Source organism: Malus domestica, chromosome 15 (assembly GCF_042453785.1).
Source record: "Malus domestica chromosome 15, GDT2T_hap1".
Lineage (NCBI taxonomy): Eukaryota > Viridiplantae > Streptophyta > Magnoliopsida > Rosales > Rosaceae > Malus > Malus domestica.
In genome coordinates, this window is record NC_091675.1 from 48,440,143 (window position 1) to 48,578,437 (window position 138,295).

Here is a 138,295-nt window from a genome sequence, read left to right on the forward strand (position 1 = left end):
AATGGAACTTCGAACGTCATCATTTTCTGCCAGACGATCGATCTTTTCTATTTCTGGTGTCGTCTCTCTCCTTCTAGAAGGCTCTTTGGCTTCTTCAAGTCTTTCCATAACTGACTGTCGTGGAGGAAAGCTAGTCGTATTGCTTTGCTTCTTAGGTTTCGACAACCTTTTGAAAACAGAGCTTCGAGATGCTGACGTGTTAAGCCTTTTGAAAATGGAAGTTCTGTTTTGACCGCCAATGAGTTTAGGTGCCGAAACTCTAGGCCTTGAACGATTCATTCTATCGAATACTGACGTCTGAAGGGCAGGTTGAGGCTCCTCTTTATCTTGTATAATGCTCACGCTGATGTGTTGAGCGCTAGCATTTTTTGCCTTGCTGGAGATCTTCACCGGTGTATTTGGTGTGAAGCCAAGTCCAGCTTTGTTGTTGTTGACCCCGTAACCATGCTCCTCCAACTTTTCTGAGTTTTAGTAAGATCACGTTCGTTGTCTTTGACGGTGTTAAAATCCTTCTTTCCAAAATTTGCAGAGGAGGTGAAGTTATACCCAGCTTTCGACATGAGTTTGTAGGCGTTTGGATCAAAACCTTCTTCGACCCTCTTGGTTAGGAGAAAGCTTGGTTCTACCCCCTTTGGCAGGCCTTTTATGAAGCCTTGTGATGGTCTTGCAACCTTAGTGTCGCCTAACTGTGTCAGAGGCAAAACTGCATTCGTTTTGAGCAACTTTACATTATCCATGTGCCACTGTGCATCGGCTTTGCTTGCTGCAGTTTCAAACGGGGATTGACCATTCTTTCTTCTCGACGTCGGGATGTATCGGAAAACGGGTATGTTTGGTCCATTTGAGGGCGTCCTACTCCCTCTAGTTGTTGCAGGTTTAGCAAGTTCATTGTCGTTTTTGCTTGTAAATGGCATAGCTTCTTCTTCTTGCTTCTTGGGCACGGCTTGCCACTCCTGCTTTTTAGGTGTTGCTTTGCCCATGGATTTAATCTCTTTTAGAAGAGTTTCAGGCACCATGTCTTCATCCATGTAGAACTTGGCATCTGCAAAATGTGATTCGGCTTCGGTGAATGGCTTGGTGTCGCCATAGATCACCTTTACTCATTCTCGGTAAAATTTTAAGCATTGGTGAAGGGTGGACGGTACTACTCCATTCGCATAGATCCAAGGCCTTCCTCATAGCAAACCGTAGGAAGTTCTAGCATCAATCACATGAAATGTTGTGCTTGACTTGAGTTCATCAATGGTCATCTCCACTCTGATCATGCCCATCGCTCTTTGTCCTCCTTGGTTAAAACCTTGGATTAGTAGACGGCTTAGGGATAGTTCATCCACCTTGATGCCGATTGTGGTCATTGTTGACTTTGGCATGATATTTATGGCCGATCCGCCATCCACAAGCATGCGGTTGACTTTGTACTCCTTTACGTACCCAGAGATGAAGAGAGGACGGTTGTGAGGCTTGGATCCTAGCAACAAGTCTTCGTCGGTGAAGTGGATTGTGTCATCGGCGGCACAACATGTGGCACACTCGTGTGGCCGAAGCCTCAAGCCTTCGTTCTTGCTTTCTTGCACTTTGTGGTCGTTTAGACTTGCTAAAACTGCTACCAGTGCCCTTCGTATCTTCTTTGGCAATTGTAGCGCTTCCTTGATGCTAAAGTGTGTTGGCAGAACTTCTTCAGGTGTAAGAGTCTTTTCTCCCTCAGTGGCGACAACTTTTCCTTTTGAGGGTTCTTCCATTTCTACTTCGACCATGTGACATGCAGCGATAGTGCAATGTTGGAAGAAGTCATCCGGGAAGTACTTGTGTAAGGAGACGGGAATGCGTGGCTTTTGCTCCGTAGGTTCCCCAGCATATATTGGCTTAGCAGCTCTTATGTTTCTTTTAGGATTCCTATTGCTGCGGCGGCGGCGGCGGTGCTTTCTCCCTTGTTCCCCATTTGGCTTTATAGCTTGCAGTCTCGGTTTCTTCGTCCTCTTATAGGTCACCAATGTCCACCCTTTGTCATCGTCAGTAGGTGCATCTTGGTTGCTTGCCCCCAGTGACGATGGTGCAGAAGGTGCAGTGTGGTTTGAGTATTGCCGAGCATGGTCAGACATTTCTTGAAGAGGCACGTGATTAAAGGATCCGAACACGACCGTAGTGGTGTGCGTTGCAGTTGTGTCTTCTAGGTCGAGCTCAATCCGCCTTTGTTGTGCCAACTTCATGATGAGTTCTTTTAGGATGAAACACTTGCCTACATGATGACCCACGATACGATGGTACTTGCAATATTTGGGATCATTGATGCGATTCATCTCTTCAGGGCGTTTGCATTCGGGCAACTCAATCACCTTCTTCTCCAGCAGGTCGTCCAGCATTGCGTCCATGTCGGAGTCCAGAAAAGGGTATACCTTCTGCTCCAGTTCCCTCAAGGTGTTTTTGTACCTATCTTGGGTATGGGAAGGCTCACTTCTTTTTATCTCCTTTGTTTTGTTATTGAAGGAGATTTTGACGGGTGCGGACGAAGTCTTGATAGGGGTGGTATTGGTGGTAAAAGCTTCCTTGGCGGGCTTTTTCCCATGATTGTCTACTCTGGAAGTAAACACCTTATCCCTTTTGAAATCAGTGATTGGCTCTTTCTTTCCATGGTGGGCAATGCTCAGCTCCATGTCGTGGGCACGGGTGGCTAATTCTTCAAAAGTCCGTGGTTTGATACCTTGAAGGATGTATTGTAAACCCCATTGCATGCCCTGGATGCACATCTCAATTGAAGAAATCTCAGAGAGCCTGTCCTTACAGTCGAGGCTTAGATTACGCCATCGGTTGATGTAGTCCATAACTGGTTCTTCCTTCCATTGCTTCGTGCTCGTCAGCTCTAGCATGCTCACAGTGCGGCGGGTACTGTAGAAGCGGTTGAGGAATTCCCTTTCCAACTGTTCCCAGCTGTTGATGGACTCGGGCTCCAGGTCCGTGTACCACTCAAAGGCGTTTCCTTTTAACGAGCGCATAAACTGCTTGGCGAGGTAATCTCCCTCCGTCCCTGCATTGTTGCAGGTTTCGACGAAATGTGCGACATGTTGCTTCGGATTTCCCTTTCCATCAAATTGCATAAACTTCGGCGGTTGATAGCCCCTCGGCATCCTTAAGGCGTCGATCTTCCTAGAGTAAGGCTTCGAGTACAACGTAGAGGCATGAGAGCTCCCTTCGTACTGTGCCTTGATGGTGTTGGTGATCATCTCTTGCAGCTGCTGGATAGAAAGAGATCCCATGAGTGCCGCTGCTTGGTCTGGCTCTGGCTTCACATCGATTTTCTTCACCGGAGGCTCCTCTTCTCCGCCAGCTCATCCCTTTAGTGGATCATCCTCTGGGTCAGGTTTCTCATCGTCCTGCGCCTCCAGTCGGTTGACTAGTGCTGCAATTTGCAAGTCTTTTTCTTCCACAGTTCGGGTTAGCCTTGCGATTGCTTCATTCATTTGAGCCAGCTGCTCATCGATTGAAGTTGCTCCAGTGGTCATGACTTGCATGGCTGAACTGCTGCTTGAATCGGCATCGGAGAGCATGGATTCGGAGTATTTCCTTGGGCTTTCCCCCCTTGGTGCCCTTAGTGAGGCTAAGGTGATCATAGGCTCGTGCCTTGGGTGCTCTTGGTCCCTTGGCAAAGTTGATGCAGAGGTGAAAGAGGCGGCGGAAATAGCTCTTGCCTTGCTTCGAGTCGTGATGCCCAAAGTGACACCACTTGCGACGAGAACGCTCTTGTTCTTTGTGCCGGTTGTGGGAATAGCTTGAGCCTTCCTTGATGCCATTGATTTTGGAAGTGTGCTTAAATTTCTTGAACGGAGAAAGAGATGATAGGTAAAGATAGTCCCACTGGGCGTGCCAAATTTGTGAACACGAAATATTCCTGAAACGAAAGAGACAAGAACACGTGTACAAAATAATATTTGTATTTGATGATTTTGGGTTACAATCTCTTTCAAATTTGATCCTCTGATTCGATCTCCGTAAGGTGTTGATTTGTGGATGTGCGATTGATCCAAAGGGCCGCTGGGCTTGATCTAAGGATGAATGTTCTTCAAGGGTCGTGGGCTTGATCTTGAAGGTGGATTTGAGCGGATCTTCAAGGAGCCGTTAGGGCTGGATCTTGAGGATGAGCGTTTCTTCAAGGGCCGTTGAGGCTTGATCTTGAATAATGGTGATGAACGGATCTTCAAGGGGCTTTTGGGCTTGATCTTAAAGAACAGTGATGAATGGATCTTCAAGGGGCTTTTGGGCTTGATCTTGAATAACGGTGATGAACGGACCTTCAAGGGCTTTTGGGCTTTGATCTTGAGGATGAGCATTTCTTCAAGGGCCGTTGAGGCTTGATCTTGAATAATGGTGATGAACGGATCTTCAAGGGGCTTTTGGGCTTGATCTTAAAGAACAGTGATAAATGGATCTTCAAGGGGCTTTTGGGCTTGATCTTGAATAACGGTGATGAACGGACCTTCAAGGGCTTTTGGGCTTTGATCTTGAAAGACGGTTGGATGTGTGGATTTGTCAACGTTGTTGATCCAAAGGGCCGTTGGGGCTTGATCTTAGGATGAACGGATGATGAACGATGAACACTTTCTTCAAGGGCCGTCGGGGCTTGATCTTGAATTGGTGGAAGTTCTTCAAAATGATCGTCGGGGCTTGATCTTAAAGGTGGATGATTGTTGATCCAAGGGCCGTCGGGGCTTGATCTTGGAAGAACGAAGAAGGCTTTCTTGATTCTTGGAGAACCTGGATGCTTGAGAGCTTCGGAGTTTTAGAGTTTCAAAGCTTCAAGGTTTTGGTGTAATATGAATTGGTTTCCCCAAATGAATGAAATTGGCTTCTATTTATAGAATTTTCCAAGGCCTAATTTTGAATATAATATTCCAGATGAAATGAGTCGTTTCTGCCAGGTGTTGACACGTGTCCTGTTTGATGACTTTTCCGACTCATTTCAATTTTTCGTCGAGTCACATGCTACGTGTAAAATTTATGTAATACATGAGCGTTGAAACTTTGATTTATCGGTCAACATTTATTTACCAAAATTTCGATGTCTACAGATTCACTTCGCATTCTTTTACAACGGTTCGAGTTGTCTACTTTTTAAGCTTTTATCCATAGATTACAGTCGCAAAAAAAAATTCAGTTTAATTCGAAATTCTTTACTCATTTAATTGTCATGGTAAATTTCAATATTTTTCTAGAATGTTATGTTTGTCTATTTCTTTGCACACCCATATTTCTTATACTTTGCAAGGATTATGTATGAAAGAAAATTTAAAAAAAATATATATCATTTGTACCGTTGAAATTCAATGATCATCTATAAATAATAAAACTTGTGATTTTATTTCTTATTTATTTTTCTATTAAAACAAGGCAGGAATTGATAGTGCTCGTTGTCCGAAATTCAAGGCTCTTTTTATAGTAGGTAACTAAAATGAAGAATTGGAGTACAGGAAAGGGAGTGGTTGGGTGAGAGAAAAAATTGGCGTGATATTTTTTTCTTTTCCATCGTATATTAATTAAGTGTTGATTAACGTGTTTGTTTCTTATTGGTGTGGTATTTTTTTCTTTTCCATTAGGTATCAATACAACCACACAACTAACACAAAGCAAAATACTGAAAGTAGAAGTAAGGACAATCTTAAAAAAATTGGTTGAAACTAATATAAACCCACTATATCAAAGCAAAATAATCTTGAACAAAATGACATCACAATTTCTGTAGTAATTTTTATATTTTAGCTGTGCTAAATACTCACTGGGCCAATTTCATTAAAAAAAAATTCTTACACATTTTTTTGTCTATTATATAGACTATATACATTAATAGCACGTTTACTAATCCGTAATCAAATTAAAATGAATTAGATTGAGGGGGTATTGGATTGAGGGGGTATTGGATTGAGGAGGAATTGAAATGAGGTGGAATCAGAATCTGATTCCTGTTGAAGTTTTTTACTAAAACTGTCAGGAATCGGAGTAGGAATGATGTTGAGTCCATATAAGTTGTTTACTAATTCATGTCAATCGGAATGAAAACTAGGTTGATTACTATATTGCCCTTACATAAATAAATTATTTTCATACTAATTAATTAAATTAAATTCTTAATTAAATTTATATAATAAAATTCATCTACATAAGCATGTATAAATAGATTTTATTTATTTATTTATTAAAAGATGGCAAGAATGATGTTGAGTCCATATAAATTGTTTACTAATTCACTTCAATCGGAATGAAAACTAAGTTGATGACTAAATTTCCCTTACATAAATAAATTATTTTCATACTAATTAATTAAATTAAATTCTTAATTAAATTTATATAATAAAATTATCTATATAAAAATATATAAATAGGTTTTATTTATTTATTAAAAATGACATAATGAGTGTCAAATGAAGGGCAATGTTGGGATAATAAGAAACAAGTGAGGGCATAATTGGAATAAAAGATGCATTCCCGATTCCCTTGCCCTCAAGGAATTCAAATACCTCACAAGACTAGGGAATCCGGTTCCTCCAATTTCAGGAATTGGATTCCTTGTTTCGTGTGGGTCCACCACTTTTTTGATTCCTTAATATTTAGTAAACACCGGAATACTCTGTAATCGGAATTCAATTCCCTTTCTTTATTCCGATTACCCTTACGTAAACATGCCATAAAGTATATGTACATATTGCTACAAATCCTCCATGGACCATAGCTCACCGTAGCCTTTGGTGTTGGTTTGAAATTTGATTTAAAAAAATTAGTCTTCCTAGTATTACTCTTTTAGTATTCCAAAGAATATTGAGACCAGTTTGAAATTTCATCTTTTCTTAATTCAACACCACCTTTTTTATTAGAACTATGGGACTTACATGGAGACCGGGTTTCATACGTACTGTTATGATTGATTCTTTATAGGTCTTCGCTCTTATGTTTTGTGACGTGTTTGTGCTCGCGTCGACGAGGAGTTGTGGTCTCTTTGTGTTTCGCGATAATTTGATGCGGCCTCGCTTTTTTCAGCGATGATTTTGTGTGGGCATTTAGTGTCATACAAGTTCTACAAGGGAAGTAATGACTTGGAACTGTATTTTGGCAAACAATTGTTCTCTCCAGTAATCGAAAATTGGACAATTGCTGAGGCAGATCTTGAACAAAATACCACTCTTAATATTATGATTACTTGGATAATAGTTTTTCTACTTCCGAGTGTATTTTGCCCATCCCTACTTCCAAGTGTCCTTCAAGTTCCATTTGCATACATTTCCCCTAAAAAATAAAAAATTGAATTTGCATACATTCTCCCTTACAACAACAGCAACAAAGCCTTTTTCCCATTAAGTGGGGTCGGCTGTATGAATCGTAGAGCGTCATTATGCTCGGTTCTGTGCCACGTCTTCCGTTAGATTCAAGTACTCAAGTATTTTCTTATAGTATTTTCCAAGGTCTTCCTAGGTCTTCCTCTACTCCTTCAGCCCTGAACCTCTATCCCATAATCACATCTTCTAGTCGGAGCATCAGTAGGCCTTCATTTCACATGTCCAAACCACCATAACCGATTTTCTTTCATCTTTCCTTCAATTTCAACTACTCCTACTTCATCTCGGATATCCTCATTCCTAATCTTATCATTTCTCGTGTGCCCACACATTCAACGAAGCATTCTCATCTCCGCATACCCATTTCATGTACGTGTTGATGTTTCACCGCTCAACATTCCCTACGTTACTAGCCTTATTGCCGTCCTATAAAAATTGAATTTGCTAAAAAGCCATGCCAAAGCCAAAATCAACCATAACTTCGGCTTCTCCAGAAAATACTAACAGAAAAATTACGACTTGGGCTTCTTGAGAAGCTTTTATAAATGTTCGTAAAAATTTTTAGCTATACCGAGCCTAACAGTGTCTAGTTGTAACTAAACAAGGCGACATTAAAGTGATTGGTTGCATGAGAATGTTGAGTTCGGTCTTGGACATTACAGGGTACACCCTGTCCACCGCGGCCACGGTAGGTAGCAAATAACAAAAGACTAGCAGCAAACTTCGGTTTTATTTTAATTACCATAATTCACTATAAATCTCCATGCAACATCAACCAAAACAAACTACACGATTCATGCATGTGTTTTGACATCTTTGCAACTAGCTAACATGTAGTTTCCCTAAAATTAAATGGCCCCTTGTATTAAAAATAGAAATAAATAATAATAACAATACAGGCAGACCGACGTCGATCTAATTAACTAAAAGCTTTTGGGGAAACCAGGTTTCAGTTCCCAACAGTTGTTCAAATCTGCTGCTATAAACTTTGAAGGGGCGAGATCAACCTTCCGAAGCCCGACCTTGAAGGTATATATAATTCCAATGTTCTTAAAGATGGTACAAAACAAGGCAAAGGAGGGAAAGCGGTATCACCAGACGTCTCTAAGGTATCGTCCATCCATCTGAAGTCGTTTCACTGTAGCTTCTGCTTTCGTTGAGTCCACCTTTTCCTGAAATTTTTTTGCCAGCAATAACATGTAAACACGATCCAACTTGACAGGCAAATAAGACGCAATATATGGGTAAACAAGCTATCAACCAGCTGTAGCACAAGCTTAAAGATTGTTTTTACTTTCTCTTTTATTTTGGAAAATACCAACTTCAAACAAAAATGGATGACTAGCAGTAAAAAGGTCGGTGCTATCCACACACCCATTTTTACTTCCCACACAACCCTTGTTAATTTCTGTCCTTTGATCGTTTTCAATTCATTTGATCCGACAACCGGAAATTGAGAGGGGCGCGTGAGAGGTAAAAAGGGTTGTGTTGCTAGAACCACCCAGTAAAAATTAGTGAAAGCTTTGCTCCCTCCTACGTTAAATACACTTCCCACAGATCCTCTAGGACCAAAACACTGCAAGCACAAAGATATTGCCTAGACTTCTATACCCATGTGTACATTCTGTAGCTATTTCATCCGTTCACAGGATTTATGTGTGCGCATTCTGTAGCTATTTCATCTGTTCACAGGATCTATATGTGTGCGTGCCCCGCGTGTTTGTAAAATAAGGAGAGAGAGAGAGAGAGAGAGAGAGAGAGAGAGAGAGAGAGAGATTGGCACCTGCTGCTGGACAATGGTATGCAAAGTCCGATGAACATCTCTAGCCATTCCTTTGGCGTCACCACAAACATAAAAGTACCCCCCTTGAGATACTAGGTCCCACACGTATGCTGCCTGAATATGGAATAAATTGGTGCAACTGTTAGATAATTATCTAATTAAGAGTGACCACAATCTACCGCTTTAATTAAAATATTAAAATTTTAAACGAGACCACTTTGTACTTCTCACAAATACTTACTTTATCCATCAGTTTATGTTGAACATACTCCTTGGTTGGTCCCTCGCGCGAGAATGCAACGATTAACTCAGACAACACACCTTCTTCCACAAAGTTATTCAATTCATCTTCATAAATGAAATCCTAGAAAAAACAAAGATCCAGTATATATTTATTCATCCACCACAAGAACAAAGTATTCCAAAATATCAAAAAATATTTACCATTCTGCGGTTTCTACATCCAAAGAAGAGCAGTGCAGGTCCTAATTGAGCACCCTCCTTTTTCAGGGCCATCCTTTCCTGAAAAGAGAGAAATGATACTTTATTTCCTCTTTATTCCACAAATAAACAATGCAAACTCAGACTAATGCAATTTCAAACCTGTAGAAATCCTCGGAAAGGTGCGAAGCCCGTACCAGGCCCCACCATGATAATTGGGACTAAAGGATCATCAGGTAGGTTGAAATTGGATTGCCTAATAAAAATAGGAGCCCAGCTACTGTTATGGCTTTTCTCTAGAGGAACTGCATTCTGATTTCATTCAAAAAAGTTTGTCGTTAGATGCAATCCAGCCCAAGTTGTGCTGTAAGAGAGTATGGAAGGCTTTGGCATTTCAAAAACCCTAAAAATATACACAATGATAGGGACGGACAAAGGGCTGCATAGTCACAATCAATACTACCTTCATCCAGAATGAACACACTCCTTTGTGAATTCTACCGGTTGGTGTTGGACCATAAACTAAAGCACAGGTCACATGAACACGATGGGGCGCAAATCTGTTAACAAGCAACAATACTAGTCAGGTTTCTACATGTCTAATTAATTTCTAGAAATACTATGATAAATAGTACAGGGAAATCACCTTGGTGAAGATGATATGGAATAGTAACGAGGCTGTAAGCGAGGGGCTACTGCAGCAAAAAACACACCAAGTGGAGGCTTTGCTGATTGGAACTCAGCCATTACCTCAACAAGACTTCTCTGACTTCCAACAATCCATTTTGAGTACTCATCCTGGATGGTGGAAAGCATGTGATATGAGTATAGATGAAATGTAAAAAGAACATGGAAACAGAACCAAACAATCTAAAAGAGTTTTCTTGACTGCCAACAACCTTCCCCTGAGGTGATGATAAAAATTTAAGTCTTTGTGCTTCACTCGGTTCAACAGCATGTGCAGCCAAAGCAAGTAGGGCAGCCTGACAGGATAAATCATTTGAAAGAAATAATCAGTATAAAAAGTTTAAAACACAAATAAAATCAAAAAAAGAAAAAAGTAAGAGAACGGAAAAAAGTAAGAGAAAGGCGATAGCAGGAAAAAACATGATCACCTTCCGAGGTGGATTCAACAGATCAGCATAACGTGCCAATGCTGTGCGGACTGTGCAAGGACCAGGGAATGGAGGCGGTAATGAGCTTCCAAGAGACGTGCCATCATCATTGTCAGTATGTATGGAGAATAGCAAATCTAAAGGTTGGCCCAAGTACTTTGCAGCTTCTTCAACTGTTTCATCACAATTGTCTGCATAAACACCCACATGGTCTCCAGTTTCATATCTGAAAAACAAAGGAAACAGTTCTGATCATCAGGTTGATAATGCCAGCATTAAAAGAGAAAAAACCATCATTCAGATCTAATCATGTATTAAAAAAAATAAAAAAAAATAAAAAAAAGTGGAACTCAAGCAGGAACCCCTTGCTTTTGGGCTCATTCACTAATTAATTTCAGTCCCCCATTACAAATTAGTTACACATATGGCGGATTTCTTTCTATATTGTAACAAGCAGAAAAAGACAAATACAAAATCCATTATCGACAACATACTAACATTAACTATAGCTAAACAAACATTGGAAAATCATTTTATAAAGAGTTAAGCACATTAAGCATCTGCTTTTCATTTGGCAAGGTTGGTGGACAATGCTCATGAAATTAACTTGTTAATGCAATGATACACCTATATTTGACAAATATTATTATATTGCACAAACTCACAAACTCAAATTATATGAGAGATGCACAAAAATTCTATTTATATTGCAAAACAAATATTAGCCCATCACCAGAAACCATTTCTATTGTACATTTGACAGAGAGAATAGAATCAATGTACACCTATCACCAGTCTATAAAGAATCAAATAAAATAAAATAAAAAACAGCTGGTACATTTATGAACTTACGTAATACCAGTTCCAGAGATATCAAACTCCAGATGGATGCAAGAGCGGTCAGACTCAGGTTTGTGAAGTTCTCTTTGAACAGCAACATTAACTCTTTAGGAAAGAAATACAACACAAAAATTAGTGGAAGGAAATAAAATTGGACAAAGGAACAACAAGAGACTACAGCAATTTTACTAGAATGTATTATTCCCTAGAGAAGCAAGACAAGCACAACCTATGAATACCTGCAAGGATGGTGAATATCGTAAGAAGCATTCCCATTGGCCATATTCAAGTGATTGTCCTCATGAGAAGTAACAAAACTAGAGTCATGAATAACAACTCTATATTCTGGAATTACAGCTGTATATGGAGTAGCCGCAGAATTTGTATCATCTTCATCTCGGAGGAATAGATCCAACTCAGGCCACAATGATTCCCTCCTAAAGAAGAACCCAACCAATACAGTCAATGCAGCAGAGAAATGATGCCATGCTAATACTTCCCAAACATTACAGTTAATGCATCACTAAATAGCAATCGAGAAAAGAATGACAACACGACAACAGTATACCAAGCAGAAAAATCATCCTCGATGCACTGGTCATCATCACCTAAGCCAACAGGAACAAGACGCTTTGCACCTGCATTAACCACAAAGAGGCAAATTCAATGAAAAATTAACAGAGTTGTCAATTGAAATAATCTATACAGAAAACAATGGGATGCAAAAAACTAAAAAGTAAATCAGAAAACATCAATCTTAATTTTTAACTTGTTCTTTCACAAAATAAGAAGAAGTGCAGGCATGCCTACTTGGACACAGCTAGAAATATATAATTGGGGCTCCTTTGGTACTGCTACTGTAGGATGCATATGAACACGTAGACTTTTATAAAAAATACAAGTGCTTCCTAGAAAATCACTTGGAAGTGCTACCTAAAGCCTTTCTACAACCTAGATTGGTTGTCACAAAGCACTTTAGCCGTTCGAGAAGCAATCCCAAACAGGCCCTTAATCACAAGCAAAAGCCTTATGCATACACATAACTGAAGAATGCAAAATGAAGAGTGCCAGTCTTTACATAGAATGCCTAAACTGAAAATTTCCTCTGTGATCTTATGCTATGTGTGTCATTAATCATATTGAAATGCAAGCAACAAGGTACACATGTATTCACTCAATAGAAATGCAAGAGAGAAAGCAAATTAGTTATACCTTCTTCACTAAGTTTATCATCAACCACTTTTCCTACCTGCTTCAATAAGGATGTAGTCAGAAGATGCAATACTACAAAGAATTAATTGACAAAGATATAGTATTGATTTTACCTTATTGAAATGTTCATATTGTCGGTTACCCAGAGCAAAAACACCATATCTTAGATGTTGAAGCCAATCACCCCTATCTTTTCCCTGAAATAAAACCATGAGATCTCAATTTATTACATGACAATAAAAATGAAATGGTTGTGACTTCAATTTTTTTTTTTTATCAACTCAATGTGTACACAATAAAGCTACGAACCTCCGTAAACCATTTGTAAAATCTTGCTGCATTATCAGTTGGCTCCCCATCTCCATAACTACAAAGTAAGATAAAATATATTGAATGTACTATTAGCAAGACCAATAAGATTCTAGAAATAACATAGTTGAAGTATAGGTAAAAGTGTATCTTACGTGGCCAACATAAAAAATGCCAAAGTCTCTTTTTTCAGTTTTTCTTCATATTTATCATCATCCTCAGCATAGTCATCCTAATTCAAGCACAAGCAAATATAACTTCTCATACATTTCATATTATGTAATACATCTTGCAATGATGCAATAAAAAAAATTGGTTCCCATCTGCCATACCAGGTCGACAACCTTCACAGCAGCTTTCTCATATCTAGCCTTAATCTCCTCAGCCAAAGCCTGTATTCACATCAAAACATAACAGTTAGAAAGTAAAAAAAAATTCCTACAAGAACACTGTAAACTATTCTATTATCTATGTTGTAAGTTCAGAATCTGTAAATGAACAGATAACTTTTGGTTAGGTGTCCAGAAACCATGACGACATTGAAAATTACTTATGTACGCTTGAGAAAGCTATATTAACATATTACCACATTCATGATCCCTGGGTTGACTCCTAAATGGAGAGTCCGGAACCACACTCACGTGCTTAGTACAGTGAAGCTGTTATGAATTCATCATTTGTACATTTCACACTAAGTCGCTTAAATCAAGAACATCTGAACTGTAAAAAATATGTGCACGACAGTCATGAACATCTCGACCTATCATTTTCTCCTATGGGTTCAATCTCTATAGTTCAAAAAGTCAACACATTAACAAGTGCACCATTGCATTTGCATTTCTTGCTAATAATAACAAAAAGTTCATATTACCACGGTACTTTCTAATCCATTTACAGAGAGTGACGATCTTGCCTCTAGAGCAACCATCTAAAGCTGACTCTTCGTCGTAAGCTCGCAGAAACACGCAGACATATAGAATTCTAACCAGGTCCTAAATAAAAATCTTAACCCGAATCGTTACTTTAACACAAATCATTACTGTGTCCACTACTCAGCTCTCCCAATTCAACAGCATTTCCCTAAAAACCAATCTTCCCCATGAAACTCCTACGAAAAACAAACCAACCTAAAATCACAGATCACAACAAACCCCACTCGCTTTGATCACAAGCATAAACTATTCATAATTCATTCGACGCGAATATCTTGGAGTCCAAAACAAAGAACACAAATTTATCCATAATTGTTCACCTTAGCGAATCCCTCAGCTGTACCAGTCTGAGTTCCATAGAAGATCGTCACCCGAATCTTCCCCGCTGCAACCTCAAACTCGTCTTTCTCTTCCTCCACAGCAAGCGGCTTGGGCACCACCAGCTGCTTCACCTCCCGGCTCCGATCCGACGATCTCCTCCACACCAATACCAAAACCCCAATTATCAGCGCAATTGAAGTCGTCGCGATCACCACCACCGTGTCCGTCACCGAACCACCGAACGAAACCCCCAGCGCCGACTCCAACGCGCGTACCAAATCCGAATTCGAACTCATCCCGAAATCTCTCAGTCAAAGCTCGAACCCGAATCCGTTGGCTTTCACTCAATTCGTCGTGAACTGAATCGCTGGTGGTGGCGAATAAGCTATGGTGTCCTATCGGGATTCGATCATTTCAATGGCAGCGCAGCGAGGTTGGTGAACGAGATTGACAGAGAGAATTGACCAAAAATTAAAAATTACTCAGCCGGTTTTATATTTATTTAATTTAAATAATTAGAAGAAAAAAAAAGGAAAAAAAAACTTTAATTATCGCTGGAAATTTTTAGGGGCGTTGTCTTTTTGCGCCTTTTTTGGGGAGTTGACAAAATTGGAATCCTCTTGAGGACTTTCCATATTTAATTTTTGATACTTTGTATACTTTCTAGTTTCTTTTAGTTTTTTTTTGTTGGATACATTCTTCTAGTTTCTATTATATTCTTTTTTTTCCTTTACTATTTTTCTTTTTGTTTTAATTTTACCTTTTGATTTATTCAGTTCCGATCCACGGTTCTAATTCACGGCTCGATAATAAACATGCTACTTTGTAAGTTTTATGAACATAATTTGTTATGTTCTACCGATTCTCTTTTAAAATATTTTAAAGATTAGACATGTTTTTTAATACACAATAGTATTAACACTAAGACATCCTCCAACACTGGGCTATTTGTCAAATTTCCCCTCAAACACCACTCAACCGAAACTAAAACATTTGGCTAAAAGCCAAATGCTAAAGCTGTGCCAAACTCCCCCCCCCCCAAATCCCCCCTCCAAACGCTCGTTGCAAATTGGGCCAGTCTCGGCCCACCCACTCGCGGACGCACCCCACGCGACCTGCTTCCAATCAGCCCCTGACAGCGTGGGGGCCCACTGTGAGGGCCCTGTCGGTCACTTCTATGAGCCCAACAACTATTTTTCGCATCCAACGGCCATCATTTAAGGACCGTTAGTTGATCCAATGGTCCAAATTCAAATTTCATTTTTTTAAAATATGTTATTTTAAAATACATTGAATCTCACAGCTAAGATCGAATATAATCAAATATAACGGTTTAAAAAAAGATCTAACGGCCCAAATTTAAACCCAACAACTAAATTTATTAAAAAATATATTTAACTCAAAATTCACCAAAAAACTCTGTAAATACCTATGTATTTGTTCAAACATCCACATAAAACTCAATTTTCTCCTAAAATTCTTCCAATTTATCTTTCTACCACTTCTTTCCATTTCCAAATTGTTCAACATGGCAAGAGAGCATATTAAAGGTTGTAATTTGACCTGTGAGGAAGATGTTGCTTTATGTTTGGCATGAGTTTCTGTTAGCGAAGATGGTACAGTTAGCACAAATCAAAATAAAAAGGTTTTGTGGGATAAAATCATTGCAAAGTTTCAAGAAAACTGCAACGGCAGCGGGCAGGACGGTGGTGGTGTTTATGATCGGTGGAAGACTATCAACACAGCATGCACTTTATGGAAGGGAAGCTTGGAGAGAGTCATGATTGGCATGCCTAATGGAAGGAGCGCCACAGAAATTGTGAGTTTTTTTCTTGATATTTTATTTGTCATGTACATAATATTATTTTGCATCTAATTATTTTTATGTATATTTTGCATAGGATGACAAAGTAATGGAAATTTACAAGACAAGAGTAACACCAAAAAATAAAGTTTTTAAGTTGCAACATGCTTGGGACTTCCTCAAGGATTGTCCGAGGTTGGCAACCGATGTGGACCAACAATGGGGAAGATTATTTCAACGTGAAACCGCACCAAGAAATGTTGAAGATGAAGGTGTCGATGAAATGACCCCATCTCATTCTTTAGCAAGGCCTCGGGGAAGAGATAAGCAAAAGGAAGCAAAGAGAAAAGGGAAGTCCCAATATCCGATGAGTGGACACTTAGCTACCGGAATTGCAAAATTGAACAAAACCCATAACGCTAGCCAAGAAGAAACAGCTCGAATGCGTTTGCAAATGAAGGAAGAAGGGGATAGAAAGCAAGATAGGTTTGAAATTAATTTCATGATGGAGGACCTCAACAAATACACTCCAGAGAGGAAGAAGTTCTTACGTGGTAAGCAAAATGAAACTTTGCGAAGGTATGCCACAAGGAGTATATTTCAAGATGATGAATCTTTTGAACCCTATATTCCAAGTAAACCACGAAGTCCATCACCAAGTGAAGATGGTGGATATGATTATTAAGTTTATGTAGTGTATGAATTATGTGCTTTATTAATTAAGTTTATTGATTGTCGTTTGTATTAAGTTTATGTGGTTTATTATGTGGTTTATGTACCTTATTAAATTTATATCTTATTAATTATTGTTTCTATTAATTTAAATGCCTTCAATAATTATTGTACATATTCTTCCACACTTTGATGTAGAATAGATGCCTTCAACAATTCAACCTCCATTCAATAATTTATCCACCGTAGTAGACAAAATATTTTGCGCAAGAAGACACTTAAATTTATTACTATAAAATAACAACATAGTACACTTAAAATTATTACATAAATGCTTAACCAACATCATCAACGTTCACCTTCTCAGCGCCATACATGCTCAACCAAATCCTTGCGGAGTGTGTCATGACCTTGAGGAGCTTGAATTCTATTTAAACGTCTCATATACTCACTCAATGTGACCCTATCCTGTCAAGTCTCATATGTTGTTGGAGCGAGATATTCAACATCTCTTGCAATAGCTCTCGCATGTGTTGGTTAGTCATCATCCACATCTTTATCTGAATCTTCTTCAATTTCGATGTACTCATCTTCCACAATCATATTGTGCAAAATTATGCACGTCATCATGATTGAATAGAGGTCTTCAGTATGCCAAAGTCGTGTAGGCCCTCTAACAATGGCTCATCGAGCTTGTAAGATCCCGAACGCTCTCTCCACATCCTTCCTGTAAGACTCTTGCCTCTGCGAAAATAATTTCTTCTTTACACTATCGGGATGAGAAAAACTTTTGGTAAAGGTAGACCAACTAAGATAAATACCATCAATTAGGTAGTAACCTAGCTCATACTTATTACCATTTATCTTGTACCGAAATTCTACCCATCCATTCAAACATCATTGAATAGAAGAGAATACTAAAAAATGTTGATGTAGTTGTTTGATCTGGGAGGGCTGAAGAATGCATGCCAAATCCATGTGTCGTAAGACGCCACAGTTTCGAGCACGATGTTTGGCTTGTTATGACTGCCCTTAAATTGGCCAGCCCAAGCAGTGGGACAATTCTTCCACTCCCAATGCATACAATCGAGACTTCCTATCATGCTAGGGAAACCTCTTTTGTCTGCCTTGCGTAAAATCCTTTTCAAGTCTTCATGATTTGGCTTGCGGAGGTATGTGGCTCCATATATGGCTTGAATTGCCTGACAGAAGCGCTTCAAGTTCTCAATAACAGTACTTTTCGTAAGTTGGCAATACTCGTTAGTTGAGTCTACAGAGCACCTATTAGCTAGCATCCGAAATGCAGATGTGAGCTTCTGATAAGGTGATAGACTTTGTCGGCCTACGACATCTATCTTCCTTACAAAGTAGTGGTCATGATTGACAATTGTGTTCAAGATGCTTTAAAAAAGCTTTATCCTCATTGGAAACCGCCTCGGAAAATCATGAGCAGGAAATCTTAGACGCTCGATGAAATAATATTTCATCATTTGGTCATGGCATCCTTCTTTATCAAGCCTTCTTCTATCACCCATTGATGAGATATTGAGGATTTTTAGGAAACAAAAACTCTTTGAAAGTTGAAAGATTGGTGAATATAGAAGATGAATGAAGGTTGAAAGATTGTCTGATCAACTAATATTGGACATGTGTTTATATAGAGGATGATTGATGAAAGTTGAATGAATGGTGAGAGTTGAATGGATGGTGAAAGTTGAAAGTTTGGTGTTGAAAGATTGGTGAAAGTTAAAGGCTTGCTTTGTAAAAAATTTAGTGATTTTTCAATATTTATTGGAGTTAAAAAAATTATATTAAAATGTTCATAAAATTAATTTACGATAGTCTACATATTTATTTAAAAAATGATTTAAGAAAAAAATTAGCCTAAGTTTATTCTTTAATAATCCCGGACTAAAATTTTAAGCCATAAGGGTTGGAGCAGAAAAACTGTTTATGGGCTAAAAGTTAAATTTTCTAGGCTAAAAAATTTGGCTTTTAGCCCAAGGGTTGAAGATGGTCTAATGGGAGGGTGGGGCTAAAGTCTTACATGGACTAATAATAATGTGGTTCAAATTTACCTTTGACGAGAATCGAATATAAAATCTTTCTTACAATTAAAAATGAATATCAATTCTCTTTCTCCGTAATAACTAACTAATTAGCACCTAAAGCTTTTGCCCTACAAAAGAAAGATAATACTTTTAGAAAAAGAATACATTTTGCAATTTTGCATGTCCTTACAACCGATCAGCTTGGAATTTGACTTGAGAGGTGTAAAAGAGAAATTTTATTTGGACCCATGTAACCTTTCTCTATACCCAACTTAAATTTTAAATGTGAATTGTCTTTTTTATCTTATGCAAGTGCAAGATATAATTAATAATAAAACTAAAATTTATTATTAATAAACCCACAACCAATAATCAAACTCAAACATGACATCAACCCTACCATCACATAATTTTTATTGTACATTTATTATAGCTAAAACCCTAAAACGCTTTTACAGATAAAACAAGCTTATTTTGCCGATGGATGATGATTTTGAAGTTTTGAGTTCTTGTTTGTATATCCTTATTCTATATTCTATTAAACTCTTATTTTGTAGTTGCTGCACAAATCCTTATTTATGTGGGAGCTATAAATGTTTTAATCATATTTGTTGTGATGTTCATGAATGGTTCAAAATATTACAAAGATTTGAATCTTTGGATCCTCCAACTAAAGTATGATCGATTTATTCAAGTTTTTTTTTTTTTCATTTGATTTCAATTTTTTTTAGGATTTAGGAACAAAATCAGCACCTTTTCAAAGCATTATTATTAGTAAAAACATATATAAGATTAAAAAATCACTTTTTTTTAATTATCTATATGAGATTAAGAAAAAATAGCAAATAAAGGATCAATTAAACACATACTGACATTCGGAAGAAATTACATAATTTAATAAATGTTGTTAGGGAAGCGTCCACGCCCTCTGATCAGGAGAACAACAAGCATGACTAAGATCATCGTTGATCTGAGAGACGTGGAAGGCCAGGAACTGACTGATGATCTACGAAACACACAACCGCACCCCCAACCCAAAACCAACCCCCCGTGCGCCACCAACAATGTGCATGCAGTTGTAGTTGTAGCAGCAGTGGTGAGCCCACAAGGACCATCTCCTGTGATAAATAATAATAATCATAATTGCATATTGAAATGATGAAATTGGGGTACCATGAAGAGCACTGTTTCTTGGCCGTGTTATCACCCAGAAAACATATATGAGATTAAGCAAAATCAGTAAAAAAAATTAAATAAATAAAAAGGGTTGGGTGCGAGAGAACTATGTGAGAGAGACCAATTTTGAGTTTTTATTTTTTAAATGGGTGTAAAGATAAATTTATATATTAAATTAGTTTGTGAGGGTGATTTAAGTAATAAATTTGGGTTTAAAGGGATATTGATAGTTTAATTAAAAGTAATATGGGTGTATAGAGATTTGCTTTAGAGCAATTCCACCATTGCTAAGGCCCCTCCAGGCTATTCACTATTTAATCCATCAAGTGAACAGTAACTGCCTTTTGCACCGCTACACTGAATAGCCCTGGCAATAGGTAATAAAATATTAATATTTTTTTTATTTATAAAATAATACAAAATAATTTTATTTGTAATTTCAGATAAGATTTTTAATCGTTCTCGTTGCGCCACTTGTCGTTATTCGAAAAGACAATTATTGGTGATGGATTTCAATAAGATTTTTATCTAATGTCGTCGTGCCACGTGTCGTTACCTTTTTAAAATTGTTGAGGATAAATTTTCGATAAGATTTTTAACCAATCACATTGCGCCACGTGTCACAATCTGTTTACAATATTTGAGGATAGATTTCGATCATATTTTTAATAAATGACAGCATGCCACGTGGAATTATCTACAACCTAATCCTTTATGAATCCTCCATATAATCCACCATCCATCATCAGAAATCTCACACCAATTTTCTCAAGATCTTTATCATTATTTATAGTTTCTGCTTCCTTCTTCACCAAAATCAAAATATGTATCATTATTCATAGTTTCTACTTCCTCCTTACAATGTCTTCTTCTTCAAGGATGATGTGGGAAATCGATCAGCAAGAGAATGAATTGTTTAACCAATCAGAAGGAATGTTTAATATCCAAGTGGCCCAAAATGAGATGGAAGAGGATGAGGAGCGTAGAAGTAGACATGACGAAGCAAGAATGACTAGAGCCTCACATTTCTGTCGAGTCATCCAAGCTGTGGCTCATATCTGCAGGCCTACCTGTTCCGCAAACCTTGATAGAAGCAAGCAACGACGAGGTACAGAACTCTTGGACAATTATTTTGTCCGTAACAGTGCATTCCCTGATACGTACTTTAGAGCTCGTTTTAGAATGGAATGACATTTGTTAAAAAAAATCATGATTGCTGTTTGCAACCATGATTCTTACTTTGTGCAAAAGAATGATGCTTTTAGTGCTATGGGTCTCTTTCCTGAGCAAAAAATTACTGTTGCCTTGCGAATGCTTGCATATGGAGTATCTGCAGACCAAGGGGATGAGATAGCGAGGATGGGGAAATCAACCATTCTTAAGTCCCTAATGAGGTTTTGCGGGGCAATCGAATCTATCTACACTGCAGAGTACCTTCGAATACCTATTGACATGGACTTGCAAAAGCTTCTGAAGAAAGGCAAGATGCGAGGTTTTCCTGGGATGATTGGAAGCATCAACTGTATGCACTGGACTTGGAAAAACTGTCCAAGTGCATGGCAAGGCGCTTTTGGGGACAGAAAATGAGCAAAAAGTATCATTTTAGAGGCGGTGACATCTTTTGATACATGGATTTGGCACGCATTTTTCGAGGTTCCGGGAGCTCAAAATGACCTCAATTTCCTTGCCCAATCCCCAGTGTTTAACGATGTCCTGCAAGCAAGGTATAAGATATCGATGATATCGGAAATATCGGTAGTCCAAAAATACGGAAATATCGATGGAAATATCGGGATATTATCGATATTGATAAAAATAATATGGAAACCACGGAAATTGTAAGAAAAACTTGTAAATTTTTATTGAAACTTTGCAGGATGTTTATTTAGTCAATTATCTATTAGTTTATCACAAAAAATTGGAAGGAAATGCATTGCATGATGGATTTAACTGATTTAAATTGATTATATAGCGAGCTAGCAAACATTGTGAGTGTAGAAAATATGTAGTAATTAATGAATGAAGTTTAAACACACCATAATCATTTATATATAATGACTTAGTACAATATTTTACACTTAATACATTGTATGGTAAGATACATGAGTTACACAAACAACGGGAAATTAATGAGAAAGCCCTTCCCAAAACGTCAGCACCCGCGTTTTTGACCACACTAATCCAACGGCTCAATACCATTGATAGCCTTAAAAAGAAAAAGAATTGTTTGGTCTTAAAAAGAAAAATAAAAGAAAATATTATATTATAAGAATATAATATAGTATTGTTTTAAAAGATAGATAGTTTAAGGGGTAAAAATAGAAGGACAGTTTAATCTTTTGCTGGAAAAGACATCGTGATCTAGTTGAGTAATCCAAATAGGAAGAGGATACAAGCCAGATCTAGAAATGTCAGTCATAATTACTTCATTTATTTACCAGAAAACCAAAAAAAAAAGTTTTAAAACAGAACAAATACTATAATGTTATCTTAATCATTTATATAATATATTTATTGGACCAAAGCAATAACAATAGGAAGAAGGATTCACAAGATCTTGTTCCTGCATCTCTTTGTCCAACTTTGATAGTCGGTAATTATTTTTTGTTTTTTTTAATTATGTGGGTGGTAGACTTTCACACAAAACTAGGCCTTTTTTTCTACTTTCCCGATTTCCCTGCTGCCTAATTTCTACCAATCATCTCAACTTCTCTGTTTAACCCTCTATCTTATTCTCTTCTGATCCCTCATTCTAACCATCCATGTCTACTCCGCACATCTTCCTCTATCACTCCCTCTAAGCCACCATGGTAATTCTCCATTTTCAAGCACAACACATCTCACGAACACACACACTCACCCGCCGTTCGTCTCTTCCCAGCTCCGCCGCACAATTCCACCACCACCATGGGTCGCGTCCTCACAAAGACAATGAAGAAATCTTCCCGCTAGGTGATCGAGCGCTACTACTCGCGCATGACCCTAGACTTCCACACCAACAAGAAGATCATCGAGGAAGTCGCCATCATCCCCTCCAAGTGTCTCTGCAACAAGATTGCCGGATTCTCCACCCACCTCATGAAGCAGATCCAGAAAGGCCCGGTTTGTGGCATTTCCCTGAAGCTGCAGGAGGAGGACCGCAAGCGTCACATGGACTTTGTCCCCAAGGAGTCCGCCATCAAGATCGACGAGATCTCCGTCGACAAGGAAACCCTCGACATGCTCTCTGCTCTCGGTATGGTGACATGCCTGGTTCAAGCGGGTCGACTCGGAAGCTCAGACTCAAATTTGCATAATATCGTGATATTATCGATAATATCGACGATATTATGACGATAATTAAAGGGATATGTATAAAAATATCGTCATCTAAAAAAAACGATATTATCGGTGAAATATCGCCGATAATATCAATATTTTGTTCCTTGCCTGCAAGAAAAGACACCAAAAGTCACGTACTGGGTCAACAAACATAAGTACGACGCGCCATACTACCTAGCAGACGACATTTACCCAAGATGGTCATCGTTTGTCAAAACAGTGCCACGTCCGCAAAGTGCAAGGAAAAACACTATGCAAACTGTCAAGAGGGGTGCAGGAAGGATGTTAAGCATTGTTTTGGTATCCTCCAAACTCGCTAGGCGATTGTTAGGGGTGCTGCCAGAATGTTTGATGTAAAGTCGCTTCGATCCATCATGATGACGTGCATTATTCTTCACAACATGATTGTGAAAGATGAGTACGATTATGATGCCGTTGATGAATATAAGTCAGACACGATAAACAATTCCAGAACACAAATCTATTGTGCTCATGACGCCACCGAAGAACCCGTGCAGCACAAGCCATTTAATTTCATTTAGTGTGTTTGTTTTTATTTGGTGTGTTTTTTTTAGTTCATTTAATGAGTTTTTTATTATTTGGTATGTTTATGTAATTTTATTTGGTGTGTTTATGTCCAAATTAAATAAATAAATTACCAAATTAAATAAATTTACTCTTACTTTAAATAAAGTACTAAATTCAATAAATTGGAAACAACATAAAATACTCAATTCAATAAATAATATATTTTAACCCAAAGTGATTGGAAATTATGGGCTCCGATTACAAAGTGATTGGAAAATTTTGGGCTCGTGAATGGCTCATCATCACCTAACCAATTTGTGGTGCTAGGATGATCTTCTCTTGTCGTGCTAGGACCATCTCCTCTTACTCTCGCTTCTCTTGCACGCCTCCTTCACACCACATCTGCTTTCTCCGACTTCCAAAAATATTTAGAACTCGGAAACTTCCCTTCTAAAGGTGTGTTCATAATGTCACGATCTCGTTGAGCCATTCTTTCTTCTCTAACATGTTCCCTTTCTTGCCTAAGTAGCTCTCTTTCTATCTTATCTCTCTCAACAGCTACAACTTTTCCCTCTTCTCTAGCCTTATCAGCCTCAAATTTAACCATTTCCCGCGCCAAAGTCAATTCATCTTGGCGAGCAAGTTCTTCAATGTACTTTGCATAATCATTCTTGGAAGCACTCCCTTTTCTCTTTGAAGCCTTCTTACCTTGAGGCCTAATTGGATAACGGGTTGACCCCGACGCTTGTTCAAGGGGGGTTTTCAGGCACTTCTTCTTTGTCATCTTCATGAATATGCGAGGCATGATCGGGCGTAGAGTGTAGAGGGGTGATGTTCATGAAAACTTCTGGACCAACATGCATAACTTTGAATTTAGGACAATCTTTGACAATATTCCAACATTCCCACCGAGTGAATGATTTGTTTTTGCTTTTGGTTTTGGCATTATACCAAGCTTGTGCTTGAAGCACCTACATAATGAGGGAGAAGAAATCATTATAATCAAAGTAGGTAATGTAAATTTGGGTATAGTACAAACAAATAAATAATATTTTGTTACTTGATCCGCTAAATTTTCCCCACTTCGAAGATTACTACTAGCTTGTGCCAAGGCGTCTCCCCAAGTACTAAACAATTGGCTAAGTAATTTCCAACGACTGGACATTGATTCTTTGGTTCTTTTCCCACCAATTTTCTCAAGAAAATTGGTATGAATAAGGCTTCACATTTCTCGCAACTGCATCTCATTACCCATAATCGGATCATGAGTAACTTCAACCCAGCTAGTACACAACGCAACATCTTCAATAAGTGTCCAATTCGTACCTGCATCAATAGTCATTTTGTTGGAAAAAAATTGGATTGAAACTTTGAGAGAAAGATAGGAATGTGGTTGAAAGTAGTTGAGAAAATATGAAATTGTGGTGTAAGGTAGAAGATAATGAGAAGGTATTTATAGAAAAGTAAAATCAAATTTTTTTCGGATTTTTATTAATTTTTTACATTTTTTAATTTTTAAAATTTTTTTATTCACCTAATTAATCTCTGTCGTTGGATTAAAAAAAAAATTGAATTCCAACACTCCAGAACATTTCAGAATTTTAAACTGTTTTTTTTTTAATTTACAAAGCCTAATAATATGGATCGTTGACTTCAAATTCAATGGCTGAAATTAAATAAAGTTTTTAAATTTTTTTTACCGTTGGAAATCCAACAGTCCATAAAATATAGCCATTGAAATCCAACGGACGTGGGGAAGCCACATGGCCTCCCCAACGGTAACATCACAGAGAAAGCACTGTGGGCCCCAGAACTAATTTTGTGTCGAAAGACGTGCGCCCACGTGCGCTTGAAGCACACGTACCTAATGCTTGCGTCAAGTCGCCTTCGGGCTCTCGGGCTAGCAACTCCTGCCAAGCCTCTCCCTTGGGCCTGCTCAGGCTCCCTCGCTAGCACACGTTGGACCTCCCCACTCAAGCTCTCTGGCCCTGTTTGAGAGCCAATCCATTCGACAACAACCCATAATGGAACTGCTCTTAGGACATTTTACTAGTGGAGTAAAATTTAAGTATCATTATAGGTGTAACTCCTTTTTGAACCAAAAAAACAAGTTTGTTTACTTGAATTCATTTTACGTTATGGTGTATTATGATTGAGGTTTGTAACTTAGGTGTTTCTTTAGTTGTTTTGAGAAATTTGCTGAAACGAAGATTTTACAAATAATTCAAATCCCGAAATTATTCAATTCACATGACGATGATATTTTGTTACTTATGACTACGGTCTAGTGGTATTCCTCTTTACTTGTAAGTGAGAGGTCTTAGGTTAGAATCTCGTAGAAGACGAATTTAATACCAAATTAGGTTACCTATTGTGTTGCTTAGCCGAACTCTCCATCTCGTTAAGTGTAAAATATATCGCTGTACTAAAAAAAACAACAATAATATTTTGATCAAATTATGAACAACACTCCTCAAAATCTCGAAAATTTATTATTTCAGCGATTGAGCAACAGTAGATTAATTATTTCAACCAATTTCCCAATAGATTTTTGGTGGAGGGGGCGCAAATAAGGAGCTTAATCCCTTTATTTTCTCTTAATTACATCCTCAAATTGCATGGACTGTTTGGGTTCTATTTTTCGCATGGCAGGGAGATATATACCTTCACCATTTTCAAGCAATACTCCATTCCGTTTCGAGCTCATTTCTGAGCTGTGCAAGCTGATTTTCAGGCAGGATGGCGGTCACTAAGTGACCTTCATTAGCACGAGCTTTGTCTTTGCCATATTTTGGCCCTGCAGGAAGCACCAAAACACCTCCTTCATCACCAACCCCATCAATGGTGTAGTTTGCGTAAACCGGTTTTTGTCCCTTCAATTCAAGCCCGTAAATCTCCGCCTCTTCCAAATTTACGAATGTTAATTTTGCTCCGTATGCTATGAAGTCCGAGTTCCCGTTGTCCCTTCGCACCACCTCTCTAATTATACCATTCTCTTCTGCCCTCTTGTTCACAATCAGCTCTGCCAATTTCGAGACATCAGCTTTCGCGACGGAGAAATCTGCTTCAACTGTGCTGAACACCATGTCATTGCTCGGAAGTTCAAGTTCCCTTTCACGGGAGTTTTTGGCACAAATTGTTACTATTTGTATCTTCTCTGAGTTTTCCTTTTTAGTTTTGGACAAGGATTTCCATATTACAGCAGAAAGGACTTCAAAAGCTGAGAACTTGGCTGATTGGCTTGGTGGACAAGAAATGCTCGAGAGCAAATGGTCGAGCTTTTTGGCAGAAATATGAAATGTATGCGTCTTCGTCTGGCAGCTGTTGGTTGTCAGCCAGTGATCACCAACTGAATCAACCCTTTTGAGAGAACATGGTGTCCCCGGAATTGAAAGTGTCTGGAGTTGAGACCTTCGCCCAGGTTCTGGCGGGCGGGGAGATTTTGGTGGCGCGTGACCTGCCATGAACTTCCCCCACATGTTGATGAAGTCTGATGCAGAAAATGCATCTCCGAGGACATGCGCCCAGCTTAGCCCCACTGACATCCCTCCACATTTGAACCATGTGAACTGCTTTGAAACCATATGAAAGAAGACCATAGGTAAATAATTTCACCAAGTTCTGATTGTTTGTTCAATAACTTTTTCATCAACCTCATTTCTCGTCCTACACACCCCAATTTATTTTCGGACTTTGGATTGAGTAAATGAAAGGAAAATCAAGGGACGTAAGGAAACAGGGTGTGCAAAAGGAGAAAAAAGGAAGATGTCTCATTATTTGTTTATTATGTTTTTGTTTCACTTTTTTAATCGGACTTTGTGTGTGTGTGTGTATTTTATATATATATATATATATATACACACACACATATGTATTACCTGTACAAAGACCAAAGGAGAGAAGCCTAGATCAGGACCAAGGACTTGATTATAAGCAAGACCATTAAAAGCAGAAGAGTCCTCAATGGCCATGGCCAACAATTCATCAACGGTTTCCTCACAATGCGCTTCTACAATTCTCACACCGCTATCGTTACACCTGATGAAGGGCCTGCCTGTTTCAGATCTCCGAATCCTCCCGGAGGCGGTGAAGTAGAGTTGCAGCAGTTGGAATATAGGTTTCTTCAAGTCGTATATTGTAAGTCCCTCAACTGCCTCGCTCTTAAATAAGTAGACCCCTTTGATGTAGTGAAGCTTCATGGCCAAGTCCATGTCGGTGAGCTCATGGACCTTGTTTCGATCACTTGTGACCGTAGCAGGTACAACTGACGATAGCCTCGTGCCGGAATTGTTGAGGCAATTGATGTTGGTTGACCCCATTTCTTTAGCTAGAGATCAAACAAAAATGAATGGAGTTTTTGTTGGCTATGTTGGTTTTAGTTTTGTGTTTAATAGATCATCTTCCTACCGTTGGTATATATAGAGAACTGCATCCATGGAACAGGTTCATCGCGGTTATAGAGTTGTTAATGCAATGTCATGTGCAAGTTTCTCGTCACATGACAATGCCTTATTAGACTGTTACATTTTTCTAACGGTGAACTCATATGTATAATATATGTAAATGGGGTGGAGTTCACCCAATTGAAGTCCTCTAGGAATGGGCCATGTGTCCTACTATATATGGTGAACCCCTAGCATACTACCGTTGAATAGGGTAATGCTAAAGAGATAAATTTAGTAAACTAAAATGACATGAAAGTTGATGATCGAATTTTTGTCTACAAATTTAATTTCCCTAGCATTACTCTTATTACTTAAGTGTTGATTAATGTGCTTATTTCTTATTGGTGACACATCATTTAGTTTGCAAATTTAGTCTACAAATTTAGTCTACCTTGTATTACCCCCATTGAATAAGTTGGGTACGTATACTAGAAAAACTTGCACAATCCATCCATGAATTGAATTCAGTTTCAACATAAATGGGATCTGTGATACTCTAATTTTGCCACAAGCATTGACGTAAGTTTTAAACCATTAGATTAGTTCTCTTTTTTTGGTTGAGATCTAAATCTAGTATGACATTTAGTTAATATGATTTTGTTGTGCATTTTTTCTTTTGCATGCACTAATTGTAACTTTTAGATTCTCGTCAAAGGCGAAATTGAACAATATTATTATGTTGGTCTTGTATGAGGCTTAATCCACTCCCCTCACCTCTTTAGTGTAGATACTATCATTTGTTAAAAAAAGTTATAACTTTTAGATTAGTTTGGTGTTTTGTAGGTTTGTAACATTATGACTCCTAAACATGGAAAATGAAAAGAAAAAACCACATTGTAAATTTTAGTTTGCTTTTGCATGCACTAATTGTAACTGTTAGTCCTTTAGAACTTTTATTCAAAATAAGGTTTAAAAGGGAAGAGAAGGAAGTTCTATCAAATTTACTAAACAGAATAATTGATCCACATTGTGACAAGTTCATGACCAATGATCAAAGCTCCAATTTGTCTAAAGTTCAGGACCAATGTTCTAATTTTTTTAAAAAAATTTTAAATGCAAGGATATATTTACACTAAGCACTGAAGGATTTGGGATAAACCTAGCAATAGAAACACAATATTAAACTCGTTATCCACAAAAGCTAGACTTAAAATATCTCATTTAAAAATAAAGAAAAATACGGCTTCTTCTTAGTATTAAGTATCCTCCATGGTTCTTTTTCCAAAATTTATTCAATCTCAAGACAATACAAAAGAGAGCATTCTACGACGAGAAAACAGGTGTGAAAATCACCTTCGACTCTCTTGATTCTTTTTTATATTTTGGTTTTTAATTTTTTTTGTCATTTTCTCTCTGTCTTCATCAAAGGAAAAAAACAGTCCCATCATGCATTAAGTTTCTGATGACATAGGGGCACTGATTCTGATAGAAACCAACAAATTGATCGCAGCGTTAAAATTCGTTGAAAGGATCTGACCCACCCCACCTTTTGGAGCCAACAGCAGCAACCAATATGATACGTGTACACCACTATTCTAACGTTTTGTGCCAAATAATATGATGCACGTGAAGAGAAACTTACGTGTGATGCTGTATTATTAACACACGAGACACCACTATAATGGCGTATTGTTTTAAAAATAGTTTTTGTTGTCCTCAAAATTGGACCCCCCTTGCAATATTTCTGTTGAGTCCCTCAGTCTTTTGTCTAAAACATTCATTTTTAGGGGTAGAAATGAGACTTTCTGGCCCGTATGAATTTTGTAACTGATTTTTTTTTTTGAACAAATGATATTATCTGTACGGAAAGGAGGTAGGCTTAGGCTCACAATGGGCTGGCAATAATGTTGTTCAAATTCGCTTTTAGCGATAATCGAATCTAAGACCTCCTACTTACAAGTGAAGAAGAATATCATTAGACTGTAGTATTAAGTGGCAACTGAAATTTAATTTTTTTTAATCTTCATTTGAAGATCAATCCCACAAATGCATGATAGTTTCAGTCCTATAAATGTATGATAGGACAATGGTTCATCGTGACATGTTACTTACTCAAATCGTTGATCTGTTTCTTATATTTAGATGAATAAACGATCAACGATTCAAATAATTTTATATAGAGATAATTTTCGGATGAATTTTTAAGAAATTGAACATTTCTACTTTTAATTGTAAAATTGTACGATAAAGATATGTTATTCGCATAAGCCAAAAAAGTATTATCCTTAACAATGCCTAAACATTAAAATTATGGTAGATGGGAGAATGGGAGTTGTATGTATTTTCCAGCACTTTAAAAGTTTCAATTGATGTGTCATTAAACCGATTCATCCTTGTCTTGGTAGTGCTGTAGATAACTACATATCATGTATTGGGAGTTATATATTGCTCACAAGTCACAATCTTTGAAGTGTACATATGAAAGCCTTTCTAGTTCGAAATAAATTAGGTCCAGCCTCATATTTAAAAAAAAAAATGATATTATGTATACTAAAAAGAATAGGATAAACTTAGCCTTACAATGGACTAGAAATAATGTGATTCAAATTCACCTTTGGAGGGAATTGAACCTAAAACATCTCGCTTATTACAAGTAAAGAGGAATATCACTAGACCGTAGTATTAAGTGACAGTCTCAGATTTTAAATATTTTAAATAAGGAAACAATAATCACATTTTTTTTTCTCCCTTACACACCCATAGGGATGGGCAAAATACCCGCGGTTATGGATAACCGTGGTTACCCACCCATTTAAATTTCACGGTTACGGTTATGGGTAACCGTTTAGATAATTAAACGGTTATGGGTATAACCGTTTACCCATGAAATTTAAATAGATGGTTATGGGTATTAACCGTTGTTATAAACGGGTAACCATTTACCCATTTATTTTATATATGTAATGTTGAATATTTAAAATAAATAAATAAATAAATAAATATATATATATATATATATAGACACACACATACGGGGCTGTTTGACAAGGGATGAGAATATATATATCAGGGAGCTTAAGGGGAGGGATCCCCATTTTTTCAAAAAAAATGGAGACACGCTCCCCACCGTTAGATTGACTTTAATGAAATTGTGTAGTTGAGATTAAAACACAGGCCATAGAATCTCAACCACAAGATTTCATTTAATTCAAATCCAACGGTGGAGAGCGTGTCCCCATTTTTTTGAAAAAATGGGGATCCCTCCCCTTAAGCAATTCCTATATATATATATATACACACACAAACACATACGGGGCTATTTGACAGGGGATGGAAAGTTGGGTTATTAACCCAACAATCATCTCTCTTCAATTTGAATACTGCATCTTTTTTTTTCTTTTTTTTTTTTTTTTTTTTTTTTTTTTTTGAAAACTGGAACAACAGAACCTGGGCTAAGAAGCCAACCAAACAGAAAGCCAACACAAGGCAAACAACAAGCAGAAGCTAGAAAATCCTTGGAGGGATTAATATTATGACAATTTTTTTTTTAATTTTTAAGTTGTTAAAAAACATGTAGACGGGTGAAAAATGGGTTATGGTAAAAAAAAAAAAGGATAAATGGGTTAAAAAGGGTAAATGGGTAAACGGGTATTAAACGGTTACGGTTAAATGGGTATGCGGTTATGGGTATGGTTAACCGTTTATAAATGGTTATGGTTATGGATATAACCGTTTAGGCAATTACCCAACGGGTAAACGGTTATGCGGGTATGAGCATAAACAGTTATGGGTAAATTAACCGCGGTTACCCGCCCGCATAACCATTGCCCATCCCTACACACCCATGATTCATTATGTTTGTCGGTTCTGTTTGAAGCATTTAATTTTTTAGTTAGAAATGAAGAGAAGTATGTAAGATGACGAAAATGACATGGTTCTGTTTGAGGTATTTAATTTGATAGTTTGAAATGAAGGGAAGTATGTAAGATGACGAAAATGACATGTGTTTATCATTTTGTGCAATGTCATCAAATACGTAATGTGAAAAATCTTTATTTCAGATCGAGTACCGTATGCTCATGAGATTGCCTTCTATTTTTTGGATTCTTTTATATAGGTCCAATTGAATTAAAAATTGAACCTATTTCAAAAATTAAAAATCATTAAAAATTAAATATACATCAAAAGATAGGTTATAAAATTGAATATCTTTCAAATTTTCTCTTTTTTTTTTTTCAAACAAAAACCCTAGCACTGTAAGTCTTAGCCACCAGTCCCTTGTTTTGGCTTGGGGCCGGCGATAGCCTATCCTTCCTCCTCTTAGCGCCTCCCTCTCCTCCTAACCTCTCCGCTTCTCTAGCCTCTCCACTTCCCGCCTCCCATCCCTTCCTTTTCCCCCACCACTCCTCCGCGACGCTCCCTTTCTTTTCCCCTTTCTCTCTAGATTTTGGTGCCGCATAGCACCTCTTCTCTACCACCATTTGGTGGGCAGCCAATTTTCACGGCTTTGATGCAAACCCCCTCCCCCTCCCCCAAATCCGAGATTTACTACCTCACATGGTCTATTCCCTTGATTTAGGCAAGATTTGCGGCTCCCCTTGACTGATACGTGGCGGCACCGGCTTCCCTGACCAGATCTGTGGCTGTCTTGCTTTGCTTTGCTCACGGTTGTGGCAGATCTCACTAGAAGCGGTAAAGTTGCGGGTTGAGAAGTGCTAATCGTTGGAGACGAGCCAGCTGGAGGATTTCATTTCTCGGATTAGTGTAGGTCAATATAGGTTTGTTTACACCGCATCCAGTGGGTAATGTCTCGCCTAGCCAATGATATGGCCACGCGTGTGTGCGGTGGTTTTAATGTGGCCTCGCTTGTTAGCGATAATTTGGTGTTGTCTTACTTATGTGGTGTGGTGGTGATATTACGTGTGTTATGGTATAAGTCTATTCCGTCTGCTGTCTTTGTGGCAGATTTGTAACGGAATGCTTATGCTAGTGTGTTCACTTGTGTAGCCAATTTAGGGGTTTATCATTTTTACTTGTTTGTGCAAATTACCTCCAAATCAAATATTTAGTCACTGAAGACTACCCATATGACAACCTTTGTAACTGTTACTATTAGTAATGAAAACCGCTATCATTTTTTGTCAAAAAAAAATTGCAAATTAAAATCTAGCTACCCCTAACCCCCAACTAATGTGACATTTTATGCTCCAAATCAAAAAAAAATATTGAAAGTTGTGAATTGCCATGGTGGTTAGAGGTTTTTTGTTCGAATCATACCTTTCTCTTTGTATAGATTAGTGTATATGATCTCTTGTAATAGGAATCATAAGTATTGGATCAAGGACAATTTAACCTATGTTGTTGTAGACATTGAAATTTCGTTGAAATAAATGTTAGCCATCGCATTAAAATTACATTTGTAAACATTGAAATTTTAGTGAAATAAATGTTGACCATTGCATTAAAACTACAACAATCCACCCAAATTCACCTACAACCTCCACCCAAATTCACCTACAACATACACCCAAATTCACCTACAACAATCCACCCAAATTCACCTACAACCTCCACCCAAATTCACCTACAACATACACCCAAATTCACCTACAACAATCCATCCAAATTCACCTACAACCTCCACCCAAATTCACCTACAACAATCCATCCAAATTCACCTACAACCTCCACCCAAATTCACCTACAACAATCCACCAATTCACCTACAACATCCACCAAAATAAATGGATGGTGGTGGTTCATTCCCAAAGCCTATAAATAGGCTCCTCCATCAAAGAATCAAAAGAGGATTTTTACATACACTTTCTCTACTCCCAAATTGGAAGAGAAGTCACACCACACCAAAGCCTTGAAGCCTCGAAACTTAGAAGCTCTCAAGCAAATCCCGAAGGATCAAGAAAGCCCTCTTCGTTCTTCGTGAAATCCTCCTTCAAGATCAAGCCCCAACGCCCCTTGGAGAACTTCCACTCATTCAAGATCAAGCCCCGACGGCCCTTGAAGAAGGTGTTCATCACTCATCAACTGTTCGTCCAAGATCAAGCCTCGACGGCCCCTGGATCAGCAACACTACCTCTACGCGTTTCAAAGATAGAATCAGAGGCCAAATTCGTAGAAGAGATTGTAACCCCTAAATCATTAATACAAATATTATTTTGTACACGTGTTCTTGTCTCATTCGTTTCAGGAATTTTCCGTGTTTACAAATTTGGCACGCCCGGTGGGACCGTCTCTACCTCTCATCTCTATCTTTGAATCCACAACAAGCACAAATAGCGTCAAGGAAGGCCCAAGTTGTTCTCGCTGCCAATGCAAGAAACAAGAGCGCCATCACGACAGGGGGCGTCACTTCAGGCATCATAACTCGGAGCAAGGCAAAAGCTCTTTCTGCCGCCTCTTCCGCCCCTGCATCAACTCCGCCAAAGGCACAAGAGCACCCGAGGCACAAACCGGTGATCACCCTGGCCTCGCTCAGGGCGCCAAGAGAGGAAAGCCAGAGGAAGTACTCTGAATCCTTACTTTCTGATGCCGACTCAAGCAGCGGCATAGCTATGCAAGTCATGGTGGCTGGAGCGACTTCAATTGAGGAGCAGCTGGCTCAGATGAGTGAAACAATCGCAAAACTCACAAGGACTGTGGAGGACAAAGACCTGCAAATCGCAGCGCTCGTTAACCAACTAGATGCAAAGCCCGATGAGAAAGTCAGGCAAGGGGATAATCTAGTAAAGAGGGAAAACGACGAGGATGAGGAACCTCCAGTGGAGAACGTCGAAGAGACACTGAAGCCGGACCAAGCGGCGACACTCATGGGGTCTCTCTCTATCCAGCAGTTGCAGGAAATGATCGCCAACACCATCAAGGCGCAGTATGAAGGAAGCTCACATGACTCCGTACTATACTCAAAGCCCTACTCCAAGAAGATTGACGCTTTGAAGATGCCAAAGGGTTATCAACCACCAAAGTTTATGCAGTTCGATGGAAAGGGGAACCCGAAGCAACATGTCGCCCACTTCATTGAAACCTGCAACAATGCTGGAACAGAAGGAGACTACCTCGTTAAGCAGTTCGTGCGCTCGCTGAAAAGCAACGCCTTTGACTGGTACACCGACCTCGAGCCCGAGTCTATCAACAGTTGGGATCAGCTAGAAAAGGAATTCCTCAACCGCTTCTACAGCACGCGCCGCACCGTAAGCATGCTGGAGCTGACCAGTACGAAACAGTGGAAGGAGGAACCCGTCGTCGACTACATCAATAGATGGCGTTCATTAAGTCTGGATTGCAAAGATCGGCTTTCTGAAACCTCTGCCATTGAGATGTGTGTTCAAGGCATGCACTGGGGGTTACATTACATTCTCCAAGGCATAAAACCAAGAACGTTTGAGGAGCTGGCAATGCGTTCCCACGACATGGAGCTGAGTATCGCCAATCACGGAAAGAATGAGCCGATCACCCACTTCAAGAAGGATAAGGTGTTCGCCCCGAGTGTGGACAAGACTGGAAAAAAGCCTGCCAAGGAAACTTTTACTGTCAACACTACCCCCATCAAAACTCCATCTGCGCCTATCAAGACCACCTCTGCGCCTATCAAGATTTCCTCCAAGACCAAGGCAAATGAGACAAAGAGAAGTGAGCCTCCTCGCACCCAAGACAAGTATAAAAACACCTTGAGAGAGTTGGAGCAAAAGACGTACCCTTTTCCTGACTCAGACGTGGATGCGATGTTAGATGACTTGCTGGAAAAGAAGGTAATTGAGTTACCAGAGTGCAAGCGCCCTGAAGAAATGAATCGAACGAACGATCCTAGGTACTGCAAGTACCATCGTATCGTAAGCCATCATGTGGGCAAGTGCTTCGTCCTCAAAGAACTCATTATGAAGCTAGCGCAACAAGGGAGAATCGAGCTAGACCTTGAGGACACAGCCGCAACACATACTACTACGGTGGCGTTCGGATCCTTCGATCCCGTGCCTCTCCAAACGACACCCGACCATTCCTATCAATGTGCAAGCTACACGGCGCCATCTACTCAACCATCGCCGGGGGCAAACGAACAAGATGCGTATACTGATGATGATGAAGGATGGACATTGGTGACCTACAAAAAAACAAGGAAACCAAAACCACAAGCCACAAGACCAAAGGTGGAACAAGTGAGAAAAAACCGTCGCCGCAACAGTAGGAAGCCTAAAAGAAACGTAAAAGTCAATAAGCCAACGTATGCTGGGGAACCCATGGAGCAAGAGCCACGCATTCCTGTCTCCTTGCGCGAGTACTTCCCGAATGACTTCTTCCAACAGTGCACTATCGCTGCATGCCATATGGTCGAAGTAGAAACGGAAGAACCTCCAAAAGGCAAAGATATCACCACTGAGGGAGAAAAAACTCTCACGCTCGAAGAAGGTCTGCCAACACATTTTAGCATTGAGGAAGCGCTACGATTACCAAAGAAGATGCGAATAGCATTAGCAGCGGTCTTGGAAAGTCCCAATGAACATGAAGTGCAAGAAAGCAAGAACGAAGGCTTGAAGCTTCAGCCACATGAATGTGCCACATGTTGTGCTATCGAGGATGCAATCCATTTCACCGACGAAGACTTGCTGCTAGGATCCAAGCCTCACAACCGTCCTCTCTTCGTCTCTGGGTATGTAAAGGGGCACAAAGTCAACCGCATGCTCGTGGATGGTGGATCAGCCATAAACATCATGCCAAAGTCAACAATGACTACAATCGGCATCAAGGCAGATGAGCTGTCCCTAAGTCGTCTACTAATCCAAGGTTTTAATCAAGGAGGACAAAGAGCGATGGGCATGATCCGAGTGGAGATGACTATTGGTGAACTCAAGTCGAGCACGATATTCCACGTGATTGATGCAAGAACTTCCTACGGCTTACTCTTAGGAAGGCCTTGGATCCATGCGAATGGAGTAGTACCGTCCACCCTTCACCAATGCTTAAAATTCTACCGAGAAGGAGTGAAGGTGATATATGGCGACACCAAACCATTCACTGAAGCCGAATCACATTTCGCAGACGCCAAGTTCTACATGGATGAAGACATGGTACCCGAAGCTCTTCCAAAAGAAATCAAATCCACGGGCAAAGCAACACCTAAAAAGCAGGAGCGACAAGCCATGCCCAAGAAGCAAGAAGAAGAAGTTACGCCGTCTTCAAGCAAGAACGATAATGAGCTGGCTAAACGAGCAACAACAAAGGGGAGTAGGATGCCCTCAAATGGACCAAACATACCCGTCTTCCGATACATCCCGATGTCGAGAAGAAAGAATGGTCAATCTCCGTTCGAAACTGGAGCAAACAAAGCCGATGCACAGAGGCATATGGATAATGTAAAGTTGCTCAAGACGAATGCAGTTTTACCTCTGACACAGCTAGGCGGCACTAAGGTCGCAAGACTACCACAAGGCTTCATAAAAGCTCTACCAAAGGGGGTGGAACCGAGCTTTCTCCCAACCCAGAGGACCGAAGAAGGTTTTGATCCAAACGCCTATAAACTCATGTCGAAAGCTGGCTACGACTTCGCTTCTTCTTCGAATCATGAAAAGAAGGTTTCAAACACCATTAACAATAAAGAACGTGACCTCACCGAGACTCAAAAGAAGTTGAAGAAGCACGGTTACGGAGTTGATAACAACAAAGCTGGACTAGGCTTCACACCAAATGCACCCGTGAAGATTTCAAGCAAAGCGGAAAATGCTAGCACCCAACACATCAGCGTGAGTATTGAACAAGATCATAATGAGCCTAAATCCACCCCTTGGACGTCAGTCTTCGATAGGATGAATCGTTCAAGATCCAGAATGTCAGCACTTAACCGCATTGGTGGTCAAAACCGAACCTCCGTCTTCAAGAGACTTAACATGCCAGCATCCCAAAGCTCTGTTTTTGAAAGGTTGTCAAAACCTAAGAGGCAAAGCAACACGACTAGCTCTCTTCCTCGTCAGTCAGCTTTGGAAAGACTTGAAGACAGCAAGAAGTTTTCCAGAAATAGGAAGACAATGTCAAAGGAAGGAAAACTCGACATGATAGCAGAAAAATGTGATATTCGAAGCTCAATTCCTTCAAGGATGAAGCGCCAAGCAATCTTGGAGGTGGACACAAATGGACCACTGAAAGTAAAAAGGCGCACCATCATCCACACTGGACAATCTTCATGCCGACCAGCCCAAGAGGACGACACCGAAGAGGAATTCCAAGATGTCTTCCACATCACGATCCAAGAAAGCGGAGAAGATGAGATCCCCGAAGAAGATGTCGCTGCTGCGCCACCGCAACTTGAGGATGGGGGGCAATCCACGGTTGATGATCTCAAGGAGCTCAACTTAGGCACAAAAGATGAGCAGAAACCTATCTTCGTGAGTGCGCTGCTAAGTGCAGACGAGGTAGATGAGTATTACCAACTGTTATCAGAGTACAAAGACGTCTTTGCTTGGACTTACAAGGAAATGCCCGGCCTTGACCCTGTCATCGCTGTACATCATCTTGCAGTTAAGCCTGGAACGCGACCGATAAAGCAAACTCAAAGGCGCTATCGATCCGAGCTAATTCCACAAATCGAGGTAGAGATTGATAAGCTAATCGAAGCAGGCTTCATTCGAGAGGTGCAATACCCCAAGTGGATCTCCAACATCGTCATCGTCCTTAAGAAATCTGGACAAATACGTGTTTGTGTAGACTTCCGGGACCTCAATGACGCTTGCCCGAAAGATGACTTTCCCTTGCCGATCATCGAAATCATGGTGGACGCAACCACTGGCCACGAGGCACTGTCATTTATGGACGGCTCTTCTGGATACAATCAAATTCGTATGGCTCTCGAAGATGAGGAACTAACAGCATTCCGCACTCCAAAAGGTATCTACTGCTACAAGGTCATGCCGTTTGGTCTAAAGAACGCTGGAGCCACATATCAGCGAGCAATGCAGAAAATCTTCAATGACATGCTACACAAAAACGTAGAATGTTATGTAGACGACGTGGTGGTCAAAACAAAGAAAAGATCAGATCACTTGAAGGATTTGCGAGTAGTGTTCAAAAGGCTGCGAAAGTACAACCTCAAGATGAACCCGTTGAAGTGTGCGTTTGGCGTCACCTCTGGAAAGTTCCTCGGCTTCATTGTCAAGCACCGTGGCATTGAAGTGGACCAATAAAAAATCAAGGCCATCCAAAACATGCCCGAGCCAAGAAACCTGCACGAGCTGAAAAGTCTACAAGGACGACTAGCCTTCATCAGACGCTTCATCTCCAACCTTGCAGGGCGTTGTCAACCGTTTAGTCGACTCATGAAAAAGGATGTTCCATTCATATGGGACGAAGCGTGCCACAATGCTTTTGAAAGCATAAAAAAATATTTATCAAGTCCACCTGTCCTGGGGGCGCCTGTGCCCGGGAAACCACTCATATTATACATCGCCGCTCAGGAAAGTTCAGTGGGAGCACTCTTGGCCCAGGAAAACGAATTCCAGAAAGAAGGAGCGCTTTACTACCTGAGTCGAACGCTCACCGGCGCCGAGTTGAACTACTCCCCAATAGAGAAAATGTGCCTTGCCTTAGTGTTTGCCATCCAGAAGCTCAGACATTACATGCATGTTTACACCATCCACTTGGTTGCTAAAGCTGACCCGGTTAAATATGTCATGTCCAAGCCAGTCTTGACAGGGCGACTAGCTAAATGGGCGTTGATTCTCAATCAATACGAGATCATTTGCGTCCCAGCTAAAGCCGTCAAGGGACAAGCATTAGCAGACTTCCTTGCCGATCATCCAATCCCAGCCGATTGGAAAATCTCAGACGACTTGCCTGACGAGGAGGTATTCTACATTGACATATTTCCGAGATGGACGATGTTTTTCGACGGATCCGCACGAGCAGACGGAGCGGGGGCAGGAGTAGTATTCATGTCACCGCAAAGGCAAATACTACCTTACTCATTCCAACTAAGCGAATTGTGCTCCAACAACGTCGCTGAGTACCAGGCACTAATCATCGGGCTTCAAATGGCGATCAACATGGAAATCACAACCCTTGAGGTATATGGCGACTCTAAGCTCATAATTAGTCAACTCTTGACTGAATATGAGGTGAGGAAAGATGATCTCGTTCCGTACTTCCGATTGGCAACTCAGCTGCTACAAAAGTTCGAGGCCGTAACACTAGAACACGTGCCGAGAAAAGAAAATCAAATGGCAGACGCTCTCGCCAACCTAGCCTCGAGTATGACACTAGGGGAAGACGAAGCTGCAGATGTGCCAATTTGCCAAAGATGGGTTATCCCCCTCGCCACCGAAATGATACTAGATGATACAAATGTCATCTCGGTACTTCCAGTCGATGTTGAAGAATGGAGACAACCATTGATTGACTACTTGGAGTATGGAAAACTTCCAAATGATCTGAGACACCGCTCTGAAATACGTCGACGAGCACCTCGCTTCCTCTACTACAAAGAAACACTCTACCGGCGCTCTTTCGAAGGAGTACTTCTGAGATGCCTAGGTGAGGAAGAAGCCAATCAAGCCATGGAAGAAGCACACTCAGGCGTGTGCGGGGCGCATCAATCTGGACCAAAGCTACATTTCCAGCTCAAGAGAATGGGTTACTACTGGCCAAGTATGGTGAAGGATTGCCTGGAACATGCCAAAAGGTGCCAAGCCTGCCAATTCCACGCCAACTTCATACATCAACCACCTGAACCATTACACCCTACAGCCGCTTCATGGCCATTCGATGCATGGGGATTGGACGTCGTGGGACCAATTACTCCAAAGTCGTCTGCAGGAGAAGCTTACATCCTAGCTGCAACAGATTATTTCTCCAAGTGGGCTGAAGCCATACCCCTAAGGGAAGTAAAAAAGGAAACTGTTGTCCGCTTCATCAAAGAGCATATCATCCACAGGTATGGTGTGCCTCGGTACATTATCACTGACAATGGAAAACAGTTCTCCAACCGACTTGTAGACGAACTCTGTGAGAAATACAAGTTCAAGCAGCACAAGTCTTCCATGTATCATGCTCCGGCCAACGGTCTCGCAGAAGCATTCAACAAAACATTGTGCAACCTCTTAAAGAAGGTGATCGGCCGAACAAAGAGAGACTGGCACGAAAGAATAAGCGAAGCACTTTGGGCATATAGGACAACGCATAGGACTCCTACCCAAGCTACCCCTTATTCTCTCGTATATGGCGTAGAAGCTGTTTTACCGCTAGAAAGTCAAATCCCCTCACTTAGGATGGCTATACAAGAAGGCTTGACTGATGAAGAGAATGCAAAGTTGCGCCTTCAAGAGTTGGAATCACTCGACGAAAGAAGGCTCGAAGCTCAACAACACTTGGAATGCTACCAAGCACGGCTATCCAAGGCATTCAACAAGAAGGTCCGCCCAAGGTCTTTCCAAACTGGAGATCTCGTCCTTGCATTACGAAGGCCTATCATCACAACTCACAAGACAAAAAGCAAGTTCACATCAAAGTGGGATGGACCGTACGTAATACAAGAGGTCTACACGAACGGCGCCTACTTAATCATAGCAGAAGACGGCTTGAAGATCGGTCCCATCAATGGCAGATTCTTGAAGCGTTACTACCCCTAAAGGCTACGGCACAAAGCTCCTGGCCCGCAAGAGCATAAACTGTGTACGGCGAAATCATCATCAAAATCACTATAAAAAAATTTAAAAAAAAAAAAAAAATCATCGCTCATTTGAACTACGTTATGACTTGATCCCTCATCAACCGAGGGTACGTAGGCAACTTGAAACTTCAAAACATCAAGTACAGTCACATCACCAACAAAAACACAAACACTTTGAAGAATAAATAGCAAATTCAAGATATGAATATTTTATTTCTTTAAAGAAATGATTTGGTTACAAAGCCATATTACAAAGGTGAGCACTACGCCAACGTCACCACCAAGGGAAAACTGTGACCAAAAGGCATTGCACAGCAAAACCCCACCTGCAACACATGGTGCGCACACCCGAAACAAGTGGACCTCCAAGTCAGCCACGCGACCTCGTCTGCAAACACCTTCTTTTCCGTTGACTCTTCTTCTTCCTCTCATAAAAGTTGCACAATCACCCACAAAAGAAAAGGAAGACCCGCAGATGCACAAAATCTGAATCCAGATGTGGTGTTTCTCTCTCTCTCCTATGCAGCGACGTCTCTCTCTCCTATGCAGCGACGTCTCTCTCTCCAAGCCACAGCAAAGACGAACCTGTAGCAACAAGAATGAAGTTGCAGCGGTTGAAGACGAGGAAAGCAACTCGGCCTTGTCATTCGAACCTACACTCGCATTCACTTTCTCTGACCGAGTCAAGCAGAGCAGACTTTTGATCCCTTCCTAGGTTCTTCGCCGGTTTAGCAACCTCAGCCTGACAGAGCACTATATAAAAATAAAAAATATATATATATTTATATATGCGGCAAACCGTCCTCAGCAATAAAACATACCTCACAAAGTGAAGGCAGCGCCCTCATTCATCTTCTCCATTGGTGGAAACATTTGCAGCGCCATCGAGGACGATAAACGGAAGCCCAAGCGGTTGTAGCAACCATGCTGCAGTCCTTCATCCTTCCGTCCTCATGCTCTTTGCAACTCTCCCTGAAGCTTGCAGGATAATGAAGTTTGTTGTTGCTGCCCTAATTTTGATAATGGTGAGCTTTTCCTTTGCCGCAGTGAAGACTTCGGATGAACACGATGAACATCGACGTGACCGACTGCAGGGCGATGGGGTTGAAGAAGCTGCACCACTTTTTATCCAACACCGAGCTCACCACACGGCAGACGAGAAGAGCACGTCGCAGCAAAGAAACAGGACGGTGCAGTTAAGATTCAGGGCAGTAAGCTAGTGCAGTGTCTATGTAAAGACTACGCAATGCCCTATGTATGTATGCATGTGTGTATGAATGCGTGTGTATATATATATTGGTCTCAACAGGCTGCAAATAAAACCGGTCTGCATGTAGTGCAGTGACTGTGCAAACAGTGATCCGCATGCGATGCAATGACTGTGTAAAAAGCAATCCGCATGCAATGAAGATTGTGATAAGGTGATTGTGCAAGTGAAAAGATGGTCCGCATGCGAGAAGAACGCAATGCAGTGAGGAATGCCACCAAAAAAACCAACTGTGCTATCGTCAAGCCACTCACGAGTGTGTATTACTATTCGCAAGTCAATAATGGAAAAGGAAATGGGTGGTGATGACAAAATGATGCTTCCAGTCACCATCTAAAAAGAAATGGGTGCACTAGTCACCATCTAAAAGGAGGTGGGTGCATAGGGAAGTAATGCATCTTAGTCAGATATGCGTTTTATTTGCGTTTCAACACAACATACTGAATAAAATAAGACATGTCCATTAATATCTCCGAGAAATTACACAAAAAAAAAAAAAAAAAAAAGCCTTCACGAATGTCACTTGTGTGAAGCCTCAGTACTTGGAGCCTTGGTACTCGGTGGAACCCTAAAGGAAGGAGGCACCGAAGATAGCTTATTCGGAGCCTCAATACTTGGTCGAACTCCAGATGACGAAGGCAAAAAGTGCCTCTGGAATACATCCACAAACTTCCGATGGTCACTTTGAATTCGATCTTCGGAGTCCGTCAGCTGATCAAGCTTCCTCTTCATGCTCGTCGAATAATTATTTGCAAGCACATGCAACTCTCTATTCTCACGCTTGAGCTGCCTAATCTCTTGACTAAGAGCTGCCACCTCAGTTGTCAATGATTCAACCTGGCGAGTTCGAGCAAGTAAGCGTTGGCCCATGTTGGAAACAGAGTTCGCACACTGGACACTGAGAGCCTGGGACTCTTGAACAGCTAACTCGTCGGACCGTCGTGAAAGTATCCTATTATCTTTAGGAGTGAGGAGGTTTCTAGCTACAACCGTAGCCGTTGTTGCATCCCTCATCACAGAGTCTTCAACTGTAAGAGGGCCATTAGAAGAAAAAAAAGACGGGCGCCATACATTACCCTGACGCGGTGCACCTGTGTCGCTGCTAAGACTCAAATCTAAGCAAATGTTAAAAGGGGAAGTCATTTTCAAAAATACTAAAAGAAAAAGGTTGGATGCAGTAAAGAGTAGCAGAGGTAATTTTTCACGGACAGACAATCTTCAAATTGTGCGTGTTGAATACAATTGACACCTCTTTAAAAGGAGAGGCAGCACAACCATTCGTTCGTAAATCGAAGAAACACCACTCCCCGAATTTCAAAACCCGGATTTTTCTGCGTAAAGTCCGTCGACACTTCTCAGACACAATCTCAGCTTTCGGCTATCACGTGCAACTTTGTCAGATATCACTGATAAAGTTGAAAACGTGTAAGGTCCATTACGCCAACTACCGCACTTCTGCCGACAAGCGTGGGTGACAAGGCCACGCTCACCCTACCACTTGATGTTGAGAGCTCACCATATAATTCGACCTCCATCTTATAGCAAGACACACATCTAGCTTGACTCATCTTCCTTGCCGAAGGCATCTGCAACCAAAACTCAGTTTTCTTCCTCCCTGAAAACACATCCAACCTGACCTTTCTTCCTTGCCGAAGACATTTGCAACCCAAAACTCAGTTTTCTTCCTCCCTGAAAACGCATCCAGCCTGACCTTTCTTCCTCGCCAAGGGCATCTGCAACCAAAATTCAGTTTTCTTCCTCCCTGGAAGCGCCTCTTCAACCAAGCCACACCAGAGTAAAGGTATCTCATATCACTGGGGTTGAGAGCAAGAGTATCTCATAGCATGCTTTCTCCCTATCCTTTTCTTTGTCCTCCCTCTTCACTACGAAGACAAGGATAAAGAAAGCAATATGTCGGTACCTCCACTCAAGCTCCTGGTAAGGAACCGACTGCTTGGAACCTTTCCTGATTGCTCACCTAGCCGTGCTCTCGAATACGCATCGTCAACATTTTCTGCTTCCTCTTCGTCTACCACGTCTGCCTGGAAAACAGATGATGCAGGTGAAGATGATGCAGATGAAGATGATGCATCGAAGCATATGGAGACAGGCGCGACGAATGCATGTGCTGATCGTCCGCTACTTCTTCAAAAGCAAAAGTATCTCATATCACTGGGGTCGAAAGCAAAGGTATCTCATATCATGCTCTTCCCCCATCTTCTCATCTGCCCTTGCTCTTGCCTGCAGAACAAGGGGAAAGGAAGCAATCAGTCGGAACCTGAAATTAAATGTCCGACCAGGAACTGATTGCCCGGAACCTTTGCCTGGTTACTTACCTAGCGTTGCTCTCGAGTGCTCATCTTCAACTGCTAATATGTCTCGAATTCCGTCAGCAAATGCTTCAAGAGTGTGGATCTGTTGACATCGGCTCTTTGCACTGAAGCTGCCAAGCATGAGTGAGTCGCTGAGAGGTGGTGCTCCGAGGAACCATTTAAAGGCAAAAGGTTGCACATCGCTTCAGCCATGCAAAAGAAATAAGCAGAGAAGAATGCAACACAACAAGCTGGAACAAATCATGAAGCACGAAGCCCTTCCCTGCATGACCACATAATCCAGACGGAGGAGTTCAAGTAAAGATCCAAGCTAGACACCGTTGCTCTAACCAAAATGCTCGAGAAGCTTTAACAAACCTTCGCCGGTACCGTCACCGAAGAGCAAAGCCTCGATAATCCTTAAAGATTAAGTCACCAACTGGAAGAAGAGCCCATCAATCTTGAAGATCATACTGTTGACCAAACTGCTCAGGGTTCATATGAAAATGCTGCGAGCTTCCTTGATCTTTCAAAGCATGCATGTCCTGAAACTGCTCGTGGTCATGTTTAAGTTCGAAATCAAGCCTCAACGACCCTGACTCAAGATCAAGTGTCCACCACCCTTGAGTCAAATCCAGTTCAAGATTAAGTCTGTGGAAAGTCCTTTGGAGGAAACCAGAAAACTCCTCCAGCCTAGTTCAAGATCAAAGCTGTGGAAAGTCAACAAGCACAACAAAATACGTGCTGATTCATCCATTATCAAAGCCAAGGATCGTCTACTACGTGAAGCTCCTTGTGGTCCAATTTCATCCAAGATCAAGCCTCAACGGCCCTTGAAGAAATTTCAAACAAAATTCAAGAACAAGCCTTAACGGCACTTGAAGAAACTCCCAGACCTCTTCAAGATCAAGCCTCAACGGCCCTTGGATCGACATCTACATTAAGGGACTTCAAAACGCATCTTCTACACGTGACAAGCACATGTATACTATGCGCCTTGAAGTGTGGGCATTTGTAGACATTGAAATTTCGTTGAAATAAATGTTAGCCATCGCATTAAAATTACATTTGTAAACATTGAAATTTTAGTGAAATAAATGTTGACCATTGCATTAAAACTACAACAATCCACCCAAATTCACCTACAACCTCCACCCAAATTCACCTACAACATACACCCAAATTCACCTACAACAATCCACCCAAATTCACCTACAACCTCCACCCAAATTCACCTACAACATACACCCAAATTCACCTACAACAATCCATCCAAATTCACCTACAACCTCCACCCAAATTCACCTACAACAATCCATCCAAATTCACCTACAACCTCCACCCAAATTCACCTACAACAATCCACCAATTCACCTACAACATCCACCAAAATAAATGGATGGTGGTGGTTCATTCCCAAAGCCTATAAATAGGCTCCTCCATCAAAGAATCAAAAGAGGATTTTTACATACACTTTCTCTACTCCCAAATTGGAAGAGAAGTCACACCACACCAAAGCCTTGAAGCCTCGAAACTTAGAAGCTCTCAAGCAAATCCCGAAGGATCAAGAAAGCCCTCTTCGTTCTTCGTGAAATCCTCCTTCAAGATCAAGCCCCAACGCCCCTTGGAGAACTTCCACTCATTCAAGATCAAGCCCCGACGGCCCTTGAAGAAGGTGTTCATCACTCATCAACTGTTCGTCCAAGATCAAGCCTCGACGGCCCCTGGATCAGCAACACTACCTCTACGCGTTTCAAAGATAGAATCAGAGGCCAAATTCGTAGAAGAGATTGTAACCCCTAAATCATTAATACAAATATTATTTTGTACACGTGTTCTTGTCTCATTCGTTTCAGGAATTTTCCGTGTTTACAGTTGTGAAACATAAATAGTGATTGTCCTTATTCCACGTATAGTAGTAAATCATCATAAACAATCACATTAACGTAGAGAAGCGTTTTGGGTTAACATTAATGTATTTGATGCCTTATATAAAGATGGCCTAATGATAATGGAAGACACTTGAGTTCTGCTTCACTTTCTCTCTTGTCTCTCTTTCTATTCTCTCGTATTTCATACTTTATTTCCAACACGTTACAAGCGCGAATGTTATCTCAAATTTTGTTTTAGATTTCAAAGCGAGAGTGGAGATAAGAGAATGGCAGTACAAGATCAACTAGTGCAGAAAAGCAACTATGCTTTGGCGATTCATTATCTATTTTCCTTTCTTAAAACTTTTGTTGTGATAGTATTTTTTTTTTTTTTTAGGTCGAGTGATAGCGTTAGTAAGTTAGATGTTAGATAGCATTTGTAATGATAATTTTAGTTATATGTTTTTATCCTCGGTCATGTTTCTACTAATAATATATAACTCTGCTGCATATTTACTATTGAAGTGATTAGCCCCTCTATTATTGCCTAACAGATCTTGAATTTTATCCATTTATTTTTATATAGACCTTTTCACATGGCAAATACTTAACTAATTATACTCTGAATATGTATTCTTTTAAAAAAAAACTAATGAAAAATAACTTGAAAACTTTGAGTTTTAATAAAAAATAAAAAAAAAACTATGTAATAATTAACTTTATTTAATGGTTAATAGAAAACCCAAACAAGTTCAATTAAAATGACTCAACCAGAATAACATACTAATTTCTCCATTTTGCCCCCGACGTTTTCAGGTTATATTAGTTTTGTTTTCCGTTAGTTTAGTCATGCGGAAGAACACAGTTAAATCGCTTGTGCTTTTGTTTGCAAAATTTGATATCGTTAATAAAAATGGCAGAGTTGTACGCCCATGGATTTGCTTATCGTTAATTCCCATGGATTTGATATCGCAAAACTTAGGCCTTTATAACGTTTTTAGGGGTGGCGCTCGTTTGGTGCAGGTGGTGGTGTATACCAGAGTTTTTCTTGTCCGCGAGATCCCACCGGAGTGCCTTCGGTTTGGGAGATGATGGCAAATCCAAGACGACGAGAAGACGACAAAGATGAAGCATCAGAAGATGGTGGGATCCAAGTTTTGGGTGCTGGTTTGATTTGGTTGGTCACGGTGATTTTAATGGTGATGCAATGCGTCAGTGATGAGGTTGGGGTGAAGAGCAGCGGCGGCTGCTCTGTTATGGCACTGGCAGACCAGACGGAGAAGAAGAAGACTACCCGTTTAAGCAAAACGGTGTGATTTGATATGGGTTTAAAAAACACCCTCCTAGCTACGTGGGAGGCTGAAAGCCTCACTATTTCTTATTCAGAAAAAAAAACAAAAACAAAAAAAACCGCGTGGTGTACTTTATGCGGTCCACTTTATCAGTTTTAATCAATGTATAAAATATTGATGATATCGAAAATATCGGTAGTCTAAAAATACAGAAATTTCAATGGAAATATCGGGATATTATCGATAACGATAAAAATTGAATAAAAACCACGGAAATTGTAAGAAAAACTTGGAAATTTTTATTGAAACTTTGTAGGATGTTTATTTAGTCAATTATCTATTAGTTTATCACAAAAAATTGGAAGGAAATGCATTGCGTGATAGATATAACTGATTTAAATTGATTATATAGCGAGCTGGCAAACATTGTGAGTGTAGAAAATATGTAGTAATTAATGAAAGAGTTTAAACACACCATAATCATTTATATATAATGAATTAGTACAATAGTTTACACTTTATACATTGCATGGTAAGATACATGAGTGACTTAGCAAGGTCAAAAATATCGATGATATCAGAAATATCGGTAGTCCAAAAATACGGAAATTTCGATGAAAATATCGGGATATTATGGATATTTTAGACCATGGTTCTAATTATAACTCCCACTCCCTAATTAACTATTTGCTTTATCACATTCTAATTTTGTATCTTTTCTCCTCCACCTCTTAATCCCCTCATTTCCAAAATTCAAGTGTTGTATTTTAGTTTAAATTAATAATATAAAATGTTAAATTCATAATATATTTTTGTTTTTGATAATTTATTATGATTTTTTAATATTATTTGCATTGGTTAGTTCTTGTGAATACTTTTAGCCTTATTAATTAATATGGTTTTTTTTTTTTTTTGGATTAACTGATATGTGTAGAAAACATTTCAACCATGAGTACCATTAAGAGTTGACTTCACAATAAAATGACAATCAATGGTCAAATGATAACTTAATTATTTACATTGAGAAATATGTTATTTCTTGTATGGACAATGAAACCACATAACAAGTTTTTATAGTATGAAACCTCTTTGTGCACAAATTTAGCCTTTGTAACTTGTAACGTTGTTTGTAGAAAGATTATGAATGAAAAATTGTAGTTCATCGTTTAATTATTCAATGTTGCTTTCATTAATTTTTCTAGAGCTTTTATATTGGGACCACCTCATGTTAAAATCCTGGATTCGTCACTAGTCGTCGTCATGCTGTGAAAAGCACTACTACAGGAATTTGAAGTCACCATTTCAAGTAGGGTTCTCGTGTCTTTGCTCCAATATAAATTTTTGAAGATATTAAAAACTAAATAAAACTAAAATTGAATATTTATAAAGTATTTGATAAACATAAGTCCAAAATTTGATTACATATTCTTGTTTGTCATTTGGGGGAGTAATCTTGTATTATTTATGGAACTTCTAAAAGTTAAACAAAAATAATTCACATTATTTCTGGAAATGAACAAAATAAACATTATTTCAGAAATTAAATCAAAATAACCACACTGTTCATGAAACCGAACCAAAATAACTCATACTATTTCTAAAACTACAGCAAACTAACCAACACTATTTTTGAAAGTGAATCAAAATAACTCACACTATTTTTGGAAGAAAACAAAATAAACACTATTTCTGAAACTATAGCAAAATAATCCACACTACTTCTCGAACAACAACAAAATAACCCACACTATTTCTGGAACAACAGAAAAATAAACCACACTGTTTCTCGAACTACATCAAAATAACTCATACTTTTTCTAAAACTACAGCAAAATGAACCACATTATTTCTAAAATGAAACCAAAATAACTCATACTATTTTTGGAACTACAACAAAATAACCTACACTATTTCTAAAACTAAAACAAAATAATCACACTGACACACCCCGACCCGGAATGTCCACTAGAACTCCGAATCGAGTTGTGATAGCCTTTGTAGCTTGTAATGTTGTTTGTAGAAAGATTATGAATGAAAAATTGTAGTTCATCATTTAATTATTCAATGTTGCTTTCGTTAATTTTTCTGGAGCTTTTATATTGGGACCACCCCATGTTAAAATCTTGAATTCATCACTGGTCGTCGTTGTCATGTTGTCAAAGGCATTACTACAGGAATTTGAAGTCACCATTTCAAGTGGGGTTCTCATGTCTTTGCTCCAATATAAATTTTTAAAGATATTAAAAACTAAATAAAACTAAAATTGAATATTTATAAAGTATTTGTTAAACATGAGTCCAAAATTTGATTATATTCTTGTTTGTCATTTGGTGGAGAAATCTTGTATTATTTATGGAACTTTTAAAAGTTAAACAAAAATAATTCATACTATTTCAAGAAATGAACAAAATAAACATTATTTCAGAAATTAAATCAAAATAACCACACTGTTTATGAAACCAAGCCAAAATAACTTACACTATTTCTGAAACTACTGCAAACTAATCGACACTATTTCTGAAAGTGAATAAAAATAACTCACACTATTTCTTGAAGAGAACAAAATAAACATTATTTGTGAAACAACAACAAAATAACCCATACTATTTCTCAAACTACAGCAAAATAAACCACACTATTTTTGAAATGAAACCAAAATAACGCACATTATTTCTGGAACTACAACAAAATAACCTACACTATTTATAAAACTGAAACAAAATAATCACACTATTTCTAAAACTACAGCAAAATAACTCACACTATTTCTGAAACTGAATCAAAATAACTCACAATATTTCTGAAACTATAGCAAAATAAGCCATAATATATTTGGAACTACAGCAAAACAACTCAAACTATTTCTGAAATGAAACCAAAATAACCCACACTATTTTTGGAACTACAACAACATAACCTACACTATTTATGAAACTAAACCAAAATAACCATACTATTTCTGGAAATACAGCAAAATAGCCCACACTATTTCTGAAACTACAACACTATTTCTAAAACAGAACCAAAATAACCCACAATATTTTTGTAACTACAACAAAATAACTCGCATTATTTTTGAAATTGAACCAAAATACTATGGATTACCACTAATTTAACTACAATACTATGGATGATATAATCAGTCTCAATATGTTGCAAATTTGTGGTACCCTTAATAAACGAACCAACATACTATAACACGAGTAGATTGAGAATACTGCAAGAATAAATATTTATGAGTACTGGAAACACTAAACACATGGTGTGTTACTTCACGTGTTATAATCATAATGGATAAAATTATATAGTATTAAATATCCAAAATACTAGACACTATTTTTGTAACTGTTGACCCTAAAAACTACCAGGCCTACGTGACGCGCAGGCCAAGTAATTAATAAGCTAACTACGTCATTCGGTTGTGTGTGGGGCGTGCCAACTCGTCGGCCGAGTTCGGTCGGGGGAGTAAAATATGTTAATGTAGCATTGGGCTTTCTACTAACTTCTTGATCTTGTGACTGCGGCCGAGGAAGGAACACATCTTGTCTTGTGAGTTTTAGAGCTTGAAGACAAGGTTGCTAGTTCTACGAAGTTCAATTTTAAATTCGACTTTCAATGTGCCGAATGTAGTAACCTGGTAACACCTTACTTCGCTGAGAAGGCTGATGAGATGACCTCAACCAACAAGGACTCGGAAATCCTTGTTGACCGAGACTTGGATAAATAACCAGTTGGTCTCGAAGCAGTGCTATTTATCCAAACTGAAGGTGCTCCTGGATCGGCTGATTTTACGGCTCCAGTGCTGTTTATCCAAACTGAAGATGTGTTGGCGGGAAGAAAGGGGAGAACGATAAAATTCTAAGGGTTGTTGAGAAACTTTGCGTAAGGCAATTTGTGTGTTGATTTGGAGAGATCCTTCTCAATTACCTACCGCTTTGTATTTATAGAGCTACTATACTGGCTTTGGCGGCTGACACTTGTTGCAGAATCCAATTGCATTTCAAACTCATAAAGCGATTAACGTTACGCTGGGCAAAGCCCATGTCTTAGTCATTTAACTTATCTTTATCTCATTCTGACTCATTTAATTAATTCAGCATCAACCCCAAATAATCATCTCATGCAAACTAGAGCCACTTGTTCATTTGTAGCAACCTGATGTACTGTCACTTTATCTCCAAGTCTTGCATGTGATGCCATCTGACTAAAATTCTTGGCATCCTGCCAAGGATATTCGGTCCCACCATTTCCTTATTTCATCTATAGTAAGGGTTGGTTCAAAAAACTGAAAACTGAAAACAACAAACCGAAAGAAAAAATCGAACCGAAAAAAAAAAACCGAACCGAACTGAAATGTTGTAAAAAGCGACGTTGTTTTATATTTAGTAATAGAAATGACATGTCGTTCTGAAAGTTTGTATTCGTATTGGTCGACAACGTCGTTCAGTGAATTCAGTTTGAAACCCAAAAACTAAACATTGATCCCTCATTCACTCCAAGCCTCCTCCTCTATCTCTCTCTCTCGGTTTTCAATCACTTTCTCGGGTGCGTTTGTTGCACCGGACTATCTCGGACTGGACTAGCTTCAGGGACTAAATTGGACTGGCTTAAACTAGACTAAGTTAGACTAACTTAGTGAAGCGTTTGGTGCAGTGTCGGACTAAGAACCAGGATAATAACAAAATTTTATACAAATACAAAAAAATTGAACTCCAACGTCAACTTTCTGCAAAATCCAAATCCTAACATCCAAATTCCAGAAAAATCATAACCAGATGATCACCAACTCGGAAAAATCAAATCTTTCACTTGTATGTGCATGACCAAAAAATCAATTTGAAAACCTCAAATTACATTTTACAACCCAGAATTGAATCTTTCCAATGAATCAGGAGAACCCAAATACCCCACAGAACAAAAAATTCAACCCAGCAGAAGCAGAATGTAGTCAGCAGCAAGCAAACCACAATCAAATATTTCCAAATCGAGAAGTTATCCATTGCTGCATTACGTTACATAAACTTTGAGCATATGGTCGTCTCACAGATATGGAATGGAAGGAAACCCATCTGAGTCTGCAACCTCGACGGCAACCACGGAGCAACGATTTGATATATAGTAATATATAATTCATTCAAACCCATATATAGAATATGACAAATTAAAATTGCTATCCCAATTCTCAAACATATATATATATATATATATATATGTATACATATATATTGTGTGTGTGTATATATATATATATATATATATTAATCTCAAGCAACACCATAAATCCCAAATCAATTTTCACAACTTAGAATCAAGTGAAATGAACTAATAGAATTTCAGGTGATTCTTCCGAGTTTTTCTCACCTTTTTTTTTCATCAAAGAATTGAAGATTCTTCTGCAAATTTGCATGTTTGAATTGAATTTGGGGATTTGAGTACTGGGTAAATTTGAATATGTCAAGCTATCATTCTTTGTCTAATGGCGAGGGCCCAGGCAAGCTCAAAGGAATCGGACGATGGCGAGAGCGGGACCTTCCTCGGAGGTTTGCAGCAAAGAAGTCCTTGTTGGAGCTCTATGCAACTGCAATTTGGTCAGGTTGCCGATAATATCGACGTAGTTCTCTAAGATTCGAAACGAGGGAATGGTCTTGGTGTGGTGCTGTGATCTCGTTGGAAAGAAGACGCAACGCAGACGAAGCAAGGTCTTCGCAGAAGGAAGACGCCAAGCGGCGCAAAGGAGACGAAGCAGGTCTTAGCAGTCTCGTGGTTTTCGGAGGGCTTCGCAAAGACGACCTAGCGAGGGAGATAGTCCACACGAGTCCGGGCTAGTCTCACTTAAGTTAGTCCCCAAGCATACCAAACATGGGACAATAATCATAGCTAGTCCAGTCCCACCTAAGAAGGTGAAACAAACGCCCTAAAGTCTCTGTCTATCACTCTCTCAAACTCTCTGGGGGCCATCCCCTTCGGATCCGCCTGGTGGTTCATTTATGCCGACCTCTCCCCTTTCTTCGTCATCTTCGCCGGTATAATGTCCGGCCTAACCCTAGGCCTCATGTCCCTTGGCCTCATCGAGCTCGATATTCTGCAGCGCAGCGGCTCCCCCACCGAAAAGAAACAAGCAGGTTCGTTCGCCTCCATCTCGGTTCTCGCCGATTCCTGAATTTCTGTTTCGTCTCGCTCGTAGTTCGTCGCATTTTTCTGAAATTTGTGTTTTTTTTTTCTTTCAGGCTTTCAGCTGTTATATTGTTGGTGGTTCAAGAGCAGCATCAGCTGCTCGTCACTTTGCTACTGTGTAATGCGGCTGCTATGGAGGTGAGTGGCACTCCAATTTTAAGAATTGCAGTGGTTTTCGTTGTCAATCGTTTTCTTTCAGATCGGATTTGGTTTTGCGAAAATTAAATTGAATCTGGTATAAGAATATCGATGTTATTCAATGCCAAATGTGTATCCAATTGAAAGTTCTCATTTAGCATTTAAAGTTTGAACATTCAATGTCAGCTATTAACTTCGATATTTGCAATCTGCAGGCTCTTCCGATATATTTGCATAAACTTTTCAATCAGTGTGTTGCTATAATTTTCTCTGTGACTTTTGTCCTGTTTTTCGGAGAGGTGTGTTGTATCCTAATTTTCCAATGATTTAGCTCTTTGGTTTTGACATTTACCCTTGGCAGTAAGTTTGTTTCTCTGGAAGATGTATAAATGGCTGTAAGCTTTGTTTTCTTAGGATTTCTTTTGCTATCGAAGAAAAAAAAAAAAAAAAAAAACAAATCAGGTCAAAACCGAACCGGAAAAAATTGAACCGAAAAAAAATTGAACCAAACCAAAATTTCGGTTCGATTTTGATTTTGGCAAAAAACCGAACTGTTTTGAACCGAACCCAACCCTAATCTATAGGCTGAAGCCTATCATCCAAATGGTTGACTTTTCAAACAAGATAAAAGCTCATCTTGACTTATCCCATAATGACCAAAAGCCTAGCCTGTCTAGGCTTCTTACCTCATCATACTTCCATCACCATTATTTTAGCATTACCCCATGCTTTTTGCAAAGCAAAACACCTCTGAAACTTTATTATCACACGACACTTAAGCCACGTGCACAGAACCAACCCAAAAACATCTGCACTTTTAGAAATAATTTTCAATAATTCCTCAGATAATTTTATTATAATTAAAATCATAGGAATATCCAAATAAATTATTAATCAATCATCTCAATCTTCTTTCAATCCAATGGCTCAGAATTTTACTCATTCTACGATCTCGATTGCTCGAGCCGATAGTGTAAAATCCGGTCCAAACAGTAACTACAACAAAATAACTCACAATATTTCTAAAATTGAACTAAGATACTATGGATTGCAGTAATTTAACTACAACACTATGGATGATATAATCAATCCCAATATGTTGCAAACTTGTCGTAGCCTTAATAAACGAACCAGCGTACTACAACACGAGTAGACTGAGAATACCGCAAGAAGAAATGTTTATTAGTATTGAAAACACTAAATACATGGTGTGTTACTTCACGTGTTATAACCATAATGGATAAAATTGTATGGCATTAAATATCCCAAAAATGACTCTACCAAACAATCACATTAAACATACAGATGCTTTACATACATGTCAATCTATAGAAGTGGGTTCAACTTTACAACTTTTACATGCACAACTATATATTATAGGCCATGACAAATAAAAAATTGGGAACATGAAGATAAATCAAAGTACATACTACAATGTTCTCATCTTACAATATACACAACATTCCAATAACAGTAGCTAATAAGAACCGCCGTGTCTTTATATCCGATTCTTAACTCTTTGGTATTTGATGCACCGCACCCTTTCAATTTAATATGATTTATAATTGCCCTTTCTTCTAATCTTGTGACTTTTGCCACTTAACATATGATTTATCATTACCTTTTCTTCTGCTTTTTGTTTTGCTACTTAACAAGCCGGGCGACCGTCCGGGGCCCAAAAAAATTAGGGGCACCAAAATTATTAGGGCGGTATATTTATATATGTTTTTATAAGAGTATAAATTTATAAAATTTGGTTCAAATACATAGAAATTTAACTAGAAGTGGTGGTTTGTCATTTGAAAATAATGAAAAGGTCTTGGATTCAAAACACCATGTGTGCTTATTTACTCTCCATTTTTTACAAATTTCTTTTTATAAGAGTATAAATTTATAAAATTTGGTTAAATGATCAAGAAATTTAATTAGAAACAATGATTTTTATTGTTTAAAATTAACAAGAGGTCCTAAGTTTGAAATGCTATGTGCATGTTTATTATTTTCAATTTTTTAAAATTTTTGTTTGGTTGTTAATTTATTTTTAGTTACTATCTATTAGCTATGTGGGTTGTTATTTTTAAATATTCGTTTTAATTCAAGTCTAATCTTCAACAAAGAGTAATACGTAGACCAAATTTGTAAATTATAAGACGTGTCATCAAAATGTTTAATTTAGTGCCCATTCATTAATAATACATATCAATTAAAGACTTGAGAACATCATTATTTTTTAGTACCATATTGACAAGGTTAGTAAATAAGAAAAAAAAAACACATCACGATTTATTAAAAAACACATTCAAAGTTCAGATGGAAAACAAAACTCATCATCTATCTACTTGTAAGCTCGAAGTTTTTTTGTTTCCCTCTCTCAATACAAAATAAATTAGTCTTTCTGTCTTTCTAAATTATTGAATTTCAAGTGTTTTTTAAAGTATAATTTTATCGATGTCTTATGTGTGAAAATAAATAATTTTCTTACATAAAGTTAGGGCACTTTTTTTGACGTCGCCCCGGGCCTCAAAAATCTATGGACCGGCCCTGTTAACAAGTAGCTCACACCACACTTGCTAAGTTATCTGATCACATTTGATAGAAAAAATGAAACATTGTTTGTGTTTTTTGACAGCGGGTTCAAACCTCGGGTGTTAGTTACGTAATTAGCTCATATGATTAAGATGAAGATCATACGATATGTCACTCAAACATTGGACATATTTTGATCTGGTATTCTAGTTGACATTTTTGAAAGGAATTGGTTGTAGGAGAAACCATAACTAATGTTCTAAAAGACGCTAGGGGCTAGTCGGACGACGAGTATGCCTAAATGGACTAGGCGAATTTAAGTAAATTTAATATAAATTAATCAAATTTACTTATATTATATCATTAATATTTCTTTTCTTTTAAAATAAGTTATATGTAATGTTGGGGTTTAAATACATAATAATATAAATATGTCACAGCCTGTCCCGAGATTTTATTTATCGATCGTGAAATGACGAAATTGTCCTTGACGGGTGTTAAGGTATGTGTGTGACATATTATGGAATAATGCATATTTTTCCTAAGTTTGGAAATTTTGAAATGGATTAAAAACTTATTAGCAATTTGTGTGGTTAGGGAAAGAAGTTGGATTTGTTTTGGTGATGGACCACACACACAGGACACTCATCTCTCCCTCATCCCCGTACCCTTTCTCTCTTCCGTCGCAGCTCACTCTCTCTCTCTCCCTTCGAATTGTACGGACCAAAGCACAAAAACCTCGAATCACCACGGATCGACGCCAATAAGGTGAGATTCTTCATCCTTTTAACCTCCTGATTTGAATGGGGTTACTTTTAGAACTGGAAACCTTAGAAATCTCGTCGAACCCATGACCTATTTTGAAATCACTGTTCATGCACGCGTGAATTGTTGAATTTCAGGGAATTCTAAGCTTATAGTGAGCTTAGTGAGGTCCTAAAGAAGCTCGGAGTGCTTAGTTTGAAGATTTTGGACGTCGGGATCACTGAGCTTGAAGTTGGCCGGTTTTCTTGGAATTTCTCCGGTGAGATTTCGTAGTTTTTAGAGCCTTAAAGTAGTGTAACGTGATTCTACATGCTTAGGGCTTCATTTTGATATAAAATGCGCGAAAAATGGTTGAGAAATGACGGAGAACAAGGAGATTGAAAAATCTCCAGTTTTCCAGTGACCGGAAAAACCAGTCCGGCGACTGGAAGAAGAAGATGACGAGCGTGGAGCGCGTAGGTCCGTGCCCCTTCCGGCGCGTGGGGGCGCGTGCAGCCTCGGAAAATTTTTCTAAAAATACCTCGACGTCCGTGACGTCGAGTAGGTCACTGTGGTATATTCATATACCCAAATTGAGCATCGTATGAGAAGTTATTACGCATTGTCGGTTATGTGCTTTAAATAACGTTGTTTTAGTTGTTTCGCATATAGGTGATACCTATCCCGAGGACGAGCGCATCCAGAGACGTCACGGGGGTTACGACCCTTCGACTTACCAGTGAGTGGGCAGTATTTTCTGTATTTACCTATATACTATCGATTTTTCCCAGAAATTGAATTTAAATGAAAGTATGTTTTAAAATGCCATGCATGCATATTATGAAATATACGAATTGATAATTGATGCATATATATATATATATATATATATATATGTGAATTGGTGCTGTGGACGCACATGTGAGTATTAGGTGAGTTTTATGTTATTTATGTGAATTGTGTTGAGAGCTCATAACTTGCACCCTGGTGATAGTGCTTATATTATTCACCCTGCACCGCACGCTCACCTTGGATCTAAGAAGGTGCATGTCGTACAGACCATGAGAAGGTTCGGACATGCTAGTCGTACAGATCACTAGATGTGGTTCCGACTGGTAGGTGACCTTAGATTATGTGCACAGATGATTGATGAGAGAAGCACTAGAGCTTATTATTACACCATCCTTGTTGTACAGACTACTTCAGGTAGTTCCGACTTATGTGCAGAGTAGTACCGTACAGGTCACCGTGGTGACTCCGGTTGGTTTGGATATTGAGCTATGGAATTAACCGTATATGACCAATTGCAGGGTCTCCGGTTGATTCATTATATCACCTGTTATATTGATGCATTCTTAATCTGTTATTGACATTTATGGCATGACATATTTTCTGGGTTTGATAAAGAATTGTGATTTGAGATATTCGAAGATTATATGCATATTATGTTATTTTCTGGGAAAATATACAGGTTTTACAGCGAGAGGTTAGAAATGTTTTAAATGAAATGTTTTTGAAAAACTTTGGTTTTACTGACCCACTCAATTTTGTTTTGCGCCCCTCCAGATTCTAGTTAGCAGCATTGGTGGCCCACGAGGATTCCCTTGGCGTATTGACAGACTACGTAAATGTAGGACTCACCTGCGGGTGTTGTAATTTAGTTATGGTCCTACTTGACTGCACCTAGTACTTATGCTCTGAATTTGTGTGTTTCACACTTAAACTTATTGTAGCATGCTAGTTGGATATTATTGCTAGTAGTTGGTTTTTTTATTCCTTCGTATTTCTCTTATCTTTTGCTTCCGCATCGCACTTTTGGTTACGTCACGCTCACGTGATGGCCATCACGCCTTGATTCTAGGATCGGGGTGTGTCAAAATAGGCGTAAAGTGAAATAGAATAATAAAACAATACAAAAAATAAGGGATAATAAGTTATGATTGATTTATGTGGGAAAAGAAATAAGAGAATAAAAAAAAAACTAATAAAAAGAGTTATTGGGACTAGGAAATCGTGCAACCAATTAGAGATGATGGGTACAACCAAAAGCCTTTTTAAAGATGGTGGGACCATAAAGAAATCACATCCTCGTTACTCAATTGAAAAAGAAGATGGTGGACCCACCGGTCCATCTTCTTCACTAATGGTTGTGTTTTCTTGCCGTAAGGGTAATTTTGTAATTGTACATGTTGGGCTCTGTAATTTAGTTCGCATAGAATTTGGGTTCCTGTTTAGTTTTGAGGTGATTTTGGTTAAAGAAAACTTTAAGGTGGTTTTTGGTTTAAATAGTCTTCGTCCCCACCATTTTCATTAAAGCTCCCTTCATTTTAATTGGTTTTATGTATTTCATTTTCTCATGTGCTAATCTTATTTACTTTTATGTTAACACCAAGATTGCAATATATTATGATGAGTTTATAACAATTAAGAGATTAGGACCTGAAGTCCCTCTAGTTCTCATCTTATAACAAGACCCGGAAATTAGTATATTGATCAATTTTCGTCTCATGATGATAAGAGGGCATGCAGCCCCACATAATATGAATTTAAAGTTCATATTCAACTAATTGGGAGCCTACCGCTCATTGCGCCTATAACTAAATGGGTATATGACTATGTCGGACTCGGTAGATACATTCCACCTTGAGTTATTTTTTTCTCTGACATTGGTGAGACATTATTTTGTTTCACGACTAGGAATGAAATTGCACATCTTAGATGACAAATAATTAGATTAGAACCTAAAGTTTCTTGATCAAATTAGAATTTGGTGATTTTTATTATTCTAAGTAATTGTGAGCTTGAAATTCCTTGATTGCAATTGCATAGACAACCTAAATTATTTTTTGTGGATGTTGTTACCCTTCAGAAAATGTAATGAGAGAAAGAAGAGATTCGAGAGATTCTTAGAGAGTGAAGTAGAAAAACAGAAACTTTCAGTATAGTGATTTCCTTAGTTGTTAAGCAAGTACATACAACAATATTTATACACTTCTCAATATCTAACTAACTAACTCTCTAATCTTCATACAAGTGGCAGTATCTTAGCCACACACAGTATATCTCTATCATCCTCCCTCAATCTCATGTTTGGATGATCCTAACATGAGATTGTTACAATGAATATGAAACAATAGGGCACTCAGGCCTTTGGTTAAAATGTCAGCAAACTGCTCCTTGGAGGACACAAATTGCACCAAAAGCTTGTTCTTGGCAACTCGCTCATGAACAAAATGCACATCAATTTCAATGTGTTTTGTCCATTGATGTTATATAGGGTTGAAAGACAGTGCTATAGTAGAAAGGTTGTCACAAAATAGCACAAGAGTTGCAGGTATTAGAAAGTGCAGAAACGCAAGAATTTGTTGAATCCAATCAAGTTCTGCTGCAGTAGAAGATAAAGCACGATACTCAGCCTCAGTGGAGGATCTTGATACTGTTTGCTGTTTCTTAGAGGACCACGAGATAGGGTTATTCCCTAAGAACACAACTAACCCTGATGTAGATTGTCGATCATTGAGATCTCCAACCCAATCAGCATCACTGAAAGCATGTAATGCCAAGGGCCCTTTAGAGTAGGTAAGGCCAAGATTCATAGTGCCTCTCAAATACCTCAAAATCCTTTTTACTGCAGTGAAATGAGAGACCATGGGATTCTATATAAACTGACATACTTGATGCATAGAGAAAGCTATGTCAGGTTTGGTAAATGTGAGATATTGTAGGGCACCCACCACACTCTTATATAAAGTAGGATTGGAATATGGTTCACCATCCTCCTTGAGTAATCAGTTATAGGGTAAACATGGTGTTTCACAAGCTTTGTAGTCAACCATTTCTGTTTTGACAAGGAAATCCTACACAAGTTTCTATTGTGACAGAAACAAACCATTGGCAATCTTGGAAATCTGAATTCCCATAAAGTAGTGAAGAGGACCTAAGTCCTTGATATCAAATTTAGAAGTTAAATCACTTATTAATTGCTGTATCTCAGTGGTTGCACTGCTCGTTATAATAATGTCATTGACATGTAACAACAATATCACAACATTTGCACCAACAGTTTTAACAAATAATGAAGAATCAGAATAAGTGTTATGGAATCCCAACTGAGGCAAAAATGAAGTAAACATGTCATTCCATGCCCTCGGGGTTGTTTTGATCCGTAAAGTGATTTATGTAGTTGACATACCAAAGTGGGATTTTGAGGATCCTCAAAGCCAGGTGGCTGAGCCATATACACCTCCTATTGAAAAATTCCATGGAGAAATGCGTTCTCGACATCAAGTTGCCTGAGTGACCAATTAAACTGAGCAACTAGTGCTAAAACAATCCTCACTATGGTGGGTTTAACAACTTGACTAAAGGTTTCATTGTAATCTAGATCAGGTTCTTAACTAAATCCCTTGGCAACCAATAACTGCCCTAGTTTCATCAATTTTTACATCTGTGAATGTTAAGTTGGATGATTCGAACTATCTTAATTGGCATTTTCAAATGAAATTACTGCTTGAAAGTAATGGAATCCTAGGGTTTGTCAATGACACTCATCCATGTCCTGCTCGACTTTCCTCCCAATCCGGAGACTCTGATGTTAATTCTGCAAATTCATCGTTTTCCTCTGATAGTGATGAGTATTTGATTTGGATGATGCATGATAAAGCTCTGATGCAATTGCTTACTGCTTCTTTAAGTCCAATGGCTATGTCATGTGCCATTGGTAGTACAAGTTCTAGGGATTTCTGGATTCAATTGCAAGAACAATTCTCCACTATCGCTAAGACTAACATCTTCCAGATGAAGTCCAATCTACAAAGAATTAAAAAGGGATCAAATTCTGTTGCTCAATACTTGACACGATAGATTAGGACATCCATCTAATTCTGTTGTGTCTCTCATGTTACATAAGTCCAAAGTTGCATTTACAAGAGTCTAATCCTGTTATGTGTAGAGGGTAAATTCTGCAAACTTCCTTTTGCATTAAGTGTCAATAAATTTGTAATTCCCTTTGAAGTACTGCATAGTGATCTTTGGGGTCTTGCACCTTGTATATCTGTGGATGTATATAGGTATTATGTTACTTTCATTGATGAATGTACTAGGTATTCCTGGATTTTCCCTTTGGTTAATAAATCCGATCTTTGTGCAACTTTTATTGCATTTCATGCTTATGTTCTCACTCAATTCTCTACAAGCATAAAAATATTGCAAAGTGATGGTGAGTGGTGAGTACATTAGCAAACCTCTTCAATCCTTTCTTCTCAAAAAAGGGCATTTCCCATCACAAGTCATGTCCTTATACCCCAGAACAAAATGGCATGGATGTACTAAAATACCTTCACAGTTCTAGTCATTTGCATGTCAAACAACCACCTACCTCATCAATAGAATGCCTACTCCCATTTTGCATAACAAGTCTCCTTTTGAAGCTTTATATGGTGCTGTTCCAGTGCTTCATCACTTGAGAACGTTTGGTTGTGCTTGTTACCCTTTCTTAAGACCATATACTACTACCAAACTCCAAGCTAAGACTAAGACTACAATGTGTGTGTTTTTGGGGTATGCGTCCAAATACAAGGGGTTCTCTGGGCATTGAGCATGCTCTGCCGTACAACAAAACATTCGATGTAGTTTTAGCAAGTCTTAATTAAATAACAACTGAGACAAATGTCAATTCTTTCCATGATTAATAGTAGTAGTTCATAAATTTGGGACCTTCTTGGCAAGAAAGGGCCGGCGATGAAGGATCACCGTTCTTTTTCTCTTCATTTATTCTCCCTGTTGTTTCTTTCACACAGAAATCTAGTTAAAAAGGAGTAAAACAGAGGGTAGTATTACCATTGGTACTCAACGGTCAAATGATTTCAAATTTGAGTGATTTTTGATAAAGTTGATGTTTCAGTGAAGAGCTAAAGATGAACGGTTAAATCGTTGAAATACGATATAGAGGAAGTCCTACAAACATCTCTCAAATAAAAGCTTAGTTGAGGGGTCCCTCCTCAACGGAAGGGGTTGAAACAGAGACGAAAGTGAATGCAGAGACGGAGAGCTTGAAATGGAGACAAAAGTGAATGCGATTGATTTTCTCACACATAAATTGTCATATTAATGTGAGATGAGCCTAGGCATCTGTTACCTGCTATCAAATAATAGTATAGCCCATAACTAATACATGAAAACTACGATAACGACCGACCCCGAGTACTCTGACCTCAATTCATTCCAACAAATTCATACCCTAGTAATCCATGCATTACAACAAGCAATCCTAAACACAACATAGATTTCTTGTGGCCGCCTCGGGTGGAAAATGTGTTGAATCAAACTGTGTCTTGAAAATTACTTCTAATCCGAAAAATCAACTCAAGTATCAAGGGAAAATCGAGATTACTATTTGTAAATCAGTGCATCGCGTCCAGGCCCTACACCAATGTAATGGACGGGTACACCAAGAAGTTCTTCTATCGTTTCCACATATTGACGTGCGGCCTTCGGAAGGTCGGAGTAATTTCTGACAGAAGAAATATCCGATTCCCATCCGGGCAATTCTTCATAGTCCACCTGAACATAGAAAAGCAATAGCAACAAGTGTTAAAAATGAACCTTTATCTTCTAATAAAATTCAATTAAGATAAAAACATCATATCATATCCGAATAGAAGGGAGAGGCAAGGACATGCCTCTAATTGCTCAAGATCACGAAGGTCTGAAGGGAACGATTTAATCGGTGTACCATCCTTCTGTTTATAGGCAACACCCAACAGAATTTTGGGAAGATCAGACAAAACATCAAGTTTGGTGAGATTGAGAGAAGAAAATCCATTGATCTGACAGCAATACTTCAGTGCTGCCATATCAAGCCAACCACAACGACGAGGGCGACCAGTAGTTGTGCCAAACTCCTGACCAGCAGACCTAAGGAGGTCGCCCCCTTGGCCCAAGATTTCTGTGGGAAAGGGACCAGAACCAACTCTCGTAGTGTATGCCTTTACCTACAGAAACAACATCAAGTTAGCAACATTACCTCACCATCTCAATTGGCCTTTTGTACTAACTGCAAGATTAGCCATGACCAGTACTACCATACAGTGCTCTATCTCCCTTTAAAGATTTCAACTAGAAAAATAACATGAATCACAGTAGTAAAGACAAAAATAATAAAAGAAACCTATTTGCAGAAATAGATTTAGTTCGAAATATGTTTATTCATGTTGCCCAACCCAATTGATTGAAAATACTCTCTACAACTACCAGAAGTAACCATCTACTTACCACTCCAACCAGATCACCTAAAACTCTGGGAGCAATGCCAAGACCAGTGCAAATCCCACCCGCTGAAGGGCTAGAGGATGTTACAAAGGGATAAGTTCCAAAGTCAATATCCAACATTGTTGCCTGACCCCCTTCAACCAAAATCTTTTTCTTCTCGGAGATGGCTTCATTCACGACATGCACAGTATCAGCAATGAAGGGTTCCAATCTCTCAGCAAATCTCTTGTACTTTTCAACTTCTTCTTTTAGCACATGGGGTCCATACTCAAAACCTTGGAATCTTGATGCAGCATCTGATAATAGATCATCTAGCTTCTGAGGAAAAGTATCCATGTGCCTCAAGTCACTCACTCGAATACCATTTCGGATAACCTTGTTAGAGTAACAAGGCCCAATTCCTCTTTTGGTAGTGCCAATGAAAGATTCAGAAAGCTCAGATTCTCGAAGCCCATCCACTATTTGATGGAAATCAAATAAGAGGTGTGCACGATCAGAGACCAATATCCTTCCCTTGCAGGATACCCCATTAGATTCAAGGCCATCAATCTCTTTAAAGAGCCCTGGAAGATGCACCACAACTCCATTTCCAATAACACAAAGAGTTTCTTCATTAAGAATACCTGAGGGAACAAGGTGAAGCGCAAACTTCTTTCCCTCTGCGTTGTAAATGGTGTGTCCAGCATTAGCTCCACCCTGAAAAGATGCAAAAAGTCATCAGAAAACTACACGATCAGGCTATGAAAGTGAGAGCTTTTTGTTACCTGACAACGAGCAACGATGTCAAAGTGTTGGGCTAAGATGTCGACGAGTTTTCCTTTACCTTCATCGCCCCACTGGCAGCCCAACACGCCTGAGACCTGGGTTAGCGACTCAATTCGATTAAGCCCCTGATTGGGGGAACCGGACAAACTTAGAGAAGAGGGGGTGGCGACCAAGGGCTTCACTGAGCATACGACAGTATTTCTCGAGCGCTGGAGGAGAACGGGCCTGTGGTGTTGGGCCCCAAAGGAACAAGGGGTGGAAAGTGGATTGGAGTCCAGGGCTGTGAAAGATGAGAGGTTGTTCATGGCGAATACCTGAGTAAGGCTAAGTTTAGGCCAACGTATTTCCCAAATTTTACATACTTGACAGTACGAGTGAATGTTATAGAAATATATAAGTGAAAACTACAAAAACAACATCATTATCTTTTTAAAACTAAGCAAAATTTTAAATACCCAAAATTAAAAAAACAAGGTCAAATCAAGCAGATAATTCCCCATTCGTAAACCCTAAAAAAAACCACGTACCTCCTCGAATATATTGAACAACAGCTTCGAAAAACTTCAATTTCGTTTGCGTAGTAATCAATCAGAGAGCGACGCGAGAAAAACAAAAGAGAAATTCCGGGAAAATGTTTGGGGTTTGCTTCTCGTCCTCTGTGGGTCGGACTTCGGAGGACTTGAAGAACTTCCCGAAAACCGAAAGAGAAATTTTCCGGGAAAAGGCGCTAATTATATGAGTTGGGAGGTGAGGGCGTGAAATTTTATTGTAGGGTTACGGGGATAAATATCAGCTGCACCTACAGTCCAGAATCAGCAGTGAACCCTGAATCAGACGGCTGTGATTAATTAGCTATGCTCGTTGTTTTTGGTCGGGGATTTTTACCAGATTGGGTTTTTGGTTTGTTTAGGCTTGTTACTGTTAATTTTTATTTAGTTTAAATATACATAAGGGCATAATTGGAACATCACGAAAACTAGTTAACATACTTCATCCTCTGAAGTAATAGAAAAGCAATATAAATAAATAAAGAGGTGTGATATCCACATATATTTTTTTAATTTTCAAACATCGGATTGGATGAATTGAAGAAAATCAATTAACAGAAATTAGCAAAGAATGTGTGAAAAGTAAAAAATGATGTGTGTGTAGCATCCTCTAAATAAATATAGATTGACGTTACCTTAGTTGTCATCGATCATAAAAATGTAGTCGTTAACGTTTAAATTTAATAATAACGCGTTGTTACAAATGTGTGCACTTCCCATGTCTCCACATTTGATGTGCATTATCCTCTTGAGCTCGAATGCCTTGTGACAGTCATTACACATTGGGCATCCGAACATCATTGCATTCCAAGATGCCAGATTGAAGTTCAGTTTATAGCATCAAATATCATCCATTAACTTTTCAGATGATAAAAGTAAATTTTCATGAAGGGAATAATAACAAAAACTATGTAATATTAGCCAGAGTAACCTATGAAAAAGAATAGCATAAATTTATTGCACATAGCCTTCTGTCATTAATAGGCAGTCCAAAAATGTAGAGAACTTTTAAAAGATGAATCCTGAAACTTGACGATAAACAAAAAACTTGCAAGTTCAAACCTCACATCGTCATCGTCATCATCATCATCTTCAATTTCATCATCATCCTCGGTCTCTTCTTCTCCACCTGCTTCCTCTTCTTCCCGCAGTTCTTTCCATCGTATAGATGCTTCCATCAGAGAGGTAAAGCATTCCCGTAACAAGGCACCAGATGACTTTCCAACTACCACCACCCGTTCAACCACTTTTGCCAGTGCCAGCACTGAGATTCATTAACTGTTAGTCATGTCCCAAGTTATCCAATTCATATAGGGTTTCAGGAATTTATGCAAAGCAAAAGTAACTAAAATATCATGTCAGTCTGTTAGAGGCTGAAACACAATTTCATTTCCCCCGTTTTAGAGACCAAGTACTTACCAATCAACTTTATCTCTGACTCTGTAGGTAGCCCCGGTTTGAAAGAGCTAGAGGAAACAGATCCAAGTGCAGACATCCAGGTTTGAAATCCTCCATCTCCATCCTTCTCCAATATACCCTCTACAACTTCGGGACAGCATAAATAGCATGATGATATAGCGAGCAGCAAAGGCTTCCAGAGAGGACCAGGCTTGCTTTTAATTTCTCTGAAACGGGTATATGTTGCCTGACAAAATGCAACTGCCAACGACTGCTTCACGCCTTCTGTCTCGGATGAGTAAATTGGGGCATGTAGTAGTATATGGATACAAGAGCAAATCTTCCACATTGCAGATGGATAATGTAAGGCAGCCTCGCTTATAAAAGAACCAATGCCTTGTATTATGGAAGGCTGAGGAACAGGTGGAGCTGGAGGAGATGGCATTTGTCCTCCAATAAAATTCTTCAACCCATGTTTTTTGTGTAGACTGACTGCTTCCTTAATGCACTCAAAGATTGACATATCCTCTGATTCTTCCCAAGCATGCCAGTTGGCAATCAGATCAGCCCAAACTAATAATAACTTTGATACTTTAAGCTCTAGAATTGCATTACTTTCGGTAACAGACAGCATGATGGATCGGAGCAATGTTGATGCATAATCTAAGCAAGAAGAAGGGGGCAAAACCTCGTCTTCCCGTCCCTGATTAAAAACAGAGAAAATAGCACAATGTAACAACCTGAATTCCATATGTATATAGTGAAAACGATTAAAAATGAGCGCAGAGGTATTTGTTGTCTAAAGTACAGACGCACAAGAAGTTGGGAGTTTTAAGAACCTAGTATTTAATGGCTCCAATTAAAGACACTAACTTCGGATAGCATATTAAATATGAAATAGTTTACTAGAAAATAAAAACTAACCAAGTGATGTGCTAGTGCAAGCCAAGCCTGTTGCAAGAGAGAAGAGAAAGCTCTACCGATGGTAGCTTGACTTGATACCCACTTTTCACTCGATGCATTCTCCTCAGATTGTTCAGCCGTAAAACTTTCCCAAGATTGATCTATTGCTGCTAATGCTTCAAAGCCCTTTTCAACCATCTAATATAAACAATGCCAGTTCATCAGTCTTAACACCCTTCCCTTCGGTCATATTCCACTAATAGTTGAAACTGGAAGAAATTTACATCCAAAAAGAAATCGGTGATTATTTAGAGATTACTTAGAGATCAGTGGAAGAAATTTTCATGCACTGTGGATCAGGTAAACACAAAATATACAGTGAGCGTACAGAACGCAAAAAAAAAATCGCGGGGGAAAAAATCTCCATGAATAAACAGTACTAATTTTGGGGCAATCTGATTTCATGGGTCCAAATTGGTCAAGCACACAATGATTCAATTTAGTAAAGCTTATTGGATGAGAAGCCATATACTATATTATATACATAGCAGTTTCCCTCTCTTCTCAGCAGCGGGTGCATCAATCCCTAACTGCTAAACATGATATCCAAAAGGATAGACAAACTACCAGCCTAGCAATAGAAATCTACGTATACCTGAGGCCATGGCTCCAGATCAGTGGGAATGCATTTTGAGATTCCAACAACCAATGTTGAAACAATGTAAGGGATATGAACTACAACATTTTCATGTCCCGCCTCCACCACAGAACTGAGAAGATGAAATAAAATTGAGCTTTCTTCCTCGTTATTGCCAATCCTACCAATCACAACTTGAAGGAGAGGAAGCCATTCAGGTGGTGGGTAGTCATTCTGGAGACAGAACATCAGATCAGAAAGATTAATAATGCCACTGAAGAAGTCACAAGGGATCAACTAAAAGATTGAGTTTGTGACCCACATCAAGAAGTCCCACAATTGCCGCAGCAGCAGAAACCCGCACGGGATAACAAGAAATATCCCTGTTATCAGGCATAACCAATGCCTTGAGCAATGAGGTATACACATCTGCACTCATCTCCTGAAAACGCGACAAATTTTTTGAATAGTGGGCCTAAAGAAGAGCATGCGGTTTTCAAGCAAGTATAAAATAAAATCAAGCTAACAAAACATCAGATAGCAAGTGATGTGTGGATAAAACTTTTCTCATTTTAATTAAATTACAAGAGTAGGAGCTGGTATGGTAAGAAACAGCCTCACTTCAGGTAGGCAGGAAGCAAGCTCTCCAAGAACCCAGTTTGCAGTGGCAACTAAGTACGGTACGGAGACTGATAATTTATACAATGGTAGCAACCGAGTTTGAACCAGAGTTGTCGCATATGCAGGTTGCTGCTCTCTTAGAAACTGTATTGCATTAAAAGAATTATAAATATTCACTTGCAGGCTCTTATTATACCACAGTAAATCAAATTATGACGTAACTGGAGAAAAAGTCCTTACATCTAACAAGCCACCATATGCCATCAAAACACCAAAATAACTGTGATTGTCACAGTAAGAGAGTCAGGGAATAAATTAAAGTATACAAATCAATATGAAAGAAGCATCTACACAAAAATTGAAAATGTTGGTGAGTAGGAGGAACAGGACAACAGTTAACAAGCTGCATAAGGGGAACTATATAAACAAAGAGATAAAAGAAAGAATTACCGGCACAAGAAAATAATCAAATGTTGGACACTACATATATATATATAGGTACACAGGGCATACCAATTCAATATCAGATCATTTATACGAAGATGTGTTTATGTGCTCACTCGTTCTGAATTCTAGTTTGGGATGTATTAGCATCAGAAGGAATTGGAAACTTAATAAACCTTATATAATTTGCTTCTAATCTTCGAAAAATTATTGTTGTGTAAATCCTGAAAGCACGATTGGTGCGGCTCGAATGGATCTGTACCAGAGCCTCTTGCGCAGCAGTATGGTGGCTCTGCAGCTCACAACACTGTATGTTCTTATTTTATTCTTGGGTTAGAGCATGCATATATTATCAGTTGCTAGATGACATGATCAATCCCTATATTATATTTGAAGTAAAAAAAGAAGGAACACTCTATAACTCTAATCCGATGTCCACTGAAAAGAAAACAAATCACATTACAGACCAATATGTGTTAAAATTGTGGTGAAATAAAAAGATGAATACAATGTTTCTAATAGAGATTACCCATGATAACAAAATGGTTAGGCGGAGTCATTTAATGGTTGTCAAGGTTGGGTGTTTATCTTAGTGTGGTAGATAGTCTTAACTCTTCGTCTATGTGCCAATTTTTTTATTTTACTGCTCAAGCAGAAATTACAGAGGAGCTTATTTGTTGGAGATTTGAAGAGTAAAACTTAGCAGCGCAGTACCGCTGGAAGTGGTAATTGCTAATCAGGTTTCCACTCTTTTTTCTACATACTTTGGTTCAAAAGCAATATCATTTGAATGATGAAACATTAAGTTAGCATCTCAAGCGAACGGTATTTGCCACTTCCCTTTTAAATGAATTTTAAGATCAGCTATAGTCTATGTTTGTTTAACAATGTTGTATCATTCATTATATAGTTTCACAAAGATCGTGCATAATTCTTGCTGAACTTGGTTTGGTTTTCTTTTGTTTAGGGATAAAGTGAGCGAATCACAAGTCGACCAAGTCTTGAATGATGAATTGAGCCAGATCATTGAGGTCTCTTTGTCAAGTTAAATTTTCATTCTACTTTTTATTTGTAATGCTCGGTTCTTCACTCAAACATTGTTTATGAAGTGAATGAATTTGCATATGTTTGAATAAATTTCCAATCCCGCAGCAACGCGCGGGCACCATTGCTAGTAATTAACTAAGAATTAGTTAAGTACCCATTATTTATTCAATTCTTGTGAAGAACAATCTTATTTGAGTCATTTATACTACAATTACTTTGTTTTCTTGCAAGTATTTTTATCCCTACTTTTATAGGTAGTAAAAATCCTACCATTAACTATGGGGAATTTATATTTAAACTCATCTAACCTATTTCTACACCCAACATACTCTTTGCACCCATTTGATTTTTAACTAAACTATTAATATCTCTTTAAACTCAAATTTAATATTTAATATACCGCCATAAACCCAATTCAATATGTGGATTTATTTTTACACCCATTTGATTTTTAGAAGCTAAATTTGATGTGTTTAGACCTAAGTTCTTTGCATGGTTTTCCACAACACAAAAGCTGATAATTCATTTGTTACCGGCACGAACTTAAAGATGGTTATTAAGAAGTGGATCGAGGAACTTAAAGATCAACCATGGTCCAGAGAGAAAAAAGCAAATGATCAACCTGCTTTTAACTGGGCATTAGACAACAAACTCGTTAACAAAGTGGATCTCTACCTATTGCCACATGCAGCATTCCCAACTGGAGGATTATACTTTAAGAACAAGACGTGGGTGCGAGAAACTAAAGGGATGCATGTTATAATTCACAATAATTATATCCTGGGTTTTGAGAAGAAGATAAAACGCTTCCATGATTATGATCTATGGCTGGTCGATGATCACGCGGATGAGTCTCCTTTTGGGAGAATATGAGATTGAATGACATGATCAATATTTGTTTCCATAGAAGCTCTGTATCGATGCTCGCAGGAAATGCTTCCTTACGAATTTGTGTGACCTTCGAGCTCGGTGGGTTTTCGTAACAGACTTGAAAAGGGAAGGGAATGTGGTTTTCGCTTCAGAACCGCAAGAAATGAGCATAGAGTTTGACTTCTCTTAGTTGTTTGCCAATTCAACCAGTTACTGGGTCCTTCCACACCGGACATTTTTCATGGTTGGATTCTTTCGTTGTTGTTTTAGCGGAAGGTAGGATGCTTTCGTTGTATTTGTTGAAAAAAATTACAGTAAATAACTTCTACTCTCTAAAAAATTGAAATCAAACGAACAAAAAATTCATAAATTGAGTCATACTTTGGTTGGAGGATTCAAAACTTCAAAATCACCATCCATCAATAAAAAAAACTTATTTTTCTGTATGAGAGCTATTAGGGTTTTAGCCATAATAAATGTAGGATAAACAAAGAGTGATCATATGGTTTAATTATAGTGTTTGGATTTATTGATAAATTTGAATTTTATTATTAATTTTATTTTGTACTTAATAGTAATTATGCAATAAGGTAAAATAGATAATTAACATTTAAAATTTAAGTTAGGTGCAAAAAAAAGGTTAAATAGATTTAAATAAAATTTCCTTTAACTATGTGGTTTTCCAAATAAGGAAGGTAAGAAAAGAAAATTGGGGAACTGGTCCTGGCAAGATGATACGTATTGTCTTGTCTTTGTCTGCCAAAGAGCTTTTGAGTGAACTTGTGATGCCCGATGATCAAGACGATGAAAGTGACAGGCCAAACGGTCAGACATCAAAATTTAAATTGACAGAACTCATAACAGACAATCAAAGTAAGAGCAAAACGAATTGCAGTCAAGGGTTTTGGAGTTATTCCAAGGTAATCTAGTGATGATCGACAAACAGTGGATGGATGTGGTTAAATCTTTGGACTTGGCACATGTACACAAGCATGTTTTTGGGACTTAGTGTCATGGGGTGACGAAGAACTGGAAGAGAAAATCAGGTTTGCGAATTCTTGCGCGAATAGTAACTTTTCGGCATGAACAGTGGTTTTTCTTTAGCAATTTTTTTCCTTTCAAAACAACAGTCAGCTTCTTCTATTCTTTTCAATGGTACAGCTGTTTTTCCATGACATATTTGTGATTGAGGCGTTTTAATTTTGTTTAGTAAGTTAAAAGTAGCTTTTAAGCAAGTAGCGTTTTACCACAATGATGAAAAAGTGTCGAGCGCGTTTGGGTTCTCTCCGGTAAAGATGAGAGGTATTTTCTCTCTCTGAGAACTTTTCGCACCGTTTGTGTGTGGTCTTTCCTTGATCCAACTCTCCTTCGGCTTCGGCCCTAGGTGTGGCCAGGATCAGCGGCAGTCTCTTCTTTGTTTCCTTCATTTTTTGTTTCTGTATACCTTGCTATTATTACAGATCCTTCATCTCGTTTACTTTCGTTTCACCTTGCGGTCCTAAACTCCGATCTTCACCTTGTTCCTGTTCCAATCTTCCATTTACCTGTCCTTAATTCCCTTCTTCCATGTTTCTGTCAACTGATTTCCTTCCACTTCTCCTAATTCTTTCCGCTTCGTTTCTACTTCAGTGTCTATTTCTTAGCTTTTCACATCCAACCAAATCGCTCTATCCCCCTTGTTTCCACACCAATCTTAATTTGATACATCTCTTCACTGCGCTTTGACGCGGATTTCCCGAATGGTGTGTAGAGCTCCGGCTCGGATGTTTACACCACCACCTTCCGTTTGTGTGCCTTTATCGGCACAGATACCTATGGTTTTCCATCGACTTCCCTATCAGCTTCTTTCGTATGGTGGCAGCGGATTGTTTGGTGATGTTTCAAGGAAGGTGGAGCTCTGTGCCTTCTTCTTCCTGAGCCTTTGTTTGGTCAGAATTTAGGTTGCCGTGTGGTGGAGGACCTCTGCTGGCATGGTGATGGTAGGGATGTAAATTACTTGAGTTTTTTGGTTTATTTAAGTTTGAGGGTCTACTTTTTAGCTGCGCAAGTTGGTTTTCAGGCAGGTGCAGGAAGCACCAAAACCAACCCTTCATCACCAATCCCACTAACACCATAATTTGCATAAACATGGATCTATGTTTGTGTTGTAAAAGCTCATACACATGATGGTAGGGCTTTGACGAAACAAGAATGTGCTTGTAACCACATGATCTCTGTGACAGCTGGTGGTGTTTCTCCACAAAACAACAATACGTGCTTGCAATCACCTCCTCTTCAAATCATGTGTATGCATTGGATGTCGGGAGAAAATTGGGGAACTGGTCCTGGCAAGGTGATACGTATTGTCTGCCGAAGAGCTTCTGAGAATTTCCAGGCGAAGTTATCGGGCTCTCTTACCCACCCTCCTCAACTTCAGTTGCTGTTGTTGTTTACAGTGCCAGTGCAAATGTGCCGGATTGATCACCTTGTGATGCCCGATGATCAAGACGGTGAAAGTGACAGGCCAAACGGTCAAACATCAAACATAAGTTGACAGAATTCTTAACAGACAATCAAAGTAAGAGAAAACGAACTGCAACCAAGGGTTTTGGAGTAATTCCATTCCCAAGTCCAGCATTATTTTTGGGACATCTTTCGAAAAGTAATCTAGTGCTGATCGACAAACCGTGGATGTATGTGGTTAAATCTTTGGACTCGGCACATGTACACAAGCATGTTTTCGGGACCTAATGTTATGGAGTGACGAAGAACTGGAAGAGCAGATCAGGTTTGCGAATTCTCGCGTGAATAGTGACTTTTCATGCATGAACAATAGTTTTTCACAGCTGTTTTACCATGACATAATTGTGATTAAGGCGTTTCAATTCTGTTTTAGTAGGTTGAAAACATCTTTTAAAATTCTAGTATTAAGTTTAATACTAACTTATTAACTAAAAATGATATTGTTTCTCTTTAACTTCTCTGCATAACATATGTAGCAGTTACAAGTTATCAATTGAAAGCAAAGCAATTTTCTTTCTTTTGCTGATTTAAGTAACTTTTGAGCTCACTCTTCAAGCAATACTCCAATTCCTTTGGAGCTCACTTTTGAGCTGTGCAAGCTGATTTTCAGGCAGGACCACACTCACTAATCGACCGACGTTATTAGTACTTGCAGGAAGCACCAAAACCAGCCCTTCATCACCAACCCCACTAACACCATAATTTGCATAAACTGGTTTTTGTCCCTTCAATTCAAGCCTATAAATCTCTGCCTCTTCCAAGTTCATGAATGTGAGTTTTGCTCCGTAAGCTATGAAGTCCGAATTTATCCCGCCCTCCTCCCTCCCTGTCATCTCCTCAATTGCACCATTCTCTTCTGCCCTTTTGTTCATCATCAGCTCTACCAAATCTGACACTTCAGCTTCTGCAACCAAGAAATTTGCTTCAACTGTGCTCCACACCATGTCATTAGTCCGAATTTCGAATTCCCCCTTGTGCGCATTTTTGGTACAAATTGTCACCCTTCTTATCTGCTCTGAGCTTTCCTTAATCTTTGACAAGGTTTTCCATATGATAGCAGAAAGAACTTCAAAAGCAGAGGAGACTTTTGCCGATTGGTTGCTTGGAGGACAAGAAATGTTTGAGACCAAATGATCAAGTTTCTCAGCAGAAACATGAAAAATGTGTTTCCTCATCTTGTAATTGTTGGGTGTCACCCAGTAATCACCTACTGGATCAACCCTTTTCAGAGAAAATGGTGTTTTGGGAACTGAAGAAAGTGATGGGAATTCATGTTTTCCGGGAGGTGGCACGTGGAGGAGCTTCCGCGGCACGTGACCGGCCATGATCTTCCCCCACATGTTCATGAAGTCTGAGGCAGAAAACGCATCTCCAAGGACGTTGGCCCAGCTGAGTCCCACTGCCATTCCTCCACATTTGAACCAAGTGAACTGCTTGCAAATTACCACATGAAAAAACGACCATGTAAATATGTGCAAAGAGGATTCATTTGTTCCTAATTAGTCTAAAGTCCAGACCCTTTCCCGGCAGATCATCTAATCAATATGGTTGAAAATAACAAAACTTGTCCAATCAGGTCTCTGTCAAAAGTTCCACGTAGCGATTGTGATTTACGCCTATTTCTGGCATGTGCTTATCACACATACACAATTAGATAATTATGAAAAAAAGACGCGTATAACTCATATCATTGTAGCTACTAATTATACGTTACTTATACGATTATATATGATTGTACTCCCAGCCTAAATGACAGATTCTCTCTTAAAACCACGACACCACATCGTCATGACTTCAATCAATCACAACGAAGTGTTACGATTTATTTTTCCTTTGCTTCTCTCTCCTATTAGTTTCTACTAATTGCAACCGGAGTAGATGCCACTATAATTGTGCTTGAATGATTGAGAGATTTTCTCCTCTGCACGCCTACTCCAGTTATGATTGAGTAGGCACCAAGATCTACAAATTTAGAAATACAGCTATTTTTGTTGTATTGGATTTATACAATTTTTTTTGAATTAACGAATAGCATGTACATATACTGAAATACCAAGAACAAAAGATGAGCTAAAACAAGTACATAGTATAGTTATTACCTGTAAAAAGACCAAAGGAGAGTAACCAAGATCAGGACCAAGGGATTGATTATAAGCAAGCCCATCAAAGAGAGAAGAGTCCTCCACAGCCCTGGCGAACCATTCATCAACTGTTTCTTCAGAATGCGCTTCTACAATTCTCACACCGCCGTCGTTACACTTGATGAACGGCCTCCCCGTTTCGGTTATCCGGATCCTCCCCGAGGCAGTGATGTGGAGCTGCAGGAGCTCGAACATAGGTTTCTTCAAGTCATAAATTGTGAGCCCCTCAACTGCCTCGCTCTTGAAGAAGTAGACCCCTTTGATGTAGTGAAGCTTCATGGCCAAGTCCATGTTGGTCAGCTCATGAACCTTGTTTTCATCACCTGTCATTGTAGCTGGAACAACCGATGAGAGCCTCAAGCTGGTTGATGAAACCATTTTGGAATTACAAGGTGGACTAGTTTAATGAAACCTCCTGAGAAGGAACTAGCTTGATAGGGATAATATATATCGATATATTGGTACTAGCTATTAATGTCAACTAAATTTGCAGCTGGATATGCTTTAATTAACTTTTGGACCATCTTCCTTTCGAGAGCAATGGTCAGAGTGACCGTGACATGGCCATATAATTTTATTAATGGATATTACTTGCAATTTTTACGAAGATTGCACATATTCTATCCATTGCAAATAACCTATTTCACTGTATCTTTCATAATCTGAACCGGTTAATTTTTTTAGTCTTAGCTTTAAGGTCATCCCTATAAAAAAAATTATTCGAATTGATAATTGTTTGGTCATTCATGTGTATCAAATAAATGTGTGGTTCATCATGAATATGTTACTTGATTTCTCAATCAATTTTTTTTTGTACTTTTGGATGCACAAAATATCTCCAAGTCAGTGGTTTTTTGTAGAGTTGGTCTTCACGTGAAGATTAAAAAACTGAACAATTTCGATTATAAAACTTATACAATGAAAGTACATTATTCACAAGGGGCTGGGATATGTTCATTACTTCCATAAATATCCAAGTATTATCCTATATTAATTTACTTTCTGAAATGATTTTTACACAAGATTTTTTTTCTCGTACTCTTGTTTATTTTTGTCTCTTGATCAACATTTTATTATTCAATCTAAATGCTAGAAATACACAAAGTTGTGGAGAGAGAGAAAAATAGTACAAAAAATAATTCCTTTCTTCTAGATGCCATGGTCCAAGGAAATTGTGGATACTCGTTTAATTTAAGGGAATTTTAACGAAATACTCATAGTACTATTCATTTTAACGAAAAACCACATTTTTACTCTGAAAAGTCAATCATGGTACTATTCACTTATAACACATTTTTGTTATTTTCGTTAAAACTCAAAGTTTTTAAGTCATTTTTATTAGTTTTCCTTTAATTTAATGATAAGTGGTCATTTAACTTCTATTGTACTTTTCCTTTGCAGTTAAATTAAAATCGAACGGTGAATGACTCTAATCATTTTCTCAGGCCATGACATCTAGGTCAAACGGGACTCGTGTGAAAATCAAGTGGCTTGATTTTATTTGTTTATAATTTACATGTCTCCAGCGCTATGTCAAAATTTTCCATTTTCCTAATCTTAACTTGTAACCGTGTAACTTTGCTTCCATCTCGTCCCTTATATCATCCCAATATATCAAGTTGGGTCAAAAAAATCGTTAGCTTAGCTGATGCATGCGCTTGTGTAGACTTCAATTGACCATGACCATTTTAAAATTGTATTCGCTAATTATTGTTTTAAGTGTTTGATTCTCGTGTTTCTTCGACATAAGATTTTAACGAGACCACATAAGTTGAAAACAAACAAAAAAGGAAAAGAAAAACAAAAGCACCAAAAAAACAAAGAACTTGCCGCCTAATTAATGTAGCTGGAAGTTGGGAGTTGCCTCCTAAAAATATAGCTGGAAGTTGGAACCTGGTGCCATCTCAACTTGGGTTGTTTTTTGGGTTAATTTTTATGGTATGTTTCTTAATTTCTACCTAATACCTAATATTATCTCACCTTGGATGAAACATGCCTCATACAGGATATGTCCCCTACATCAATAATATGCCCCTTAATATGCATTGTCTGTCCAGTTTTACTTTTTTGTTGTCTGTTTCTTCCTCTTTCTATCTATCTACCACGCATGCTCTCCTAAGTAAGAACTATTGCCTCCTGAACGGTGCAGCCGGGTCAGCGGTGGATAGAACCTTCCTCTTCGACTTACTGCTACTCACATGTGTAAATTCTATCTTCTCTCCTTCATGTAACTTTGAGTAGTAATATCATTTGTATTTAAAAAACTATTCACCTGGAAACCTGTGAGTTAATTTGCTGTTTCTTCCTCCTATCGCCATGCTAACCTATACAGTATACATGCATGTGCGGTGTCGATGAGCTTTTTAGGGTGAAAAAACGCACCTCATTGCACAAAATGGTGGTTCTGAGAGCCGACAGAACTATGAATGCTCAACTACGTACGTGAAATTGTTGGAATTTAATTTGTTAGTGGTTTTAAATTGAAGTGTACTTTTATTTCATATTTAATTATTATTTTAATTACTTTGTTGTTATACCCAAACTTTTTTTTAAGACAATGGTATTAAATTATTGATGATAAAAATCCAGTACCAAGAAACTGTAATTTTCAAAAGCAAAACTAACGAAAAGGGCTTCAAAATTTTGAGTTTTAACAAAAAAACCATCTACTAACTTTTTTTTAATGATAAGGACAAGAGAAAAAAAAAATACATAACAAAAGTTTGGTGCAGCCCCTACTTACTACGCCAAGTACACCCGCGAGAACTTCGTCAATTACAAAGAGGTCAAGGCCAACTACAACCAAGCCCTCCACGAGCTCTTCCTCAGGGCCTACAATCAATCCCTTTGGGTCCCCAACAAGGTAAATAATGGTGTATGATCCTAATGAATATGGAAGGAAAGGTTACAAAGAATAAACGAAGTTTGATTTTTCTTTTTGGTCTTTTGTCGCGGTGAATGCTTTCTATTGGAATAAGCTAGAAAGATCTCACTCCCAAGTCCCCAACCCACATTTTTTTTTTGGATCAAAGTGGACAATAGTTATCATTGTGGACGTAGTGACCTTGTTGTCATGTTCTACTTTCAAGTTTCTTTCTGAAACATCACTTTTTTTTTGTGTTTTTGACACTTTTGTGTGAGTTTCTGGTGAACCCAATTGGGGTTTCTTGCGATTGCAGTACTCAGTGGACGAATCTGCGGCCGATAAGTTGAAGAAAATCTGCTCCACTTAGCGTGTCTGCCAAGTGTTTGATGTAATGCCCGAAAGATCATGAAGATATCCAGGCTGCAAAATGTGACTAAAGTTATAATAATGGAAAAACTTGAATTAACTGAGTCATCATCTGTGCCAATATATGTGGAATACTTTTGTAAAGTTTTCAGAAAACCTAATGCCAACATTGATAAAGGGAAGAAATAGAGAATTGTTCAGAGTTCAAATTGATTTTGCATATAAAATGTAAGAGAGAAAGGAACGCGTGTGCATAGCCGTAGTGGTTGAAAGGATGTGCAACACAACAAAACATCCACCATAAAAACAGGTGTGGCCCTTGAGGGCTTCGATGGTGCCCTCTTCTCCATTGGGCATGAATTCACCACAGCCATCCGTAACAGTCCCTCCTATGGTTGCTACATGGTTCTTAAGGCACTCCTTGTAGTAAGTTTTCATAAACAATGTCATAAGTTTCATAAACAGTGTCGTAAGTTTTCATAAACAGTGTAGTAAGTTTCATAAACAATGTCCTAAGTTTCATAGACAGTGTAGTAAGTTTCATAAACAGTGTACCGTGAGTTTGTGCATCAAATTTTTGTCATTTTTTATTAAAATTATGCCTTTTTCATTCAAATTTAAGTTCTTTTGTCCTTTTTATTAAAATTTAAGGGGTTTTCATTAAAATTTAAGTCTTTTTAATTAAATAAAGTTAGAGCATGGTCTTTTTATTAAAATAAACTTAGTCCAAGCCATTTTCATGAAGGTTCCCATTTTCAAACTGGTCATAGTTGAACTGTTAGAGATTTCAATAATAAATATATAAATGATTATATATATATAGACTTGGCACTGCATTGTGCAACATGTGTGTGTATAATAGATAAAGGGTGCTAAGGTGTGCAGCAAGTGTACGGGCAACAACCTTTACAAAAGATTGGGCTTCATTCAACCTTTTACATTTGTATATTTTGTTGAATGGTTGCAACTTTTGATTATAAGACATGATGATATTTATATTCTGAAAAATCTAAATAGAAGACATGTCTTTTGGGTCAACACTATTAAGAAAGATTGTATATCTTCAACTAAAATAAAAAGACTCGATGAACGGGTGCTTTGATGCCTATAAATACCTATTGTGACATAATGTTTCACACACAATTTCAGAAGTTTGTTTCTACTTTCCTTGCTCTATTCTCTCTCCATCACATTCATACAATTTCTTTCTAGTTATTTCTAAGGGAATATAATTCGGTTTTGCTAATCGAATATTCCATACTTTATTATATCCTGGAAGTGATTTGCCAAGATACCTTTAGCAAACTCATTCGAGTGGGGACAAATAACACTTTAAGAAAACGATTCAAGTCAAACCTCAAAGTCATCATTCAGATTATTCTCCATATTTCTACATTTAATCTAACATGAACAATTAAGCAAGATGAACTATACATAAAGGCTTGATCATTGGTCTACCAAAGTAGCTTTATTCTCCTTCCACTCACACAGATTGTAAGAATCAAGAGTCCGAAGTTTAGTCATCGAATTGAGTAACCTACTTTGGAGTCTCCCCTTGGGTGTCCGACTCATTTGCGCTCTTACCAACAGGGACCTTCAGAATAGCTAGTTGACAGAACTGCAAAGAATGGCCTGCATCATTAAGGACTGCCTACTATGCTCTAGAGCCTCATCTACCAGTTGCCTGTGAAGGTTTTTCCCTATATAGCCAGGTCAAACAAGAGAAACATTAATTGTCACTTACTACTCAAAACTCTTTCAAGTTCTCTTTTTCTATCTTATAACAACCTAACTCTTTTAAGGCCCTAGAGCGATTTGCCAAACTGTTTGGGTTGAAAATGACATATTTTAGCACTTCAAACTAGACACCATCTGTAAAGTTAAGCTCTGTCACCTTGCTTAAAGCAAACCCTCACTTAAACTAAGTTGCCACCTCTTAACAAGCAAACCCACAACTGAAGTAGCCTTCCAGGCTTCCACCATCTGCTTAAAGAAAGCTGTCTCATTTTTATCAGCAAATTTTTCTTCTTTTAGCCTATTTCCACTTATTTCATAACCAAAACAAGAGGTTCGAGTTTGATAGAAAGATCTAAGCCAAGAATTACCTGGAGTAAGTGTTAGTTGTTGGATTTTATAGTTTGAAACATGGTGAATCATGTAAGTACATGTGTGTTGTTATCTTTGCTTTCCATGTATGTTTCTAAATCTCTGAGGTACTTCGTTATTAAGGTTTGATTCAGTTCAGTTGCCTCATTTAACATTTGAACCTCTTTTGATTACTGATTTAGATACCATTGATTTTGTTTCTTCGTTTAAAGTGTTTGTAATCGAACATCGAATAGTATATGAAATTGTGGTTGATTCTAAAGATGAGGATGCCAAGTCATGACATATGTTTCTTAGATAGCAAATCATAATATGCCATGTGTACAAAGTTTCTTTAGACTGTTAGAAAGAATATTGTAATTAGCTTTGGCTATATATATTACATGTGATGTAATTATTTTTCATTCAATGAAAGAGGAATATTCACAAAACATTGTGTTCTTAGTTTTCTATATGGTTTCATTGCCAACCGCCTCACAACCTCTCTCGATCCTTTTCTATTCCGCTATGCTTCTCTGATTTCTCTACATTTTGCCTGATTTCTTCATCGATCTTCGATCTTGTCTCGTATCTCTTGATCTCTAATGGCGTCTCCTTCTGCGTTTTCTGAGTCAGTGCCCAATCCGAATCCCAATTCCTCTTCAAACCCTAATTCTTCTCAATCTTACATATATCTCACGATCCAAAACATTGGCAGCATGGTGCCTATCAAGCTTAAGAGATCCAATTATCTGCCTTGGGGAGCTCTCTTTGCCCCAATTCTTCGGCGTTATCAGCTTCTTGGTATTGTCGATGGCATAGAATCGTGGCCGACGCCATTTTTGCCTGATCGATCTCTCAATCCTAGCGTTCAAATCTTGGTATGAGAAAGATCAAAATCTCCTAATTTAGTTCAATTCCACACTCTCTGAGGAGGTAATTCCATTTATTGTTGGAGTTTCGTCTTCTCGAGATCTCTGGCTCAAACTTGAACAATGATTTGGGGAGTTTCTGATACGCACATTCATCAGCTTCGATTGCGACTTCAAAGCATTCAAAAAGGTTCAGAATCAATGTCTGATTATCTACAAGAACTTAAAGAGATCTATGATTCTCTCACTGCCGCTGGAGCTTCAATTTCTAATTGTGATCTAATTGCTACCACTTTTGCTAGTCTTCCTGATGATTTTGAGTCTTTCACCGACTTGATCATGCTTCGATTATCTTCTACTTCTTTGGATGAGTTGCATGGGTTACTACTCACCAAGGAGCTTTCTATGAATCGTCAAAAGAAAGTTATCTCCTCCAACAATGTTGAACCTTTTCATGTTTTATCTGTACAAGGTCAACCACCTCTTCTTCCCATATCGCCCCAGGCATATGCAGTATAGAATCCACCACTTCAGAACTCTTTTCGCTGCAATTCAAATCAAGGACGGAACAATCGCTATAATAGTACTCGTGGCACTAAAGGCAACTCTCGAGGAAATCAGTATACCAATGGCTTCACTCGCACCAACAACAATTTCAACTCTCGTGGTTCATCTTCTGTCCTAGGGCACTGTGTCAAATTTGTGGCAATCTTAGTCATGAAGCTATTGACTGTTTTGATCATATTAATCCAAAGATCTCAGGTCGAATTCCCCCTGCCAAACTTCAAGCAATGTGTGCACGCTATTCTACAAAGCATTCTTCTTCTTGGCTGATAGACTCTGGTGCTACCTCGCACATCACCAATGACATCTCAACCATCAATTCTCATACTCCTTACACTGGTGAAGAAAAAGTATACATCGGCGATGGTAAAGGTTTGTCAATTACTCATGTTGGTTCTTTTATGTTACATACACCCACAGCTTCATTTAAATTGAACAATGTTCTTCATGTTCCTCACATGAAACACAATTTGTTGTTTGTTTTTCAATTTCTCCGTGATAATTATTGTTCTTTGACACTTGACTCTGATAGATCCGTTATCAAGGATCGTTCTACAGGGAAGATGCTTTTGCCGGGCTCAATTAAAGATGGGTTCTATCCTCTGCACACTGTCTCTTCTACTGGTAAAGCTCAATCTTCCATTACTACCTCGGCTTTTGTTAGTATTAAAGCTCCAGTCAAGATATGGCATAGTCACTTGGGTCATCCATCCTCATCTATATTTCACAAGGTTATAGCTAATAAACTTGCTGTGCAAGGTACATCTTCTGTAGATTTTTTCTGCTCTAATTGTGCTATAGCCAAAAATCACAAGCTTCCTTTTAAAGTTGCAAGTTCGTCTGCTTCTCAAAGTCTGGCATTACTACACTGTGATGTTTGGGGACCTGCCCCTGTGCTTTCTGTTAGTGGCTTTTGGTATTACTTGTTGTTAGTAGATGATCATACTAAGTATAGCTGGTTTTTTCCCTTAAAAGCTAAATCAAAGGTGTATTCTACATTTGTAAGCTTCAAAACATATGTAGAAAACTCTGTTAGAAATAAAATAAAGGCTATACTTTCAGATTCAGGGGGTGAATTTATTGGTACTTCTTTTCAAACATTTCTCAAATTGCATGGTATTTCTCATCAACTTAGTTGTCCACATACTCTTGAGAAAAATGGATGTGTGGAAAGAAAACACAGGCATCTTATTGAGGTAGCTCGCACTCTATTGGTTGCATCTCATGTTCCACAATAGTATTGGGTTGAAGCTATCTCCACTACTCTTTATTTGATCAATCGCTTACCTGTTTCTAGTATTGTTCATTCTCCTTGGGAATTGTTGTTCCATTCATCTCCAGATTATACTAGGCTTAAGGTATTTGGCTGCAGCTGCTTTCCGTGGTTAAAACTGTATGTTTCTTCGAAGTTAGATGGTAAATGTAAGGAATGTGCTTTTCTTGGATATAGTATGCAACATAAGGGCTATAGGTGCTTAGATCCTCTCACTGGTTGAGTATACATCTCCAAGCATGTTTTATTCAATGTGACAGCCTTTCCATTTCACCAAGTTCACCCTCATTCCCAGTTTTCTTCTACATCTGCCATTATCCCTCCCATTATAGATCTTCATTTCCCCATTTCTCGACCCTCCTCTCCACCTATTAATCAATCATCTATACCTCAACCTCAACCTCAACCTCAATCATAAACCACCATCACTTCTGTTGAATCATAAACCACCACTACTTATGTTGAACCCTCATCTCATGTACCACTCCCCAACATTCATCCAATGGTTACTCGGTCTAAAAATGGTATTTTTGGACCCAAAGCCTATACTGCTACTAAACATTCTCTGCCATCTACTGTGGATTATGTTCCTACTACCTACAATCAAGCTGCCAAGTATAGTGAATGGCGTCTAGCTTTGCAAATTGAGTTTAATGCCCTTCAATCCACTGGAACTTGGTCTCTAGTTCCCTCTTCACCATCTTAGAATGTGGTCGGCTGCAAATGGGTGTTTAGAATTAAGAAAAAGCCTGATGGTTCTATTGATAGGTATAAGGCCCAATTGGTTGCCAAGGGTTTTCACCAACAAGAGGGGCTTGATTATCAGGAAACATTTAGTCATGTAGCTAAGCCTGTTACCATTCGCATTTTGCTCACTTTTGTTGTTCAATTCAATTGGTTTTTGCATCAGCTTGATATTAGCAATGCGTTTCTTCATGGAAACTTAAAAGAAAATGTACTTATGCAACCTCCTGGCTTCAGTGATCCAACCTTGCCTAATCATGTGTGTAAACTCAGAAAGTCCTTATATGGACTCAAGCAAGCTCCCATGGCATGGTTTAATAAGCTTTTTCAAGCTCTTAAGTCCCTTGGTTTTACTCAATCTTGTTATGGTGCATCTCTATTTGTTATAAAGGATCTTATTCTAGTTATTGTATTGGTTTATGTCGACGACATATTGGTTAGTGGCCCTGATCCATCGGTCTTTAACTTGTTCATAAAAAAGCTTGGTTCTTATTTCCAGTCAAGGATTTAGGTCCTCTTCATTACTTTCTGGGATTAAAAGTTCAAAGATCGCAACAAGGTCTCTTTCTTCATCAAGGAAAGTATCTTTTGGATCTATTGCAGAAAACAAAGATGGAGGCTGCAAAACCATGTTGCACACCCCTTGGAACTACAAAGTTGGATCACAGTGGCATTCCATTATCTAATCCCACTGAGTATAGGTCTATTGTGGGTGCATTACAATATTTGACCTGGACTCATCCTGATATCTCTTTTGCTGTAAACCAAGTCTGCCAGTTTATGCATCAACCTACTGATCTTCATCTGCAAGCAGCTAAAAGAATTCTCTGCTTTCTCAAAGGCACAACTTCACATGGTCTTTGGTTCAAACAAGGTAATCTCAATCTTTCAGACTTATTTGATGCAGACTGGGCGGGTTGTACATTTGATCGTAGATTGACTAGTGGCTTTTGTGTGTTTCTTGGATCAAATTTAATAAGCTGCAGTGCTAAGAAGCAGCCTACAATGGCTCGATCTTCCACTGAGGTTGAATATTGGTTCTGGCTCACACTGCATCTAAGTTTACCTCGATCTGCAAGGTTTTTCGTGATTTTGGCTTTCCTTTATCTCTCAAACCTACAATCTGGTGTGATATCATCTCTGCTATATCTCTTGCTTCTAATTTGGTTTTTCATTCTCGAACCAAGCATGTAGAAATCGATTATCAGTACATTAGAGAATTAGTTCTTTCTAATCTTGTTCGAGTTCAGTATGTCTACAGTGAGGATCAAATAGCTGACATTCATACCAAATCATTGTCTAAAAACATGTTTCTTTTCCTCCAGTCCAAGCTATCACTTGGAACTTCAACTTCTTCCAAGCTCAGCTTGAGGGAGTGTAAAGATGAGGATGCCAAATCATGACATATGTTTCTTAGATAGCAAATCATAATATGCCATGTGTACAAAGTTTGTTTAGACTGTTAGAAAGAATATTGTAAATAGCTTTGGCTATATATATATATATTACATGTGATGTAATTATTTTTCATTCAATGAAAGAGGAATATTCAGAAAACAATTGTGTTCTTAGTTTTCTATAGATTCAGTTTGTTGGAATCATAGTGTTTATGTCAATTAATTCTTATTGTTTTGAGTACATGTCGAGTGCAAGCGTGACTTCAAATTCTCATCAAAATTATAGAAATTATCAAGGGAAACATATTCATTGTACAAGAATATGTATTTATTCATTGTACAAGAATATGTATTTATTCAAGCGTCAGAGCATCTCCAATAAGCTTCCAAATGAACACTGTCATAATCTCTTACCACACCACCACCCACCATGAGATGCTTTCCCAACCCTCGCCTTCCCGTAGACAGTAGCTCATAATCCGTCTCCTTTGTCTTGTGCTTTTATTTATATTCATCATAATGGGCTTTATTTACCCTCCAAGTAATACAAATCCTAAAAAAACCTTTGGCCTTGCGCTTTTTAACTCCTAATTTACGCAATCATATTCCTATTACAATACTAACTGCAATAAATACTGAATTATTTCCATTTTTATACCAAATCATTATCAATTCATTTTCATTTCCAACCATCTCGTCGCCATTAATTCTTAAAACTAAGTACAAATTAAATAGTCCCACCAGGCAAATGGTAGTTGGGACTTTCAATTGATGCGTACATGGAGAGAGTGTAGCCCTTTCATATTTTTATGAATTTGAGAGAGAATGTGTTGTCAAGTCTTAAGTAGAAAAAATAGCAGAAAAGGCTAAACGATGTGCCATTTCAGGAAGCATGAGCCAAGAGCCAAGAGCCAAGAGCCAAGAGCCAAGACGTATCCGCATCTCCTTGCCCTCTTACTTTTTATTGAAGGGACCGACAATCACAAAGGCATCACTACTAAAAATGGACTACCTCCATGATAATATCTCCATACAATATTCAGACCACTAATTTGTTTCACGTACTATAAAACAATCAAAATTCTATTTTAAATTGCCAAACTCAAAAAGTTCATTTTCAAGAGATGCAGTAAAAGAGTCTCTATTATAACAAAATGTACCGTCACTTTTTAAATTTAGATGAAAAGTTTGTTAAAATAAAAAGTGTTATTGAAGATGAAAAGTTAAACTGAGTAACTAAAATAGTTTGTGACACGCTCAAGTTACTAGTTTTACAAAAAATTAGAATTTCTTAAAGATGTTCTAAGAGCCAGAAGAGCTATGGAACCAAAAAAAGTGACTTGGTGCTAATGGGCTTCAAAGCCACACGACTTGGACTTGGGCTCAGAATGCTTAACGGGTCTAACACCAAAATCTTGCTAATTAATATTGAGCCGAAACATTAGAGTACAATAATACGCGACATACATAGTTGACTTACGAGATGAAGAATTCAAGAAAATTAAGCGAGTAATTTAAGCCAGTTAAAAGACAATGTATACTATAAGCTTAATTATGTTGAGTTCCATGGTTGTAACTTGGTCTTAGCTTGGCATTGCCATTAGAAATTGGCTTTTCGAGAAGGTAATTGTTGAGATGGATCTGTGAGACATTGTTGAGAGGATAACCATTTTGCACATTGCCTTTGCAAAATATGGGCTTATGGCCTCCATCTTATAGAGATATCCATTTTGATCGAGGTTCTTTTTCAAAAATTAATTAACAAGACAGAGTAATCTAAGTTCTTATAAATCATTTCAAGGTTTCTTAGTTTTCCAATGTTAGATACTACTCCACTTTCTCACATTTTGTCGCATTTCTAATCTTGATCATATTTTCCTATTTGACGTTAATTTATTTTAATATGGTAATTTACGTGTGTGCAATGTTAACATTGAAATTATATGGGATATCCAAATGATTTTTTTAATACGACACAAATGATACTAGGAGACTGTGAAACCAAGCCTAGGATTTCATCAATTGAGCTACAAGTTTTTACAAAATAATCAAAGTGATCAGGGCATGTTTACTTGCTTGAAATGGAGAAAATGATGAATAGAAAAAAAAAGGGTAAATTACATAGTAGCCCCTCAGGTTTGAGCTTTATTGCAATCTCATACAACATCTTTAAAACATTTCACTTTCATACCTCAAGTACTATTTTATTTCAATTTCATACAACCGTTAGATTTTCCATCCATGGATCTGTTAAATGCTGACGTGGCTGCTACATATATGACACGTGACTGCCAAATGTCTGCCACGTGACAAATAAAATAATTTTTTAATTTTTTTTAAAAAAAAAACATATCTGCCACTTTTTTTTTTCTCTTTCTTCTTCTTCTTCTCTCTCTTTCTTCGTGACTGCCAAATGTCTGCCACGTGACAAATAAAATAATTTTTTAATTTAAAAAAAAAAAAAAACATATCTGCCACTTTTTTTTTTTCTCTTTCTTCTTCTTCTCGGTTCGGACCTTTTTTTTTTTTCCTTCTTCTTCTTCTTCTTCTTCTTCGCCCTCCTCCTCCTCTTTCTTCTTCTCTTCTTCTTCTTCCTCCTTCTTCTTCTGGGTTCGGTCCTGTTTTTTTTTCTCTTTCTTCTTCTTCTCTTTCTCTTTCTTCTTCTTCTTCTCTTTCTTCTTCTTCTTCTCTTTCTTCTTCTTCTTCTTCTGGGTTCGGACCTTTTTTTTTTTCTTCTTCTTCTTCTTCTTCTTCTTCTTCTCCCTCCTCCTCTTTCTTCTTCTCTTCTTCTTCTTCCTCCTTTTTCTGGGTTCGGTCCCTTTTTTTTTTTTTTTTTTTCTTCTTCTTCTTCTTCCTCCTCCTCCTCCTCTTTCTTCTTCTTCCTCCTTCTTCTGGGTTCGGACCCCTTTCTTTTTTTTTTCTTCTTCTTCTTCTTCTTTCTCCTCCCTCCTCTTTCTTCTTCTTCTTCTCTTTCTCTTTCTTCTTCTTCTGGGTTCGGACCTTTTTTTTTCTTCCAATTTCAGGTTTTTTAAAAAAAAATTAAAAAATTATTTTATTTGCCACGTGGCAGACATTTGGCAGCCACGTGTCATATATGTGGCAGCCACGTCAGCATTTAACAAATCCATGGATGGAAAATCTAACGGTTGTATGAAATTGAAATAAAATAGTACTTGAGGTATGAAAGTGAAATGTTTTAAAGATGTTGTATGAGATTGCAATAAAGCTCAAACCTGAGGGGCTACTATGTAATTTACCCAAAAAAAAAAGTGATGAATACGAAAGAGAATGAATTTGAATGAGATCATTACTCACCTAAACATGGTTCTAAAAATTCCCACTTAAGCACTAGGCAGCTGGTCACCACTCCGCTTTATCTCGAGGCATTTGAAAACTAAGAAAGGGCGCCTCGACCTACCTAGGCGCCCATCTAGCCCGTCAGACCCACTTAGTCACCTGCCTAGTTTGTGACTCACTTAGACAGAAAATAGATAACTTTCATTTTGTATGTTATTTTTTTTAGTAAATTGTTTAAGAGACTTGTTCAATACTTAGATGAACACATATTATATATTTGTTCCCCATGTTTTCATTATGTTTCAATATTTTATAATGTATATATCATTATGTTTCAATATTTTATAATGTATAAATCTGCCTAGTGCACCTAGGCTCGCCTAGACGCTAGGCTCCAGTACGCTGCCCGACTAGCGCTTAGCGTATTTTAGAACATTGCTCCTAAATCAATATAAATTCATAGTTTTAAGGTATTGACTAAAGGATTGTAACAAGAAGGCCACGTATTTCATATGTATTAGTACATGTAGAAGAAGTCAAGAATCGAAATAATTCACACTAGAAAATTTAATTGTGTGGAAGATGAGGCTTAGCAATATGGAACAAGTTTACCGCCCACTTAGCATTTCAATTCAATAATAAATTATCATGTGAAAAAAAAAATGAACAAATTTATTATTGAATAAGAGACACATATTATAGCGTTTCCATTCCACATAAGTCATTCCCGACACAAAAGATTGGAAATGGATCCTCTCTATATCCCCTTCCACCAAGTCCACCAAGGTCACAAATTCGGGTTTTTGAAATTTGATCCAACGGTTACAAACAGAAGTCCATTTTAAAAATTATAATAATTTTAATCATTAAATCAAATTTCAAATACTCAAATTTATGACCTTGGTGATGTTGATGGAAGGTACCAAGAGGATCCCTTTCCCAAAAGATCCATCCAGAGATTATAAAGTACAAAAAAAAAAAATCGGAAACCGAAAACTTTTAAAGTAACATGAAAGAGAGAAATGCATGACGCATGCAGGCGCGTGGGTTATCAGCCCAAATGGCGAGTTGCCCTCTCTCACCTCATTTATACCAAATCCCTTATTTTTGGCAATTCTTTTATTATTTCTTTTCTTTTTCAGTTTTCTTTACTCGGATGCCACTTTTCCTCTGACTCCCTCTCTCTCCTCTCTCTCTCTCTCTCTCTCTCTCTCTCTCTCCGTTTCATAAGTTTTTTCTTGTGAATCCTCGTCTCTCTCCTTCACTCACTCTCCCCCCCCCTCTCTCTCTCTCTAGAAACAAGTTCCCTGGATAAAAATAGTGTCTCTGGTTTTGCCTCCTCTGTGAAATACAATGAGCAACCCGGAAGAAGAGAGGCCTTCAAACATGCAGTCTGTTTTCTCAGGTCACTATTCCCACTTTATATTTTCCCATTATTTTTCTTCTTTTCCTCATATATCTGTGGTGGGTTTTACTCTTTTGCAATTGATTTCTTAGTTTTATTTACTTTACGATTGTTTCCCCAATGTATGTTGCCAAGTGCCTAATTTTTTGGATAATTATGCATTTTTCATAATGCAGGTATTCTGTATATGCTGATGATTCAGGTTATAATTTTTCTGGGGTTTTGGGGTTTTTTTCTTCTTCTTTTTCTATATATATATATATATAATTTTTTTTTTTTTTTGAATAATCAGACATGGCTGTTTGTTCTTGCTAGAAAGTATATATGGAGACACTGGGTAGATTGACTAATGACAGCAACCAGCATTGGCTATTGAACAACTTTGTTTGCCCTTGGAGAATTATGACTCATTGATGTTGTTGTGCATCTGTTTTGTCTTGAGTTGTTTTTCGATAAGTTTTGTAGACTCGGAATCTTAATGGGGTTTTGGGAATGAGGTTTTGTTGCTATGGGAACGGCGGCTAAAATAGTAGTCTGTTTGTCAGTTTCAAATCACTGTTTTCCGTCGATATATCTGAGATATGAGGCACTATATCTCGTAGAAAAAAGTTGTGATCTGGGACTGGGAGCTACTTGTTTGCTATGAATGAACAGCATGTGTCATGGGGGGTTTGTAGCTCGTGTTGTACAAAATATGCTACCCATGCGAAGGTCAGAGTTCGAGCCTCTCCCTTTGCTTTCCTTTGTGCCAAAAGGAATCAGAATCCTTATGGGAACAACATGTTGGCAAAGTCTGCCATATCCGAGGGCCTATATCAGGTTCAAGCCTGTTGGTGTCCCGTAATTATTAAAAATAACTTGGCAAAAGAAGAAACAACGAATGATTGAACAAATTTAGAGAAAACCAAATAGATAGAGTTATTTGGCAGGCAGTAGGCTCAGTTGTGGCCTTATTATTTCCTATGTACTTTTTCAGAGCATGAATGTTATTACCGGGTGATTGTTGTTGATTTACATCAACACCCAGGATAAACTATGAACCTGAATTGTAGATTGTCCTTTGTGCATACTAGTTTCCCGCGGTTTTGTTTAACATTTATCCAGTTACAGATAATCTTTATTATTTACTTGTGTTATAAAACATCAGACATCTGAATTTGAGTTTTGACATTAGTTTTCTTATTTCCACAGGTTTCGTACTTGACCCTGAAAAATGTAGCAACCTAAGCTTGGGAGAAAAGAGAGAGCTAGTTCGTCAGATTGCCCAATGGTCAAAAGATGCCCCAGAGATTCTAAGTTCCTTTACTCGTAGGGAGCTTCTTGAAATTATCTGTGCCGAGATGGGTAAAGAGAGGAAGTACAGAGGATATTCAAAACATCTTATGATACAGCAGCTTCTGAAGGTAATTGAATTGAATTCTAAGAGCAATACTAACAGTAATACTGAAGTTGCTCCTGCCAAAAATCAAACTGGAAAGAAAAGGAAAGGGGAAGCTTCCTTTCAACCTCTTTCTGACCCAGGTCATGTTTCTCCGGTGACGACTAAAGAAGGAAATCTTAAAACCCAAGTCTGTCAGAATGTAGCATGCAGAGCTACTTTCGGGTCAGAGCAGTCTTTTTGCAAAAGATGTTCTTGCTGCATCTGTCATCTTTTCGATGAGAACAAGGATCCTAGTCTATGGTTGACCTGTGGCCCTGGTACTGTTGATGAGAATGGTCCATGTGGAATGTCATGCCATCTGGAATGTGCTCTAAAGCATGAAAAATCTGGCATTATCAAGAGTGGTTGCTATCCAGAATTGGATGGAAGCTTCTATTGCGTTGCTTGTGGAAAGGTTAATGATTTAATGAGGTAAGAAATATTGTTTAAGCACCTGTAAAAATTTAAATCTCAGTTACTTACTCTTTAACGGCATAGGTAACGTGTGGTGTTAGGATGCTAGTTGTGTATATCTTGGTCAGTACAGAGTCCCAACCTAGTATACCAATTGCCTATTTATCATCTTTAAAGACATGTACAGGTGTTGTGTTTTTGTGCCTGTGCACGCACAAAGGTATGTGGACAGTGAATGCTACATGTTTTGCTGCTACAGTTATAAGCAGCGGCCATTGAACACCTACAGAATCTACCAAGATGAGTATGCTATCTACTGACATGTGTTGACCCCGACATAAGAATAAGATAAGCGAACCATGTTTACAGTTTACTAGATGTCAAGCTCAGCCATCAGAATATATACGGAAATGTCTAAATGCATACCTACTATAGTTTCTGAGAGTAAATCTCCCTTAGGTTGTTTTTGGTTCGCAGAATGTCTGGGATAAGAAAGGAAGTCTCAGGGAAATTGTATATGTGGCGTTTTTGCAACCATAATTTAATATAGGAAATGGCACACTTTCTACAGCAGGAAATGAAAGATATGGGAAATGATAACTCCTTCGAAATATATAGAAACAACCTTTTTTTATTACGTCACCTGTTTACATTTTCACTGGTAATATTTCTTGTTACAAGCTATTCCGAGAAAATTTAAATCAATCCACAACAAACTGAAAACTAGAAGTATAACAGCTAAACTAACAATTTATTCTGAGGAAGTATTTTCGTTGATACAAACGTAGCCAATGGTTGGTTGGGATGAGGTTGAGAATTCATGTTATTTGACCTAAATCTGGAATGAAAAATATTTCACTTTTCTTCAATTGCCAAATAAAAATGTTGGCTAATTGGATGGTTGATTTTGTTTACAGAACCTGGAGAAAACAATTGATGATTGCAAAGGAGGCTAGAAGAGTGGATGTACTGTGTCTACGAATTTCTCTATCTTACAAAATTCTTTTAGGAACGGAGAAATACCGAAACCTGCAGAACACTGTAGAAGCTGCCATGAAAAAACTGAACAAAGAAGTAGGGCCACTGGAACAGGTCTGTGCAAAGATGGCGCGTGGAATTGTTAACAGGCTCTCTTGTGGTGCTGAAGTTCAGAAGTTGTGCAATTCTGCAGTGGAGTCGTTTGACTCAATGTTTTCTGATCCTTGGCCTGTCCCTGCAGAAAAGGAAGAGCACGCAAGTAAGTTATTGTTTCTTTGTTTTCAATAATTTGAAGTCCGCATTCACATATGTAGCATCTCAAATAAAAACAGCGCCTGAAATTTCATTTTATATGGGTTATGTACGACCCTCTGACTACAGTAGGAAATGAAAACTATTGGCTGGTACCATCACCCTAGTTAGCTAAGTTATAACCAATTAATATATATATATTTATTTGTTCACTGATGTTGCTTAATAACTATTGTATCAGCTTGCCGCATCCAGTTTGAAGACCCGTCCCCGACTTCTGTTGTCATTGTGCTGGAATATGAGGACCAACTTTTTAACAACTTTTTGGGGTGCAGGCTGTGGTATCGTAAGTTTGATGCCAATGATTACCCTGACCAACCCTCTTTCATTGTTTTGAGGCCTGAGAAGAAATTTACCATCACCAATCTCCATCCCTCATCTGAATATTTCTGCAAGGTTTCTCTGTTTAGCAACTCTGGAATATTGGGTGTTTGGGAAGCTAAGTGGGTCACGCCTGCATCCTATGATAGCTCCGTTGTGTCAGAGAAAAAGCGAAGGGAAGAGAATGTAGTAGTTGTTCAAAACCATTCCCAAGCTGAATCAACCAATTCTAGTGACATCAAATTAGCTTCTGGAGACCATCCCGCAAATCTTCAATTATCAGATGGCGTTGACAAGAACAAGAGCAAAAGTCTCTACTCACTGCCTCCTTTAACAAAAACCGTTTCTTTGATCAAAGATGCAGTTTCTCCATTGACACCTTGTAAATCTAATGGAATGCGCAAAGTACCAGTTTTCAGATGTGCAAAGCAAGCAGAGGAAAGTGATTACGACTACTCTGTGAGAGCAATCAAATGGTTAGAGCACGAGGGCCACGTAGATGAAGATTTTAGAGTAAAATTCCTGACTTGGTTCAGTCTGAAAGCAAATGTGCAAGAACGAAGGGTTGTCAGAGTATTCGTGGATACCTTCATTGACGATCCATCAAGCTTGGCCGGCCAGCTCATTCACAGCTTCGTGGATAAGATTTGCTGCCAGCAAAAGGAAGACCAATTTCTCAGCATGGACCTTCCACAAGGTTGTGCCATTAAATTTTGAACAAGGGGATCGGCTTTACGCGAAAAGTTTAGTAGTAGGTAGGACATGGTTTAGAATGTAGGTCTTATTTTTTTTCCTTCTATTTTTATTTTGGTTGCGGAAATGTAGGATTTGCAGGGAGACAGGAAACATAGTCATCTGCTTGATCGAAGAAAAGGGTTAAGCTTTTTGGTTTTAAATGTACTACCCTTAGGTGGTTTGGGAGTGAGGTGTTTAAAAAAAAAGCACCCATGAAAAAAAGCTGTGAGGGTTTTAGGTGTTTGGTAAACTAAAAAAAAAGGGCTTATTTTGGAAGCTGCTGTGAGAATAAGCTGAAATCAAAGGAAAAAGCTGAAGCTGCTATTTGCAGCTTTGGAAAACTGACTTTTTCTCAAAGCACACGGAACTACAATGCTCATTTAATGAAAAGACCCACTATTAGACTGTTTTTTTTTTCCAAAAGCACTTTTATAAAAAAATTTACCAAACACTCTGCTGATTTATTTCACAGCCGCTTATTCTCACAGCACAGCTGCTTATTCTCACAGCAGTTTTTTTTCAAAACACAGCAATACCAAACCAGCCCTTAGCCTTTGGCTGAAGGTGGATACTTTGCATCCTAAAACGTCTTACTCCGATGATCTAATATCGCATGATCCTCAATTTTTTTTTTCTTCTTAAAAGAAAGGTAGAACTTTTCAACCATTTTTTTTCTTTCGATGAGGTGCGAATCAAGACACCTTTTAACCAGGGGGTTCTTTACAACCATTTCAAGCTGATCAGTGATCAACATAAATAAAAATTATACAAAAGCATGAAGGTCCTTGAGTTGAATATCAGAGTGCGCAACGAACAAGATTAACAAAATAATAAGAATATTATTACACAAACTGAGAATGCTGAAACGGTTACAAAATCCTAAGAGACTACATTGTGACTAATTTATTGATTGAAACTAACTAATACAAGCACTACTATATATAGTGAAAACTAAAGCAAAATCCTAATTCTTAAAAGGATATAGAAAACTCTAATAAACCCTAAATCCTAATCCTTAAAGGATATAGAAAATTCTAATATTCTTGTCCCACAAGAAAACCCTAAAAAAAATTAAACTAATAACTAATTTTCCAACACCCCCCGTCAAACTCATGGCGGAACACATACATGAGTTTGCCAAAGTAGATGTGGATGCAAGACTCCAAATTCCAGTGCTAATGCCAATGCCGATGCCGATGCCGTTGCAAGATTGCCAATGCAAATTCCAACTTCCGAACAAATAAACAAAAATTCAATTCACCACGTTCACAACGTCACTTGAGTGGTCTCCAATCCAAACACTCAAACGATCGTCGCGATGGTCAACAACAGGCTTCCCGATACAAGCCAAACAAACCATATTTCTTTCTTGCCCGTGTGGGCCTTCAAACAAAAAAAACTAACGTTTTTTTTTCCTTTTTTCTTTTCTACCCTTTTTTTTTCTCTTATTCTTCTTCTTCCTTCTCTCTGCCTTTCTTCCGGCAAAACCAATTGCAGCAAACAAGGCTTGCAAAACCAATTGCAGCAAACAAAAAAAAAATTCTAGTGCAAAGTTAACCTGCAGAAGGGGAGTGACAGATCCGACTGGTAGGAGTCGGTGCGGGTACCGTGAACGTGTGGATGTAGCAGTGGAGACGGTGGTGCGGGTTATCTGGGCAGATTGCAGTGCGATGGTGGCGACAAGAATGACTTTGACTACATATGAGCGGAAGACGACGGAAGAAACTAATACCCAGTAAACTGACAAACAAAACTGATACAAACAAATTGACACTAATCAAGAACAAATTAAATCCCGAATGATCAAACCTGCTCTGATATCAAGTTGAATATCAGAGTGCGCAACGAACAAGATTAACAAAATAATAAGAATATTATTAAACAAACTGAGAATGCCGAAACGACTACAAAACCCTAAGCGACTACATTGTGACTAACTTATTGATTGAAACAAACTAATACAAGCACTACTATATATAGTGAAAGCTAAAGCAAAATCCTAATCCTTAAAGCATATAGAAAACTCTAATAAACCCTAAATCCCAATCCTTAAAGTATATAGAAAATTCTAATATCCTTGTCCCACGAGAAAACCATAAACAAAAATAAACTAAGAACTAATTTTCCAACACCTTGTCCACGAAGAAATTTGTTCGGTTTGGGTCGACTTGAACTAGTGTTAAATTTTCAGCTTCAGAAGGATCATCTGCAGTGCAATGTCGCCATATATTTCACACAAAATGGAGCGTTCTCTGCAGCATCATTCTGGAAACGAAACGGAGCTTTCGAATAAGCCCAATTCTCCTCCTTATGAACTTGGTTGTGAAGAATAACGCCCCCTTTGCCAACACTAATGAAGCCTGCAGATTCATCAACAACATAAATCCAAAACAAGATTACGAGTCTATTGTTGCAGCACAAGGATGTTGCGCGATGAAGATCAAAGGGGTTGGAGTGCATCAGAGTGCAGCTCGGATTCAAGTGCACAAGTTTGAAGTTTGAAGTTTGAAGTTTTAAAGATTATATGCGATTTGTAATAGACGGCTAGGATTATAACATCTAAACGATGGAGGGAGGGTGTCATTTTTCCTAGTATTTGTTAGGGCACGTTTGTTTGGACTCTTTAAGTCTCACTGGACTGGACTGCCTTAGATAGGAGTCCTAGCCCGTGTTTGGCGCAAACAAGAACTATCTTTAATGACGTTAAGTCGGACTCGCTCCGACTAAAACCTTCCCTAGCTGTTCTTAGCGAGGCCGGTCCAAAACTGGAGGATTGCTAATCCCGTCTCTAGCGCCTACGTCGTCTGTGGCGTCGCCCTCATCATCCAGCGAACCCAATCACCAAATCTGGCCTTCTCCTTTGTACATGAGCTGCAACCCCCTTCTCCAGCCACCAAATCAGATTAAATCCCAAATACAGAAAACACCATAATCTGCGATAAACCCAGAAAATTATTACCTTGGGTTGTAATGCTCTTCTCCATAAATCCGTAGGCATAAAGTAAATCGAATTTGGAGATGGAAATCATAAATTCTATTAGAACTTGATTTGGGATTTTTGAGTAAAAGAGATGTGAGAAACAAAAAGAAATACATGTTGATCTTTGGATCCAAATGAAATCAGGTGCAGAATTGGCTTCCTCCTTTGAAGAAGAAAACATGGAGAAATAGGGGAAAAAAAGAGAGACAGGAGAGGGACGGTTGGCCGGAGAAAAAGGGATAGAAAATAAGGGAGAGGGAATGGAAAATGATAGACCTTTCGAGAGAAAGGCAGAAATATCCTAAAAGAAAAAAATAAATTAATGATAAAATATTAATTGATATGAATAAAATAAAATAATATTATAATTTATTAATTATTCTGCTTCTTAGTCCGACACTGCACCAAACGCTTCACTAAGTTAGTCCAGCTTAGTCTAGTCTAAGCCAGTCCAGCTTAGTCCCTGCAGCTAGTCCAGTCCGAGACAGTCCGGCGCAACAAACGCCCCCTTAGTGTTTAAGTTGTCCCGTGCAGACTGTAGAGCATGCACGTGAGCTCCTTCACCCAAGTTGAGCATGTCAGCTCTATCGGTTACTTTCTTGTCCTATTCGGATCCAGGGGGCGGCTCTGAGAGTAGCCGAAGTAGGCGCCTGCCTAGGACCTCTAATTTTTTTTAAAACATATATAGATATAAAAAATTTTACAATTTAAATTCAATAAAAAAATATAGTATTAGGCAATAATATAATTTTTCAAATAAAAATTTTACGGTTTTCTTTTTTCCCTCACCCACATGTAAGTTGTAACTATAGTTTATTCTTTCAAATCTAATTAAAATTTAAAAATCAAAATGTCAGTCTTTTTTCTCGATACAGCCCAACCGCTTTCTCTCTTTGTTTTCGCAAAACTGTCGCTCTTCTCTTTCGGTCTTCACATGGTGAGTATTCTGATATTGATGGGAAAGACTTATTTATAGAGTTAAGAATCTTGAGAGAAACTTTACCGAAGGAAATAAATCGGGCAATATAAGTGTTGAAATATTTGAGACAAATGGATGGTTGCTTCCCAAATGCATGGGGTGCTTATAGAATTTTGTTAACTATACCAGTTACAGTTGCCTCTACAGAAAGATGTTTTTCAAAATTAAAGTTGATCAAATCTTATTTTCGATCAATTATATCACACGAAAGATTGAATGGATAAACGTTTTCATCAATTGAAAAAGAATCGGTTGAAAATTAGATTATGTAAACTTAATTAGTACATTTGCGTCTAAAAACGTAAGACGTATAATAATTTAGTAATGTTTGTATATCTTTCTTCTTTTGATATTAATTTTTAATGATGTTTGATGTAGAAATAGATTGTTTCATGTATTTAGCAAATTCTTTTTTATACATATCAATGTGCAAAAGGTTGAGGGTCAAAGAACTCTAGGGCCTCACTTCGAAGGCTCGCCCAAATTCTCATGGCTAGCCCTGTCCGGATCACCACAATATGTGTGTGTGTGTGTGTAGTGGTAAAGGTAAGGAAGCAACATGGCTTCCTACCAGTGCGAGCTGCATGCAACAATTGAGCATGGTCAAATTAAGTGATGAACTTAGTAATTAAATATATGAGATCTATAGAAAATACTTTTTCTCATTGCATAATTACAACAGTACAAGATGGTATATATATAGCCACAGGCTTGTTACACTAATGCCCTTAACTTCTAAAACTAATTACACAGTTACTACAGCTAATTGTTTACAGTTATAACTAACTGATGACTTGTTTGGATGATTTGGCATCTGTCTCAATACACCCCCTCAAGCTGATCTAAGGATCAACCATTGAACCAAGAGAAAGCTTGGATTTAAGATAGCTGAATCGACTTTTGGATAGAGACTTTGTGTGAATATCTGCCAATTGGTCTTAACTACAAACAAACTTAACTGTGATGAGATTAGCCAAGACCAATTCTCGAATGTAATGGTAGTCGATTTCAATGTGTTTGCTTCTAGCATGAAACACTGGATTGGAAGTAAGAGAGATGGCTGAAATATTGTCACACCACATATCTGGAACCTGAGAGAGTGGGAAGCCGATGTCACAAAATTTTTTGCAAATCCAAGTAAGTTTAGCAGCAGTATGTGCCAAAGAACGGTATTCTGCTTCAGTGGAAGAGCGGACTACAATGGATTGTTTCTTGGCACTCCAGCTGATAAGATTAGATCCCAAAAAGACACAATAACCACTCGTGGAGCGTCTATCAAACATACATCCTGCCCAGTTAGCATCAGAAAAGGCAATGAGATTGGTATAACCCTTTTTGAACCAAAGACCTTCAGAGACAGTGCCCTTAAGATATCGAAGAACCCTCTTTGCAGCCTGCATGTGTTGATCTCAAGGAGCATGCATGAATTGGCAAATTTGATTGACTGCAAAGGAGATATTAGGATGGGTCCACGTTAAATATTGTAAACCATCAACAATGGATCGATATTTAGTAGGATTTGGGAGAAGAGAACCTGTGTGATCAAGTTTCTGAGAAGCAAGTGGAGTACAACAGGGCTTAGCACCATCCATATTGGTTTTCCTAAGAAGATCCAGTAGATACTTTGTTTAATGAAGAAAAATACCTACAGTGGATCGATGAACCTCTAGTTCCAAAAAATAGTGTAATGGTCCTAAATCTTTGACTGGAAAGAGAGCACTAAGCTTTTGGATGATCAAATTGCACTCTGAAGAATTAGGACCAGTTACCAAAATGTCATCAACATAAACTAGGACAATGACTAGTGAGGGACATTTGAGAACAAATAAAGAGGCATCAGAAAAAGACTGCACAAAACCAAATTGAAGTAGAGCTTGAAAAAGTTTGTCAAACCAAGCTCGAGGTGCCTGTTTAAGGCCATACAAAGATTTCTCAATTTGCAGACATGATTTGGCATACTGGGATCAATAAAACCTGGGGGTTGCTGCATATACACATCTTCCTTTAAATCACCATGAAGAAAAGCATTACTTATGTCTAATTGATTTAAAAACCAATTAAACTGGACTACAAGTCACAACAGTACTCGAATGGTGACTGGTTTAGCCACAGGACTGAATGTTTCTTGGAAATCAATGCCTTCTTGTTGATGATATCCCTTTGCTACTAACTGACCTTTAAACCGTTCAACAGTTCCATTTGGCTTTTTCTTGATTCTGAATACCCACTTACAACCAACAACATTTTGAGAAGAAAATGGTGGGACTAAGATCCAAGTACCAATGGATTCTAGTGCATTGAATTCATCTTGCATGGCTAATCTCCAATGAGCATGCTTGGATGCTTGTAGGTATGTAGTGGGTACAAGATCAATATCCACAGGAAGTGGATGTTTGGTAGCTGTATGGACTTTAGGTTTGTGTATTCCAGCTTTGGAATGAGTAACCATTGGATGGATGTTTGCAAGAGGCCTTGGGGAAGGTGTGTCACTTGAAGAATTAGGTTCATGGATGGTATCTGAAGAGTGAACAGAGCTGGTAGGATTCTGAGCTGCTCCAATGTTAGAGCTAGAAGAAATAGGTTGCTGAGTTTCTGTACGAACTGGACCAGAATTTGATGGCAACAGTGGAATAGAAAACTAAAGATCCACAGAAGGAGAAACAGATTCATGAACCGCAGCTGCATCTTTAGAAAATGATTGAAAGGGATATATAGCTTCATCAAACTGCACATGTCTAGAGATGTAAATCCTGCTAGTGTGAGGGTCAAGACATCGATAACCCTTGTGTTGTAAACTATACCCCAAAAAAACACAGCTTTTACTCTTGGCATCTAGCTTGGAATGAACATAGGGCTTGAGCCATGGATAACACCTGCAACAAAAAACTTTCAATCTGGAGTAGTCTGGTGGCTTGTGAAAAATTAATTCCCACGGTGACTTAGAAATTCCAAAAATGGGCAACTTGTTAATGAGGTATATAGCAGTGGAGAAAGCTTCCACCCAGTAAAGATGAGGAACATTAGAAGCAACAAGTAAGGTCCTTGCAGTTTCCACAATATGTATGTGCTTTCATTCAGCACAACTGTTTTGTTCAGGGGTATGTGGACAACATAATTGGTGTAAAATACCATGAGTGCGAAGAAAAGACTGAAACACTGTACTAAGAAATTCACCCCTTGAATCAGAGCGTACAATCTTGATTTTATTTCCAAGTAGATTTTCTACATAATGTTTGAATACAACAAAAGTAGAATAGGCATCAGACTTTGCCTTTAATGGAAATAGCCAACTATATCTACTGTAATCATCAACTATTAACAAGTAGTATTTAAAACCACTAGGGGAAGTGATGGAAGCAAGGCCCTAAAAATCACAGTGAACTAGTTGTAAGCTATGAGTAGTAGTAGAACTAGTCGAGGCAAAAGGTAATTTATGATTTTTAGCAAGAGCACAGTCTGGACAAAAGAAATCAATAGTGGGCTTGCCTTGCACTGCAAGCTTATTTATGGAGAGAACCTTTCGAAAAAGTAAAGAGGACGGATGACCCAAGAGGCGATGCCAAACCTTCACAGGAGCTTTGACATTAATTAAAGATGATGGTGATGAAGTGGTGAGGTGACAAGAACCTTGCAGTGGATAAAATCCATCTCTAACTTGGCCCCGCAAAAGTGTCTTCCCCAAAGCACGATCCTTTACAGTGGATCCATCAGGGTCAAGAGTTAAAGAACAATTATTGTCTTTAAGAAATTGATAAGCATACAATAAATTGTGCTTCATATGTGGAACATGCAGTACATTACTCAACTTAAAGGAAGTATAAGGAGTATTTAGAGAAGAGGAACCAATATTTTGGATAGATAGACCTTTACCATCGCCTATGTAGACCTTGTCTTCACCAGTGTAGGGAGAAGAGACAGAGATATTAGCAATATCATTTGTAATATGAGATGTAGCTCCAGAGTCCAGTAGCCAAGATGGAGAGGGTTTGGAGGAGTAGTGAGCACATAAAGCAACAAGCTTAGCTGGTGGTACCCTTCTAAAGATCTCAGGATTCATCCTGTCAAAAAAATCAATAGCTTCGTGGCTAGTCGAACCACAAATTTAACATGGAGTTTTGTTACCAGATTAGGATGAAGAATCATGATAGTTTGACCTGAAGCCTGAATTAGTAGAACGATTTTGATTGCCACGATAGTTACCATTGAAAGAGCCACAATTGGTATTGTTATTGCGATTCTGTCTCCCACGATTAGAATTATAGTGAAAGGAAGATTGAAGTGGCTGATTGTATGCAGCAAGAGCCTGTGGAGAAGGCGTTGGCAACAATGGTGCATGAGATTGAATAGAAAAGGCCTGAAATGGCTAAGTGGCAGAAGAGGACACACTTTGCTTGTGACGAGTCATGGAGAGTTCTTTAGTAAGCAGCATGCCATGTAATTCATCAAGGGGGGTGGAAGACAAGCGAAGCATGATAGAGTCAATGAATGACTCAAATTCACCAGGGAGGCCATCAAATGTTGTTGCAATTAGATCTCGATCATAAATAGGTGCACCAGCGACGGTGAGAGAGTCCGAAATCTCCTTAATCTGTTGAAGATATTTCGAGATCGATTGAGAGCCTTTTTGAATGGACTGAAGATGAGATCATAATTGATGAACATGAGCATAAAAAACTCCACCAAAGCGTTGTTCAAGTTTTTGCCATAACTCGCGAGATGTGGATACTCCAAATGTGAAAAGAATTAGGTCTTTAGAGAGCGTCGAATTTAACCAAATCAACATATTTTGATCTTTCTTAAACCACTGCTCAAATGTTGGATTCATAGAGCGATTAGGAAGAAGTGAAGCCGGACATGGCTCAGTTCCATCAATGAGACCAATGAGCTTGTATCGACGAAGGATCGAAGTAAATAACGCCCGCCATGGGAGATAGTTGGTGCACTTGAGCTTGATTGGCACCATACTACCAATGTTCTGAATCGTAAGGGATATATATGAATTTAGAGAGGGAGAATTACCAGAGGAATTAGGGTTTGATGAAGGTGGTGGATCCATCGGAGATGAGGATGCAGAGGGAGAAGCCATGACAATCAGAGGCAAGATTTAGTAGAAAAGAAGAAGAATCGCGAATCAGAGGCAAAAATTGATCAAGAAAATAAAGAAATAGATCAAGAAATCGAGTCGGTGAGCAGAAGAGGATCAGTGCCATGGGGCAATTTGGCGAGATACTATATAGAAACTACTTTTTCTCATTGAATAATTACAACAATACAAGATGGTATATATATATATATATATATATATATATATATATATATATATATATAGCCACAAGCTTGTTACACCAATGCCCTTAACTTCTAAAACTAATTACACAGTTATAACTAACTGATGACTTGTTTGGATGATTTGGCATCTGTCTCAATAAGAGCAAACTAAAATCACGACTCCTGCTTTTGTGGTGAAATATGAAGTAAACATACAAGGGAGTATCCTCTTAACAATCCAATCACAAAATAACTAAATTAATTATGAAATGTGTAATTCTTGGCGCTAATGAATCATACGATAGTGGCTAGAGAGAGACTAAAATGCATTTATGAGTCTTTCTAGGAGTGGACTGCAGTGACAAAGCCACTAGCTAGTCCCCTTTAAAAAAAATTATGGAATGTGTATTGAAATAATAAAAGTATTAGTTACCCTGGATTGTTTTAAATGGTATACGTAGTTAATTAGGGGTATTTTTAGGAAGAAAACAAATAATATACATCGTACAATAACACATTTTTGCATGCTAGCAAATAATTGTTCAATCATAGATATCATGCATGCACTTTCCCTTAAACTTTTGGTCGTTTTAAACTTCCAAAAAATAAAAAGACAGAAGCTATTTTCTTATAGTTTTATAAGTTTTTGTCACTTAATTTAAAATTGGCTTCTTACATTTCTTGTTAAAATGAATGCAAAGTCTACACAATAGGGTTGACGAGTACTAAGTTAACTGTTTTTGTCTTAAAGTAAAGTTACAAACAAGGCAAGGACGGATGTAGAAATCCTTCACAAATGCACTAAAAGATAAGGACGGAACTACGTGAAACAAACACTTGATTAATTAAGTAGCCATTATAATTAATTTACCTTTTTTTTTTAATTCTATGAAAGAATGTATTAGTTCACCTTCAGTCCTAAGGGAAAGTCACTTCCTGATATATAAGGTGACTTCGTCCGCAGAACAGGGTGTAATTTTCATTTGATCTAAGACTATGAGGTATTTTGGATTGACACTCCTTTAGTTAGAAGCAAGGAAGAAAATATCGGTAATATCGGAAATATCGGTAGTCCGAAAACACGGAAATATCGATGGAAATATCGGGATAATATCGATATCGATAAAAATTACATGGAAACCACGGAAATTGTAAGAAAAACTTGGAAATTTTTAATGAAACTTTGCAGGATGTTTATTTAGTCAATTATCTATTAGTTTATCACAAAAAATTGGAAGGAAATGCATTGCATGATGGATTTAACTGATTTAAGTTGATTATATAGCGAGCTGACAAACATTGTGAGTGTAGAAAATATGTAGTAATTAATGAAAGAAGTTTAAACACACCATAATCATTTATATATAATTAATTAGTACAATATTGGGAGGTTTTATTTAGGATATTAAAAAAAAAAAAAGGGGAGTGAATAAAATGATGAAGAATAATGTGCCGAATTTGACACTTTAAATTTCTTACACATAAGCATGCGTCTAGGCGTTGAAGTTCCAAATTATAGTATATCAATTAACGATTGAAAATCAATACGTTGAATAAGACTAAATTTTAATTTGGATGTCGATTATGTTTTTTCAAGTTTATATAAAGTAAAAGAATTGAATTTTGGAAGCCAGGAGTGTGTCAATTGTTTTATAATTCGTCCGAATACATATATCAGGTTGCTACTCAACGTAATTTGAAAGTATATCTAGTGCAAGGACTTGTCTTTTTTTGTTGATAAGCAAAGGGTTTGTAGCTTTTTTTGCTAAGCAGTAGAACATATTATGTTTGTTTAATCTTTAGCATTTGATGGTTGTCCACAAATATAGGATAGAAGGCCCCAAATTAGATCTGGCTTTTACCTAGTTGGAGTCACAAGTTCACATGTACCAGCCCTTGAGGCAAAACGTTTTGGTTTTCCGGCCAAACCACGGCGAGTTGGCCGGCGTGCAAGATATCAATCTCTTCGTCTCGTCGAGTAGTACAACTTTCCTTTTTGTTTCACTCAATTTCGTTGAGTATTGAAAAAGTTATACTCATTTGAATCTTACCCAGTTTTCGGCGACCTCAGTGACTTTCGAGGCATTTTCCGGCCAAACCACGACGATTCAGACGTCGTGTGAGTACCATTCTCTTCGTCTCTTCGAGGGATACAACTTTCGTTTTTGTCTTGCTTGATTTTGTTGAGTTTTGACAAAGTTATGGCCGTTTAAAGTGGGTGTGGATTTCCAGCCGAAATTCCTATTTTCTTCCTTGGTCGAGTCCCACATCGCCCATGCGAGGGCAGTGAGCAAGCAAGAAGGCCTATAAAAGCCACATTCCCAAGCTGAGAAAAGCATGTCTTGGTTGGCCTTTGGGCTATGATCAAGTGTAGTATGTGTTGAGATTTCTCAACATTTAAGTATTTTTGAATATTATATCGTGATATTATCGATAATTTTGAAAATATCGTGATATTATCAATAATATCGTAATATTATGACGAAAATCATTTGGATAGTTAAAAAAATATCGGACCTCAAAAAAAATGATAATATCGGCGAAATATCGCCGATATTATCGATTTTTTCTTCCTTGGTTAGAAGTCATATCTAATTTGTGTTACTTCTTTCTTAGAAAATGATGAGAGATACCATTATGGCACACAAGAGGAAGAAGTGATCATGAAATCTATGTTACTTATTGTGCCAATAATCTTTTGACCTTGTTGTATGGGTTTAAAATTAGAAAAGGAATTTAGAAACGTCACTTGCCTGCAGCAGGTCGAATTGTCGATCCTCCTCACAATCTTACCCCTCCCCATCGATGACCTACCAAATCTGGGTTAATTAATTAAGGGGTGTGATATCCACACACTCCATTTTACTTCTCACACACCTTTTTAATTTTCGGCCATCGGATCAGATTAATTAAAGAAGATCAACGGACAAAAATTATCAAGGGATGTGTGAGACGTAAAATGGGGTGTATGGATAGCACACCCCTTAATTAATTCGCTACAAAATTAAAATCATCTAGCTCCAATAAATGTATATGCGCAAAGATGAAGAAGAACAATACGCTAGCCATATTAGACTAGGCAGTGCTACATTTTTTACTACATTAGGTAGTACTAAAGGCTCGTTTTGAAACGTTTTTAAAATGATTGAAAGCATATTTTGAGAAATTATTTTTTGCGTTTCGAAAGCACTTCAAGTGTTTCCTGCAAGAATGACCACTTAAGCATTTCAAGTGCTTTTCTATGATTCATTGCATTTAGCTAAAAATTGGTTCAAAAAAATATTTTCATCAAAAACGCTTTCAACATTTTAAAAAGTACTTCAAACGAGCCCTAAGACTGCTTAAGCTACAGAAGACGAACTCTTTGTTGTTGAAAACCAGTTTCCAAATAAATTATTTCCAAGTCATAAGGGATTGATGCCAAATTAGAAAGGAATAGACTACAAAATATTAGATCAAGGGAATTAAGAATACCCTTCATGAGCATTACACAACGCAAGAAGAATTTTGTACATGAATCATTCCAAGTAAAACGAGGGCGACTAAGAATTTTGATAGGAACCTTGTAATTGGTGCATTCTCTGGTCTGGTGAATAATTTCTTTGAAACTGATGAGCAGGAGAAACAGTCGTTTGAGGGTTCCTGGGTCCTCCTAAATCATGATTAAAAGAACCAAAATCAAGAAGAAGGAACAAGATTTAAAAAAAAAAATAAAAAAAATAAAAAAATAATAGGCAGATAACAAAGACGAACTTCAAGTGTTCAATACTTTGGCATAAGCATCCTAGCATGCATAATCTAGTAATAGATTACATTTTATTCATAAGTATACGACACTGCAATAAAAAGAAAATAAACCAAAAACGACCAGTTCTTTTCCATCACTCGTCAATGAGAAAGTGCTGGTCTAGTGACACAAGGAAGCATAGTGTTACTGAGTTTCCAACTCCATACCATAAGCTTGCAAAAGGTATCCAAAAACAAATTTTGTGCCATAGAAACAATTTATTAAACAATTACACTACCTGAAAGAGGCGACGGAAGCCTTGCCCTGGGAAAACCACCAGTATTTGAATGTTCGAAATTATGTGGTGCAAGCTGATTGCCGACTTTAATCCTTTTAGTGTCCGAAGAGAAGGCTGCCATGGGTTCTGAGTAAAAGTCAAACCTAGAAAGAGCACAGGACTGCTCCCAGACTGGTATAGCTAGTAGTAAGTCGTTCCTTTCCCTTCTTGGATTCGTTCATTAACCTGAATACATCAGAGTGAGCAAAACCCATTTGAATAAAGTAACATTCATCAATGAAAACACTAATTTTTTCATATTAACATAAATTCAACGTTCAATTAAACCTGAAGTCGGAAAAACTTCAAAGCAAAAGCCTTTTCGACCTCAGTTCTTGCAGTTCCCAGTGCACAAGGCTCCCGCTTTAAACAAAAATAAAAAGAAGCTCTAAATTCACATAAATTTGAGAACCCAAAAATCCTAATAAGTTTTTTAATAATTTAATTAATATGCAATTGCAAATGAGTCAAATTCTTCAAAGTTCAAACACTGAGCGAAAGTAAGGATTTTTATGAACTGGGTTTCGAATGGAGAGCGAACCGCTCACAAAAACTAAATAAAAAAAAGGAAACAAAACTAATTATTTTGGAAATAAAACCAGGAAGAGTCTGAAATTAATAAAAAAAAAAAAACTAAGAGAATTTTTTTATAATATTAGTCTGAAATTAAACCCTAGCAGAGTAGAGAGCGCGAGAGAGAGGGAGAAAGAGTACCTGAATCGGAGGCTGTCTGTTTTGTCTCCTGCTGGGAATACCTGATTTTGTCTGCCTTGGGCTACGCCCTCGGAGTTGGAGGGGTTTGGAGGGAGAGACAGGAGGTGATGCAAAAACAGCGAGACCAAATTACCAAATTCAAAGGGTTTTTATTTGTTTTCTGCCAATCAGGTACGCTTAAAATAAAGGAAGATATTTGAAACCTTTATGAAGCATGAAAACATTTCCTATGATGCATGAACCCCTCTATGTTTATATATATATGTTTCATGCATTACGCAATTATATTGCTACGTGGAATTTGTGAGTCAAAGCATATAAGTAAATTAGAAGTAATTTGGGTTTTTCAAACCCTAGAAAATTCGAAAAAGAAAAAAAAACAAAACAGGGATTTTTTTTGCGGCACCGTCGCACTACCGTGACACCATCCCGGACCACCGCGCTGGCCTGAAGCCAAGCCGAGTGGGGAAACAGTGTCGTATTGACACCTGGACAAGGCACACAGCCCTTTGGGCTCGTTGCCCTATTGGAAACCAACCAAGCTTCGACCTGGGTTGTATAACCTACGGGCTTGAAGCCCCGAGTCCATAACCCACAAGCATTTGGCTTGTTGGGCTTGCTATCGCCCCGGCCCGCATGTACCGCAGCCAGCCCTGCAGGCTAGGCTTGTCCCACGGCCCAAAGACCCGGCCTTAGCTTCAGCTGGGCTTGCTCTCACGCACCCTTTGGCCCAAAAATGCCAGCAGCTTGCTACTGGGTTACCTAGTCCCTCGGCCTGTGGCTTATAGCCACATGTGGGCTGCTTAGCAGCCAAACCTGAGGCCCAAAAGCCTATAGGGTTTTGCCCTATTCACAGCACTGAAGCCTAAATGCTATTAGGCTATGGTTTTTCGAATCCAATAATAATTTTTGGCATTTTAAATAATTTTAACCTGAATGTTATTATTATTTTTGCTTCCACGATCGACCTTGTTTGGTCCCGATCTATTGAATTAATTAAAAGTGACCTACAATCCATTAATCTTATAATTAATCCAAAATTATTGACCTGAATATCACTTTTGGACATTATCGATTCAATAATTTATTTGTATACTTTGAACTGTTGACATCCTTTCGTAGTCCCGAAGCTCTCACACTTGAGTTCCCGAAGAAACTCAAATCCACTACACTTAAATCAGCATATTGCATTATGTATTTCTTGCAGGAACCTCTCCTTTATGAACTAATCATTATAAAACTAAATTGAACATGTAGTTTCATATTTAGTGCCTTTGAAATCCGAAGTTTTCATTCAAAACTTACCACATGAAACCTGTAGCTTTCATGCATAAATTAAACCAATACATGTCTATAGAACCTGAATGTTCTATGATGTATGTCTATGGCTTACCATATGACTAACCACGTTTTAGGGACATGTCAAACTTACAAGCTCAATTTCACCACTTTGGAAGTATCTGGAAGAAACTACCTGAAGTGGGTTTAAGACGTGAAGCTTCATCTTACTGCAAAGGGTATCATAGTTGTCATTGAGGCACCTATCGACGACAAACCCGTCAACGAAGCTCAAAAGCTACTGCAATGATCTTCATTCGAAAACATATCCATGATGCTCTGCAAACTGGGTACCTTACCGAGGAGGACCCACGCACCCTTTGGCTTGCTCTGGCTAACCATTTCGATCACTAGAAAGACATCTACTTGCCTGAAGTAAGACACGACTGGCAGCATCTTCGCTTCTAAGACTTTAAGTTCGTGAATAAATATAACTCTGAAGTTTGTAGAATTTGATCACTATTGAAGTTCTGTAAAGTGGAACTAATCTAATCAGATCTCCTAAAGAAGACTTATTCTACCTTTCATGCCACCGATATTATCCTGCAGCAACAATGTAAGGCACATAAATTCATCAAATTTTTAAATTTGATATCTGTTTTTCTTATCGCTGAAAAGCAGAACCAGCTTTTGATAAATAATCATGAAGCTCGACCTACTGGCTCAAACGCATCCGACCAATTATAGCAGCCACAAACGACGCAAGAATTGTCATAGTCATGGCAATGGGTGGCAAGCCCTACCATGAGCCCAAGGTCAACAGAATCAAGGCCCACCCAAGGGAGGAAATGTGACCCAGAAGGGTCAACCCTTTACCCATAAGGCCCTAAACTTCAAGAACAAAGGAAAAGCTCCCGTTCAATCGGCTTCCACTGAAATGGACATGTGCCACAACTGTGGATCAAAAGATCATTGGTCACGCGTATGTCGAGCTACCCTCGAGGCTATTGCCAAATATCATTCTCGTCGTGAGTCTAACTTTGCACATGTGGAACATCAGCTTCTATGGACGAATAAATTTTAGACATGTTTTATGGTGTTTTACTAGGAGTGGTTGAACCCACTTGGAGTGGTCGGAGCCACTATATTTTCTAGGCTTATGGTTTAATTTTGGACAATTTTTCTAAGTATTTGGAATAATTTGTTTGGTTTTGGTTTGTTTTGAATTATGGATATTATTTCTCGAAGTGATTAATTGAATGAATGGATTTATATTTATGCATGTGACCAATTTAATTAATTTATTTCTAGGTATATGTCTAGTGTGGAAGTTAGTTGTCTGGCTGATAGTGCTACCACACACACCATATTATGTGAGCAACACTATTTTACTAACTTTATACCCAAGAAAGCACCTCTAACAACTATCTCAAGCCCATCTAACCTAATTGAAGGATACGGAAAGGCCTGTATCATGTTGTCTAATGGTGCTGTCTTAACCATTAAAGAGGCCCTTTATTCTCTACGTTCCGAAAAAAATTGTTAAGTTTTAGAGATATTCGAAATAATCAATATCATATTGAAACCACTGAAGATAATGGTTCTGAATTTCTTTGTATCACTTCTTACAACTATGCACAGAAGCGTATTCACAAGAAGTTGGAACGTCTCCCTAGTGGGTTGTACATCATAACCATTCATGGCATAAAAGCCCACCATGTGGCCGGCCTTGTGCCTGAGTTCCAGAGCACTTTGCTGCTTTGGCATGACCGTATGGGACATCCCGGACGTGACATGATGTCCCGTATTCTTAAGTCATCACATAGGCATCATTTACCTCCCTATGTTAGATTCCTGCCATGCAAAACGTGTTATTTGGGGAAGTTGAATACTCAACCCTCGATCACAAAAATCATTTACAACCCTCCTAAGTTTCTTTAGAGGATTCAAGGGGATATTTGTGAATCTATCTAACCAACATACGAACCATTTAGATACTTTATGGTGTTGGCTAATGCACATACATGATGGTCACATGTTTGCTTGTTGTCCATATGCAACGCTGCATTTGCGAAACTCCTAGCACAAATTATTAAGCTAAGGGTTCACCACCCTGATTATCCGATCAAGTCGATTCGACTGGATAACACTGGAGAGTTTACGTCACAGACTTTTGACGATTATTGCATGTCAGTAGAGATTGAAATGGAACATCCTATACCCCATGTTCACACCTAAAACGGCCTGGCAGAAGCTTTCATAAAGCACATTCAATTGATAGCTTGAACTTTGGTTATATGAACCAAACTGTTGGTATTTTCCTGGGGTCATGCAATATTGCACGCATCTATGCTGGTCCACCTGAAGCCCATCTCTACCCAACCTCATTCACCATTACAGTTGGTTACTGATACAAGCTTGACGTCTCGTATTTACGTGTGTTTGGGTACGCAATTTATGTGCCAATAGCGTTGCCACTACGTACCAAAATGGGTCCATTAATTGTTCGCTATTTAGAACCCTTGATAGGAGATCTCTTTACCGTATGTTTAGCGGATTGTCACTTTGATGAGACAGTCTTCCTATCATTAGGTGGAGATAAGCATGCTAACATTCCTAGAGAACGCCGCAAATTATCGTGGTATGCTCCCACTATATCTTATTTAGATCCTCGCACTGCCCAGTTTAAAACTGAGGCGCGATGAATTATAGATCTTCAAAGCATTGCTCAGAGCATGCCAGATGCTTTTAATGATCTAGCTAAGGTGACAAGATCACATATACCTACTGCAAACGCACCTGTAACGATAAATGTACCCCACGTATGTCACAATCCTACCTGGGAAGGCCGGACCATCCCCGAAGGTAAAGAGGCAGCACCTTCCACGCGGCTTAGTACATTGGCAGCTAACCCCTCATCTACTCCGACCATGAAGCATGGTAGACCCCTTGGTTCAAAGGATTTACAACCCCAAAAAAGGAAATGGGCACTAACTAGTGACCCTAGTTTGAATCCGACCATCACTCACTCATTTGTTCCAACACATGAAGTTATTTTAGATTACGGTGATGTCTTAAACAAGACAAACCGAGCTCCCAAGAATCGCTAAATTTCGGTCCACTAAGCAGTATTGGATGAGGTTTGGAATCGGAATGAGATGATCGTTAATGATGCATTTGTGTACACAGTAACTATTAACATCATACTTAACGATGACATTGAACCACATTCCGTTGATGAATGCCGATGTAGAATGGATTTTAAGATAAAAGATCTTAGGAAAACACGATATTACCTCAGCCTAGATATCGAGCATTGTTCGAATGGAATCCTAGTACATCAATTGAACTACACCTAAAAAGTGTTATGACGTTTTAATGAGGATAAAACGAAGCCTTCAAGTGCACTTATGATCGTTCGAACTCTATATGCTAAACGATATTTGTTCTGTCCAAAGGAGGATGAGGAAGAGATTTTGGAACCCGAAGTTCCATACCTAAGTGCAATTGGAGCTTTATTGTACTTGGCTCAATGCACTAGACCCGACATCTTCTTTGCTGTTAATATTTTGGCTAGATACAAATACGCCTTCACACATGCACTGGAATGGTGTTAAAGACATTTTCCGCTACCTTAAGGGTATGACGAATTTGGGCTTGTTCTATACCCGCAAATCTTCAAGAGTTGCCACCCCTTCAGTCCTCGTATTGATTCCTACCTTGTTGGTTATGCAGATGCTGGATATCTGTCTAACCCATATAGGGCAAGTTCTCAAACAGGCTATGTCTTTACCGTTAGAGACACCGCTATATCTTGGAGGTCTACCATGCAAACGCTAGTTGCGACTTCTTCGAACCATGCTGAGATTCTCGCCCTGCATGAAGCATCGCGTGAGTGCTTTTGGTTAAGAGTAGTTATGGAACATATTCAAAGCACTAGTGGTCTTACTTCTGTCGTTGACCTTCCAACAATGATTTTCGAAGACAATGCAACATATATCGAGTAGTTAAAGAAAGGATACATCAAGGGGAACAACACCAAGCACATAGCACCAACATTCTTTTATTCTGACCAATAACAACAACATCAGAACATTGAAGTCAAGCAAATTTGTTCACATGACAACCTGGCCGATCTCTTTACCAAGTCATTGCCCAAGTCTACTTTTTAGAAGCTCGACCAAGGAATCGATATGCGTAAATTATTTGAATTGAATTGCTTGTAGTTCTCTTATTTGGAAGTTATGTTTAACTCAGGAGGGTATCCTGAAGCATACTCACTTAATCTTAATGTACTCTTTTCCCTATGATTAGGAGCATTTTTCCCACTAGGTTTTTGCTATCTAACGAGGTTTTAACGAGGCAACCATCCTGGGATGATCATACTCCGTTAAGTTCACTGCTTTCGTCATGTGTAACGTGTGTTTTAGACATTATGCATACTTCTCACTTTTCTTCTTAGGCTATGGGTTTTCCCCATGCCTTAAGTTTTACCATAGCGAGGTTTTGTGAGTTTTACTACCAATGCGTACTTTCTTAAATTTAAGACTCACATTCGCCTGTTGTGTCGCCGACTTCATCAACTGTTCTACCTTATTTGCTGAAGATCTAATGCAATGTTTGTTTGAGTATTTACACACTCAAGGGGGAGTGTTGCAGTCATATTTGGAATATGAATGTAATTGTGTAAATCTAGTGTATCTAGGGATATCTTTTGTATTCCCTCACAATTAAATCTCTTTTCTCGCTTTCACTACCGCCGGCCTCCCCCTCACTATTCCCCTAGAATAGCTCAATTAAATAGGCTTACAACAGACTTCATATATTTCACAAGTTTTTGGATATTTTCAAAAAAAAATTCATGCATGTAATTTATTGTTTTTACTTAATATTTGGTGTATAATTATGTATTATTTTAATTACTTTTATGGTGTGTGTGCGTGTGTGTGTGTGTGTGTGTATGTTTATCTTTTTAATATGTAAATTTGTCAAAGAAAAATATGTAAGAGTATGATTAATGTAAACACAATAAATAAAATGTATACAAAACTAATATTAAAATTTAAAAGTTGATTACAAAATACGTAATTCTACAATAATCGAAATATTTGACAATTTTTTCTATTAAAATAAGTTCGGAAAACTTACAAGAATTTTGGATAGAAAAGTGCGAATTCTTGAATAGTCAAAATGCATTCCAATTTTCATTCCGTCTTTTTCAAACATATCTAAATTCAAAAAATTTCGAGTTCAAATCTGTAATTTTAATGCTTAAACTAAAATTCCATTCCAACTTGCACCCTAAGTAAAACCCAACTATATTAGAAACTTTATTGCAAGGTGAACCTATTAATAAGATTATTACTTTTAGGATTTTAGAAGGTTAGTAGGCCTTAGTTTGACTTTGAACGTTTGAGGTTTTGGAAGACTGTCTAACACACCTCGACCAAGGTCAAGGTATGTTGGCCGTCACGTGAGAGTGACGTAGCCATGTGCATAGTGCGGAAGCGATAAAGATAGCAAATATACGAATAATTAAAAATCAAATTACTAGAGTGCACTACTAAATGAAAGTGATAGGAGTTAGTTACAACGGTGAACACTCCTAATCAGAGCATAATAAGTCTAGGTGCAGTCTAGTAGGACAAGTACTAGTTACACAGTATCAGGAATGTCTTACTATTATTCAAATAGGTCAAAACTGCCTACGATCTCGAGCCACCAACATCAACCTACTTAGAACCTGGAGGGGCGCAAAACAGAAAACGTGAGTGGGCAAAAACAAATGTTTTACAAAAATATTTCATTTATCAACATACTAACCCCTCGCTGTAAAACATGTAAGATTTGTCAGAATTAAGATAAAAGCACACACACACACACACACACACACACACACACATATATATATATAGAATCATATCAATTCAATTCATGCTTCACACAATCATATTCATATGTATGCTATGCCAAAATATAACAAAGTAAACAATCCAGGTAAGAATAATTTCATAGAAATGTGATATGCTAGCCAGAACTCCTGAGGTAGTCTGTACGGTTGAATTCATAGCTCAAACTCAATCTAGCCGGAGTCACTACTATGACCTATACGGCAATATACTGCACATAAGTCGGAACCACTGAAAAGGGTCTGTACGACAAGATTGGGTGAAATATAATTATGCTCAACTCTATTCTCTCATAGTAGCTGGGCGATAGTTCGCTAGTCACCTACGAGTTGAAACCATAAAGAAGGTTTGTACGACAAGACTGTGCACTTAAGTTGGATCCAATATGAGCATATAGTGCGGGAGGTGACGTAAATAAACAGGCATGTACTTCATATCTCTGGCTAATTCACAATCACCCTAGGTGCAGCTTTATGAGCTCAACATTACTTAATCACATATCACATATCACATATTACATCATCGATGATTCACACAACCAAACATAATTTACCTGAACTCACATGTGCCTCCAAAGCACCACATTTATAAATGTATGCAATCATGCAATGCATATTCAAAATATAGAAGCATTTGGCATATTATTTCAAAGCATACTTTCTTTAAAATGCATTTCTAGGAAATATATCAAGTATATAAATATATAGTGAAAACAAAAGCCCACTCACTGATAAGTTGAAAGGTCGTAGCCCCCGAGTCACCCGTGGATACGCTCGTCCTCGGGATAAGCCTCACCTATATGCAAATTAACTATAAAAATGTTATTTTAAAGCACATATACGTAACTAGCTAATAACTTCTCATACATTGCTCAATTTGGTATTTAAATATACCAATGTGACCTACACAACCTCACGAACATCGTGATATTTTTAGATAAATTTTTAGGTGGGTCACGCGCCCCCACGCACCGGGGAGGGCACGGCTTCACGCTCCCAACACGCGCATCATCTTCAACCTCTAGACGCCAGAACTGTTCACCGACGTCGGATTCTGGGCAGACCTTCAAACTCACTATTCTCCTTCGTTTCTCAACCATTTTTCATGCAATTGGTACCAAAATGAAGCTAGGGACATCTACAATCACGTTATACTACTTTTAATCCTTGAATTCCACTAGAATCTACCTGAGGAAGCTCGATAATCCGGTCGACTTGAAAAGCCTCGATCTCGGGCTTCCACGTCCAAACTCTTCCAACGAACTACCCCAAGGCTCGTGAGGACCTCCTTAAGCCTTCTATGAGCATAGAATTCCCTGAAATCGAAGAATAAAAGTTGCATGAACAGTGCATGGAATCGGACTTCGTGGTTCTACGTGAAATCGAAGGTAACCTTACCTATTTTTGGTACCTTTGAACTCACAAGGACTTTAGGAACACAATGGAACCATTTTCAACCTCGATCTGCAAGGTTTAGGGTGTTCTTGCCCTTGTCCATACATACGAAGGAAAAGAGAGAGTGAGAGTCCGAGAGATGTGAGAGGACACGGGGGAGAGGAGAGAATGAGAAAGTGTGTGTGGCCTAGGGTTGGTTAACCACCAAAAGAAAACATAATTTAATCCAAATTGGTTCCAAACAATTAGGATTTATGTATATTAACCCAAAGCTACCCTTAAACCACATTACACAACTAACGTTCAAGGGTATTTTCGTCAATTCACGCCGTCGATAAATATATATTTGGGACGGGCTGTGACAATCTCCCCACCTTATAAAATTTTGTCTTCGAAATTATACCATAACAAATTCATCCACTAATAATCATAAAACAATCATGGATACATCTCTCTCATCTGATCCTCTGTCTCCCAAGTAGCTTCTTCCACTGAATGATTTCTCCATAACACTTTTACCAAACGAACTATCTTGTTCCTCAGTTCTTTATCCTTCCAATCCAACAAAGTCACTGGTTCCTCATCATAAGTCAAGTCCGAATTGATTTCCAAAGGTTGAGGAGGAATCACATGTGAAGGGTCTGAAACATAATGTCAAAACATCGAAACATGAAACCCATCGTGTACCTTGAATAACTCTATAGGCAACTCAAGCCTGTAAGCAACCTCACCGACTCGCTCGGTGATCATATATAGTCCAATGTACCTAGGACTCAACTTTCCTTTCTTTCCAAATCTTACAACACCTTTCCAAGGTGATAGCTTCAGAAATACCCAATCACCTACATTATACTTCCGATCAGTGACATGCTTGTTAGCTAAGCTCTTTTGTCGATCTTGGGCCGCTTTCAGGTTAGACTTAATTACATGAACATTTTGAGTAGTCACATCCACAATCTCAGGGCTCACTAAAACTCTTTCGCCAACCTCTGACCAACATATAGGCATACGACAAGATTTCCCATAAAGTGCCTCAAATGGTGCCATACCAATGCTCGAATGATAACTGTTGTTGTAGGCGAACTCCATCAGAACCAAACAATTATGCCAACTATCTCTAAACTGCAACACCGAAGATCTCAACATATCCTCTAATGTCTGAATGGTCCTATTAGATTGTCCATTTGTCTGAGGATGATATGCCGTACTATAAAGCAATCTCGTACCAAGAGCTTCCTGGAATACTATCCAGAACTTGGAAGTAAATCTGGGATTCTGATCCGAGATAATATTAATTGGCACACCATGGTACTTCACAATCTGCGATATAAATAACTTAGCTAATCGGCTTATCAAATACTTCTCCCTTACTGGAATAAAATGCGCTGACTTCGTAAGCTGATCAACTACCACCCAAATGCCGTCATAACCATTCTGTGTGCGAGGAAACTTGTACACAAAATCCATCGTAATATTTTCCCATTTCCACTGTGGAACGGGAAGTGGTTGCATCAATCCAAACGGCTTCTTTCTTTCAGCTTTAACCTGTTGGCAAATGGCACACCTACTCACATATTCGGCAATTTCTCTTTTCATACCTGGCCAATAATAAAATGGTCTAATGGTATGATACATCTTAGTACCTTCTGGATGCATCGCATATGCCGAAATATGTGCTTCATCCAAAATTTCTTTCTTTAATTCTGCATTATTCGGCACATACATCCTGCTTTCTTGCATAAGCATCCCATCAGTTTCTCGAATCTCAAAATCTTTCTTTTTGCCTTGATTCCTTGCTTGAATTATTTCTTGGGTCTCCTCATCAATCATCTGAGTCTCAAGCACACGTTCAATTAGAACTGGTCTAACCTGGAAATTAGCAAGCAAGGCTTTTCCTCGATCTTCCACTCTTAGCTCCACTCCAGTGGACCTCAAATCTGCTAGAAGAGGAATATGACAATCATAAATGGCATTAAGTTTGGCTGGAGTCTTCCTACTAAGTGCATCCACCACTACATTTGCACGACCAGGATGATACTCAATCGTGCAATCATATTCACTAAGTAACTCAATCCACCTCCTCTGATGAAGATTAAGATCTCTCTGAGTAAACAAATACTGGAGACTCTTATGATCTGTGAAAATCTTACACTTCTCACCATAAAGATAATGTCTCCAAATCTTCAAAGCAAAGATGATAGTTGCTAACTCCAAATCATGTGTAGGGTAATTCTTCTCATGAGGTTTTAACTGTCTCGAAGCATACGCAATTACCCCACCATGTTGCATTAATACACAACCCAAACCATTTAGAGAAGCATCACTATAGACTTCATAATTACCGCTATCATCTGGAAGTGCTAGAACAGGAGCATGAGTGAGATAGTACTTCAATTGCTGAAAACTTTGCTCACATTTATTATCCCACTCAAACTTAACATCCTTTCGAGTCAACCTCGTCAGTGGCAGAGTAATCACTAAAAAATCCTTAATAAACCATCTATAATAGCCTGCTAAGCCAAGAAAACTCTGTACCTTAGTGACGGTTTGAGGTTGCTCCCAATTCTCCACAGCTGCCACTTTTTGAGAATCCACTTGAACACCTTGAGCAGAAATGACATGTCCCAAAAATGCCAGTTGATTCAACCAAAATTCACATTTGCTAAACTTAGCATATAATTGGTGTTCCCTCAAATTGCTCAACACCAACTTCAGATGTCTAGCATGCTTAGCCTTAGACTTAGAGTATACCAAGATATCGTCAATGAAGACAATAACAAACCTGTCCAAATATGACTGGAATACTCGATTCATCAAATCCATAAAAGCGGCAGGTGCATTAGTTAACCCGAATGGCATCACAAGAAACTCATAATGACCATATCGAGTCCTGAATGTGGTTTTAGGGACATCTTCATTTTTAATCTTCAACTGATAGTATCCCCACCTCAAGTTAATCTTAGAAAATACCAGGCATCTCTGAGTTGATCAAATAAATAATCTATACGAGGCAATGGATAACGGTTTTTAATGGTTACCCGATTCAATTGCCTGTAATCGATGCATAGCCTCAAAGTTCCATCTTTCTTCCTCACAAATAAAACTGGAGCTCCCCAAGGTGAAGTACTAGGCTGAATAAAACCTTTATCCATTAACTCTTGCAACTGCACTTTCAATTCTCTTAATTCAGCAGGAGCCATTCTGTAAGGAGTCAATGATATAGGATTCGTACCTGGAAGCAGATCAATAACAAACTCTGTCTCTTTGTCAGGTGGCAATCCAGGCAAATCCTCAGGGAATACATCCGAAAAAGATCTGACCACACAAAAATCCTCCACACTATTAGGAGTATCATCGTTCAACACTACATGAGCCAAATATCCCTGACAACCTTTCGACAATAATCTCTTTGCTTTCATGGATGAAATAATACCATGCCTCACCCCACTAGGCTCTCCTACAAATGTAACTTCAGGTAATCCAGGACAATGAAATGTGACTGTCTTCCCATAACAATCTATCTTGTCACGATTATAGTGCAACCAATCAATGCCCAAAATCACATCAAAATCCATAATATCCAACGGCATAAGATTAGCCGGCATAATAATACCCTCTACTATCACTGGACATCCTGGATATACCCGATCCACAAAATAGCTATCCCCTCTAGGCATAGAAAATTCTAAATTATATCCTAGAGGTGTAGGATGAGGCTGTGTCACTTGAGCAAATGAATGAGAAATAACAGAATGCGTAGCACCATAATTAATCAACACTCTAGCAAAATGACCAAGAATATTTAACGTACCCATGATTAAATCTGAATTATTCTGGGCATCTTGCAGTGACATGTTGTGGATACGTGCCTGGTTCTGCTGTCGTCCACTGCGACCTCTGTTGGCATGAACACCACGTCCCTTTCTTTGCTGACTTGACTACCTCGAAGATCCTGCACTACTAGCAGCAATCTCTCCCTGCTGGGGCTGTCCCCCTTAGTACCACTGAGATCCACCAGCTGAATGTGGCTAATAAAACATAAATTCTCCCTGGTACTGAAGGTACCCACTATGATACTGAGAAGCCTGAGAATACTGCTGCTGCTATCCCGAGGTGTAGGGAGTGGCATCGCCCTGGTAGTGGTAGGCACCTCCTTGTCTTGTCTGAGTATAACCACCAGATCCTAAAACGTGCTAGGTAGTTGCAGGTGGTGGGAAAGAAGGCTGCTGGGGTCTCTGCTGATTCTTAGGGCATTGAGCAACCCTATGACCCATCTATCCACAAGTAAAACATCCATTACTGCCTCTCCTACACTCCATAAAATGTCGATTATTACACCTACGACATAAAGGAGCACCGGATCCACCTGAACCACCAAAATCTCTCTGTCTTTGGAACCTTGAACCTCCAGTGAATCTACCATCTCTCCTCTGCATATTAGTACTCAATCCCCCGTTAGAAGAGCTGGAACTAACACCACTCCTCTTAAAGTTATGAGTCTTGTGGGGTCCCTGAAATGCTTGCCCTTTTCCTTTGTCATCATGTCTCTGACCCACATTTTTTCCTTCCTCATCCTCACTTTCACTAGGCATGTTCTCTGAGGCCTCAATCCTCAGTAGAATCTCATAGACTCCTGGTAAGAGGCACAGTGAGTCAATGTCGCTATGGAATGCCATTTCTTCTTAGTACCCAAACTGAAACGGCGAAGCATCTCTACTAGATTAGCAGTAACCTTCGGATCATATCTCGACAGATCAGTAAACATCCTGTAATACTCAAATACTCATTAGCAGACATCTTTCCTTGCCTCAAATGAGTACTCCTGTTTCTTAAGACCGATATAAGCAAAAGGAATGAACATTTTCCGAAATCGCTCCTTAAACACTCATCAGTCCATAATCTCTTCTGGGGTCATCTCGTAAGACTCCTGTCTCCACCAGGATGCAAGTTGTTCTCCCAAAAACCAGGTAGTCGTCTCGACCCACCTATCAAGAGGAAGGTTCCCCTGACTCTGCATCACCTTAAAGGTCTTCTCTACATGATTCAACCATTTTTCTGCCCCCTCATGACCTTCATTACCCATGAAGTGAGTCAACTTCAGATTATGGATAGTCTCAAGAGGTGTCCTCTAGGGAGTACGGAATGTTGTCTTAATGGTAGAAACTATAGCTTCCTCTAATTGAGCAATATCAGGGAAACTATGTTCAGCTGGTTGACATGGCTCTCTACGAGGCGGCATAGTTCTGACATAAGACATCATAAGGATTAGAACATTCAAGAATTATACAGGACTGCTAAACCTAGGCTCTGATACCAAACTTACATACCCCGACCAAGGTCAATGCATGTTGGCCGTCACGTGAGAGTGATGTAGCCATGTGCACAGTGCGGAAGCGATAAAGATAGCAAACATACGAATAATCAAAAACCAAATTACTAGAGTGCACTACTAAACGAAAGTGATAGAAGTTAGTTACAATGGTGAACACTCCTAATCAGAGCATAATAAGTCTAGGTGCAGTCCAGTAGGACAAGTATTAGTTACACAGTACCAGGAATGTCGTACTATTATTCAAATAGGTCAGAACTGCCGACGATCCCGAGCCACCAACAACAACTTACTTAGAACCTGGAGAGGCGCAAAACAAAAAATGTGAATGGGCAAAAACAAATGTTTTACAAAAATATTTCATTTATCAACATACTAACCCCTCGTTGTAAAACATGTAAGACTTGCCAGAATTAAGATATAAGCATATACATATATATATATATATATATATATAATCATATCAATTCAATTCATGCTTCACACAATCATATTCATATGTATGCTATGCCAAAATATAACAAAGTAAACAATCTAGGTAAGAATAATTTCATAGAAATGTGATATGCTAGCCGGAACTCTTGAGGTAGTCTGTACGGCTGAATTCATAGCTCAAACTCAATCTAGCTGGAGTCACTACTATGACTTATATGGTAATATACTGCACATAAGTCGGAACCACTGAAAAGGGTGACAAGATTGGGTGAAATATAATTCTGCTCAGCTCTATTCTCTCATAATAGCCAGGCGATAGTTCGCTAGTCACCTACGAGTCGGAACCATGAATAAGGTCTGTACGACAAGACTGTGCACTTAAGTTGGATCCAATATGAGCACATAGTGTGGGAGGTGACGTAAATAAACAGGCATGTACTTCATATCTCTGGCTAATTCACAATCACCCTAAGTGCAGCTTTATGAGCTCAACATTACTTAATCACATATCACATATCACATCATCCATGATTCACACAACCAAACATAACTTACCTGAACTCACATGTGTCTCCACAGCACCACATTTATAAATGTATGCAATCATGCAATGCATATTCAAAATATAGAAGCATTTGGCATATTATTTCAAGGCATACTTTCTTTAAAATGCATTTCTGGGAAATATATCAAGTATATAAATATATATTGAAAACAAAAGCCCACTCACTGATAAGTTGAAGGGTCGTAGCCCCCGTGTTGCCCATGGATACGCTCGTCATCGGGATAAGCCTCATCTATATGCGAATTAACTACAAAAACATTATTTTAAAGCACATATACATAACTAGCTAATAACTTCTCATACATTGCTCAATTTTGGTATTTAAATATACCAATGTAACCTACACAACCTCACGAACATCGTGATATTTTTAGATAAATTTTTAGGTGGCTCACGCGCCCCCACGCGCGGGGGAGGGCACGGCCTCACGCGTCCAACACGCGCATCATCTTCAACCTCTAGACGCCGGAACTGTTCACCGGCGCCGGATTCTGGGCAGACCTTCAAACTCACTATTTTCCTTCATTTCTCAACCATTTTTCATGCAATTGGTACCAAAATGAAGCTAGGGACATCTACAATCACGTTATACTACTTTTAAGCCTTGAATTCCATTAGAATCTACCTGAGGAAGCTCAATAATCCAATCGACTTAAAAAGCCTTGATCTCAGCCCTCCGACGTCCAAACTCTTCCAACGAACTACCCCAATGCTCGTGAGGACCTCTTTAAGCCTTCTATGAGCTTAGAATTCCCTGAAATCGAAGAATAAAAGTTGCATGAACAGTGCATGGAATCAGACTTTGTGGTTCTACGTGAAATCGAAGGTAACCTTACCTATTTTTGGTACCTTTGAACTCACGAGGACTTTAGGAACACAATGGTACCATTTTTAGCCTCGATCTGCAAGGTTTGGGGTGTTCTTGCCCTTATCCGTACGTAAGAAGGAAGAGAGAGAGTGAGAGTCCGAGAGAGATGAGAAGACACGGGGAGAGGAGAGAGGGAGAGAGTGTGTGTGGCCTAGCGTTGGTCAACCACCAAAAGAAAACATAATTTAATCCAAATTGGTTCCAAACAATTAGGATTTAAGTATATTAACCCAAAGCTACCCTTAAACCACATTACACAACTAACGTTCAAGGGTATTTTCGTCAATTCATGCCGTCGATAAATATATATTTGAGACGGGCTCTGACACTGTCGAAGTTTTAGATTGATCATTTTTGGGATGTTAGAATAGGCTTTTTAGCTAAAATAGTTTCAGAGATAGGCAAAATTCTTCATTTTGGTCCCTGAGATTGAAAGTCGATAGAATTGGTCTATGAGTTTGTCCACCGTAAATCATTTAGTCATTACGTGAAAAGTTTGTCAACAACATTGTTAAATTGTCACATGAGCGACTACATGATTACCTTTTTAAGAATATTTTGTCAAACCAACTCTTCGTTTTTTTTTTCTTTTGCAAAATGGTCATTGAGATTGGCATAACTTTTTACTTTGGCACCTAACACTGAAATTCAATAATAGTGATCCTTGAGTTTGTCCATTGAAAATCATTTTGGTCATTCCGTGAAAATTTATTTACAACATTGTTAAATTGTCACGTGAGTGACCATGTGATCACCGTTTAAGAGTATTTTTGTCCCCTTATTTTTAGGTAGAATGGTTCTTCCTGAGACTGACATAACTCTTCACTTTGATTCTTAGGTTGAAAATCGATAGAAGTGGTCCCTGAATTTGTCCACATCAACCATTTTTGTCCTTTCATGAAAATATGTCAATATCATCGTTAAATTGTAATGTGAGTGACCACATGACCATCGTTATAAGGATATTTTGTTCAAACTAACCCTTCTTTTTTAGCCAAAATGGTCATGAAACTGGCATAACTCTTGACTTTGGTGCCTGACAATGAAAATTGATAGAAGTGATCCTAGTTTGTCCATCGTAAATCATTTTGTTCCTTCGTGAAAAATATGTCAATGTCACACCCCGATCCCGACATTCGTCGAGGATCGAGACGTGACATCACCAAATACCCGTATCTCTAACTTACCCCACCTCCGGAATACGGCAAAGCATAAGTCGAGAATCAAATCGAATAGTAATTTTTTGTATACTTTATGGCTACATTTAACCTCCTCGTTAGACTGCCTATGTACCCTAAAAAGGGATCAAGCCATTCGTAGTTCACCATTCACTACCCTCCAACGTTTATCACAGAACATTCAAGCAGAAAAGCATAGCATTCCTCAATCATTTATTAGAACTTGACAAGCATGAAATTACTAGATCTAGAGCTATAGAACAAACCCACATGACATTCAAAGATTTCCATTCCATCCATCATATAAATCATTATGTTTCTCACATGATACTTCAATCTACAACGTGTAACATATCAAATAACCAAAGAAGCACAATATTATTCTCAAGCCACATTGATCTACTAATTTATTCATAATAATATCAATCATATCCAACGACAATCACAATCACGCCAATTAACGTCTAACTACGTTAATCAATCAATGAAATAACATATCATTTCATGAATTTACTTAAAGAACTCTACATAAATCCCTACTTGGATTCTAAGTAATAACATGGTAAATTTCATTTATATTCACAAGATCTACTGTGGTTAATCCCCATTCACTCGAATCTAGGGTTCCAGACTAACTTATGAAAATGAGCAAAAGTAAGGATTCTGGACCACTCAATAGAATCCAACTAAAATACGGCACCTACCGAAATGTTTCAAGTACCACCAATCCTCATCACCCTTATAATGTGTATGGTCTCCCATCACGGATATACCAAGCAGAACCATAGGTAGAATATTATCGTACAAGTAGTGATCACCCATCGCAGATATACCAAGCATGATCATCCCTGAATACGTATGGTCCCCCATCGCCAATATACCAAGCAGGACTACATCCTAACTCTAGGTAGTGATCACCCATGATGGATATACCAAGCATGATCACTCCTAGAATGCGTATAGTCTAATAAAGTAGGCAGTGATCACCCATCGTAGATATACCAAGCATGATCATCCATAACAGTCCCCCATCGCGGATATACTAAGTAGGACTGCATCCTATAACTCTAGGTGGTGATCACCCATGGCGGATATACCAAGCATGATCACTCCTAAAATGCGTATGGTCCCCCATCACGGATATACCAAGTAGAACCATATGCAATCTAATCGTGCAGGCGGTGATCATCCATCGCAGATATACCAAGCATGATCACCCATGAAATACGTATGGTCCCTCATTGTAGATATACCAAGCAGGACCATCCATGTACCACTGCTACATGGTGCAATAAATTCAACACACAACCTACCCATACCTCAACCTTTATAAGTTACAACGTAGTCACCTACACTATCAACTTTTTATGGCCACCAACTATTATGTGACACAAGCCTATAAGTTCCACAGAACACTTCTAATAGGATTTTAGGCTCACAATATCATAACAGTTAACATACATATCATTCATATTATCAAGAAGATATATAACGCAACAGGCCTTTTAAGGGAAGAGATCCTCATTTAAAAAAAAAAAAAAAATTGGGGACACCCTCTTGACCATTAGATTTGGCTTTAATGAAATTCTATGGTTGAGATTAAATTACAGGCCACAGAATCTCAACCACATAATTTCATTAAAGTCAAATCTAATGGTCAAGAGGGTGTCCCCATTTTTTTTTTTTGAAAAATAGGGATCCCTCCCCTTAAAGGCTTCATATAATGCAATATGACGTCCCATACACGTAAACCAATGTATATACTATCTGGGATAACTCACTAACCAATGTAGGCCCACTAAGCCCTACATAGTCTCTAGTAATACTAATTTTAATATTTAAGATTTGTTTGGTGCCGATCCAACGGTCGGATTGTCAATTCATATACTAAACAAGTGACGACCAAATAGGCAATCAACTATGAAATTATATTAAAACCTCAAAATTTCACTAAACGGATGTCAAATATGGAATAGAGGCATCAACATTAGCCTAGAATGGTCAGGTGGGGTCTCGGCCCACGCGTCGGTCGGCTGCCTCGACTCGCGAAAAATTCAACTATTTTCAAAAATTACCAAATCTTACAGGCATATAGATCTCAATGAGAGGAGAAATTTTTGTACCTGGGCCGAGATCCAATTCGGTCGAGAAGTGCCTGAAATCACCCTCGATCCGCCGAAAACCCTAGAATTGGGTGTTCTTCAATCCATCAAATTTGCAACTCCATCACCCCCAAACTTGTTTGGGCTTTGTTCTTGGACTCAAAAGAAGTCTTTTGGTGGTGGTCATCGATGGTGAAGGTTGCCAGAGTGACGGATCGCCGTCGATGATGTGAAAATTACTTGACACACAAATTAAACCCTATTGATGACAATTGTAGCAAAGATGTAAGTAGGGATCGTTCTAAACCGGGGATTAACTAGGGCTGCTAATCTACTCAAATTAAACTCTACAACACTAAACTAGACTTAAAAACACAAGAATAGACTCTATAGACTCTAAACTGACCTAAGACACTCAAATCTGCAAAACTAAGTGAAATAGACTCAATTCTAAACCTAACAAGTGATTTGGATGAAATTAAAACTTACTTTGACTCAAAAGATTAAAAGAAAACAGATTGTAACTTAACTAACTCAGAAAACACTTGAAAGACTCAAAACAGCACAATACTAACAATTAGACTCAAAACAGATTCTAGAGATGAAATTGGACGAATTTAAGACTAAACTAAGACCCAAACAATGGTTATGGACTAAACCTAACCTATATTGACTCAAAACACTTTAAAGAACCTAATTAGGACAGATTCTGACCTAATAACATAAAACAGAAAAGGGTGTTTGATTTCTGACGAAATTGAATTAAAACTAAACAAATTGCAAATCAAAGTAAACTAAAACGAAATTGAGATGAATTCAAGGGTGAAAAGCTAGTTAGAGGATCCTTCTCCACACATGAACATATGCAACATAAATCAATTTCCAGTATTGTTTCTTTAAACCATGAACGACAATGCCCCAAATTAATCGTGAAAGCACAAATTAACTATCAGATTTCCCTAAATTCATTGAATTGGATGAATGCATGCAACAACCCAAATTATTCTTCTCAAGTTCCCTATATGAACAGCATGATAGAGATACATTCAAAGATCATTAAATTCCATGGAAATCATAAGCATTGACAAGGCAATTATAACTATGAACTGCATGATACTTTTGCCAAGAATCTACTTAACACGATTGTAACTAACAATCTCCACTACTTGTAATTATAAGTTCCTAACGATTAGGTGAAAGTCCCTTATAATTTTAGCATCAGATTCAAGCATGCAAACTAAGTAGGCATCCTTAATCAACACACAAGAATAAGTTATCAATCAAATAGATAAGTAAATCGCATTCATGTTTTACGAAACAATAACTGAAATTAATCAATTCATATTAACATATGTCCATGGCTTCAAATTCACCACTAACTAATAAGAGTTTAGTTCCACATGTTCATATCAATTGAAAAGCAAATTGAAATAAACATCGAAATTGAAACGAGGGAAGAAAGATCTATGAAAACTCCCAAGGATGCAGATGGCTTGCGCACAAGGCCCTCCTTCATCAATGGAATGCACGGCAAGGCTCTCCTTCTTCTCCAAAAGGTGCAGCAGAGATGTATATGGATGTAGGATGGTGTTTTGTGATGTAGAATGGTGATTAGGGTTGCGGCAAGGTGTTTCTGAATGGTGTGAAGGGTGGTGACGAATTTAGGCTTTAAAACATCTATTTATAGGCTAGGGTTTCCACAAAATCTAATGGGAAAGGGTTAGGGTTTTGGAGATAAAAGGCTTGGCCCATCCAAGGGAGAAAAGAATTAGGGTTTTATGCAGATTTTTAGGCTTCTAGAACACTAGGTGCGGCACAACCCTAGGGTAGATGGATTAGGGTTTAAACTTAGCAGAAAATAAAGGATTAGGGCCCTAGGGTGCGGCATGGGCTTAGAACAAAGCTGAAAAAGGATTAGGAAACTTCCAATTCAAGAATAGAAACTTTCAAGAATGGAAACCTCCAAGAATAGCAACTTCCAACTTTAGAAACTTTGGTTTCCAATTCTGAACTCTTTGTTCTTCATTTTCATTTCTTCATTTCTTGCCTCATTTGATCTTCAATTTCGTCCATCCATTTGACTCCAAGCATGTGATATCCATTTTATGCTCAAAACTGCTCCAAAAGACTCCAAATTGCACCTTCTTGCATACTTTGTCATTTGGACCTACAAACACACGAAAATAGCTTAAAACACTATAATAACCACAAACTAACCATAAAAGTGCAAGAAAACAAGTTAACTAAGTCGTATAAATATGCTCCTATCAAATTCCCCCACACTTACCTTTTGCTAGTCCTCAAGCAAAACAAAGCAAACAAAACATAACCTAAACCTTCCAACATTTGCCTCAGGGATTTCCAATGAAACATGACACATTAAAAATCACTACTCACATAGATTTTAGTTATCCCTACCCTCAAGCGCATACTTAATCACAGTCACCACTTACTAGTTCGCATTTAATCAAATAAAACAACATTTTGAATGTAGTAACATGCCTTAGAGAATTCCCTCAATTCCTCACCGGATATACACTCTATTTTCACACAGAATTTCTGACTACACTCCCTATACTAGGTATATGTGAGAAGATTGATGTAAATATGTAGACTAACACTCACATAAGTTATAAACGAAGGAAGCACTTTCTAGAATTATTAATGCATGTATATATATATGATCTCACGAACAGAATGCTACTACTTAGACACGAGAACCAGGGATACCATATGCTCATACCAATCTCAAACTCCACATATTGAAATACACAACAACCAAGATTAAAGTCTAAGGGTTGTAATGGGGCTAAGGGTATTGGCTAACAAAGAAAGGTAAGGAAAACAAACGTTCTTAAAGCAAGAGTAAGTAAAGTACTGAAATTAACTTAGAATTCCCTTTAGAATTCAGAAATCAACTTTTAAACACAAGGGAAGATGCATGCAACACTTAGGGCCAAATTCAACTCTTTGGACCATTTCTTCAACAACCAACACTTGGAGCTCTTTTTCACATATTTTTCAGCTCTTCTTTATTCTTTTCACAACTTTTCTTTTTTTTCTTTCTATTTTCCACGAATTTTTTTGTTTTCTTTTTCTTTTCTACCCGTGCCTCATTTCTTCCCCCACACTTGTTTTCTGCAACAATGTTAATCAAAAGGAATTCCCTCCAAGTCTTGCTCCACTATACTTTAAGAACAAGGGTGTGGATAGTCCTATTCTAGGCTAGGTAGGGATAATGTGGCTAACAAAGAAAATAGGCTAATTAAGGCTCAAATGGGTTAAACCTACAAAAACAAATGCATGGAATGAAGGCTTTTTGGCTCTGGTGGTAACTACTAACAACTTCATCTTGTTATATGTTATGCATTCAATTTTAAGTTTTGAATGAAACTGGTATGAGTTCTAGTATTTGGAACTAAAGTGATAAAACGCATTCTAAGTAGCAACCAAGCAAAGAATAATGAGATCATGCAACGACTTTAGAAAACAACACATCACAGATTAATAACTCTCCAAATAAAGTTTAGGCTCAAGTCTCTCAGGGTTGTAGCGTTAGTTTGAGTTCCTTCCTTCAAGCATGTTACAAAAACTTATTTTTTTTCTTTTGTGATTACATGTGAATTCGTAAACGTTAACTACAACCAAGCATAAAACAAAGAGTATATCAAACTTCCATCCATGTTTGTAACTTTCTTTAACAGTCATGCAATTAAAAATTAAATCATCATCCTTGTGTTGGAAGGTAACCTAAGACACAAACAAACACACAAAAACAACTCTTTTTGGGTTTTTTTAAAACAATTTTTCAAATTTTTATGAGATTTCTGGATTTTTATGTCAAAACACACTAAAATGCACCAAACAGCTTAAAAACAACAAGGAACTACTTTGGAAGTTATGGGTGATAAAATCCCACGAATTTGCAATAAAAATACTTGTTTACCCCCCATACTTAAACCAAACATTGTCCTCAATGTTTCAAACATAGACTCACACATATGCAAGCAAACAACACGAGTAACAAACACGACAAACATGGCAAAGTAAAAACAAGAAAGGGTAGAGTTTAAGAACGCAAATCTGGTGATAGAGCTCGAATTCCTTCAATCCCTCATTTGAACACATGGGTTGCCTCCCAAGAAGCGCTTGCTTTAACGTCTTCCAGCCGGACGATCCCTCCATTTAAGTTTGAATAGGGCCCACGGCATGGAGGGGTATGTTTCCCACGACATGCTCCTCAAAATACTCATACATTGGCTCTATGAATGGAAGGGGATAGTAATCCTTCCTGATTGGGGTGTTGAGCATCCTAAAGTCAATGTAATCATTCCTATCAGCTTGGATTCGATTGGGGACCTACACCATACAAGGTAACAACCTATTAGTTGAAATGGGAATCGAATTTGGAATAGGTAGCTTACCAATGTGCTGCAAGGAAATGGCAGCACAATCCATAAATGCATGTGGGGTGTTCTCGGCCAGATTTGGGGTTTTGAGGATTGTGGCCGTGCACTCCTTGTCATCCACTCCAATTCCCTCTTCGTTGGTGGTTTGAAATGCATCCTTCTTGATAGGTGTTGAAGGTTCTTGCCCTATATTTTTAACTACATCAACGGTAAAACAAGAACGAACATGATTAGGCTTCTCCACATAGTCAGAAACATTAAAATTAATCATATCACCACCAAACGCCATAGTTACTGCTCCCTTAGCCACATCAATCTTGGTTTGAGCTGTTTTCATGAAAGGACGTCCAAGTAAGAGTGGTGATGATGGAGAGTGCCGAGTCTTCCATGAATAATTTGGGTTGTTGCATGCATTCATCCAATTCAATGAATTTAGGGAAACCTGATAGTTAATTTGTGCATTCACGATTAATTTGGGGCATTGTAGTTCATGGTTTAAAGAAACAATACTGGAAATTGATTTATGTTGCATATGTTCATGTGTGGAGAATGATCCTCTAACTAGCTTTTCACCCTTGAATTCATCTAAATTTCGTTTTAGTTTACTATGATTTGCAATTTCGTCCATCCATTTGACTCCAAGCATGTGATATCCATTTTATGCTCAAAACTGCTCCAAAAGGCTCCAAATTGCACCTTCTTGCATACTTTGTCATTTGGACCTACAAACACACGAAAATAGCTTAAAACACTATAATAACCACAAACTAACTATAAAAGTGCAAGAAAACAAGCTAACTAAGTCGTATAAATATGCTCCTATCAGTCGATGACATTGTTCCTTTCAATTTAGAGCCAAAATGGCTTGGTTTTTGTATGAGAAGGGTAGAAGGAAGGATCCTAGGACAATTTCAAGTGATGTGGGGTCTTAATTTGCCAGAGAACCACAAAAAAATGCGTCGGAATCAATGGCATTGTCGGGTCAAGTCACAAGAGAAGCAGGTAGGTTCCTGATCCCGTGCTTCTCACTTCTCTCCCTTTCCTTCCTTTCTCTCCCCCCATTGGTCCCTGGATCCCTCATTTTCTCTCTCGCAACTCTCATCTTACCCTCTCTCTTGCTGCCATCTGGCAGCTTCTCGTTTCGTTTTTTTTTTCTTCTCTTCTCTTATTGGTCCCTTCCCAAATTAATAGAAACACCTAAAAATATTAAATCCCTATTTTATTTAAGAAACTTTTAACGTCTGTAACTTCTCTTTTCTTGTCCGGATTCACGAATGGCCCTCGCTTATGTGCTTGTGGGTTGAGCTCAATTCAAAATCATTAAGAGTGACCCCCGGAGGTCTATAAATTTAAATATTTATTTTCAAAAATTTAAACTTTGTAATTAAGTAATTAAAATCTAAAATTAATATAAATTCCCAAAAATATTATAGAATCTCGTTAATACAAATATGTAATTTGCAATAGTGAAATCTAGGAATGGGATTTCACAGTCAATATCCTTGTTGAGTATATACTACGTGTAACAACTTATTCCTAATTTTACTAGTTTATTAATTTTAAAAGAGTGAATTGACAAAAATACCCTTGGCGGTGAGATTGTTGACTTTTGTTGACCATCTTTTCATGACTTGTACAAGCTATTATTTTACTGTATTCTTTAAGTATACGACAGTACGAACGCGTAGGCACAAGCGGAATCGAATCCGAAGTTACGACAAAGATTTTACGGAACTACAAATCCGATAAATACTTTTGTAAAAATTACTATTTTATATTTTTTTCATAATTATTATATTATTATTTTAAATATTTCAATAATTTATTTTGAGTGCTGTTAAGCCCACTCCAGTGTCTTATTTTCACACCGACTATAAAATGATACTCTTATTGATAAATTTATCCTAGTATAAAATAACTTTTAAAGACCTACAGACCAACTAATCATATAAAAAAAAATCCTAAAATATCATAAATAAGAAAAAGAAAAAAAATATAATGAACCCCATAAACTTTCTTGGGGAAGGAAGTTCATAAATTAAACTTATCAAGAAGAGGGTGAATTCGGACTTATCAAAGCAAAGCCTGGAGGCTTGCAATAAAGCGCATGTTGTGGAAGGTGTGATCAAGCTTCACCAGAGAGTAGAGCAAGTTAGTCTTCAAGACTATTATAATGTTGAGATAGATGAGGAGAGAAGCTCATAGTCCAGATTACATTAGAAGGCTCACAGATCCAACACTCGTTGAACTCCAATTGTGTTTGGTGTTTTGGAACAATTTGGATACCTACCATATACTGAATTTGGAGGAATTTGATGTTAGGGAAAGCTAGTGCAGCACCAAACTATGAGTGAAGCTCTTCCAATTTAATCACACTCTTTCTTGTGTGGTCTGAATTAAAATTAGAAACAATAGAAATTAGGTACTGGAGCGGTTTTTGAGACGTGGTGGTGCTGCGATGGTTGGCGATAGAGGAAGGGCGCTTGGTGTTGGGGATTTGGGTAGTCAGTAATGACGATTCTGCAAATTTTCTGGGGAGAAGGCTGATGTTGGTGATATTTGGAGTTCTTGGGTATTTTCATTTAGTGATATTTTTTTTTTTAAATTTGTAATAATTTTTTTTGAAAGCAAGAAAAAATTGAAAAAGAAATATGTAGGGTTATTTTGGAAATAATGGTGGGTGGGAAAAGAGTTGATGTATTTTTTCACTTTTTATGGTGGGTGTAAATATAAGGTGGGTGGGGAAATAAGACATTGGGGTGGGCATATCACCACTTTTTATTTTTGGCTCGTGGGGCCCACACATCACAAACTCTCCATTTTTTCTTTGCCGTGTGTCCCTTTTCCCTCACTCTCCTGGTCTTCTCTCTCTCTCTCATCTCTCCTGTATTTCTTCTGCAACCACTAAGACCTTCACCGATGAGTTGACCCCGACGAGCACACCACCCACTAAACTTCCCTATAACGAACTCAGACCAGGTTGAGGCCTTTCCTTTTCCTTCTCTCCCTAGCAGTGACACCATCATTATTCATATACTTTTCTCTGATGAGATCTGAAGTTTCCAGCTATGGTAAGTTCCAAAAACCATCCAAAACTTCTTGGATCATGTTTTGGTTTATGTTTCTAGCTTTTCTAACGTCTTTGTGGGGGGTTTGGTATAGAAACGGTGTGGGGGAAAGTTTCCCAGTTTTTCGACGTGTATCAGGCAGCTTCGAGCCATTTTCCAGCCAACTCCAACCACGATTTAGTCCCATTTAGGTATATTTCGAATCCTTGCCTTTCTAGCTTCAGTTTGGCTTTTAAATCTTTGATTTTGGTTGAGTTTTGAAATCGTTATGGCAATTTGAACTTTCCGGCCAATATTTTCCAGATCTAGCCTTCTTCTTCATTTGGGTCCGGCAGGTGCGACTTACGAGCCCAATCGGATATGACCTGGCCCAATGAAAAAAAAAGCCCAAACCTTTGGGCCGTTGACCTAATCCGGCCTATTTCGGAAAATGAATTTGGAATATTCTCTAAAATATTCTTTGAATATTATTGGATATTCCTTGTGTTGACTTTTACGAAATTTTCTTGGAAACCCTCCTAGGCTAATTTTGACATCCCGAGTCTGTTTTTAGTGAAATTCTGAAGTTTCAACATAGTGAACCATCGGGGCGGCTCGATTGACTTTTTGGGGTTGACTATTGACTTTTTACGAAAATTGTCTGGGACCCTTCTTACTGTATTTCGACGCCCTGATTGTGAATATGCACTCTGTTTTCTCAAATTTTAGTTGAGTCCTACTAATGGGTCCCAATATTATGATTAGGTGCGATTACTATCAAAGACTCCGGCTTTCCTAGCTCGAACGATTATGATCTCGCAAGTATCTGTGAGTGGGTCTTTTCTTTTATATAGTATATATATTTGTTAGTTTCCACATATATATTTATTAATGAATTTTCTATGTGATTACCATAATTAAATTAACGTTTATAAGGAATGTTGTATTGTTGGGAAATTATGAAATAATCTTACTGGATGCATAGGTAAGCTTACTAAGGGGATGCCTCAATTAGATTTACGGCTATGAATATTATTATGTTAATTAGAATTATTGAATTATCGATTTACCGTTACATGATTATAATTACGTTATCTGCTCATCGTGTGCTACACTATACTCGCCCATGCTTCACGTGTATGTTCACATCACATCGTATGCTCACTTTGGATCCATTGTAGGTGTCAATCCTATCCTAGATTGCTATAGGCAATTATGACTCGTATGTGATGCACATAACGCTAGTCTTCACATGATTGTAGTATTAGAGAGTAAATCATAATTACACCCAGTCCTGTCATGTCAAAATACATCTGCAAGAACTCATGTGTCAGCATATGTCGATGAGCACTTGATATAATATGTTTGTTTATGCAGGATTATGTGATT

General features: G+C 38.3%; 8 protein-coding genes and 4 long non-coding RNA genes across 13 annotated transcripts; 6 read left to right on the forward strand and 6 right to left on the reverse strand.

Annotated features, from left to right (window-relative positions):
- Positions 1 to 8,027: 8,027 nt before the first annotated feature.
- On the reverse strand, positions 8,028 to 14,788 carry LOC103401995 (NADPH--cytochrome P450 reductase). The gene is made up of 18 exons (XM_008340736.4): positions 14,269 to 14,788; positions 13,349 to 13,408; positions 13,172 to 13,248; positions 13,017 to 13,074; positions 12,821 to 12,904; positions 12,708 to 12,744; positions 12,064 to 12,133; positions 11,735 to 11,932; positions 11,508 to 11,600; positions 10,656 to 10,881; positions 10,440 to 10,523; positions 10,187 to 10,338; positions 10,004 to 10,100; positions 9,703 to 9,852; positions 9,544 to 9,621; positions 9,341 to 9,463; positions 9,100 to 9,213; positions 8,028 to 8,488 (listed from the first exon to the last, which is right to left on the reverse strand). Exons 1-18 carry the CDS (start codon positions 14,563 to 14,565, stop codon positions 8,408 to 8,410), a joined length of 2,079 nt encoding a protein of 692 aa, XP_008338958.1. The 5' UTR covers positions 14,566 to 14,788; the 3' UTR covers positions 8,028 to 8,407.
- On the forward strand, positions 14,657 to 21,559 carry LOC139191977 (uncharacterized). The gene is made up of 6 exons (XM_070813018.1): positions 14,657 to 14,702; positions 15,046 to 15,094; positions 15,878 to 16,088; positions 16,171 to 16,627; positions 19,708 to 19,892; positions 21,224 to 21,559. Exons 1-6 carry the CDS (start codon positions 14,657 to 14,659, stop codon positions 21,557 to 21,559), a joined length of 1,284 nt encoding a protein of 427 aa, XP_070669119.1.
- A 4,732-nt stretch (positions 21,560 to 26,291) lies between these two features.
- Positions 26,292 to 28,528, reverse strand: LOC103425270 (protein ECERIFERUM 2-like). 2 transcript variants are annotated; one of them, XM_008354495.4, is made up of 2 exons: positions 27,700 to 28,528; positions 26,292 to 27,390 (listed from the first exon to the last, which is right to left on the reverse strand). In XM_008354495.4, exons 1-2 carry the CDS (start codon positions 28,138 to 28,140, stop codon positions 26,497 to 26,499), a joined length of 1,335 nt encoding a protein of 444 aa, XP_008352717.1. In that variant the 5' UTR covers positions 28,141 to 28,528; the 3' UTR covers positions 26,292 to 26,496. The 2 variants fall into 2 exon arrangements, with proteins under 2 accessions (XP_008352717.1, XP_008361577.1); XM_008363355.4 differs by having other exon boundaries at positions 26,292 to 27,393.
- A 7,102-nt stretch (positions 28,529 to 35,630) lies between these two features.
- On the forward strand, positions 35,631 to 42,039 carry LOC139192571 (uncharacterized). Its single transcript, XM_070814817.1, has one exon. The coding sequence runs from the start codon at positions 35,631 to 35,633 to the stop codon at positions 39,387 to 39,389; it is 3,759 nt and encodes a 1,252-aa protein (XP_070670918.1). The 3' UTR covers positions 39,390 to 42,039.
- An 11,517-nt stretch (positions 42,040 to 53,556) lies between these two features.
- On the reverse strand, positions 53,557 to 54,110 carry LOC139192505 (uncharacterized). Its single transcript, XR_011576706.1, has 2 exons — positions 53,973 to 54,110; positions 53,557 to 53,686 (listed from the first exon to the last, which is right to left on the reverse strand). It is a non-coding gene; the product is annotated as an uncharacterized lncRNA (long non-coding RNA).
- Positions 54,111 to 58,848: 4,738 nt separating this feature from the next.
- On the forward strand, positions 58,849 to 59,966 carry LOC139192506 (uncharacterized). The gene is made up of 2 exons (XR_011576707.1): positions 58,849 to 58,932; positions 59,760 to 59,966. It is a non-coding gene; the product is annotated as an uncharacterized lncRNA (long non-coding RNA).
- A 4,283-nt stretch (positions 59,967 to 64,249) lies between these two features.
- On the reverse strand, positions 64,250 to 67,140 carry LOC103452756 (adenylosuccinate synthetase 2, chloroplastic-like). Its single transcript, XM_008392289.4, has 5 exons — positions 66,755 to 67,140; positions 66,227 to 66,541; positions 65,466 to 66,158; positions 64,874 to 65,185; positions 64,250 to 64,754 (listed from the first exon to the last, which is right to left on the reverse strand). The coding sequence occupies exons 2-5, from the start codon at positions 66,530 to 66,532 to the stop codon at positions 64,584 to 64,586; spliced, it is 1,482 nt and encodes a 493-aa protein (XP_008390511.2). The 5' UTR covers positions 66,533 to 66,541; positions 66,755 to 67,140; the 3' UTR covers positions 64,250 to 64,583.
- Positions 67,141 to 67,702: 562 nt separating this feature from the next.
- LOC103402054 (uncharacterized) lies at positions 67,703 to 70,941 on the reverse strand. The gene is made up of 8 exons (XM_029093523.2): positions 70,895 to 70,941; positions 70,575 to 70,614; positions 70,335 to 70,478; positions 70,036 to 70,155; positions 69,732 to 69,947; positions 69,098 to 69,274; positions 68,195 to 68,876; positions 67,703 to 68,039 (listed from the first exon to the last, which is right to left on the reverse strand). The coding sequence occupies exons 2-8, from the start codon at positions 70,596 to 70,598 to the stop codon at positions 67,753 to 67,755; spliced, it is 1,650 nt and encodes a 549-aa protein (XP_028949356.2). The 5' UTR covers positions 70,599 to 70,614; positions 70,895 to 70,941; the 3' UTR covers positions 67,703 to 67,752.
- Positions 70,942 to 70,947: 6 nt separating this feature from the next.
- Positions 70,948 to 71,915, forward strand: LOC103401997 (uncharacterized). Its single transcript, XR_523993.4, has 3 exons — positions 70,948 to 71,087; positions 71,434 to 71,518; positions 71,746 to 71,915. It is a non-coding gene; the product is annotated as an uncharacterized lncRNA (long non-coding RNA).
- Positions 71,916 to 73,966: 2,051 nt separating this feature from the next.
- Positions 73,967 to 75,593, forward strand: LOC139192572 (uncharacterized). The gene is made up of 2 exons (XR_011576776.1): positions 73,967 to 74,674; positions 74,918 to 75,593. It is a non-coding gene; the product is annotated as an uncharacterized lncRNA (long non-coding RNA).
- On the reverse strand, positions 75,584 to 77,884 carry LOC103401996 (protein ECERIFERUM 2). Its single transcript, XM_008340737.4, has 2 exons — positions 77,297 to 77,884; positions 75,584 to 76,627 (listed from the first exon to the last, which is right to left on the reverse strand). The coding sequence occupies exons 1-2, from the start codon at positions 77,714 to 77,716 to the stop codon at positions 75,749 to 75,751; spliced, it is 1,299 nt and encodes a 432-aa protein (XP_008338959.1). The 5' UTR covers positions 77,717 to 77,884; the 3' UTR covers positions 75,584 to 75,748.
- Positions 77,885 to 91,926: 14,042 nt separating this feature from the next.
- On the forward strand, positions 91,927 to 96,728 carry LOC103416239 (VIN3-like protein 2). Its single transcript, XM_008354497.4, has 4 exons — positions 91,927 to 92,207; positions 93,399 to 94,059; positions 94,959 to 95,278; positions 95,513 to 96,728. Exons 1-4 carry the CDS (start codon positions 92,156 to 92,158, stop codon positions 96,367 to 96,369), a joined length of 1,890 nt encoding a protein of 629 aa, XP_008352719.2. The 5' UTR covers positions 91,927 to 92,155; the 3' UTR covers positions 96,370 to 96,728.
- The last annotated feature ends 41,567 nt before the right edge of the window (positions 96,729 to 138,295 follow it).

Bases quoted from the DNA above. Each gene is read 5' to 3' on its own strand.
- LOC103401995 (XM_008340736.4), bottom strand. From the start codon at position 14,565: ATGAGTTCGAATTCGGATTTGGTACGCGCGTTGGAGTCGGCGCTGGGG. The intron at 10,339-10,439 runs GTTGTTGGCAGT...TCCACCATCCAG, and splicing joins TATCATCACCTCAGGGGAAG to GATGAGTACTCAAAATGGAT. The intron at 9,464-9,543 runs GTAAATATTTTT...TGTTTTTTCTAG, and splicing joins GATGTAGAAACCGCAGAATG to GATTTCATTTATGAAGATGA.
- LOC139191977 (XM_070813018.1), top strand. From the start codon at position 14,657: ATGGTGTCCTATCGGGATTCGATCATTTCAATGGCAGCGCAGCGAG. The intron at 16,089-16,170 runs GTGAGTTTTTTT...TATTTTGCATAG, and splicing joins GAAGGAGCGCCACAGAAATT to GATGACAAAGTAATGGAAAT. The intron at 19,893-21,223 runs GTGAGCCCACAA...TTTGTGCAAAAG, and splicing joins TTGTAGTTGTAGCAGCAGTG to AATGATGCTTTTAGTGCTAT.
- LOC103425270 (XM_008363355.4), bottom strand. From the start codon at position 28,140: ATGGGGTCAACCAACATCAATTGCCTCAACAATTCCGGCACGAGGCTA. The intron at 27,394-27,699 runs GTAATACATATG...ATGGTTTCAAAG, and splicing joins CTCCTTTGGTCTTTGTACAG to CAGTTCACATGGTTCAAATG.
- LOC139192571 (XM_070814817.1), top strand. From the start codon at position 35,631: ATGGAGCTGAGTATCGCCAATCACGGAAAGAATGAGCCGATCACCCAC.
- LOC103452756 (XM_008392289.4), bottom strand. From the start codon at position 66,532: ATGAACAACCTCTCATCTTTCACAGCCCTGGACTCCAATCCACTTTCC. The intron at 65,186-65,465 runs GTAAGTAGATGG...TTGTTTCTGTAG, and splicing joins TAGGTGATCTGGTTGGAGTG to GTAAAGGCATACACTACGAG. The intron at 64,755-64,873 runs GCATGTCCTTGC...TTCTATGTTCAG, and splicing joins GTGATCTTGAGCAATTAGAG to GTGGACTATGAAGAATTGCC.
- LOC103402054 (XM_029093523.2), bottom strand. From the start codon at position 70,598: ATGGCATATGGTGGCTTGTTAGAT. The intron at 70,479-70,574 runs GTAAGGACTTTT...AATGCAATACAG, and splicing joins CATATGGTGGCTTGTTAGAT to TTTCTAAGAGAGCAGCAACC. The intron at 69,275-69,731 runs GTATACGTAGAT...TGTTTATATTAG, and splicing joins ATCTGGAGCCATGGCCTCAG to ATGGTTGAAAAGGGCTTTGA.
- LOC103401996 (XM_008340737.4), bottom strand. From the start codon at position 77,716: ATGGTTTCATCAACCAGCTTGAGGCTCTCATCGGTTGTTCCAGCTACA. The intron at 76,628-77,296 runs GTAATAACTATA...ATTTGCAAGCAG, and splicing joins CTCCTTTGGTCTTTTTACAG to TTCACTTGGTTCAAATGTGG.
- LOC103416239 (XM_008354497.4), top strand. From the start codon at position 92,156: ATGAGCAACCCGGAAGAAGAGAGGCCTTCAAACATGCAGTCTGTTTTC. The intron at 92,208-93,398 runs GTCACTATTCCC...TTATTTCCACAG, and splicing joins CATGCAGTCTGTTTTCTCAG to GTTTCGTACTTGACCCTGAA. The intron at 95,279-95,512 runs GTAAGTTATTGT...CTATTGTATCAG, and splicing joins AGAAAAGGAAGAGCACGCAA to CTTGCCGCATCCAGTTTGAA.